The 144,179-nt window shown below is 39.7% G+C and overlaps 4 protein-coding genes across 6 annotated transcripts; all 4 read left to right on the forward strand.

Moving 5' to 3' along the window:
• The first annotated feature begins 43,176 nt into the window (after positions 1-43,176).
• VEGFD (vascular endothelial growth factor D) lies at positions 43,177-75,591 on the forward strand. The gene is made up of 7 exons (XM_031596065.2): positions 43,177-43,785; positions 61,020-61,230; positions 67,450-67,640; positions 69,757-69,905; positions 70,910-71,007; positions 73,371-73,566; positions 74,919-75,591. The coding sequence occupies exons 1-7, from the start codon at positions 43,696-43,698 to the stop codon at positions 75,043-75,045; spliced, it is 1,062 nt and encodes a 353-aa protein (XP_031451925.1). The 5' UTR covers positions 43,177-43,695; the 3' UTR covers positions 75,046-75,591.
• Positions 75,592-86,035: 10,444 nt separating this feature from the next.
• PIGA (phosphatidylinositol glycan anchor biosynthesis class A) lies at positions 86,036-95,869 on the forward strand. Of its 2 annotated transcripts, XM_090125254.1 has the most exons (6): positions 86,036-86,105; positions 86,527-86,959; positions 87,492-87,624; positions 89,250-89,382; positions 91,092-91,298; positions 92,731-95,869. In XM_090125254.1, the coding sequence occupies exons 2-6, from the start codon at positions 86,530-86,532 to the stop codon at positions 93,049-93,051; spliced, it is 1,224 nt and encodes a 407-aa protein (XP_089981380.1). In that variant the 5' UTR covers positions 86,036-86,105; positions 86,527-86,529; the 3' UTR covers positions 93,052-95,869. The 2 variants fall into 2 exon arrangements, with proteins under 2 accessions (XP_089981380.1, XP_031451921.2); XM_031596061.2 differs by lacking the exon at positions 86,036-86,105 and having other exon boundaries at positions 86,147-86,959.
• A 2,456-nt stretch (positions 95,870-98,325) lies between these two features.
• Positions 98,326-110,861, forward strand: ASB11 (ankyrin repeat and SOCS box containing 11). 2 transcript variants are annotated; one of them, XM_031596068.2, is made up of 7 exons: positions 98,326-98,518; positions 101,506-101,585; positions 104,080-104,187; positions 105,743-105,893; positions 106,102-106,236; positions 107,412-107,603; positions 110,045-110,861. In XM_031596068.2, the coding sequence occupies exons 1-7, from the start codon at positions 98,341-98,343 to the stop codon at positions 110,167-110,169; spliced, it is 969 nt and encodes a 322-aa protein (XP_031451928.1). In that variant the 5' UTR covers positions 98,326-98,340; the 3' UTR covers positions 110,170-110,861. The 2 variants fall into 2 exon arrangements, with proteins under 2 accessions (XP_031451928.1, XP_089981385.1); XM_090125259.1 differs by lacking the exon at positions 98,326-98,518 and adding an exon at positions 99,666-99,816.
• Positions 110,862-124,569: 13,708 nt separating this feature from the next.
• Positions 124,570-138,358, forward strand: ASB9 (ankyrin repeat and SOCS box containing 9). Its single transcript, XM_031596066.2, has 7 exons — positions 124,570-124,935; positions 130,082-130,161; positions 131,266-131,373; positions 131,608-131,758; positions 132,317-132,451; positions 133,776-133,967; positions 136,673-138,358. Exons 1-7 carry the CDS (start codon positions 124,842-124,844, stop codon positions 136,795-136,797), a joined length of 885 nt encoding a protein of 294 aa, XP_031451926.1. The 5' UTR covers positions 124,570-124,841; the 3' UTR covers positions 136,798-138,358.
• The last annotated feature ends 5,821 nt before the right edge of the window (positions 138,359-144,179 follow it).

Raw genomic sequence — 144,179 nt, forward strand, 5'->3', positions numbered from 1 at the left:
GATGTGATGCTGGAGTAATTACATTGCTGCTTATTCTGGAGCTCATCTGTTGCAGGTTAGTGCTATACTAGATCTCTGTGCCATACTCCATTCCACAGTGAAAGGGTGCACTTGATCATCTTAATTTCTTCCTCATATGTCACATGTGCTTACATTCTGGAGAAGAAAAGAAGAAAAAAAAAAAACATGAATGAAAAAAACACTGCTCCTTTTCCTCTCAGTGCTGAGCACTTCCTGAAGTTAGCAGACAAGGTGGGGTTTCAAAATGGAGACAGTTAAATGTGATGTACAGCCTCAGAAGTAGTATAGCAGCCAGAAGTTAAGGCCAAAAGGACAGAGTGTTTCAGTAGAGCTTCATCAGGGTAGAGTCGGGTCAGTTGCAAGCAGATGATGAGCCATGGAGCTCTTTGCCCCAGAAGTGTTGGAATTTTTGGAGGTATGTTCGTCTCAGTCTGACAATCAAGTACTCTGACACCAGAACCCAGTTGGAGCGAAGAGTCATGCAGAATAGCATATGGTTATTTTCATATTACAATAGTGCCATTGAATATATCCCAGAGTGAGGACAGAAAAGGAGAAGGAAAAAAAGGCATACATCCTTAGAAAAGTGGTACAGTGCACAGGAAACATACTGACTGTAGACACATGCATTCTTTCTGTAGTCCTTCCACTCTCATGTGAGTATGGGAGTGTGTGTGTAAAGCAGCGGCTCTTTCTAGAAGAGGAATTAAAATTGTCATCTGTCCTTTCACTTACCTATGGTTGTTGATCTTTAAAACATGACACAAAAAAATTAGTTAAAAGAGCTTGGATTTTTTTTCTGTTTTCTCAAGTGAACCTCTACATCTGATTTTAGAAGGGTCAGAATATTGATATTATCTGTATAATAACTGTAATAATTATCTTATGATTATCTACGATAAATAATTGAATGCTGACTTCATCTTAGTAAAAATGCCCAAGAAGCTCAGGATGGGGTTTACTAAGTGCTACACAGTGTATGACCACATAGGCAGGTTAACAGAACTTTTACTCCTAAAACCACAGTCAATTCAACGACATTTAAGGAACTCTGTAAAATGTGCTGTCTTCTTATTGGAGTGATTCTGCTGGTTTTCCTCTATTCCTTTATGAAACATCATTCAAAAAGTTTTAAACCTTCAATTTATTTTCACGGTATTCATGTTTTCCAGACTTTCTATGCATGTCAACCATCAAATTTTATCATTCTTGTTTACTGTCTCTGGACTACATCAATGTCCTTTCTCTAAAACACTGCCAGATGTCAAGCAAAGTGCTATAAATGTTTTAAACAAACTATATTTACTTTTGCAACTATATTGGACTTAAGCAATCTCTTCACAAGGATAACATTGATAAGTTTTTAAATTGCAATTCTTACAGAACAAAAATACTAACTCTTTGATACTTCTATCTAAAGTTTACAGATTCCACTTTAAAGGAAATTTTTCACTTAGGAGATGAAAACTAGAGTCTGTGGAATGATAAGTCTTCATTTTGGGTGGATCTCAACAACTCCTGATGCCTATGCCTCCTGGGAACATATACAATGTCTTTGCAGAAAGGGAATACCCTTAGTCATAGTTACCAGGGATTCTGATACTACTTTGTAGAGTTTGAAAAGCTTTATATTTTTCAGTATTTTTTTTAATTAAGGTTTTTTTTTTTTTATTGTATCAGGCTTTCAATTTAAGCAATGCCAAGAGCTGGATTCTTCTCCCATACTTAACACATCTTTGATTGTATGATTTCTGATATGAAGCAATACTGTGCTCAAATCTTTTTTGTGTTTCCACAGCAAAGAAGTAACTCTGTCTTGGAAGAGCTGCAGTCGGCTGTGCTGAAGCTGAAATGCCTCTGGAGCATGTGGCTATACAATAACAGCTAGAGCCTTGCACACTGGAGGAACTTGCTGCTAGTCATGGACAGTGGGCATATTGCTGGGGGGGGAAGCTGATAAACATATTTCTATTTTATCCTCCAGTTGCCACGTAATTGGCTTCTGGTTAACTACACGACAACTCAAAATCAAGGAAAACAGAAAGAAGTTAGGCTGAAAAAACTGGATGAAGTTCATGAACACTAGGAAGAACAGCACCATTTCCAGTGACATGGCTTTTACTGCATGAGTCTCTTTTACAAGAAAGGAGTTAAGGTAAAGGAGAAAATGATCGAAGTCACTCAGAATGCTTTCTCCTTGACTGAGGCAGTTGGTCCGTGGTTTCTCTTCTTCCCTCTAACACATTTCAGGCCATGTCATTTGCTTCCTCCTTTGTGTCAGTTCTGGTGCCCACTGAACCTCCTGCCAAAGTGCATTGACTCACTAAAGCAGAAATATCTTCATTTTTTTTTCCAGGTAGTTAATGCAAAAGTTACACTGGCTTGTGGAGAAATCTGATGAGCAACAAACATATAACCTGACACATCAAGCCAACAAGCAGTGTGCAGCTGGTGAAAGCAAGCTCTTACAGTAGTTCACCAAGTTTTGTGAAACTGCTTAATCAACGGTGCTGGTACCAGAACATGGGAAAGAGTAGCAAATATTCTCAAACTTCATTGGCATGGTTGTCAGCATCAGTGGTTCTTTATTCAGTGTTCTGCTATACTTCTTGTATGACCTCAGTTGCATCCAGGGCCCCAAAGACATTATCACCTTATCTGCTTACTACTTACCTCATGCCAAGCAAAAAAATGTCCAGCCATTGCCACCCTGCTCTTCCTCATAAGGATATCTCACATCTTTTTGCCCCCTGTACCTCATCTGACTTCATGTCTGTGTGGTGAGCCAGAGCAGGTTATAATAGAAGCATCTGTACCTTAAGTAGAGTAGGCTTGGGTGCTGCTGAAGATCCTTGGTTGCTGTGGGCAGGGGCATCTGCCTTCCAACTTGGATTTAGGTGCTTCTAAGGCCAATGGAAACTGCTACTTCATGCCACATCAAAGTGGTTCTATATGCCTCTGGTTGTATGTGTGCCATTGCATGTAAACCTTGGCAACAAAGTTTTGTGTTGTCTGAGAAAGGTCCTGTCTTTGTTCAAGGATAAAAGAAATATGCTCTACTAAGTATACGCTCAACTAAATCTCTCATTACACCAATTGACAGAAGTAAATGGAGAGAGCAAACAAATACAATATCTGTCTTCTGGAAAACAAGAATATATTATTTTGAGAAGTGTGTATATGATAATTATGTATCTACAAAAAGCCTAATTTTTATTTGGAATTTTCTTTCTTTCTCTCTTCTCTTTCTCTCTCTCTTTCTTCCTAAGTAACCAATTCTACATTTTGATTGTGTATGCCATGGGCATGGATAAAGCCTAGTGACTTCGCTCTGAATTTTGTAATTTTGTAATAATGCTTTATTGTTGTTATTTGTGTATGTGTATATAGAAAAACACCTCTGTTTTTGAGATATTATACAGGCATAGGAAAGTTGATTTGGTAGGGAGAAACCATGGAAAAAATGAGGGAAAGTAACCCTATGTCCAACCTAGTCAAATGCAGATGGGAGTGCTGTGTTGTACATGTTGAGCCTTACACTCATGAGGCTGACCAAGAAGTCATGAAATCAAAATATTAATAAATTATTTATTTCATTCAGTTCTTTTCTTTCTAGATATGTTGTGTCATTGTTAACATTAGCAAATTTGCCTTTCAAATAAGTGCTTTGTTTGTTTGTTTGTTTTAATGTAAGTGAAATTCTCTTGATTGCATAGCAGAAGGGCTACCAGAAAATGCCTAGTATTACGAAATTCTCATTATTGTGGCAAATGCAGCTGGTGTGGAGAGGGAGCAGATGTGCTGGGCCAAAGCCTTGGGAGTATTTCTGGAGAGCCAGAAGCCTGGCTGAAGCTTGGGAGGCTGTTCTGTAATGTGTTTTCTTTGGAGACAAGAAGTTCTTGCCCTTTCCGTTCTCCTGGCTGCTCTTTCCTATTCCTGCAACCCTCTCAGTTGTGCTAACATAATTGTTTGTGGTCTGTGCTATAAACTCATTGATATGTGCTAAGAAGAAAGCACATTTTCATGATGCAGGCAAGGAATTGGGATGCAGGGTCAGGAGTAAGGAGCTGAGAAGGGAGGAGAGGGGAATGAAATCAGATCTTCATATGCCAGAATTGCCACTAAAGAAAACAAATAAGTCAATTACACCCACCAAAGATTGAGAGATAGAAAAAATATTTTTAGAGGGAACTGAAATAGACCTTTGTAACTAGTTGCTGCCTGCCTGCCTGCTTCTTCCATTCTATTCAAAGGAAGCATAAGAAGCAGGCAGGCTGGGAATGGAGATCATGGGCTTATAGAACACCATGCCTGCCAGGTGCTGGCCAGCTTCATTGCTTATGTTTGATTTCTGACTTAAATTACTCTTCTCAGCCAAAGTTTTGATTATTTTGAATCAGTAATTTTGTTAAAGTATTGCAAATTAGTAAATAAAGCATTACTTTTATTGTACTATATCATTATAGTTAAGCTTCATGTTCACCTCCTGCTCCTCCATCTTCAGGAGATGGAGATGTAATGCTTCCAGCTTTTGCTTATTAGCTGTTATCAGAGCAATCTCTCTAATCCTGCTGGCTCCCGCTCTTTGTTTCCACTCTCCAACCAGGCTTTCTGTAAAGAAAATAATGTCAAAGAAGCATTATTGTTATATGCATTTGCTGGATTCCCCTACATAAAAGTAATTCTAACAAAGCACTCTAATTTCCTTTGTATCCTGAGCCCTGTGCTGCTTTGGAGTAGCACTGTGCATCTGTGGGAGGGTGGCTGTGGGGGCAGTGACCTTTTGCCAGAAATGCTGCAGTGTGCCTTCATCCCTGGTCTCCAGACAACAAACAGCTTTTATTCTTTCCACTCCTGTGGGGAGAGTCTGGTTTCAAATTATGTTAAAAGACTTAGGGCTTTTTTTATTTTTTTTTCTTTCCTTAACATAGCCCCAAATAAATATGTTCCATTGGCATCGGCACTCTTCATTCATTAGTTGCTATTAAAGTGATTTTTGTTCTCCCTTCCTTCCCTTTTTACTTTGGCAGACTCTCCTAAACGAAAAATGACAATGTATTTGAATGTATGAATGTTGCTGTGGGGAGACCACTCTGTATCTGAGTTACTGGAGACACTGTTATCATATCTGTGTCAGATTTGGCTATAATGAAACAAATTAGTATGCAAAACTTTCTTCAGCTACTTCTGCGTAGTAAGCCCTCTTTTGATATAAAGCTCTCATTCACTGCATTTACTGCTAAAATTAAAAAACAAGTACTCTTCCTAGAAGAATTAGCTCTATGTGATGAACTTTATGTGGCACTTGCCTTAAAAATGGAAGATGCTTTACACATACTTCACTAACAACATCTGTAAATTGTTCTACTTGTGCACTGCATTTTAGATGACCTGAGCACTGCCAATAGAAATGCTCCTGTGGAGATAATAATTGTGGAGGAGCAATGGGTGCTTGATGTCTTCCTCATCAAAAAAACTAAGTTTTGAGGATCTCTGCTAAATCACAGGCAGCACTTGCTTCTCACTGTTAGTCATCTTCACCTGTGTTTTATCTCAGCAGTATTTCATTTCAGCAAAAGATCCACAGTCATCTGTACAGAGGCATGATACTTTTTTGTACTTCTGGTAGCTTTCATACTTAGATGAGAGGTCGCTCTGTCAGTGGCAGCTCTTTGAATGCCACCTGAAAGAGCTGATGTCAGGTCTTCCCATACCTGAGACATCTGATGGTTGCTTTCTTTCAAATTTATGCATGGTATCTGTGAGTGGATAGCTAGGTTTAGCAAAATCCAGGCTAGGTCTTTTAAAGAAAAGGCTATGTGAAGTTTTATAAAACAGTCTGAGGCAGCTTGTAATATACTGTTTTTTTTTCATAGTGTAATGGAATGAGAGGATAAAACATAACCTATATGAAAGAACTCAGCATGTATTTATCTGTAAAACTTTTATAGGTTTCAGTTCAATGGCTTGATACAACAACAGTTTTGTAGTATGTAGCCCTGCTGACTTTTACTCCCTGTGCAGTTTCAGTGTAATAAAACTAAGCATGGAGTATTTGTTCTGCTCTTCTTTTTAAAAGAGCAACTCTTCTCATGTCTTAAAGGAAATAAGAAGACGTAGGCATTAGCTACTGATGATTAAGCCATCCAAATATCAGAGGAAGAATATACTAACTTAAAGTGGCAGGAAATTTAAGGGCAGACAGGTTTTTTATAGAGGGAAGTAGACAAGGCATCTAAAGTTGTCTGAATGAAGAGCTGGGATATAGTGGAGAAATGCTGCCGTTGGATTACTAGGATGACACCAAATAAAGGTGCAGTGTTTCAGATTATAATTCCTGTTGGAAATCATTGTTATTCGAAGTTTTAACTGGAAAATGATAACCATACATTTTTATTTTGTAATACTTTTAGGTCTTAATATGTAATTATAGAAGTTCAAAGTGCAGGACTGGAGTGTATGGAAAACAGCAGGAGGATTAGATGTAAATCACCAGATTCTATGTAAAATAACAAATGTACTGCACAAGCTGCACTTCACTTGACACATTGCTTAGTACAAACATCATAAACCACAAAAATCTAACTTTAGAAAGATATAAATGTTAGCAGAGCTCCTGAAATTGAGTTATACATCCAAGTAGCTTGTTATATATCTAGGATAAATGTTAGAAGTAATGCAGTTTGAAGCTCTTTGATGAAAAAGGGAGAGCGTTTAACTTCATACATGAGTTGAGTTAGAATATTAATGTGGGTGTAATTCTGGAGATTGATTAGCTGTCCTTAAAATTTGATTTTCAGCAATCTTTTTATGCAAATCTTGAAATGAAGTCATAGGTTTATAAAATACTGTCTCACTGTAGCATGTAAAGGAATCCATGGCTGCAAAGCAATACAGATGTTTTTGTCAAAGTGGTGCTAATTTGTGCAGAAATCCTGAAAAAAAAATCTCCACAGATATAAAAAGTGAACCAAATTCACTCACAGCATAAGAGAGCGTATCAATAATATCAATATTCTTTGTAATGTTTGGCTGTGAATTTCATCTTGTGATACTGAGATTCATCCCCAACTTTCATTTTGTTTCTTTATTCCTGCTGTCCATCTCCTGGGATTTTATTTCCTCACTCAGCTTTCCATCTCTGTCAATAGGGCCAGAAGGGAGCAAAATGACTGCCATCTTCTTATTTTCTCTCTTACAGACAACTTCAACTTGTTTTCTTAAAATAAAATAAAATAAAATAAATTTTTCTGCAGTTATGATGAGCCTGGATGAGTGTAATGTGAGTGTGTAGACAGAATGAGGAAACAAAGGAGATGGTCTAGGAAGAGGCATAGAGGGACAGACAGTACAGAAGAGACCAGCTAGGAGGTGGTGGCTAACACATCCACCTGCCTCATGCAGGGAACTTTAGTACAATGAATGGATGGATCCTCCTTCATATAGAGATATAGAAGATGCTATTTGCTGCCTCCTTTCCATAATAAGTCTTGAAGGTGAATTGTTTGCTCCCATAATGAATTTAGGAGGTGTCTTTTCTGGGTGAGGGAACAGATGCAGCTAGCCTATACCCTGCTGGCAGCTGACTGTAGTTGAGACACAGAGGTGCTGAGCCAGTGGAAGATATTCCTTCTGGCCTCAGCAGTTACATGCAGCCAGCCAGGCAGTTCAGCAGCTGCTTCACTCGGATTTAATTTGCAGTTCTTTGAAAACCTCAAAGCAAGCATTATAGGCTTATAGAAATAGCAGGGTCTGCACAAGACATCTGCAGGTTTCCTGGAATGCTTTCCTTCATGTGTTGTTGTAGGAAAAATTGCTTGCACTGTGATGTTTTCTTCTGGTTTCCTCATTTATGGTAGTCTTAGTGAAATGTGTTTATTTGCATTAACCATTGCAGCAAAAGCTGTGGTGTATAGCTTTAAGTCTTAGTTTATTTCTTCTGCTCTTTTTGCTGCTTTAGAAAAAGAAGAAACAAACAAACAAAAAAATTGTAGAAGGCAGGAAAAGTAGAAAGATTCAATAAGAAGAAAAATGAGGAAAAGAGAGGAATAAATAAAACAAAGAAAAAAAGTGTAAGTTTCACAGCAGGTGTGGAAACCACACATCAGTTGTTTGCTGGAGTGTATTCTCTTATTAGAGTGTGTATTTTTATTTTTAGTGTAAAGATTTTAGGTTTGTATTTACTTCAAATGTAGCTAGCACTTGTTGCATTATTCTGTATCCCCTGTTCTTCATGATAAAATATCCAGGAAATAGAGGTTTTGTGATTTGTGATGATTTCTTCATCAAGTAAGTAAATCGATGCCAGGCTATTTACAACTAAGACAATCTTCACAGACAGAAGTACTTCATATCTAGGAATCTCCTTCTATCTGCTTGTGTGAACTGGGGAAGACTGCATCCCGGAATTACTGCATTGTTGCTCCATCTCTCGGTTATGTTGCAACCAGCTGTCGAAGTCAGCCAAAGTGTTGTACTCTGCCTTTACAAATGTAGCACGCTTACATTCCAGATAAATTCTCAGCATGCCATGCTTTACTGAGAATCTTTAGATTTGTATTGCTTAAATTTCCACCAGCAGTGAATGGTTGTGCTTTCATGATCTGCTAAAGCTGATTAACATTTGAGTGGCATTTTTCTGTGCAACATTTCAACGTAGAAAAATCAACAGATAGAATAGATGCTAAGTGGTGGTTTACCTAATTTATCTTCAGATCAGAGTAAAGCTTCTGCCATATTAGTTCATCCTATAAATTACAGTTCTGCCATTTATTTTTCCCTATCCATGCTTTCTCTGATATAGTTGAAGGAGCAGAGGGTATATAAGATGCCCTTCACACTGTGTGTATTCCATTTCTGTCACTCAGTACTTTGTCTTTTAGGCTTTTGCTGTGATTCTTTCTTACACTTGAAAATGTTTTGTGGGATTACTCTGCTTCTATGATCCTGGGTTTGAAAATCCTGTGTCTGATTTCTGATTTTTATTTCATGTCATCTGTCAGATTTCTTTCCTGGATGAGATGGACAGGTCTTCAAGCAGAGGTCTCTTTCTTAGAGAAACTAGACTACAGCCTGCAAATCTAAATCAATTTGAGAAGACTAAAGAAAACGGTAAGGCTTAACGTCATGAAATGAAACCAGAACAATGTCAAAGCCCTGGAAGAACAATGGAGTCCCATCCATCACTTCAGCAGAGAAGCTGAGAGCAAAGTAAAGCCTTCAGATCATTGAAACAGCTGGTAAGTACACACGTGTGATTTGTGTGCTGTGGAGCTTTATCTTTAGACAAGTTCTGACATAACTCTTTTCTCAGCTTCCTTACACTTTAAGAATCAAGATTCTCTGAATTTTATAAATAAATTCCATTGTTTGCATGTATGCAGTAAATGTTCCCTCTTGTCACTTCTAATTAGCAAGATATATTTCTTGTCATGTTTCATTTCATTGCAATCATTCCTTCATATGATACACAATAAATCATGTTTGTGACACAGTTCTCCACTCAGAATGAAAATAAGCATTATGTGTGTATGTGTTGTTATGGGAAGAATATCATCGGTGTTTCATTGTACAGAGCTTGTCTGTACAACCGTGACTTCCATGAATAGGCCACTGTAGATGCCTGTCTGTGGTCTAGTTACTATCAGATTGGAGATCCTAACAATAATATTTTATTATTAAAAAGACTACCAGCATTTCTTTGAAACAACCCAGACTGTTGAGGGCTCCAGTCTTGCTGATGAAGGGTCCTGCTTGTGTAGCGTTTTATGGGGTGGGCTTTGCAGTTTGGGGAAAGAGCAGCAGGGACAACCAAGTCAGGGTAGTTGGCTGTATGTATGTATTCAGTCTGCCCTTGTTCCTAGAAAACTCATTTCTCCACCATGTAGTTTTGATCCTAGAGTGTCTGTGCTTTATTTGTCTGTCGCTTATGCTTTATCTCTGCTTTGTTGTCATTGTTGTGGCTTAACCCACCAGATGGCTGAGCACCACTGAGTTGTTTGCTCACTCCCCCACTTCCTAGAGGGATGGGGGAAAGAACTGTCCCTTTGGCCACTTTAAGTCAGCTGTCCTAATTCTGTTCCCTCTCAGCTCCTTGGGCCCTTCACTGTTGGTGGCCTTGGCTCTGTACAACACTGCATAGTGTCACAATATGTATATATAAATACATATGAATGTACATAGCAAGTGATGCACAAGCAATTGCTCACCACCCCCTGACCAATGCTCAGCTAGTCCCCAAGCAGTGGAAGAGAGTGAGATGACCTCCTACACCTTTCAAAACACCATCTGCATGATGTCATATGGTATGGAATATCCCTTTGGCCAGTTTATAAACATCAGTGTGTTATCAGCATTGTTTTTCCCCTAGAAACAAAACACAGCGTCATACCAGATGCTCTGAAGAAAATCCCAGCTGAAACTAAGGCACTTAGACCTAAGCAAAAGAGGGCAGAATGATGGCCTTTTGGTACTTTTCCATGTGTGAGACCTAATGGCAGAGGCCATTAGGAGGGGCTGAGGAAAGTGGCTTGCTGGTAGTGTCACAATGGTTTCTGGCCCACTGGCATAGATGTATAAAGAGAAACACTGCAGTCAACCTGCTATAAGGCATGCTGCCCTTAATTACTTCAGGTTGGCACATGAATTTTTTTCCCTCTGGTAGGCAAATTATTCCTGCTGCCTCTGAAGATAAAATTGATCACCCCACTGTCTACGCTAATGAAAATCCAGTGGTGCATGTGACTTCGTATTTGATATTTTGTCATAGATAACAGCACGGTACTCTGCCCCTTACAGAATTAGAGAATGGTTCATGTAGGAAGGCCCCACTGGAGGCTGTTCAGCCAACCCACTGCTCAGAGCAGGATGATTTGCAGCACTCTGCTTGGGCTGTGCTTGGTCAAGGCACCCAAGGGCACATTACTAGTTGACATTCAGTCCAGCGTCCACTGGGATCTGCACATCTGCCTCTGCAAATCTGCCTTTCCTCCTAGGGTTGTTCCTCTTTCCTTGATGAGCTTCATGAGATTCCTGCCAGCACACTGACGGTTGGACTTGATAGTTTTAGAGGTCTTTTCCAACCTTAATAATTCCATGGTTCTATGATTTCTCCAGTCTGTCCAGGTCCCTTTGGATCGCAGTGTGACCCTCTGCTGTCCAATACTTCTCTTGCATTTCTTTATGTGTCTTTGCTTTCCTTAGAAAGTATAAAGGTATTCTATAGACAGTTTGAAGATTCATATTACTTAAAAATAGGAAGAAAAAAAAAGCACATATTTTTCCAAATGTCTAGTCGAATAAGAACTTGTTTTGGAACAATTTATATGGAGTACTAGTTTAGTATGAAGTGGTAAAATTCAAGTGGCAGAAAAATAATACTTCGTAACTTCTCCCACATGTAATTTCATATCCCAGTAATTCTTTTGTAGTAAAGTGTGCCTTGCTTTCAGAGAATGAAAAGAAAATGAAAACTGTTTTGTGTTTAACATTCTGTTTCAACGCTATTAAAACTGAGAAATAATTCAATCTTTTCCTGTCTTTGTAGCAATTGAAAGAGGTATTGAACATGTATGAGAAGAGCTGCTTCTTTTCACTCATAATTTTGGTGTTGTAATATAAATTTTTATTACGATTTGATTGCAAACAGGTGGAAGAAGTGGTCAGTTTTTTCAGATACAAGGTTTAGGTAAGAGTGCCTTTGTGATCTATAGGAATGTGTTTTGTCAGAGAAAATTGAGCTTTTGTCTGTGCTGTGAACCAACAGGATGTTTTCATCAGAGAAGATTAGAAAGGAAAAATAAGCAGCACAGCAAGCACGACAGGTTCCCAGTACCCACACAAGGAGCTGGGGAGCCCACCAGCCTGTTCCCAGCTTCAGCTCTACTTCTACATCCACCTCCTCCTTCCAGCCTAACAGCCCTCTCTGTAGCAAATTAAGAGCCTGTAAGTGTTTCTGTCAGAAGTGCATGACTATTTGGCTGTCCTCAACCCAAAGTGGGTTCAGCCACCTTTCCAGTCAAGGAATGGCTTTAGAGGAAAGAGCCTGCAGGGTAACAATGATAAATGATGTCTCCAGACTGTGCCTTTTTTTAATCAGAAAGTATTTTTGTACTTGCAGTTTTATACATTTCCTGTAAAGCATGTAGGGATCTGTAGAAATTAGCTGAACATCTGGGGACTGAAGGAAATCGGTGGAAAAAGAAGCACCACCCTCTGCTTTATGCATGTTCTTCAGGGAGAATAAACTAATCATCCAGATGCTTCTTTTCACCGCCTTTACAGAAATGTGGGCAGCAAAACTAAGTTAAAAGCAAGCTTTAGACCTGACACGTAGTTTCAGGAGGCTCATGGCAAGCTGGATGGATTCCACTGTAAACAATGCAGTGTCAAAGGAAGTAAACTATGCACATATAAGTAACATGGCCATGTAACCGTCTCTTCTAGCAAGTTTCTGCTTACAAGTGAATGATACAGAGGGCAAGGTCTACACAGTAGTATCCAGGATAGTTGAAACAGGTCTGGAGCAGAGTAGCCTCCCTGTGCAGGCTCAGGTAAGCTGCTTTTCACCAGTCTTACTTGCAGGTATTCATGACTTTGTCCATAAAGCATCTGGCCCCTAGTTTGCTTGCTTCCTTGCAGAGGGGACAGAATTCATTTGTTGCTGGCTGCATAAGTGTGCCCAGAGTGTCTGAGCAGCAGTACAACACGTACAGGAGAACCATTTCCTAACTGAGGAAGTGGAAGATAATGGGTTCCATCTGGAATTGAGGAAAGATAAATGAAGAGAATAAAAAACATCAACAGTTTCAAGCATGCTTATTTTTATTTATTTTTTTTTATTTTTTTGGCTGCTTTAATCTGTTTCTGATAGACGGATATGAAAAAGAATGCTGGAGAAAGCAGATCAGAAGGAATCCAATTTTTCTGTTGCAAGCTGTAGCATGGCACAGGAAATCTTTCCAAGCTGTCCATGAGGCATAATAAGAACATACACAAAGCAAAAACAAAGCAAAACTAAGAAATCCCAATCTTAAAACAAAGCAAGCAAAGCAATACAAAACAAGTAAATTAAAACCCACAGGCTTTTTGGTTTTGTTTTGTTTTGTTTTTTTTTTCCAAAATGAGTTCTTTTGGAATAGCTTTAAAGGAAGTGCTAGGAATCCCATCAGAGGCATTCATCTTATGCATGAGGTGTCTCCTGGGCTGTCTCTCACAAATTTATATATTTTTTTCTTTTATTTCTTTGTTCTGTAGTCTTCTTTCTGTTTTCTAGTGGATGCTGTCCCAAAAGCACACCTTTATCTTGAAGTCCAGTTGTTTCATATAACTGAACAACATGTAAGTACAATCACTAAAAACAGAAACTCAGAATTATAAAGCATTGCTTCAGAGCACAGAGCTCACGTTATTCAAGAGTCTCCACCTGCAGCAAGGATGGCCTAATCTGAGAAAATTATTCTTAAGGCTAATGTGCATCATTCTACAACTATAAAGACATTGAAGCTAGAAATTCCCCCATGTGCAGAATTGCTAGATAGAGGTACTTGTGATATAGTTCCCAGACAAAATTTGGTTTACCAGGACTAGATATTTTTGTTAGTTTGGTTGTTGGTTTTTTTTTTTTTTTCAGTTCCAGGCAGAACATTTGCCTGACTGGAGCATGTTCAGAAATACTAGAGATAACAAAAATAGTCTGATATCTGCTTCAAATTGGACACGTTTGCATCCAGTAGTGCAACAAAAATGATCTTCTTGTGAGATTAGTCCATCAAAACAGCAGAATAAGGTCTTTGGACTGGTGCTTTTTAACATCCTTAAGTCTATGACTTGCAGGTATGCAAGCTGTATGAAATGCTGTAATTGATTTTTTTTTTTCAAAAATGATGCTTTTGGAAATAAGTAAGCTAAATGAGGGAACTATTTTATGTCTTCTGTTCTGCTGGTAGGTAATTGGAGCGGAGTCATTTAACTACAGACGATTCAATCAAAGAAATATTAAAACATTCAGAAAAGATTGAGGTTTTTTGAATGGGCAGTTGCCAAAGAAGTGCTGCCAAACCACATCTATATTTTTTCTGCAAAACAAGTATTGCTGTTGATGGCATCATGCTTAATGACACGTATTTAATTACACCCTTTCTGAAGCAGCAGTTTCAGTGGAAGAGGTGTTGAATATACTGGGCAGGTAAATGATACAAGCAGTTGGTGATAACCAAAGCAGGACAAATATGTAGCACATTTTCTGCTGATGTAACGTGTGAAAGTATTTTATAAGTTCTAAAGCTATGTAAGAAAAGCTAAAGAGACCATTGTATGAGGGCTGCTCTGAAAGTAATGCCTCCTATTTTATTCTGTTGGCCCATGATGTTAGAGATGGATGTTCATGGCATGGCAGTAGAGGTTGAGTCTTCCCACCAGTATAAATGCTTTGGTAAACCTTGGCATCTCAACTGTTTTAACTGCATAATCATTGTACCAAACAATCAGTAAGTCCAGCAGTCGGCTGCTGTTGCCTTGTAGAAGGATGTGAATCAAAGAGCTGGTGGCCTTCAAATGTAGTTTACAAAATATAACCTATTTATTTTCATAAACTCACTCTTTAAAAGAACAGTAACAAGTTGTCAGACTTAAAATTCTTAGTAGTTAAATGAATTTTACAGAGATGCAGAGAATATGTGAAGGACATTAAAGTAGTTGAGGCAGTAGAAAAATGATAGCTAAAAAGGCAGATTACAGAATCTAGGTCTATTGCTACATTCAGAGTGCTGGACAGAGAGATGATTGCTTGCCAAAACCTCTTTTTTGACAAAAGAGAAATTCTAGCTGCTGGACATGTCCCTGATTGAGAGCAGCATCTTGGGACAGGACCCAAAAACCCACTGTATTTAAACTATAATTTAACTTATGGTGATTTTTAAGGTGATGGGTTTTTTTGCTTGTTTGTTTGTTTGTTTTTTGTAAAGGGAGTAGCTCAGGTGCAGCTTTTGGTTGTTGTTTAATACCTGGCATGTCCCAGTTATCACACTCCATGTCTCATTCCATTTCAACAAAAAGGAGTTAGTGAAAGATAAAATGAATTTTGAGTTTGTTTGTTTTTTTTTTCATATACAGAAGCTTAATAAACCATGTACAGAACTATTCAAAGGGGGCAAACTTTTGTTTTCCAAAACAGAATAGTGGCACTTGAGCAGATTCAGGAGCAATTGCTTTTCTGATGTTAAGAGACAAGAAAGGGACACTCAAGTGCAAATGAAAAGTTTGCAGTTTGATGAAATCTGATGCTTCCTCAACCAAAAATATAGTTAGTCTTTGGAACTCATTGCCACTGGCAGTTGTTGATGCTGGGAATATAATAAGATTCAGAAGCCATATGACAGAATTACAAGGCTAATAAGAATATTCAGGGTTGTAGTGGCTATTGGTTTAAAATGCTGTGGTTCAGAATACTATTAAAATGCATTCTTCTGCGTATCAGACAGTCTCTATTACAAAGCAGAAAGACAATTCCTCTGTCTGATGTGGGATTTCTCACTCTTCCTCTGAAGTAGATAAAGCTTGTTGCTGCTTGTAAAAAAAGTTATACTGTTCTGTTGGATAGATGCTGGACTGATTTATTTAATAACTGTTTTCCCTGTGTCTCTATACCTTGTATAATTGCCACATATGTCTATTTAAAATGATTCCCAAAATAGTTCAAGGCAAAAGCTTCAAGTCCTTTTCTTTAGTGGACACATATGTAATGTCTGCCATGTCATGTTCCTGTTAGCATGCTGATCTTTGCCATACACTGACAGGAAAAGAAAAAGCAGAGCTTATCCCAAATTCAAAGCCTAGAGCAATGCAAAATCGAGATGTCTGCCTGAATTTTCTTCCTTATTTTTTCCTCACAAATTCTTGAGAAGTGTTTGATTGTATGCATTTGGTTATCTCATAGATCTCCAACTGCCTTTTTGAAGCAGTTTCTTAGTAATGATAATAAAGATGAGAACAATTTAATGTGGAGCATAAAAGACTTTAATAATTAACTTGATCTCTCAGACCACAGATTTCAGATAGAAGACTCAGGTACTAGCTTACTCTTCAAGTTGTTCTTGGCATTTTTTGTGGCTTTTAAATCCTATGAATTGCAGTGTATGCGTTCATGCGGTTGAACCAGGCTTTCCTTCTGTTGACTCTAATAACCCATCTCTGCCTCCACATCAGCTGTGGGCAGTTAATTGCATCCTCTGTAGTTGTGAACCATTATGGCCTGTGTCCTGTATCTCTCAGAAGAGCAAAGGCCTGTAAGGCTGTGATAGACCTGCCAGTATCTACACTGCCACCCTCCTGTTTCAGGAGACCAAAGATGGAAAATTAGGCTGATGAGCCCAGGCAGTGGGATATACTGCATCTTGTTTTCATGTCTTCTGTGCCACAAGATCTCTAATGTTGCATGATTCCCATCTTTGTACATGATTCCATCTTCTTGGAGGCTACAGATTCCAAGTTGGCCTTTTCCAAAGCTGTGCCTCCAGTTTCTTAATGGCCCATCAATTACTGACTAAACACTTCTGGTCTTTGGCATTGCTTTTGTTATCCCATCCCTACCACCTTTCTTTTTTTTTTTTTTTTTTTTTTGGAACTTAAATAACAACATTTCCAAAAGGAATTTAGTAGCAGGTCTTCAGGAATATTTTTAAAAAGTTAATAAATGTTATGATTTGCATACAAACATTTCTCCAGAAGCGTGTTGAAAATTACTTAAAGAAAACAAAGCAAAGCAACACAGATTGTATAATCTCCATGGTGTGGTTTCACCAAGCTCTCATCCTTTGGTTTTGATCAAAGGCAAATCACATGAATCTTATATCCTCCCACTTTCCCTGATACTAAATGTGTACCTTAAATAAAACCAGATTTACATTAATCCCCAAATCCCATTATCTGTCTCCCATGGCCTCTTTACTTAGCCATTTATCATTGTCCTAGGTTTCTGTTCATTTCATTTTTCAGTATCTGTGACATTTTTAATGCTCGCCGGTTCACATTAATTTTGCAAGTGAGATTTTGTAAGATAGAGGATGAAGGATTTGCTATAACTCAAGGGTGGTATTAGCTGCATTCTTTTCATCCACACATCCTGCACTTCTGACAGAAAGCAGTCAAGAAGAAACAATGTGCATAGTGCTGGAGGACAGAAGGTGCAGCCAAGTTCAAGATGTACAGAATCAGGAACTCAGAGTAATACAGTAGAAACGCTGTTCATAGCTGATGCTTCCACTTAATGCATCCAGAACTGTTTTTCTTTTGCCACTGGTATAAATTTGCTGTCTGTGTGAGCAAATATACCAAAATATCCGGGAGAGTCTGAGGTGATTTATGGTTCCTCATGCCAGAAGAAGCATGTATATGTTCACAGAAAGAGAAGGAATGTTTCAAGGATCACAGATGGGTGTTTCCTAGGACAGTTCTGGGCTTGATGCTGTATGAAAGGTTTTTGGAAATTTTCACCCCATTTTAAAAGTCTCAGTTGCCACTCAAGCTGAATTAGATCTGCCAACCTCAGGAAGCAGCTTGGATGCAGATGTCTGCTTTTGATCAAATGGAACTGGTTTCTGGTGCCATTAGAGAGGAGGGGTTTAGTTGCCTTTTTTTACCCTGTGCTATGACAGAACAGGCTGAGAGAACAAGCAGGCTCTCAGTTCTTAGGACCAAGACCTAGTTTTCCACAGATCACTTTCCACAACTGTAGTTCTGTTGATGCTGTTATTGAAGCTGCTTCAAAGTACTTCCCAAACCAATTCGTCCTGTCACATTTCACATGAGAGATGAACTACAGTCAAATGTATCTTCCTGTGCTAAGGAGCAGTGCCTGGCCTGGGGGGGGCCTGTGCCATCCTCCTTCACATCAGAGTGTCAGATAAGGCTGGAGCCTATTTTCCCACACACTTTCAGAGGCAATGGCATGGAACTGGAGCTGCAGTTGCCCCTACTATGAATATAGTTAAAAATATTTCTCATGAGGATTACACGTAAGCTTAAGAGCTCCCATTCTTTATGTTAATTTGGAGGATGCTGCTAAAAATGTGTTTGAAGACAGCATCATCACCAAGAAGAAGACTGCTGCCTTCTTCAGCTCCTTCCCTTCTGAAGACAGTATGTCTTGTAGGCTTAGCAGAACATGAAAACTACCTGATTTTTCCTTTAAAGGCAAACTTCTAATACCATTTTTTTCCATTCAAAACAAAATATTGTTTTCTGACTGTCTGCCAATTTTAGTGAGGGCCACAGAGAAGTGTTCTAGAGCTTATATAAATTTAAGCAAATCAAGACGAGAGTCAACTATTTGTTTTCAATTTAAGACAGCCAGTACTTTCAGTACAAGTGTCATGGGAGTGCCAGAAAGTAATTGTTTCTTTGACTCTCTTTATAAAAGTGCACATGGCTTTTTGCATTTTTCATATTTGATAAGGCCACTGCAATTTGTTCTGCCAATTCAATAGAAGTACTGAATTAATGTTTATTAACTTGTCATCAATAGTTAATAGTTAATAACTCCCTAAAATTGAGCATTGCATTTCCTCGGATGTAAACTCGTTCCCAGCGCCCTTGCTGCATGACAAAAAGCAGTTATAGAGAGCTCCTTTATATTCACCTTGTTTATTTACTTTGCAGAGATACACAACTTTGTGGCTTCATTCTTTTTATTAAGAATAACCTCTATGGGGGGAGGGGAAGATAAACGCATACTGAAATAACGTGTTTACCACTAACGTTAATTAAATGCCTTTCAGTTTTCAGTGAGTTCTCTTACATGTTACAGTTAAACACAAAGCTTCTCATTGCACTGCAGCTGTGATGCTTCCCTCGCCTATGGGAAAAACATATAAGGTATGGGAAAAGCTCAGGCCTCTTGATATTTTTTTTCAAGCTAGGAGCCCACTCCAGATTTGCTGGTGGCTGGATGATACTGGTAACTTTTGATTACCCAGAATGTTCTATTTTATAAACTACTTGAAACATTTTATGACCAAGGTGATAGATTGTTGGCAGTTATTCTCTATTATTTTTAACTGGATTTCTGCAGAGAAATCTCAGAGAGATTTTGCTGTTTGTGTAAGACAAGTATTATACAGAAAGAGTTTGCTGCTTTGTAAAGATTTCTGTGAAGAATTCTTTAAAAACATTTAATATTTTAGTATCTTTAAAAAATATACGTTATTCAGAAGCTGTGCTACAAAGGTAACATGAATTTATTTGCATTACATTTGCCATAGCTATTATTTATAGTCCTTTATTTCTTTTCAAGATAGGGATAAGGTGAAAGCCCCTATGTGCAGCTACAGTATGAACCCTTGGTGACTGTCTTCTGTACTCTTTATAAGATTGCTTTAACTTTGGTGAAGAGCATTTTGGCTGCCTACCTCTCTAGGCAGACGTGATCTATCCAACTTCATCTATTTCTTTATATAATACATTAGAGAATAAGACCATGATTTTGCACCAAGTTCTTATATAGATAACTCTCTGTTGTCTTGTTTCCTGGACATTGATGAGCAGGGGACAATAGAAGGTAGGAGCCTTCACTAACATCTTGATTCACGTGGTTGTTGAATAAAAGCGTTAGTGGTTGGCAGCTGTAGCTACAAATATAGCTACATTTTCAACATGGATTTAATGGTCTACACTGGGACAGAACACAGAAGAATCTATAGTTAGATTAAAAAAAAAAAAATCCTCAGGCTCGGATGTTCTCGTACTGCTCAAATTTTGTATGTCCTTGCTCTTTCTCTAAGATCAGATGCTTGTTCTCAATGGATGTCTTTGAAGCAGCACAAGAAATACAGTGGCTACCCAGCCTACAAGCAGAGCATGAATTGTGGGATGGCCTTGATCACCTTTGGCAAATGGCCATTGGAGTGTGGTTACTTATACCAGGTTTGTTTGTTTGATGATCTTGCTATTAGTATTAAGGATCAAATAAATAAGAGCAAATGAACATTTGGGCAGGATATATGTTTTTATTAGTTTCATTCATCCTGTAGGTAAAGGAAGGCTCTGATCAAAGCGTAGCCTCATTGCAGATACCTAAGTGCAGGGGTAGTTTCATTGGTCGAGGATTAGGTTTCTAGCATGCAGGAGAGCTGAATGATTTAAGAGACTGACCCAAAGGAAAGATAACACACAGGAAGGGGTTACTAATGCTGTGAAGTTTAATAGATCTGAATTAAAAGCAGTTCATTTTTGAAACAGGAAGTTTATGACAGTGTCGACATTTACTGCCCTCTGGCAGGAATGTAGTAAGTCCATGTGGTGGGTTTGTGTGTGGTTTTTTTCCTCCTTCCTAACAAGAAAAGATTACCTTTTTTCCTTTTTTTTTTAATCACTTGTTTGTCTTTAACATACCATTAGTGGGGAAATATCACAAGATAGGGGGAAAATAAGGAATGCTCCACCCATTGTGAAGTCTGTTTGTAGAAAAAAAGCCCAGTCTCCCAGTTTGTTCTCCACAGCACTCTCTTCAGCACCAGTCTTTCATTGCAATAGCACTGCAGATTGTTGCTTTGTACAATATCCTCACATGGCTTTCCTTATATGAATACTCACACAGCAAAAATACACAAACAAAACCATGTTTGTTACTGTCAATAAAATTAAATGTGAAAATATCATTGTCAGGTTTTCCCCATATTAGTATTCCTAAGTATATAGTTTACTTTACCCGAAAAACATTGGAGTGAAATTATGGCCATACTGAAGTCAGTAGATATTTTGCCATCACCAGATGAAGAAAGAGAATATTCTCTATGTACTGTCTGCCTGAGGCAGGTGAGATTCAGATATAACTTGATTGCATTATGTCTGAATTGTTCAAAGTTGGAACTAAGTCATGGTTCCTCATTATAAAAATAAAGTTTCTGGCATTTCTCCTGCCTGTGCACAGAGGAGCATTTTCTACTTCTTTGGCATTAATCTTTCTAAGACATCTGCACCCCATAATTGGCAGAGACTCTTGTTTGCTAAAAAAGGGATGAGGTAATCAAGCTTTGAGTAAACCAGCTGATTGCTCACCAGAGCAGGCCTAGCAGGGAACATAAAGAACAAATACTTAGAAGTCATTAGAACAAGTAACTAGATGAAAAATTGGAAAGTATTTCTGGGAGGGATAAGTTGTTGCTATATACTACAATAAGAAGCCTGTTTTGAGCTTCTGATACATGAAATTACTCTCATGTTAGCACACCAATGCAGAGTGCATGGATTAAAAGGAATCCTGCCCTCTCCGACTGTGGCATTTTGCCCTCTGCATATCATCCAGGGTCTTCTCTCATGCACCTAGGAGAAGCCCTCAGTGTACAGACGAGGCAGTCTGGACTCCGTCTTTCACCACAGATGGGTAAGTGTCAGCTGGGGGCTGAACTGTGTCAGTAGAACACTGATCTGTGATAGTGTGCTGTGCTGTGGGTTTATCATGTCTGTGAAGATAGGCAGCACGACAGAAGTGATATTAAGGTGTTTGGATTATATTTTCTGGCTACTCAGTCTGTTGCCAGCCTTAGTTGTTTGTGTGCACCCGGAATAGCCCTCCCCATTTATTGCTGGATCAATTTAATAGCCCACAATAGCTGTGTATTGAATTGCTAATTTTTTTTTTTCATGTTGACATTACTAAGAATTCCTTCTTCTCTCCTTTATAAATCATCTGTTTTCAGACACTGCTAGAATGATTCCTCCTGGGGACCTGGATTTCTCTGTGCTTTTCTGCATTTCAGAAAGCACCACAGAATCTCTGGCAGTTTTTGAGTTACTCATTTCACTGCTATAAACAATGACAAAAAAATATACTGCCTTATTTTAAATTGCATCTCCCTGCTATGACAACCTCAGCAAACATGTTAAAGATATAATCAGCTGTAGTAATGTGATGCAGAAAGTAAAAAGGAAGAAAGTCATAAGAAAATCCTCCTTTTCAAGAGAACAGTTTTGCCCTGATGTAACCAAGATCTCTCCACAAATTTAACACATCTGCAGCATGTGATGGAAACTAGTTTTGGCATATTCGGGACACAAAGCTCAGGAAAATGAAATATGTAGTGTGTGAGATCTTGTTAAGAAGGCCTTGCAGGCACCAAGGACCTAAAGAGGACCTGAGTGTTGTAATAACTTTAGCTCCTATGGTGTTATGTAGCAGATTTCTCACAGTGAGTAAGCTTTGGTTCAGCTTCAGACTTGTGTGTTACATTGGGATACCCATGAGGCACCAAGTACACAATCACTGATGTTTAATTTTGCAGAAAATCTTCTGAGCTTTATCTTTGTAAATAACATTAACAGACTTTTTCCCCTGCTTTACTTATAACTTCACAAGTAGTTCACTTTTTGCTTTATAGATGTCACAATGTTTGTTAGCATGTGTGTTTTTAAGGAGAATCAGATAAATATTTTCAAAGATAGATTAACCATCTATCTACAACTTTGGAGACTTTATGATAAATTAAGCTCAGATTATTTATGGGTTGGCCAGTTAGTCTTACTACACAATTTTTTCATCAATAGTAACTGAAGTTGAAGTATTTATATGTATATATGGCACATGATAAAAGAAAACAACAGCAGTTCCCTGTGTCTAAAGATTGTTTGGAAGAAATATTTTAGTCTCTCTTTGAATGTGTTAATGTGTGTGTGTACCCAAAGACCATACGGTTGCTCTTTCTGTGCTTTGGAATTTTTGTCTTAGTCCTGTTAATGTTGATGGAGTAACCTAATCTCAGTAGTCGCATGCTTTTTTGAACATCTTAGCAGGGAAACCATGAGATGATTTGACATGGAGACTAACCTTTCACCCCTGGGGGTGGTCCAGTCAGGACATAAGAGAAGGAACGTAAGTGGATTAGTGTGTGGAAGCTTGCAATGATGACTGTCTCTTCAGTGATTTCCGTAATCATCACATTCTTCTGGTTCTAGCAGCAATATAGTTCTGTGTAAGTGAAACACATCTGTTTGTGCTGTTTTTGTACCCGCACTCTGTTCTATCGTTTTGTGAAAATAAGGCTTTGTACTGCATTCAGATGCTCCGTGCATAATAACATCATGTGAATATGACTAATGAAAAGCAGTATCCAAATGGTGTTTAAAGCACTAATGGCCAATGAGTTGGCTATTTCCTGGCAGTTAATGGCCATCTGGAGGAGGTCTTAATCCATCTGGTCGTTAACTGTCAGGAAATGATTGACTTGGATGTTATTAATGATCTTAATAAAAAAAAACAGTTTTTTTCCTTCTCAGTCTTCTCACTATCACGCCACTGGCTCGCAGTACTTAAATGCTGTTCCACAGTACATTTCTTGTATTTATTGTGAATTTTTTTAGCTGTTGTTCACAAAATCAGACAACTGTGATCCCTACCTGAAAAAGTCTATTATCCAAGGTTACAATTTTGTGTATGTATTAACATAAAAAGAAAATAATGAAATTCTGTTAAACTGAAGGGGGTTCTATGTTCAAAGAGGGGTTTTGATCTTTCAGATACAACTGATAGTCTGTGAAACAGGCAGAAATGACATATGTCGAAAAAAGCAGCAGGAGAATGATAAAGAGGGAAAAAATGGTTCATTTCCTGTGTTAGAAAAGTGGGAAAAAAAACACAGATAAAACAGTGAGTTACCTTGTCTTTTCCCTTCCTTTCTTTTTCCACTTTATGTTTAAATATGTTCTGGTGCAACATTTTATAATTCATTCTTGTTTATTATGAAAGACATTGAGGAGAATCTGCATTTTTAAATCTCACCACAAAGACTTGCATTGCCAGGTTTTCTACAGCAATAATTTGAAGTTGTTGTCTGGATCTGAGTGAGGCCTGAGTGAGTTAGAAGAGTGGATTTGCTCAATATAGTGCTTCTACAGAAGCAACAGTGGAGAAAATTTTAGTTCATTTGTATCCAAAAATCTCTTTGCACAGTTTATGTGTTCATGGAATTATGAATGACTTATTTTAGTACGGTACCTGGATATAAATGATTTACTTTCTTGATTCTGCTTGGAAACGTGTTATTAGAAGCAAAACATTTGGGAAGAAGACTAATTCATTTTTTCATAGTGTTGAAAGATCTGGTGCTTCATAACTTTGTTGCAAATTATAATTTGATCAGGAAACCAGACACAATACATTGTAGAAGTTAAAAAATGGAGCAAGTTTGAAGAAAAACATTAAATAACGATGTATTTAAATGTGATTGTAAAATAGCTGTTTTATATTTGAAGCTGCATGTTGAAAAATATATGACTGCTCTAGTATTTGGATCCCATTCCATTTATCCTCTCTTCTTTATTTCACTTTTAAAATTTTATTTTGGCTCCGTTTGACAATAAAAGAGACATTTTGAAAAAGGTTGGTTATTTGCAAAAGAGGAATTTAGTGTGGATGTACATACCCTTGTGTCTCATATTTGTGCTAGGAACTCCAGTGTTTCCCTGTTGGCACAGCTGTGATTACAATAGGCTGCTGAGATTATGTGTGGCAGTGTCTTTCTTCTTATAATCAAGAACACATTTGCAAATAAAACCCAGGAGATGAAGGAAAAAAATGTTAGGGGAGATACAGTTAAAGACTTCTGAATGGAAACTCTTTGAAAGGCGTACAACATAGTTAATTCTTCATTTCAGAAAGAAAATTTATAAGTCCAGTTGAGTTCTGATGAGTGCACTTTCTGTACTGAGGCTGTGATTTAGTCACTATGTAAGACTGATTGCTGAGGGCCAATCTTATTTAATGATTTCTGAGGAGTTTGGCAGCTCGCTTATTATCTGCTTGGACCAAGGGTGCTCTGTGGACTCCTCTGTTCCCTGAAGGTTCTTTAGTTTGGAATGATGCTCCAAGACCAAGACAGAGCAAAGGGGATTATTAGTAGTGAAAATCCTGTCAGAGTTCCCCATCCCAAAATAAATGGTGTGGAAAGTCTGTATGAGCCATGGAGAAGAAAACCTGCCTTTGCATGAACAAGAACCTGTAAGAGTACAGCTTCATTTTTGGTGTTTTCTCTATAGATGTTTTTGCTCTTGAAAATTACCTGTCTTTCTTTGATCCATATGTGGAATTAAATCTTTGGGTATATAATAAAATGTGTTAAACAGCAAGCAGTTCAGAGCTTAATAGGCTATATGTGCATAACCCAAATAGGCATTTTCTATTTTAAGCATGGATTATAAGTGTATATTTAATGATTGTCACATGCAATGGAAAACAGACTAATAATGTCACAAAATCTAACAATTCTTTGTTACAGAAAAAAAAAAATGAGGCATGTCAGATAACTTCTGACATTTTCCCAAACTCAGTGTTTTTTTTTTTTGTAATCTCAAATGCTTACCTCTGCAAGGTTAGGAGCTTCTATATCCTGACTTTAACGAGGACAGATGCTTGCTTAGATTCAATAACCAAATTCTCTATAAATACCCCCAGTCCAAACGGCTTCAGGTCTCCAGAGATCTGTGAGGGGCACAGTCAGGCACTCTCTTTGAATGTGTTTTCCAGGTTGGCAGGCACACATCCACATTCAAAATAGGAGACAGAAGTGCTACTGGAGAGCACAGGATTTGAGTTTCCAAGGCATGTGCTGAGTGATGTGTCTTTGGAGTTGGGCATTGCATTTGTAGGGCAGGACAGAGCCATCCCCAGCAACTGAACACAACAAACTGAACCTGGGGAGAAAAGGCTACTTGCTTGGAGTAGGTTAACTCTTGTGGTGGTCTCCTGCTTGGGTGGAGTGAGGCATAAGCAAGCTTTCAAGCCTCAGCTGCTATCTAGAGAAGACATTCAGCTTGTGTAAAGCAAAGAAAGGCCCTGATGGAGCAGGAGCTTCAATCAGGCATGGATATCAGGAAAAAATTTCTTCTCAGAAAGAGTGGTGAGGCAGTGGCACAGGCTGCCCAGAGAGGTGGTAGTGTCACCAGCTCTGGAGGCATTCAAGCAATGTGAGATGTGGCTCTGAGAGACATGGTCACTGGGCATGGTGGGGATGGGCTGGAGTTGGGCTTGATAATCTTAGATCCAACCTTAATGATTCTGTGATTCTGTGATTTTGATGCCCTGTTGTAATTGTATGAACTGGAGCAGGTAGTCCAGGGAGGTGATGAAGTCTCCATCGTCAGAGATACTCAAAATCTCTGGACTCAAATAAGTTTTCTTCATTCAGCATGTATGAATAAAGAATGTACTGTAGCAAAGTCTACAAGAAGTTATCTATAAGAAGTGCTTTGCTGTTTTGGTTTTGTAATTTCTGTAAAATTATCTTGGTAGTATTTGGATAAAATATTTTATTAAAATGTCAACTAAAAGCAACTGCAATATGTTAAAGTGCATAACTTAGTTCCAGAACATGTCATTGTTTATCTAGAGGGTCTACAATGTCCAGACAGTAGAGGGTCCAGACAGTACAGGATCTCTGTTTAAAGTCTTTTGCAAATGAGCAGTTTAGCCCATTACCACGGAGCTCCATATGTTCTGTTTATGGATGGTCAAACTGTTAAACATAAGTAGCTGAAAGCATTCTGCAGAGACCAGGAAAGTTCACTTCTATGATCATGTGAGATTTGAGTAGGCTCTGTTAGCACAGAAGATGGGGAAGCAGTGCTCCTTCACCATTGTCAAGGCATTTGTGGCCTGTATATGAACCTTGTACAAATGTGGTGAAGCTTTCTGTGACTCGTGAGGAACCCAGTGAGGAAAATACATTGTTGGATAGCATGGGGATGAAATAATAGCTACTTAATAAAGACTTAACAATAATGGCTTCACTTCAAAAGTTGCATTAGCTTTGAATTGCTTCTAGAGCAATTTATGATTCTTGAAGAAGAAATGTGATTCTCTATTAAGGTCAGTTAAACTTGTCACATGAATTTTTGTTTTTGCTTTTGCTTTGTCTGTTAAATTCAGTTGGCCTGCAAAAAAAGAACATGAATTCTGCAGCAATGTTACCAGGAATAATCCCTAAATTGTTCACTTTGTAAAGAAGAATGCTCCACTAAAATTGCAGGTTGATCAAATCCAGTAGCAGAATTTCACAGAGGTGGTGGAAAATGTCCATCAGCATTTAAACCTTGGCCAGTTTCTGCTGACCTCTTAACTCTGTTCATTACAGCTGAATGGCTTAATAACAGGGGAGTCCCTCAGAGGAACAAGCTGGGCTTCTTGTATTCCATGGCAGAGAGATGAATTTAGGAGCACCTCAGGGCTGTTATACAATACATCAGGAAGTTCCAAAGAAGCTTCATTGTTTTTGTTTGTTTGTTTTTGTTTTGTTTTGGGTTTTTTTTTCTGAGGGAGAAAGATGTATATTTTGGAAAACAAAGGCTTCTAACTTAAATGTACATAAAATACTTAAAATGTGTTTTTATTTGGCAGGGGGGTGGAAGGGTGGGAAGGAAATGAAAATCTTTTCTTATGTACATCTGGAATTGCCTCTTAACTAGATATACTTCCAAATAAGAGTAAGCCAAGTAAACACCCAGTGGAAAAAATATTTTACAGCTTTGCTATTCCTAGTGGATACTTTCATTGGTTTTATTTATTCAAGTTCTAGTCACATCACTGGCATGGAAGAGATTTCATAAATACTACTGCTCTCTGCAAAGAATTTGCTTTGTATAAAACTGTGTGAGGTAACTTGTTGAATACCATCATTTGCCAAAGAGTATCAGGCCAAGGGTGGTGACTCTTCTAATTTGTTTGTAATCTGTGAACTCAAGTTTAATATATCCTGTGATGTGTAACAGGGCCTAAAATTATAATTCTTCAAAGTTTCCCTTAATTTTCTTCACAATGTGACATCAACAAATCATGTCCCCATAAATGCTGTTAGTCTCTCTCCTGTTTCAAGTCCCCTGTTTACTTCTGAAGAGTTCAAAGGTACATAAATACTTTGAGAATACAGAGAAAAATGATATTGTGCAGCTGTTAAGCAGAAAGGAGAGACAACCGCTGTCTACGAGCTTCTTCCTTTGTGAGGGATGTTACATGTTTCTGCTTAGTGTACCCATGTGAAGGAAATGGACACCTTTAAAACATGCAGAGTGAGGACATGTTTTAAATATTAACCTCAAACTTTTCTACCTCAGCCAGGACTCCCATCTGTTTTTTTTCTGTTTGATGCTTTTGCTTCCTGTTTTACTATGAACTTTTCTTTTTCTTCATTCCCACATTTTGTTTATGCAGCTGCCATTGTAGTTACTATTAACACAGCCACAATGCTACTAATGTGGAAATCTTCAACTACTCTTCTGTTTCTGTAGGATATTACTTTGGAGGAGCAAAGGAAAACAGAGTGGCTTTCAACAGTGGTCCTACACATTTTTTTTTACAAGCTAGTCAATTTGTATCACAATAACATTAATCGCTATGTGTATTTTAGTTGTTATGTTACAGTTAAGAGAGAGTGACTTCAAGCTCTTCAGCATTCTTCTAAACTGCCTTTTCTCTGGAAAACAAACAAACAACAACAAAAAGACATTTCTCTGTAGGTACTGTATGCAGTGGAGTAGCTAGCCTGTACTTCTATGTGTATTTCATCTCTGATGTAAATAGAGCTCTGTGCCTCTTATCTCCCCTTTTTATCACTAATGTATTTGTTATTTAATTCTGTAACAGAACAGTGTATATCTATAAAACTCTTTAAAATACGCTTAATGCAAAAATGACTCAGCTTGTCATTGAGGAATAATATTTGTAGAACCTGACTAGTATATAACTCATTCCTTCAAGTTCAGTTAAGTGGCATTTACAAAATTAACTTAATGTCTTACCTGTTCAGTATAGCATGTTAAGAATAGCTTCCACATATGTAAGCAATATTTTTCTTTCCTGTTTCTTCCTTAGTGACATAGAACCATAGAATCTTTAGGGTTGGAAAAGACCACTATGATCATCTACTCCACCCACCAACACAACCCATCCACTTGGTGGAAGACAAAAAAAAAAAACAGAAGCAAAAGTGAAATTGTCAACCATATAAGTGGAGTGGTATATCTGCATACCTTACATATCTGCTGCATCAGTTTGAAGACAGATGTTTGAGCCAGCATCTGCAAGAAGGAATTAAACACAGACAGCTCGAACAATACCATTAATAATTTTAATCATAATTTTATTGTTTATATTTATTATATAAATAATTATAATCATAATTTTAATGATATTTCAGATACGTTGATGCATTGTTCCTTCTTTATTTGGCTTCTATGGATTCGTTAATTACCAGACTGCAATTGGAGGATTAATTACAGATGCTAGAAGTAATCAGAGATATTCATATATGAACCTACTACAAACTTTGAAACAGAAACACTGTAGGTTTGCAGTGTGTGCCTACTCCATCCTGAAGTACTTAATAATGTAATAGTATTTGCATTCCATCAACATCAGAGAATTCACACAAGAGTGAATGGGAACAAGAAATACAGGGTGTCACAGCCCCACTAGATAAGACTTTCCAGGGGACTAGTTGTTTTAATTTTATTCATTTAAAATAGGTACATCTAAGAGTTAAGCATCTGGTCAGGGCTTGTGCTGTCACTGAAAACAGATGTTTTTGCACAGTGTGAAGTAGCTGAAGCAAGCCTGTGGGTTTGGAAGCAGTACATCCCACATGGCTTGGAAAGAAGCTGGGGCCACATCCTGCAGCCTTCATGCATCTGATAGCTCCTCTCTTGGGAGCAAGTCTCTACATACTGTGCACAGTCATGTCAGTCAAAGGTTGCCCTTAGCATTAGCAGAATCTCAGCACCACATAATTCTTTCACATTTGAAACATGTTTTCCCCTGCTAGTTGCATAAAAGAGAATTCACTGTTATCCACCGGAATGGTTTTGATTTGCATAATAAATCAATCTTATTTGCAGTACAAGATGCAGTTGTTAGCTGCATTTACACTGGTGAGGAAAAAGATGGTATCAAGTTTACAACTGTGCAACACCACTAGTGAACTCTTTTGCCTTTATGGGCCTAGTTCACAAATTACATATGAGTACAATAATAAAGGTGGGAAGTGAATCACCTCAAATTATGCATTATATGCATCAGACGGGTACACATTAGTACACAGAACTGTAGTTTTTAAGCCAGTTTCTCTGGCTCAGTTTCTCTGTAAAGGCACAAATGCAATAAGTGGAGGTATTGTAGTTGCTATAAAGTAAGTTAATTTTGACCTGTTGCTTTTGAGGTAAATTCAATGTCATTACAACTTTGAACTTAATACCAAGTAGATAGACCTCAAATGATTAAGTAATTGCCCTGTGTTGCTTCTTCCTCTGCCCATTACCTTATTCACATTAAGATAGACATTTAAAAAAAATAAAAATAAAAATAGTGCAGTGAGATATTCTTAGGGACACCAAAAAAGAGTCAGGCTTGATTTAGTTGATCGTTTCTTTTTGAGATTCGTTTGCACATACCAGTTAAAACTATTTTTATTTTGTTTGCAAAATGTTTTCTAAAGAAACTGCATCTCAGTGGCTCTTTGTATTGTTACTCTTAGCACATCAATTTTTCCTTTCATTTTTCTTGGGTGCAGTATTTTCACACAGCCACTCTTCAGTGAACAGTGTCCTGCAAAATCTACTTCCAGCATTTGAGGAGGTTTAAAAAAATACATATTTTTGAACCTAAAAGCACTGAAAGTGCTTCCATAATTTTTTGAAAAATGTAAAACTTTCCTACATCTTTATAGCCAAAATGTCATAGTGCTCAGTTACATGATGATGATATAAAACTGTAAACAACAAAATAAAGATATTAGCAGAACTGAAGGAGGCTGCTTTATTTTGATTGCTCAAAATTTGGAGAAATGCAAAATCATTAACCAATCCCATGTAAAGTTAATATGTCAAGTCCTTTCCATTTTCATAGTCAAGAGGGCTGTTGATTCCCTATCATCTGATAGGGAAGATGTAAGATGTTTCTTTAACCTGAAGTAGCTTTCTAAGAGTAAATCTTCTGGGAGGATGCTGTACTCTTCTCTGTGATAATACCATCTTTGGAGGTTTGAACTATCTTAACACTTTCAGGACATGATAGAGAGCTGTATCAGCCAACAGTACTGAGCCAAAGCCAACAGTCTGTAGTTTGGCTTAAGGAGATTGACTAGCATCCAAAATCAATTTATAAGGTAAGAACAGAAGTTGGTTAGAACTGGTGTAGACAGATGTTGATAAAGGAGGTGTCCTGTGTGAGGGATTTAGGGTCTGCAGCATTACTTAGGAATTAGACCATTATTTAGTTGGTGGGAGTACGTTATTTTGAAAGGGTCATGGTGGCTCCAAACATATCTTTTTTCTGGGTTTTAATGTATGGAAGCTGGAGAGAAAGATGAAAGAAAATTACTGAGGTATACCTTTCATTAAAATATGATTAACTGAAAGCAAAAAGAATAAATAGAAAGGGAAAATAGGGATGTGAAAGGCATAGAATACAAGAGACATTTTAAGAACTTAAAAACTCAAGCTCTTCACCTCCCTTGCCCAATGTCAGACGTGATCACCAGGAAATCAAGTGATTCCTTGGACGCAAAACATGGAGGGAATGTGATAAATGTGGTGATCGTAACTTGGTGGGATTCCTATCAGCTGATTTAATGCAGATTTACTCCTGATGCAGAAGTGGCCCACAGAAAGGAAAAGTGGTATTGGTTAGCTTGTTAGTAGCTAGTGAATGTATGCTTATGATAAACGTGTGAATCTGACATACCAAAAACCCCTCCTGTGCAAAGTTACAATTTTGACAGCAACATTAACTTGGCTGCACTGAAGACTAAAGCATAGTTTAGGGTGCAGAAAACACACCACACTTAAGAATTCGATTAATAATTGAAAAGGAAGTCCTCTAAAGCCTTCTAACATTAGAAAGCATGCACCAGTTGTAGAGTTTTGTCATGTAACAGATCTGCATGTAAGATTCAGTATAATATCTCCAGTGAGACTATTATACACCTCAAATAACAAACCACAGCTTCTATTAAATGTAATTGCTTCTCCCACCAGTACAGCAGTGTAGTTCAACACAGAACAAAAGCTGTTTTCTCACTTTTAAATAATCCCCACCGCAGGCTGCATGGGTAAGATGTGACTGGGAAACAAGCAGAGTTAATAATGGAGGAGGATTCTAAGGATGAAAGCAGTATGTTTTTCCAAAGAAAGAGACTGAATCAAATAGGAAGTAAACTGATCTACAGGGAAATCCTTTGCTAGAGGTCAGTGCTTCATGATAGTTCTCAGAAGAGGCAGAGCTGGGTGGGAAACCTTGGAAAACAAGGGTGCATTGAGTTACGTGTATCCAAACTCTGACAACAAGAGACCTTCCTCATGATATTTTAATGCATTTCACAAAGGAAGGTATCGTTATAGGTGGGAAAAATGTGATCCTAACAGAGAAAACTGAGTAAGCTCTGGCACTGATACAATAGAATCACTGTGAGAAAAGCAATAAAGTGTGTAGAACTGTGGCAATTATATTTTACGGTCAGGAAAAGAAACTGCCAAATATCTACTATGAGAAGAAACTATGAGCATAGCTTTAAACATTTCTAAAGGAGATTTATATGTGATTTTGGTATTTAAAAAAAAAATAAAAAAGCAAACAAAAAACCAAACAACCAACCAACCAATAAGCAAACAAACAAACAAAAAAACCTGGTATCAGAACTGAGTTAGAGAGTTATTGAAAATTACTTAAGAAACAGACAAAATGTCTAATATCATAAAGGACCTACAGAAAATTTTGGAAGACTTAATTTCACCTTGGGGAAAGAAGGGTATAAGGTTGAAATACTTGTTTAGATTAAGCAAAAAGCCCAGATGGGATACTTTATGGATTCTTTAAGAAGTGACAAGTGATCTGTTGGGTGATATGGCAAAATAATTTACAATGTTTTTCAGGAAACTGACTTTTTTTCAGACAGTATAAGAAAAGAAGAAAGATGCATCTGGAAAATACTCCAATTCTACTCCATGGCTATATATCTGAAGGAGATACTTGCAGGAGGAGAGGTAGCATTTGAGCTGGTTCCATGAGAGTCAGTGGAGGGAAACAAGCTAGAGCACAGTCATAGAATCGTAGAATGGCTTGTGTTGGATGAGACCTCAAAGATCATTTAGTTCCAACCCTCCTGGTCAGATAAATAGCATCCTGAAACTTTCTCTTCATTGACTGGAAAGGGACTTCAGAGTGAAAAGATTGGATAAAAACCTTGTACTTGTTTAGAAAAGTCCAAAGTTAGATCAAATGAATTTAATTGCAGGTACCAATAATTCCCTTGGATGCGGTGTAACTGGGCTCAGTGCAAGGAGTTCAAGAGACTAAGCTGGATTTCACAGGTAAACAAACACAAACGTGCACAGAAGTGAGAAGAAACAGCACCAACAGAGCTGCAGCTATCACATGATGTACCGTTAGCACTGCCTTCAAGGGAGGTGTAGTATCATCCTGGGAAAACTGGTCAGCAGAAAAAGTACCCTGCTCAGTTCAAGTGAGTTATAAGGCAGCGTTAAGAGTTTCTTCAGTCTACTACACCATGCATTTGTCTGTGATGTTGGGAATGAGAAAAAGGTCACCTCTGCAAATCTGCTGTTACTCTTCATCACTTGCATGGCAGCTGCACCCATGGGCAGATAGCAACCAGAGGCCACCTGTGCCTGGGCAGCTCATTCTCCAAGTCTGTGAAACAAGGCAGCCCTCTCCAGTGCCAACCTCCCTTTAAGACTTCAAAACTCTGTACACTAACCTTGATTCTTATATCTCAGTGTACTTTGGGGCTCACATCAAAAGTGGCGGCAGGTGTGTTGGTAATTCTCAGTGTTGAGCTCTCCCCAAAGCTTCTGGTCAGTTTTTCAAACCCAGTGTTCTGGGAAAAGACAAGACGACAAGAGTTGTAAATATGTAAGATGCTGCTTTTAATAAAAACAACAGTCTGTGGTTGAGCAGAACAATGTGTTGGTGGATTGACAGCTCACTGCTTTCATTTCCTCCTCAGTCTCTGAGCACTGTTGATGCTGCTGAGTTTTAAACAAAAACACGTACGGAAAAGGGTTATATCAAGAGATTATTTAAATACTCCATGTCATTCATCAGATCTGTTTTACCACCTACTGGAGCCGATTTTGGACCCACCACGCTACCCTCTTTCATCTCAGCAGTGCCCCTGTGCACATGCTGTTGCAGGACCACCCCAGGAGAGCAACCTGACGGAGAAAAGCCAGAAGGCCCCAGCAATCAGCTTCCCAGCCAAACAGCCTTGGTGGTGTGTTAGCATCCCACTGTGTAGCTATTTGACAACAATCAGTTGCTTACAGGTGGTGACTACAGCTGTGAGTTGTGACTAACCATGTGGTTTCCTCAGCCCGTGTTGGAGGGTGTTGCTGATGCTGATTGCAGCAACTGGGTTGGGATTCCCATCTTGCTTCTATCTTTGTTTGAGAGACGAGAATGGGAGTTATCCTGTGTTCCTCTTGGTGCTGCAGTTTCCCTCTGCAGATATACCTACCAGAGTGCAATGTGTCAGCGTGGGGTCCCAGCAAGGATATCTGTGGTCACGTTCTTACTTATATGTGCATGAAGAGGAGCAGCAGCAGCTTCTAGTAATCTGTTTAGCAAATGGACCAGGATGATTCAAACACAGGGACATAGTTTTTTACCTATTTGTGTATTTAATCCTAAATCCCTTGCTAAGAAATGTTGGGCGATCTATAAGTCTGCTCAGTACTTTCAACTGAGAAGCAGCTATCAGAGCTTCAATACATACACTGTAATTAAATTGGTCTGTCTGGTCTGTATGCCCCAAAATGCTGGGAATTACTGCTTAATCCTCAGTTCTGGGAGAAAGGAAGCAGACCGGATGGGAAGTGGAAGCAGTAACCAGTATATGTGACACTGTATGAAAACATTACAATTTAAAATGAAAGGCAGCCTTTCCAGGTAGCTTTCACTGCGCTTTCGCAAATGTAATCTGATCACATATTTAGAACAGCTATTTTCAGTTGAGACCCTTATGAACTGTACTGTTAGTTAGCATACTTGGCACAGTTTAGCAATGGAAAATATTTCTTATCTGATTTGGCTGTATTTGTAAGTGAAAAACATGTAAAATGTATTTTGTCTTTCAAAACCTCTTTGATTTACGGTTATTGCATTCATAAAATATCAGAAAAATAGCCTGTGAACATCTATGCAACTGTCTCTGTAATTCTTTGGTAAACATTTTATGTATAAATAGCAATGTATTTTACACGTGTAATCTAGCCTTGTATAGCTAGAGTGTGGGGTTTTTTTGTTTTTGTTTTTGTTTTTTTTTTTTCAGTAGTATAAACAATCTTAAATGTTTCAGGATGTACTCAAAGCTCTGCCACTCAGCCATGAAGGCAGAGATGGACACATCAGCAAGAGGCTGCAGAAGACAGATTTATATGTAATATTGGTGTTTCCATACATCTCTTAGAAGAATAAGGAAAGGAAAATTAATCCCATATAAAAGCATAAGCTTTATATACATATATATTTTTGCAAACTGGTTTTAGTGATGTTTAGACCAGAATTATTTGAAATTATCAGAGAAAATAAATTGTCAAGGAGGTTCTTCATTAAGAGGGCACTTCTAATATATCTAAACTGCAGATTGTCACATAAAATCATACGTGTCACTTTGGAAAAGGGTATTCAAATGGTATTGAGTGATTCCAGAGTAACAGTGAGGATGCTGTGAGATCATTCTGTGCTGACAACGTATGTCTTGAGAATATAAGGTGTTACCTGAATAGGACTGTCCAATTCCTACAGCTTCTTTCTCCTTTGAACCATGCTTTTTCTGAATATGTATTAGAGTATTTTAGCCATTTCTTACCCATAGTCCTTTCAACAAGAGAAGATTTTGTGAAAGAAAAGATTCTTTAACATTCTTTTTCATGTTGTAGAAAAGGCTGGCTGCACAGAGCTGGCTTGAAAACAGAGGAAAAATGGCCTTTTTCCATTATTGAAACATTTTGGGTTGACTTTGAGAAACGATTTATCTGAATATATTTGAGAAAAAAATATTGTTAGTGTTTTAAATTGATTATGAATTATGTGTCTTTCTGAGCAAAATCATTTTAGAAGTGTTTGGGAAAAATACTTTCAAAATTTACAACTCAGTTCTCATCATTTCTTTTCACATTTAACTGTCTGTTTTATTCAAAGGTCCAGAAAATGTTAAACAAAAAACAGAACTTCATCACTTCATCTTGATGGATGGTGACTGTTCAGTCTGAGAACTAGATACCTCTGCCCTAATAATTGCAGTCTGAAGAATGTTTCTTGATAAAACTAAGAGGAGAGTTGTTGACATTGTTGCCATAAGCCATAACTGTGGTTCATCACCCTCCTTATACTTTCCTGCAGTCCTTAGTAAGTATATTTATAAATTCATTCTGTACTTATTATTATTACTTACTGCTCAGTGTTTTCTTAATTTTCATGATATAGTAAATCCCTCAACCTCTGCATTAATTTTGAAGTTAGCAATGAAAAGGCAACCTTTGTGTTTACAATTGGCAGATGGAGCTGGAGTTAAACTATCAATTTAGCTATAAAAAGTCTTCACAAAAGCCAGTTGGGTTGGCCATCTCATATTGCATTTCCAATAGAAATTGGAGGGTGAGGTCAAAAAACTGTGTTTGGCAAATACATTATTGAGAGCAATTGGTTGTAATAAAGACAGGAAGCATGTTTTTTTTTTATGGAAAAGGGCAGAAGTGTTTTTATGTATTAAGGATGGAAGAAATCATCCTATTAGATTCAGAGACAAACTTTGTAATATATACACTTAACACTACACATTCACTTCTCTAAACATTCTCAAAAGATAGAACATTAATTCTCCCCAACTGACATCTGTTAGCTGATTTATCCTTTCATTGGCCTAATGTTTACGAATATTAGGGAGTGAAACAAAAAATAAATAATAAACACGCCATCTTCAAACCTAAAGTTTCACCAGATGGGTTTCATTTTCAGATTACCAAGTTGTGACAGTCAAATGTCCTCAAATTGATATGAATCCTGAGATTAACTTGCAGGGTTCTGCTGTCATTATAAACCCCAATGTGCATGTTCTCAGGGTGTTCACTGCAAAGTCAATCATGATGATCCTCGTACTTGTTCTCAGACCATCTGTTATATATGCATATATTACTCCAAAGATGTTGATTCAGAGTATTACAGAGTAAGATGGGAAAACACTTATAGAAAATAAATGTATAAAGACTTCTGTTGCCTCCCACAAACTGGTTTCAGTTTGTACCAAATTTTTCTCCCTCTGAACTTCTGTGCTTCTACTTCTCTGCATGTACTCTCTCAGCTATTAGTTGCTTTTATTAGTGAGAATGACTGTGTTGGGAGAGGGAGAGCTCACAACCCAGCCGGTATTAAGCAGTCTAGACGCTCACTATGCTTTGCAGTTACAACTCCCTTGCCTATTGCGTCAGATTGCAGGTTGAACTATTGACTTTGAATTCATCCTTTTGGTATCTACCTCCTTCACTGGCCTTGTGAGCTTTTTCAGACAGACACCTACCTGACTTGAACAGTTCAGGATCCTCTGATGTACTTAAACAGCACTCAGTGAACATTTCACAGGCAATTTGGAGGCATGGCCCCTGTTTTAACAGGTGTGAAACTTGGCATTTTCTCCTTGGTCAGAGCTCTCTCCTTCCCTCTCCCTGCCTTTCCTCCTTCTTTTCTTTCTCCTCCTTAACCTTGAAAACTCTTTTAACTTCCTGTTTTATTTGCCTCACTTCTTTGTAGAAAAAAAAACGACAACTTATAAAAGTCACAAGTGAAATAAAGGGTTGTGAATGCTATTACATGTCTTTGTAATTAAAGTTTGATTATTGTTCCAGTGCTGCCCTCATAAAAGGCTGTGTAAATACAGATGGATGGGAAGACAAGCCAATACAGAGCTCTTGTTGTTGTATCAGTTGCAGGAATACAGAGATAAGTTCTTCTCTCTGGGTTAGGGGCAATGTAGGCTAGATTCTTCAGAACCCAGAATTATACAAAGGCACTGAAACCAAAGAAACACCAATTTCTTCATACTTAGGCTAGCTAACACTTTTGCTCATCACAGTTTTCCACACAGTGGTTTTCCATCCTTCCAGGCACTGAGTGTGACAAACATGAACTAGACAAAGGTGATGGGACAGCTGTGCTCTTTCTGAGATTGGGGCAGAGCCTCTCAAAGACAGAGCAATATAAAGGTGTGTCCATCACTGAACCCAACATGTCTGTGGTTTTTTATCTGCCTGTTGTTGACAGCTCTCCTGCTGCTGCTTGCATTTAGCAGCAGCATTCCTTCTCCAAGCTGGCTTCAGCATAGCACGGTGGGGAGGTGAACCTGTGGATGTTGTGGCTCACTTTTGTTGAAGCTGAGAGCCTCTGCCCTTCAGTCATGGGTGTGTTTGTGGCTTGGGCAGGCATTCCCCAGCAATCTTTAATATAGCTAGATTGGTTACTGACATCAGTTCATCCACCTTAGCCTGGAGCACAGTGGAGGCCCACAGTGGACACCCAAGCATCTGGCCCACTTTTCAGGTGGGTTTTTCAGCTTCACGAGATGCAGCATCAAGTTCCTGGTGTGCAGGGCTGGTCCTGGGGCAGGCTGGTGGGCACTGCCCCACATCCACACCAGCACACCTTGCCACACACCCAGCCATCAGATTTTGTGTGTTTTTCTCCATTAGTTTTGTCAATCCAGCTCGTCATTTACTGTGATCTTCCAAACATTCTGCTAATTTGGCAGAAATTTGTGGTTCCAGTAGCTGTTACAATAAACTTTGCTTTATTCAAAAATATTTTTAATAACTATTTAATAAATAATGTGTACAGAGTGACCTGAAATTGCTGTGCCTTGAGTACTGTATTAAATCTGTTAAGATTCTTGTTGGTAATATTTCATATAACTGATCCAATTTTTCTTTTTCTATTTCCAAAAAAACAAAAATTCCTCTGTGTGTGGATTATTTAGAAATATTGTACAGATCTACTTATAGAATCATCTTATAAACACCTGAGATGTTCACTGGGAACTACATTAGTTCCCTGAACACTACTCCATGCTGAGGCTTGAAATTGTGCAGAGTTTTCAAGTGCAAAGTATCTGATGGAATAACACTGAAGTAAAGGCACTGAATTTTCTTTATTCTACTTGAATTTTAACTTTTCAGTCTGAGACTGATCAATCTAACGGAGTTTATTTAGGACATATGCTCACAAACCATCTGTCATTTGAGTAGTCCTATTGATTTATGACTTATTCATATATTAAAAGGTCTGAAGTATCTTCCTTTTATGTTTTGCTTTATTTCTTCCAGTGAAGACATTTTTTGGGTGTTTCTGTATTAGTCTTGCCTTGCAAATAGAGATGCAGGTCTGGACCTATCTGTGGCTATATGTTATTTTCAGATAGTCAAAGGAATTTATTTTATCAGATGAAAGAATTTCAGCTTGAAGAACATGGGTTGTTCAGTGTTGTCAAGAAATTCTTCCATTCCTTGGGTGTGTATGTATGCAAGAAATGTATAAGTCAAATATAGTGCTATTTTTTGTGTGTTCCATTCATCGGTATTGGTCTCTTTTCTCTTTATTTACTGTGAAGCCTTAGAATAGAAATTGCAATGCAAATTGGTAATCAGTCCCAGTAAAAACGATGTACTTGACCTACAGATTCTATCTTACAAAATAGAGGTAAGTATAAACAAAATATGATTGATCTGTTCTTAGGCATATCTACCAATTCGAGGTTCGTTTGTCTGTAATCTTCTATCATAAAAATGGTTTATAAGAACCAATGAATCAGGGTTTCTATGCAATGTGAAGCTGTTACTTTGGAATAAAGACTTATAAGCTTACCATAATATTTTTAAAATTACCTGTAATGTTTGCAAATAGAGACTTAGGCTTGTTTTTACTTGTATTGCTCATCCATTTGAGTCTTCCATGCTGATCAATATTTGGAAAAGACTAAGCCAATTTTTTTTAAAGTTCTTCCTGCAAAGAGCTGACCCACAGCTTTTCATCCACAAATGGCAAAGTATGAAGTTTTATTTCACTTAACAGAATTTAGCATCGCTGGTGTGAATGGAACTGCACATTCAGCTACCAAAGTGGAACCATGCTAATAGTCATGTGAATTTTACTGCAGTGCTTCTTCATACAGTGCTAGATTAAAAATAAATAAATACAATCAGAGACTGCACAGAACAGAGCAGGTGATTTTACAATAGCAAATGGAGGTAAAAGAAATTAGAACATTGTCAGTATTGCGTTCGGATATTAAAAGAAAACATAAGGCATAGCCCCTGAAGGTGGTTGATCACTCAGCAAATTTGCTCACTTCTGCTGCAGGCAATCTATAGGCACAATCTCAGAATAATTCAGAGTTTTTAGCTTTATCGTAAAACATTCAAATCATTATCAGTGCAGTGGTAGGCTGAAAAAAAATGTTAGAAAGCAGTGTGGGCTTGAGATGGTGCTGGAGGGAAATGGAGCCCCTGTTCAAATCCTGAATTGTATAGGAGACAATGGGAAATAGCAAAAGGGATGGGAAAGGAAACTGTTCCCAAAAGGCCGTCATCAGAATTGCTTTGTTGTCTTATCAGTTGATTTCTCTTGTTTTGTCAGTGCTTTTGCTAACAGCTTTGAGCTAGATTTGAAGTCCGCTGCAGTTTTAGAAAAGTTCTTTTTTCCCCTCCAGTTTTAGTCTTTGCATCTAAGCCTTAAGGGAGAGATTAAGTATTTTTTATCTTCTGCCTGCAGCATCTAACTTGCTCTTGTAAATGGGTTTGACTGAGTGCCAGAAGTTCAGTTCAGCATTCATGCCAAAAAGCCCACTGGAGCCAGTGCTGGACAGCCTTTTCTTATAAACATTTTGCTTCCAGAAAGATATAAGTTTAGTCTTTCCAAACTATTTGAAATTCAGAGTTTAATTTGGTAAACAGCAGTGATGAACTAAAACATAAACAAAACATTATTGAGGTGTTTCCCTCCAGTGTTTCCAAAACAGTGTTGATTTTCTTGTGCTAGATTGCTAAGAGTCCCTGAGGTAAATTTTGGAGGTCCCACAGGGGTGGAAAAGGTACTGCAGCTCTCACCAGGAGGCTGAGAGTGTGAGAGTCCTTGTGTTCGCATCTCTTTTCAACCAGATTTAGAGTAGAGAGCTGAGCTATGCTCTTGCTCTCAGATGTGTGCCCTCCTCATTGGTTTGCAGAGTGCACCACCAGAAGGGTTTTTCACTTTCTATCCCCACAGGTGGTTTTGCTTCATGAAAACAGTTAAAATGCCCTCTGGGATGCAGGACGAGTTCCATAGCTGGTATTCAAAACACTCTGTGCTATGCCTGGTTCATCCCTTCCATCTGCCCACTTAGGCAGAGGAGTGGTGATGCCCGTGTGAGAAGCAGCATCCTGGCCCATGCCTGGAGGAAAGGTCCTGCCTTGCTCCAGGATGCCATGGTGTCTGAAGAAAAGGTGGGATTTTGCACTGACCTTCCCAAGGGAACCAAGAGGTTCATCCCTGAACCGTGCTGGAGATTGGTTGTATAAGTAATTATAAGTAATACTCAGTGACCAGGCTTCAGGGAATGAGGGGCACATTGCTTCCTGCATGTCTTGGGAATCTGTGTGCAATTAATGATCCCCATAAATGAGAGATGCTGATGGTCAGGTATCCCCTCCATTTAATTGCAGGTCAATAGAGAGCTATTATCATGCATTTCTGAGGATGTAGTGCTATTATTTCACTTGATTATTTCTGCTAAAGTAGTGCACATGAGGCTAAGAAGCATCACTTTAGTCCCACAGGCTTTCAGATCCTGCAAGCAGATGGCTACCAGCATCAGAAGGGAAATGCAGAAACTAAAAGAGCTCAAAGTGACCGTACATAAGCATGAGAAAATACGTTCATTTAAAATGATAAGTTAAATAGTTGATGTGTTTCAAATGAGCATTTACTCAGAATGTCCCTGTTGGTGTGGGGCCAGTGAAAGAGTGTGAACACAGCCAGCAGTGTGTCTGTGGGCAAGGCAGGAGGGGAGAAGCAGGTACGCAGGGCAAGGGAGCTCACCCAGCTCAGCTTAGAAGGGGAAACTCCTGCTGTCCTTACACGAACCATGGCAGAGGGATGAACCAGATGAACCACGGATGGGGGAAGCCACCAGCTAGAACAGGGGGAACTGATTGCTTTCAAAAACCAAATAGCAAAAAGCAAGGCTAAAAATAATGCAGTTACATTCATGTTTTTAAAAACATATAGCTCAGTTAACAGGCAACAGCTGGAAGAAATGAACTCAAGTAGTTTTCTCTCCAATCTCCATTTGTAAAGAATACTTAGGAAGAAATTATGCAAGCTAGTTGTTGTTACATAGACGTGGCTTATGTTTAAGAGAGCCACTGCTTGGAAGTCAGAGGTAGGAAACCAGTGCTCTGAAATCTTAGTTAAAGGATTGTTTTATGGTAACAACTGTAGGATCTGATTCCACAAACCTTAAGCCATGTGAGAATGGCAAAAAGTCTCGTGGATATAAAATAATACATAACAGTATAGCAATATGGATTTAACATACATAACTATCAGAACCTTTGTCTATGTTACAAATAGAAATTTTAGGTCTCCACTTCGGTGCTAGACAGGGAAAATATAGAGAGGAAATGCATGCAGGTCTTTATTATATCTTGGGACAGAAATAACACTTCATTTTGCTGCAAGAAAAATAGATGGATTCCTTTTATGTCTGTGATTTCATGAACTTTCATTAAAAAATCAAATTCTATTTGTTACTAAAGATCATTTTTAACTTTTCTTTTTAAAATCTATCCAGAAAACACTATCCCACTTAAGAACACATAAAAGAAAAAAGTCATTCTGTCCTTTCTGTTTTCTTCCCCTCTTTTCTACAAGAAGTAACTTAAAATATGTGTGCTGTATAAGAACGTGAGCTGAAGTTTCATGTTTCAGGTAATCTTCTTTAAAATAATGAGAGTCTAGATTGCATCAGTTAGTTTAAAAACTGCTTTGCTATTGGTAGGGACAAAATGGGATTAGAGCCAAAACTTGACTGTGTTGCTGCCAAAGTCTGTATCAGATTTAAGACACATGCTTCTGCAAGCTTCCACGAAGGTTGTGAAAAAAAAGTTTTAATACAGAGTAGGATTACAGCTCTCTAGCTCAAAACATTGGCCATTACGCTACCATCTGAAGAGGCTGCTGTAGCACGGAGCACAGAACAGAGCAGACTGCTTAAATCTTCTGGACCACAGATGGATTTTGAATACCTCTTTGTGCCCTGATGGAAGATATAGTAACTTCATTAACTGGAACCCGTACCTGATCACTTGTGAGAGTGTAGCTGCGTGCATAGATACCAATCTATTTAAAGTCTTATCATGATTTTCTTTCAAATGTATCTAAAATCTACTCTAAGAAATTACAGTCTCTAGGTGAATCGTTCAAAATAATTGCTTAGAAGAGTGAAGAGCGAGATATTTACTCCCGCATGTTGGAATCCTTTGCGAATTTATAACAGAAATTTGGAAGCTTTTCTTGTCTGTTGTGGTGAAATGCATTTCAAAAGAGACGCCTCCAGCTGTATGACAACAACTGCGTAGTAACCTGCGGAATTAAACATCAGAATGTACAAACCGTGGGTGACTGTGAATATTTTCATGATTTCATTTCTGCATTTGCTGCAAGGATCTGACTATGAGAATGGATCTGTAAAGGTAGGCGATGTTTGTTTATTGATAATGTTAATGATCCACATTGCCAGAATTACACAGACCTCACGGGCAGGGTGGTAGGTTTCTAGCTGTTTTGATGAGGGGCTTGTTTGTGTTTATTTTGTTTTGATTTGGTGATTGTTGGTGATTAAACAGAAGTTTAATAACCATAGAGATAAGAGAATCTATAAAGAAGTTAAATACTTATTCACTGCTTAGTATTTCATCTCTTTGTATTAGTTATTCTTACTTATTTGTTATATATTTTGTTCTTTAATTGAACTCCTTGTATCACTCATGCAAGATAAAAGCAAAATACAAATCAAAAAGCAAGTCAGAGCACTTAGAATACTTTCCAAATGCAATTATTTTCCTTTCAGCTATTAAGAATTTCAAGAATAAGTATCCGGGTGTTGAAAATCTTCCTCTACAAATGATTGTTCATCAGTTGCTCACTTGTTTGCCAGAAATGTTCGTCTTTTATTTTATAGTAAGTGATGTTGTCCAAGACTTTGCAGTAAGCTGCAAGTAGTAATAGTAGGAGATAGTGCCTGGGAAGTAATCCTCCTTCTGAATGTAATACATGCAAGAAAACTTAAGCTGAAGTCTCACCTTGGTAGTAGGATTTTTCAGATCTGATTTTCTGAGACAATGTGAGAAAAGCCAGGACAATCACGTAGAAAAACAAGAACAAAAACTGGAACAGGATTCTGTGTGTGTAGTGTGTCCAAAAATGATTAATTCAGTGTGTGGTCCAGAACAAATTATTTGTTTCTCACTGACAAAGCAAAACAAGCTAATAATTCTGTTTTCACTTCAAAAAACCTCCTGCTTGCGAGAGATGACCACACACCAGCCTGTGAACTGCACTGCATATTGACCTGTGGTTTTGAAAAGAAAGGCTCAGTTGTGTGCTTAATTGCAGACTTCTGTTGCCGGCACAAGAACTTAGCAGTGGTGAGTGATGTGCTTTCACGGAGACTAATGGCTCACCCCTTTGCCAGCTCACTGTTCACAAGCTTTTAATTTACAACCTTAACAATCGAGTCTTCAGAATCAGTAAGACCATTGTAATCATTCTTATATACATTGCCTTCATTCTTCTATATGTTTCACTGCCTGACAAGTCACTGTTAAGTTTCCAAGACTATCAGAAGATACGGTATAGATCATGCTTTAAAGGGCTGTGTTTTACATATGTTGGCTGCTGATTACCAAAAGGAAAAGATGTTTTTTTGTTGTTTTTTTTTTACATTGCTTGTTCTGGCTCTTTCTGTATAGACAAGGATTTTGGGCTAAGCCACTGATTATTTTTGCTTTCATGTTTTACACTGTGTATTAGATTTATGGGTTGTGGGCTTTTGTGTGTGTGCATATGTGGACATATCCTGCAGAAAGTCCTTCATGTTACAGTGTTTAATGTTACAGAGGATTATGCATATTCTTACCAATTGCACCTCAGATTTTAGTTGTAAAGTGAGAAATAATGTGTTATAGTCACTTACAACATCTTCTAAAAGTTCTTTCAGATCAACAGCAATACTGCCTGGATAGGAACCCTGAGGTCAGGCTGTAGGTAATGCACAATTAATGGGACACAGGAAGGTTGCAGACAAGCAGTCTCCTCCCTTTACCCATTGTTACAGCAGATGAAGTAACCGAACTCAGCCCAGGTCACTTCAAGCTTTAAATCTGTTGATGGTCTGAACCATCAGCTGGTGTCAGTGTGGTATCATGTGACAGAGTTCCAGTGACTAAGTATTTAAATACTATATTTACCCCTTCCACAATGATACTAAGTAATATTATGAAAGTTAAAAACCTTACGAGCTGCTCTTGCTTCTCTACTGTGCTTGACTTTTCCTAACCCCATATTCTTCTGTGTAGTGGATTCTCTTTCATTTCCCATCTGCACACTCAGCCCAGTAATTCTCTGCCTGCCAGTCCCAGTTCTTTCTGTCCCCATTTTTGCCCTGTCCCTGTCCCAGCACCACTGGCTCCCCAGCCCATGCTTTTGTGCCTCTCATACTTTGAATAGGTTTCCCCACCATGATCCTTTTTGCACTACCTGTGCATCGCCTTCCTCTCCATTCACCTATCCTGGCATAGGATACCCTGCTCCTATCTCTGACTTTCAGGAGGTGGCCTCAATTTCTCAGCAGTAATCTCAGTGCCCTACTGAATCCTTCTGTTTTCCGGCCATGTCTGAACACAGTGCCCTCCTCCATCCCAAGCCTCTAGTTTTGTCTCTGTCTGCTCACCATTCATAAGTTTACCTTTTTCCTTACCCCAATTACTACTTCAGGTCTCCCAAACATTCTCACACTCCTTGGCTAGGACTTACATGCTTCTGCCAACATTCATCTTCTTTCTCTTCCACACTCAGCCCTGACACCTTCCTTTTCCACGTTAACTGACTCCTAAAAGAGCTTGAAGGAGAGGAAAGGTGTGCTCCAGCTCAGCTCCAGGCTGCAGTTTGGTCAGCACAAGTCACATCTGCAGAGATTTTAACTGCTAAATCCTGTAAAGTCACTGCTGAGCATCTGTGAGCTGCTGCTTACATTTGGATGCTTATATTTGGGTGGATTTTTGCATCAGGAGGCATATCCATGCCAACAAATGTTCCTCAGGTGTCCAAACTTCACATTTGTGGTCGGCCACAAGGTAATGCTAGACATTTACAGAGATGAGATTGGCAGAAAAGGCTTTTGCATGGATAAAGAAGGAGATTCATCCTCAACTGTGGTCGAACTATTTTGAGTAAGACAACACACCATATAGTCATAGAATCAGAGAATGGTATGGGTTGGAAAGGACCCTAAAGAACAGCTAGTTCCAACCCCCCTGCCATGGACAGGGACATGTTCCACTGAATCAAAAGTTATTAAAATCATTTAGAAGCAGACATCTGGCATGAAAAGTTTCAGCCTGAACACTGAACATCTGGCAATGTTATAAACAACTGGAAACAATCTCAAGATGGGAAGTGGTAGGCAACCTCAGTCTGGGGCAGGTATCTGACCCGCCTCCTCAACCAAACTCATGTCAAGATTGGCAGTAATCCCTCTATTTCACACTCCAGTTATTGGATTCAGAGTGCCAGTCTGACATACTAAATCCTCGGTGAACAATTAGATTTCCACATGGGTTTTCTGAAGACTGAGCATTAATGTTCTTCATAAGGAAATGCTTAAAAAATTCCTTGTCAAAGTGTTGTTCTGACAGTCTCTTACATTTTCGAATACCTCCGCTAGAGAACCGCAAACTTTACTGCCTCCCCCTACCCCCTCACCATTTTTCCTTTCCTAGATCAGTGACAGACATAAGCTAGTTTTTCCAGAATTTTAAAATTAGATACAGAGGTATGTCCTATATTCATCAAAGCTGAAGTGCCTTTTGCCAGTAAAAGCCGGCCGTCTGTCAGAGTTACTTCTGTCTTCCCACACTAAAACTGCCTCTCTAATGAGGATCCAGGTCCTGATCTCTGAGAGTCTGAATCTCAAGGCTCCCTGCCCTGTTCTGCCCCTTATTCTATGTACTGAGGGGAAGACAAGAGAAAGTGATGCCCATCTTATAACATACTCACAGCTTTCTTTTTCTTTTGTAGGCAGGCCTTCTCACTATAAAAAACTTTCTTTTGTTTTATTAGAGAGAATCCCATCATTAGTAGGCCTGAAGAGTATCAGAAGACTGTGGATTAGATAAGCTGAGACCTGGAGGTGAACGTGGCAATTCTCTCCTGCAAGCATATTTTTTTCCCAGCTTAACTCTTTTTTTAACCTCTACACCAAATATTTATAGAATCGTAGAACGTCTCAAATTGGAAGGGACCCACAGAGATCATCATCAAGTCCAACCCCTGGTTCCACACAGCACCACCCAAAATCAAACCCAATGTCTGAGAATGCTGTCCAGATGCTCCTTCAACTCCAACGCTCAGGGCCGTGCCCACTGCCCTGGGCAGCCTGTAAATGCCCACAGCCCACCAGTGAAGAACCTTTGCCTAACCCCAAACCTGACCCTCACCTGACTCTGCTCCAAGCCGTTCTCTCAAAACATATTGATACAGGCTTGAGTGGACATTTTTGCCCCAGCAGGTCTTAGATTCAACAACCTCATATTGACACTGTCAGCAGGACAGAAGTAGAAGCCAGATGCCAAACACAGCTGTCTTCTGGCCTGCTTTGCTGAAGATGGGAGTGAAAGAGCACTTACCCTGATTCTCAGCACCTAAGTGAAGAATGCCTTGCCCCTGGGTAGGCATGGAGATGCTGGTGAGCATCACACCATGAGCTGAAAGAGTTACAATGCTCTTTGCATTTCTCTCTTCCTAAAGTCAGCTACAGTCTCTCTCTCTGCAACCAAAAGAGAATTCTGCAACGAAACCTGAGCAACTCTTAAGCAGAGCTGGAAGTAAGCTTCCACCTATCTGATTGTCACTGATGCTGTTTTTCAGATAGTCAGATCTTCATAGCACTCCAGTAACTGCTTGCAAATGTTGCTGATTTTTTTAGAAAAGAGATAATCTAACAGATTTTCAGTTTCATAGGTTCTTTTCCTGAAAGACAGCTCCTGCAAGTACAGCAAACTGCTTAATAACTAGGGAAAAAGCACTAAAGGCTGTTGGAAACAATTTCTCTCTTCAAACTAGACTTTTCTTTCTTACATCCAGCTTCCTTTCAAAGTTACCAGACTCTTTGGGGTAACGATGATGAAAATGTGGTTTTCAAAACTGTTTTATTATCTCAGTTTTGTCTTTGCTACTCTTGATTCCCTATGATTACAATCTTCGATATGATATCCAGCGAACCAAAAACGTGTAGAAATGTACTTGCAGCACTCCTGCAGAACTGTTTGGCTGTGCTTTTATGTCAGGAGTGGGAAGCTATCATGGAGGTTGTGAAGCAAGCCATTTTGTTCCAATCTATCTACTCCTGACCTTCAGTCTACAGTGAGGGATAAGAGAACAATCTTGCACTGTTGCTATGCCACATGGCATCCGTTCTTGGCTTTTATCAGTTTGGAAAGGAAACTACTAAAACACTGCTGCTTTATCAAAAGCAGTTCACACTCAGGAGAAATAGCAAGAAAATTCCTATCAGCTGGTCTTCCAGTCTGGCCCACCTCAGCTGGTTTTGTAATTCCTGAGTACATAGCAGAGTGCTGAAAAGTGCATCATGCTGTTTAGACTGATCAGATAAGAATGAGAAATTCATTCCTCTGTTCAGCTGAAAGTTTGAAAAGAGGACAGCACTAATTAAAATTTGATGTCAGTCATGGATCGCTTCTGGAGCTCTGTAGAGCCAAAGGAGGCAGGTTCAGAGGGCAGTGGAGCAACTTTCAGTTAATTCGTGATCACAAGGCAACCAAAACAGGCAATCAGCTCAGGCTTGGCAAGTGTTACCGGTCTGAGGGTGGGTTGCTGCAGCTTGCTTGCGCTTTCTCCCCCAGAGAGATTTGTTTGTTTTTTAGCCACTGATGTGGTGGTTTTGATGCAGCACTCAGAGGAGGCAAATAGAGGTAGGAGAGGAACAGTCTGCCTGAAAATGAAAAAAAGTGGTGTAGACTCAGCTTGTGAGAGCTCTGCTGTGCTGGCTGCAAGTTTTGCTCTGATCACTGCTGTCCCCACTCCAGATTTGAGAAAGGTTTGAAGGCATTTTTTCTCCTGTGTGTCTACTTAGGAGGAAGAGATACAGTTACTGCAGGTGATAACTCAGTTATTTCTATTCATTAAAAGTACTGTACAGTAGTTTTTATAATTATCATTAGATGATTGGGATCTGTGTTTCTTTTAGACCTTTCTCACAGGGCAAGTCCAATTACAAAACTGGCCACTACTGTTTCCTGGGCTTCACTTTGAGATGTAATCCCAAACTTACTACATTGCCTGGGGGAAAAAGTGACTCAAGATATTTTGCTGCAAGGAGGAAATCCTTATCCCTCCCACTATTTGCCAGTCTCTTGTGTAACTTTCTGCCGGCTCCTTACCTCCCCAGTACATTTTGCAAATCTTCATAAGTCTTGCTGAGACTTGAAGGGAATGGGAACAAAACTCTTTGTGCCCCTATGACAGTTGCAGAGACTCCATTTGCTCATGGGAAGACCAAGCAGAATTTGTTCTTTTCTTTGATGGTTTTGTGAAAGAGGTATATGTGGGCTTCTGTATCAAGTAACAGCAGAACATCTGAGTACAGTATTTCATTTTGCTCAAATTAAGAAAACAGCCTGAAGGATATCTGTGTATTGTTTTCTATTTTCCCCAAGTATGAGCTAAAAGATATTACCATTCAGCCAGTGGGAGAATACCATTTAGGGTCCTTACTGTTTTTGCAGATTGGCACTTAGAAAAACTGGGTAACTATGTGAATACGTGAGATATGGCAATCCAGTGTGGGCACTACACAGATTTAGATAGCAGTGATTGTTCTGCTTGTTAGTGGGTCAGGATGGTTTTGTCAGATCCATGCTTGTAGATCAAAAGCATACTGCGTTAGTTTTGAGAACTCATTGTTGCTGAATGCAGAGCAGTCACCATTTGCATGTAGTGGGCGAAAGAATCATATATGTATGGTGTTAAATTGCAAAGAAGTTGCATCATGTTGCTGTACCAACCTGGTCTAGTGAGCAGCCTGGTCTAGTGGGAGGTGTCCCTGCCTATTGCTGTGGATTGGAACTAGATGATCTTAGAGGTCCCTTCCAACCCAAACCATTCTATGATGCTATGATTCTATGATTCTATCGTATGTTACGTTGCATGTAGAGAGTATGCCATACAATCAGGCAAAACTTTTCACTTCAATTGGCAGTGTGACTCAGAAACCATGTCAGGATATTTTCCTGAACTGCTAGGGAAATATTACATAATAAAAATTACAATTCCAGGAAAATGTGTGCATGTGATTGAGGTAACATAAGTTCACTCAGCATTGGCAGTGGATCTGCTTTGAGAAGTGACATTTGGAAATCCGGCAGTTCAATTGGCTAATCACACTTCCAAAACATTTGTCAAGGGTCTTGGGGCAAAAACAGAACCTATGGAAGCAGTAACTGAAAGAACCTTCATCACATTAAAAAATATTTTCAAATATTGAAAGAACATACAATCATCTGATTTTATTCAATTCTCCATTACTGAGACATTCCAAAATCTTTGTCCAAACCTCAGAGATTTCCAAAGACTGGACAAATATAAAAGAAAGTGACTATGCTCTGGATATGTTCTTTGTAAAAACATATAATATACTATTTTTAACATGTGTATTCTGTCAGATTGTTAGCACCCAGCATTGTGTAGGATGAAGAAAGTGCTGCGTATTGTCTCTAGCTGTATTCTGTGCTGAGCATCATGTCTGCCTGAACGCGTTGCTGCTGTGTGAGATGATACAACCAAATACAGAAGGAGAGCTTGAGAAAGCATACTGTTGGATTCCCATAGCTGTCAGTAGTATCTGGGACATACAAGCAAATTATTGCCAATGACAATCTGTATCTGTCCTTTTATTGACCACACAAATGTACTTCCCATATTTATCACAGGAGAGGCCTAAAGGCAAATTTGCTGCATAAATGAGTAGGCTTGAAAATGAAGAAACTCCTCACCACATAGACCTATTCTTTTGTTCCATCTCTCCGATTCAGTTTTCCATCACTGCCCACAAAATGAGGCACAAATGAGTGCTGTTCCCTTCAAAAGCACACTTTAGCTGCTGTGAGGATGTTTCTCATGAGAGCAAAAGATCTGGCTATGGGGAGTGAGATTTATTTAATGAGAGTTGTAGTTGATTCTCAAAATATTTACTGGATGGAAAAAAAAAAACAAAAAAACCCCTCATTTTGGTTAAAAAAAATCATCTGGCTAAATGTGGGAGATATTTTGATAAAACTGTATCTGTTTCTAATTGCTTTAGACATGTTAAAAGTAAATGAAATAATCATGCTTTCATTTCCAAATCATGTAACATTCTTCTGTTTTCACTTCTTTGCTTTGATATTTTGATTCATTCAAACCAAATGTTCAGAGAACAACCAAAATGTCTCATCTCTGAGGATTTTGATAACGTAACCATGCTACTAAAGTGCAAGAAGTCTGGTTTGTTAGCTGTAGCACCATGAAAGATCTATTCTAGTTGAAAAAAAAACTATTCAAAATATAAAACAGCTGTTCTCTTGAAGACATTGGGTATCTAATATGATTTACTTGTGCAAGCGTATGATCTTCAGGTGAATTAGAAACTGTCAGTACCTGAAGTATTAATCTTAGAAAATGGGTAATTCAGTCTCTTGCCCTCACTGGGAACAAGACTGGAGCCTGGAAGAGAAGAGTCTGGAGAGAGCACTACCATGCTGAACCGAAAGGATGGAGCAGTCTGGAAGTTGCTTCTTCTCCAGTTTTGGGTCTTGGTCAAATGATACACTGACGAAACTTTATCCAAAGAGACTCTCAATCGTCATATCTATCAGTGAGAACTATGAACCTCTCAGATGAATGCATCCATCAGTCCCTGCACCCTCATAAAATATCAGATGAAACTATTCGTTTTGTCACCTCGCATTCCTCCCCAAAGCATACTTAATGTACCTGTCAGTCCTTTATGTGCCCTGGCCATTTACTGCTGCTCTTCTTATGGGGCGCCGTGCCATTTCAGCAGCATTGGCACACACGATGAGTGGCTATATCAACATATTCACCCTTCTCTGAGAGGAAGCAAGGGAAATAATCTTTAACTCTGGAGGCAGACGGCAGAGAAGTTTGGGTGGGGAAAGCAAAAGCTTTGTTTCCCTGTGCCTGCTCTGCAAACTTTGAGCTCTAGTAGAGACTGATGAGGGTGGAGAGGTGACCTTCAGGCTTTCCACCCAGAGTACAATTTACTGCTCCTCCTGCAGCCAGAATATACATCTCTGATGCATTTATATTTTGTTTGTCGTATGGAGTCTTTCTCTGATGGAAAAATGCTATGGCAATGGATATATTTGAAAAGCTGAAAGAATTAGCAGACAAATTGAGGCCTCAATTTTCTGAGAGGACTGTGGAGAAGAATAAGTGTTGGTACTTTCCCAATAAAACAACTTATTTGACTATCATATAACTACATCTGATGCAGCCCTAGGGTTTCTCAACAGTATTTCAGTCCCTACTAATTTTATATTTGGTCAGAGATGTATGAGGCCATTTCCAGCATCTTAAAAAAGATATTCAGTCCAATTGCATATTTTTTGCAATCTATTCAGTAAATACAACTGTACTCTTTCATTAAAATTTTAATGAGAAAGCATTAGAGATCCTTTTTAAAAAGTAAAAGCTAAAGGTCTGCCTTACCGGACCCACAGTCTACTAAGAAAATACAGTCCTGATTATCAACACTGTGACTGTGATGATGGCCGAAATGATGTCCAGTTTGGATAAGTCAGTGCACTGAGAGAGATCATTTTTTTTTTCCTGAGCATTAAAATAGATTTTTCTTTAAACAGTCACAATCTAAAAGTGCAAGCTCTTGAAGATTCATCCATGCTAAAAATTATTTGAGAAGGAAGAGAAGAGTATTAGTAGGAAGTCAAAATATCTTGTTGTTTTGACTCTGAAGTCACAATTATTGTACGTAAAAATAGCTTCTTGGTGTACTAGTAATACACAGATAATCAGGCACCCAGAGAGGATAGAGTCAGTGATGAGACAAGATAGAAAAATTCATACATGATAGCAAATCAAAGTTCCAGTTTTAGTGGAGCCACAGTAATGCTAGAAATAATAGTAATGATGCAGATCATCAAAAGGGGTTCCCCTTACTGCAGAGATTCCATGGAAGTTTATCATCTTCACCAAGCAAATGGCCATGCAGTACCTTCAGGCATCACAGATGTGTTGACTCCACAATGGCGGGAGCTGGCCTGTTTTACTGCAAAGAGAGATCAAAACTTTTCCACAAGAATTCTTTTGCAATCTAGAGAGACCCTGGCCACATCACAGATGATACTACGAGCTACAGCATGATTGAGGAATTACCCCCATGGCCTTGAGGTAGGGAATCAAGTGCATTCCTCCAACCAGGCAACTGCCAGTCCTTGTGTTCAGCCATTTCCAGGTCTTTCAGGTTTTGTTGTAGTTTCTTGTTGTTTATATTTGTGTCCTTGAGAAAAAGTGACCACTGTGCCTCAGCAGCAACTGTGCTTTGGGTAAGAGAGGGAATTTCATCTCATATGACTGCAGAGCTAGTGATTGACTCCTAGAGAGTGAATGGAGAGAAAGAGGCAGTTTGGACACATTGTAGAATGAAATGAATGTTCAGTCAAAGCATTTGTTTTTCTCACTTCACTGTTCTAAGAACCTCAAATAACAAGTTCATGTATTCAGTCAGGTGAATGACACCTATAAGATCATATTTTTTGAGTTATAATAGGTTGGCTGTGTTGGCCAGGAGCAGTAGGAAATATATCTCTGCAAGATGAGCCTGTAATATTGATGAGATCATACATTGTCATAAAAGCACTTCGTAGAATGCATCAGAGGGGGAAAAAAAAAAAAAGAAAAGGGTATTTTATGGTGTAGCATGCATAACAGCAAAGTTTCTTTATATTTTTATGTGGTGATGAATCATAAACCTTGTATTTAAAACTTGATTGGGTCTAGTTCTGAGAATAGCCTACAGGCAGCATTGTAACGGGAGGAGCATTCGTTCTCAAAAAACACTTCTGTGTTCGTCTTCTACATGACTTCTTTTGACACGATTGTGGCTGCTACTGCTGAGCACCACACCCACATACACTTTGAAATGTTCTCACTTGCTGCCAGTACTCTTTGTCAATGTCCAAGTGCCCTCAGTTTGTGATGAAACCTCCTGACCAAACTGGCTAATTTTGAAAGACTTAGTTCAAACTTAGCTTAACCATGGTTGGCCATGTTTGTAATAAAATAGCATTAAGAGAACCACGACTCTTTGCTATGAAGCTAAAATCTGCTTTCCTTGGCAAAATAAAGCTGTTACCTTCTTTTCATTGTTTAACAGCTGAGAAGGTGGGTCATAAAACAGTGCAAGGTTATTGAGAGGTTCCTCAATCATTTGTCCTGGCTCCAGATGCAGTGATAATGTTGAAGCTTTCTGTTGGTATTTGTGCAGTGCTTGACACAACAGCATCTGTTACCATAAATCAGAAAAAAACATTCCTTTTCAGAAGGGCTGTTACACACAAGTATAACTTTGAGCAGAGGTTTATGTTCCACTGTGGATAAGAAGTGCTGAGATGGGGGTTTAAGGAAAGTAGTTTTGATATCATGTAAGCAAATGGGATGTACTTGGGTTTATTCATGGATTTTGATAACCTTTATTTACGCCTGTTCACACATACAAAATATTATTTACCATTCATCTGTTTCCTTAAATAAAAATATTGATAGATACTGGACTTGAAAATAATGAATTTTGGGTCCCTAGTATGTGTTTGGGGTAGAGGTCCTCAAGAAATTTAGGACCTTAGTGGGCCTTTCTTTTACTATTGCATTCCATACAGCTTTTCTTTTAACACAAAATACCTCCAGGAAATCTTGAATGGGCCAAACATATCATTAATGCAAAGATTATCTGTGACATGCTGGAAAGAGTGGAACATATGAAAATGTATTACTTGTATTCTGCTGGCTCACTCAGACATCAGTTTGAAAAGGGTAGGGTGCATTTTCTTAGGCAAGAAACCTAGGATCTTGCCAAAAGTGGAGAAAAGCATGGTGCAAACTGCTGATTTGTGCCATCTGATAGGAGACTTTAAATACTAATTATCAAGAAAAGGCACTGTTTGAGCAGTGCAGACTATGAAATTCTGCATGTGTAAAACATGACACAAAAAAAACAAATGTTTGACTGTCATAAATCAAAGGGTTAATGAACTCGCATATGATTTAAGCTAGCTTCCAAAGTGGTAAAGGCCACTGAATGCATCAGTGCCCTTTTGTTTCTTTCCAACACTAACTACTTTTAGGGTTTTTCTGGCATCTGTGATTGCTAGGAAGAAGATAGATAGTCCATTATAGTTTCTTTTGGAAGAGCAGAGGTTGTAATTATCCAAAAATCACAATACTAGCCCAAGTTATCATTTCCTGATGTCAGTGACATTGCTCATTGCCCAGTACAGGAAAACAGATATTCCTTTATGAGTTGAACAAAGTTTGGGAATATACGGGTGGTTACTGTTATGAAAGCCGGAAAACTTCATCTGAGTACAAATCAGACTTTTAGCTCTGGGTATGAGATCTATTTTCATGCTTTGAAAATCTAGTACCTTCACTTTAATTTGATATACCTTATTGACAAGCTCTAGAGATAAGAATGAAATACTCAAACCTACTACTTTTACTTTAATTCGATATTTCTTATAGCTGAGCTCAAAGCAAAAATTTATTGTAGGCAATAACATTATGTACAGAGGTCACTCTGAAAGAAATGTTGCCTATTTATTTCCATGGGAACTACAATAGATACAAAGAGCACAATAACACCATTTGATAGAGCAAATTCTTAGCTATAAACACTAGTTTTCAACACAGTCATCACCATTAGCTCTGTATTTTTGCCAGTAATCAGAAAGAGTCAGCATGCCAAGCTCATAAAAATCTACACCAGTGGAAGTGACCCACTGTTTCATAGCTGCTATGATGGCATCTTTGCTAGGAAAATGTTGCCCACGCAGCTTGTCTTTCATCGACCTGAACAGATGGAAGTCAGAAGTTGTCAAATTCAGACTGTACGATGAACGTGGTAGAACAGTCCAGTCAAGATTGGCAGTGAGTTCCACACTCTTCAAACTGGTTTGGGACCTGGCACTATCATGTTGCAAGACAAAGGTTTTCTTCTTTGAAGATTTCCAGTGATATGGCTTCAGAGATATTTTTTTTCTTCTTGGGATCATGTAATATACATCGTCTTGACCTTTTATCAATGTCTCTTTCTCTCCTTTCTCTGTCTCCCAAGCCTTAATGGAAATTTTCACATTTTTAGGGCCAGAGATTACCATTTTTCTAACTATGTAAGTAATGCCAAGTGCAGTAAAGTCCTTTTCCACAACTAGATTTCAGCCAATAACCATGGTGACGGCTCATCTCAGCTAACTACCAAGATCTGTGACCTAAGAGAAGGGGGATGAGGGCAAGGCAGAGAGAGAAGTGGATGTTCCATTACACCAAAAGGTTGACCAACTCAGTGTGAGTTTGGCTTCATTATACTTGCACCTGACTCATTTCTTAATGCTTCAGGGGAAGAAAGTAAAAATACACAATATCAAAGGACAGTGGGATCCAAGCAGTACAAGATGATAAGAGCAGAGTGGCAAAACTTAGAGGTGGAAAGTAAGTGAGGAGGGCAGAATTGAGGAAGATGGCACCATGATAGTGAGAGGAATCTGTAAGGAAGAGCTGTAATTATCAAAGAAAGCACAAAAAAGGAGTTAGGGATCTCTGAAAAGTTTGAAATAGCATATGCAGGTGGCTGCAGTCATGAGAAACAGACAAAGTAGCTCTGTTCCTCTTGCTATTTCTCAGGATTTTGAACTTCCATAAATGTCAGTGGAGATTTGGCCTTTTTGCATGCTGCCCATTCAAAATCATTGTGAGAGTGGATAAAGTCCTTAACCATCACATTTGGGGTAGATTTAGCAAGCTGTTAAAGAAGAACCTTCTTCCAATTTCATATTTTAAAACATTTATTCATCTATGTGCAAAGCCACACTCTTCAAAGTGCGTTTTTTGTTTGTTCGTTTGTTTTCACACAGCCAGACTATGTTTGTCTATAACTAAACAAGGACTGATTTCAAACTGTTGTACATGAAAGAAGTATTCACATCTGTGTAGTATTAACAATCATAGCGTACGCCATCTATCGTATTATCTGAGGCCATAAAATGTTCTATGTTTTCCTTTTGATGCTGCCCTTTTCATAACAGGCTGACTATAAATGTTTGCTTGGGAAATATTTTGTGACCACACAGTATTGATTGCCACTGTGCCATGACAAGAGAATGTTCCATCTGAGGCTATTGTGCCATGTCCTGCTGGTGTGGATTGCTACCTCTGTAGTCAAAGTGTATAAGGATGGGAAACATCTGAAACAATGAAAAGTTTTGTCCACGCTCTAGAAAGTTTAGAAGTATATATTTGGTGAATGTATTGTAATGGTCTCAGTGAAGTCAAAACAAATATGTAAGTATTTATTGCACCTGTTTTGGCACCCAGGTAGATTGGAACAAAATGAGATGCTTCTCTTCAAACATTTTATATCCCAGATAATATCAATTTGTACTTGTTTGACCAGAGATCCACAACGCAGATAACTCTTGTGGCCTGGTAAGCCTTTGCTTGCTGGCCAGTTAAAGCTCAATTTCAAATGAATCATGCTTTTCAAGTATTTCTATTGCTCTGTATTTGCTGCAGAGGGAGCTGAGAGCAACTAGGCCACAGACTCAGTAGATGTCCACGCTATGAATATCTACAGTTCCTTGAGATTCAGTGCTCTCTTAATATCTGTCTTTGTCTTCCATTCATTGTCATGCCTATTGTCTTTAGTGCTCAGAGCAAGAGACAGCACTTTATCACAGTACTGGTGTTGTTATGGTAAAGGACATCAGCAAATTCTGTATTGGGTTGCTGTGAAAGTTATAAAATCAGCAGAAAATCCTGTTCCCTCCAGTAGGAAGTCAAATACAAGAAGAAGGAACAAAGCTATTATGGCATTGTGCTGGGAGGCAATTGACTATACCATTAACCCCAGAGCATGGGTGCTTATTAGGATAATAAAAGGGTAAAGGCAGCTGATCCACTTCGGGGTTGAATAGCCTTGGCCACACTGAACAAGGTATGAGTTGACAGAGAAATGATAACTCAGTTCCATGGATTCTGGATGAGTTTTGGATGAACATGGTGTAGTTAATTAGGATTAATCTCTAATAACTACCAAGAGAAACCTGTAATGTGTACTGTTCTTTCCATTTCCCTTGACTACTTTTCCAATTTTCAATAACAGAAAAAGAAAGGAACAAAACTGACTACTGCTGACAGGTAGGCTTCGTCAACACCACTATAATACATCAGTATCAGAAGTACTGTTTTCTAATTACCGCAGTTCAAAACCTACCAGATATGCATTTTGGGTATGAAATAGAAATTGTATTAATAAAACTTATTCCCTTTTCCATACAGTAACTATTTAGTAGGCCTAAAGTCAGTGAATTTACACATCAGTGAAATTCTGTAGCTTTAGAAATATAAAAATACTTAAAGTAGTACAAATTATTGAGATAGATAAGCCCAGAGATCTTTCTGTACCATGTAGCATGTGTATCTATGATCTTAGGTTTAAAATTACTAGTAATCATTAATAAAAATACTTGATATTTAAGTAAAATAAATGGAAACACAAGTTTAAACTACTGACTTCCACAAGGAAAGCGGAGATGCGTCTTGTCATTTACAAGATACCATCATCACATTTTACTGGTTCTCTGTAATTTTGTTCAAGTTTAAAAGTTTTAGATGCTGATCCAGGCTGAAAATCTTTTTACCGTAGACAAAGAAATCTTGTAAATGCTTAGTTGAGTTCAATTTTAATATCTTTGATCCTAGTACCTCACCACATTGCGTCCTATACTCATCTTTTGTAGAGTCAAAGAGACATACGTGGATGGGAAAGAATATAAGCTGTGGTTCTTAGAACAAATAACGCATTGTCCTCAAGTTGAATTTCAGCCTTCCTAGATCAGAAAAATTCTGGGTATCTTGTTTCTAAAACTGTCTTGCAGTTCAGTTGCTGGTGCTAATTATTCACATTCCTTTTGACTTATTGTCCATATGTATTGAGATGGGCTTTCTAGTTTTCATCTAATATGAAATGTAAGAGAAATCATATACCTATGAAAAACAGCCATCTTTATAATGAAACATGGCAACTGGCTGGAGCACAATACATTGTTCCATATGGGCATAAAAGAAGAGCAAATAATTTATTCTGAGTTAACTGCTTAGGGATTTTTAGGTCAGTGAAAGGTAATTATGCAAAAATGAACTTGGGCAGTATGTACAAGTTAACATCTGTATGATTGCAAAATAAATGCTGCAGATGTTTTAATAACGAATAACAGATGTGATTAGTGCCTAGGTTTTAAATCTCATCTAAAAATCTTAGATTCTTGTAGGTAACTCTTCCCCTCACCTTTTCTCCAGCCTTATGAAAAACACTAGCTGGCTACTGGTTGGGACTGCTAGCTGCTGTCTATCTCATCACCAGCTCCTATCTTTCAGCTTTGCCTATAAGATGCAGTGCATTATTTATGAGAGCTGGCAAGGCAAGCCTTAATTTGCAAGTCAAAAAGTACAGTCAACTGCATGATCAGAGAGCGCAACTGAGAGCACCACCCAGTGCAACACAGTCGTGCACAATGATAACCTTTTGCTTGGGTTGGAGGCAGCAGTTTTCAGCAGACTCAGTGAGTCAGTGGAAATAAATATGCAGTGTCTTGGTAAAGGCGTAAACACAGATGCTGAAAGGCAGCAGCCAAATAAACGAGTACTGCTGTGGAGTGCTCTGCATTAAATTTATGTTAAAAAGGTAACGCTTAACAACTTTAAACTGATGGGTAGGCCTCTGTTAGGAGCGTTCTACCATGGGAGTGAAGAATGGTCATATACACCAAGAAGGTAGAAAATGCAATGACTGATGTAACGGTGCCGCACAGCCAAACGTGGAGATTGGAACTGAGGCCGCCTTGACTGCCCTGCACATGAGCCAAATGGTAGGGTGGGAAATGGAATACATACCTTGCACTTTGCAGTATGTTGGATGTTGTGTTTGCCCAACAGGTGTATAGGCCCTTGTACTCAGGGCAGCTTCTGGTTCTATCACCTTCTCTTGCAGTGATGTTTCCTGATAGACACCAGTTTTGGCACCTGAGGTACTTGCTGTAAAGCTGAGTGGGTTGTCCACGCCAGCTGAAGTCACTAAGATTGTGAAGGAGATCCAGTGCTAGTGTGACATGCTGGCACAGGCACAGAAGTGACTTGATGGGTTTCCTAGGGACACAGAGAGTACGGCCTACATTTGTCAATCAGCTTCAGTCAGTCGGTCTGACTTCAGGTACCATCAAAAACAGGTAGCTGTTGTCCCATCTATTCTTAGCTGCTCTCAGCAATGTGCTGCCTCTTGTGCAAGAGCATCCAGAAGCTATGTTAAGGTTCTGGCTTTTTCATTTCCTCCTTTTCCTTCCAGAGGACATCTCTGTCAGCACTGGAGCGATCAGAGCAGCAGATCAGGAGAGCATCCAGCCTGGAAGAGCTCCTTCGAATAACTCATGCTGAGGACTGGAAGCTGTGGAAATGCAGGCTAAAACTCAAAAGCCTGGCCAATTTAGACTCCCGCTCTGCATCACATCGCTCCACCAGATTTGCTGCTGCTTTCTATGATATCGATACACTGAAAGGTAGGTGTAGGATTGCATCTGAGTCTAGCTGCAGCTTCAGGACTGCTGTTTCTTACTTAGTTATGGGTTAAGTACCAGGGGTTTCCTAGAAGACACCTGCACTGGAAGCAGCACAGTATTCATGGAAAATGACATTGTATGAAAAAATGTCAGGCAACAGCCTGCGTACATCTCCCTTTTCATAGCCAAATCAGGCTTATTGTGCTGTATACTGTCCAAAGGAAAATTCTATTATGTATGGATCTGTCAGTCCAAAGACAGACAGGAAATAAACATGCAAAGAGTGGTCTGGAATGATGGGCTGAGGGGCTTGCCAGTGGTGTTGTGCCAGATCCAGGAATTTACTTGCAGGCAAAAACAAATGAGCTTTACAACAAGCATTGAAATTCCATTTTTTATGAGGTGCACTCTGATCTAAGGCACTGCATCAACACTAATGTCTGGGTGGGAACTGCAGGAAGGAGCTATTGTCCTAATACTCTTGCTCTGTTTGAGAAAATCTCTCAGGAGAAGAAGTAGTCTTTGAAACTGCCAGTCAGCACCTAAGTACAGAGAATCACAAATTTTCCTTCTCTTGAAGCAAAAATGAATGCTGTTCCATCTAAGTGAGAGACATGAGGGCCATTGTATGATGTATTGATGTAAAATAAAGGATCGATTGCTATGCTTCCATCAAGGAGGTGGATATCCTACAACAAAGCTACACTGTAGCCTAGCCAAGTAGTGACAAAACTATTTTTTTGTTCAGATTTGAATATGAAGGGATATGATCATATCACTTTCCTTTGCGGAAATCAGATATTGCTGATTCTGTTCCAACATCACTATTACAATAACCACAGCTACATTTGCACACCATTAGTGTCGCTTTCATATCTATTACTTCTACATTTCAGTTAATTTATGACAAAGCAAAGGCTTTAATTTGCTACTCTAAGACATGGCACAGAAATATAGAGATGAGTGCCAGTTTGAAAATGGCTTTCATATGACAGGCATGGCTTTAAACTTCTCATAGAACATTTGTACTGAAAAAAAAAATACACACATACACATATACAAAACGAAACAAAACAAAACAAAAGCCTCACAACAGAACAAAACAACATCCAATATACAAAGGAAGAACAATTAAGAGGACTTTAATTAATGACATGCTTTTCATTTTAACACCTTTACAACTCTATATAGAAACATTAGGAGCCCATGTAGTTGTTGTTAGAAGTAGTACCAATGGTCAAATGCAGTTTTTCTCAATTCACTGTTGTTCATTTAGAGAGCATCAGTATTTCAGAAAGAAAAAAAAAAAAAAAATCTTTTTGTCAATACAGTGAAAAAACAAAGGATGTTGTAATAAGCTTTTTTCAGTGGCAGAATAATATAACTGTTCAGGTAATGGCAGATGCCTGTAGGCATACAGATATAACTCTTTTATAACGACGTGGCATAGCTGTTAGATCACTTCCTACTTTTTTTAAATATCTAACTTTAGACACAGAGATGTCAGCCTATTGGGTCATCTTCTCCGTTCCTCCATCCAAAGAGGAATTATTCCAGGACAGAAACGTCTTTGTTTTAATATCTTAATACATTCAAGGTACTAAAGCTCCTTTAGAAGAAAAAACAGCCACAAACCTATAAACATGTATTTCTTTCCCACACTCTTTCCAGTCAGTAAGCACTGACCCTTTTGCCAAGGGCATCTGTTTTGTTTTAGTAAAGTGTTATGATGAGAAGTCTGGGTGTAGGCCTTTCACTGCTTCACTCTTAAACCATCTCCCACAGTACCCCAGACTCCAACCGGGTGAGGGAGGTCAAGGACAACAAGAAAGTCTTCCTTAAGTACATCAGTAGCAAAAAGAAGACTAGGGAAATGTGGACCTGCTGCTGAATGAGGTAGGAGCCCTGGTAATGAAGGACACTGAGAAGGCCAAGATACAGAACACCTTCTTTGTTTTGGCCTTTACTGCTAAGGCTGCTCCTCAGGAATCTCAGACCCAAGAGATTAGAGAGAATCTAGGGAAAGGAAGACTTCCTCTTGGTCAAGGAGGATCTGCTCAGAGGTCATTTAGGCAACCTCAATGGACACAAATCCATGGGCCTCAATGGAATGCACTCACGAGTGCTGAGGGAGCTGAAGTGATTGCCAAGCTGCTCTCTATCATCTTTGAAAGGTCATAGAGAATGGGAGAGAACTGGAGGAAAGCCAGTGTCACTGCAGTCTTCAAAAAGGGCAACAAGGAGGAGCAGGGAAACTGCAGGACAGTCAGATCACCTTTGTCCCTGGGAAGGTGATGGCAAAGTTTATTCTGGATGTCATCTCCAAGCAAGCAGAAAAAAAGGAGATTATTAACAGTAGTTAACATGGGTTCACCAAGGGGAAATCAATCAGGTAGCCTATGATGTCATGACTGGTTGGGTAGATGAGCAGAGAGCAGTGGATGTTGTTTACCTTGACTTCAGCAAGGCTTTTGACACTGCCTCCCATAATATCCTGGTAGGTAATCTTAGAAAGTGTGTGGGATAGATGAGTGGACAGTCAGCTGGACTGCGAACTGGCTGACTCGCAGAGCTCATTGGGTTATGATCAGCAACAGAGTCTAGTTGGAGGCCCGTAGCTAGCAGTGTTCTGCAGGGATTGGTACTGGATCCAGTCTTGCTCGACATCTTCATCAGTGACCTGGATGAAGGGTTAGAGTGCGCTCTCAGCAAATTTGCTGATTATACGAAGCTGGGAAGTAGTGGTTGACATATAACGTATCAGAAGGCTGTGCTGCCATTCAGCAAGACCTGGACTGGCTGGAGAGTCGGGCAGAGAGGAACCTTATAAATTTAACATGGAAAGTAAAGATTCCTACACCTGGGGAGGAATAACCACACATTTTAGTACAGGTTAGGGGCTGGCATGCTAGAAAGAGCTCTGCAGAGAAGGACCTGGGTGTCCCGTTAGACTACAAGGTGACCATGAGCCAACAGTGTGCTCTCATGGCCAAGAAAGTCAATGATATCCTGGAGTTCATTAAAAAGAGCATTGCCAGCAGGTTGAGAGAGGTGATCCTCCCCCTCTACTCTGCCCCGGTGAGGCCACATCTGGAGTGCTGTGTCCAGTTTCTGGGCTCCTTTGTTCAAGAAAGGGAAATTCTGGAGAAAGCCCAGCAGGGGGCGACAGAGATGATGGGGAGGGGGAGGTGTCTGGAGCATCTTTCATATGAGGAATCTTCAAAGACCCAGGGCTGTTCACCTTGGTGAAGAGAAGGCTAAGGGGGGATCTTGTCAGTGCTTATAAATATATACAAAGGGTAGGAGTCAAATGGATGGGGCCAGGCTTTTTATAGTGGTGCCCAATGACAGGACAAGGGGCAATGGGCACAAGTTGAAACATAGGAAGTTTCATATGAGTATGAGGAAAAACTTTACAGGAGGGTGACACTGCTGGAACAGGCTACCCAGAGAAAGGAGATGGACTAGTTGATCTCCAGAGGTCCCTTCCAACCTCCACAATTCTGTGGTTCTGTGATTCCGTGAATTCAGAACTTTGTTCCTCCTTTCTAGAGCTTTAGTGATGAACTCACTGAAAGCTTACCTTACCCCATGCCACCACAGTCTCCCAGAGCAGCTCAGCTCACCTACAATAGCAGCACTTTCAGGCTTTGAGTGCATCTCACTGCATCTAAATTTTGCAGCAGAAAAGATCAGAGTGATCACAGTGTTTCACAGCAAAATGTGACATCCTGTTTTTTTTATCAGACCTTTCTAGAACATCCCTTGTGTTAAAAAAGTGGTTAATAAAGGGAGGATATGTACGGATGGAAAGGTCACTGCTTACACTCACTGAAGTGACATCCGAAGCGATTACATGCATGTACTGTAATAAGTTTGGCAAACACTTTGTTTTCTATTTTAAGGCTTAGGATTAGATTGCTGTTTTGATTGACTCAATTACTCCAGAGAATTCTATTGGTTTTAGTGATCCTGCTCTTAATTTATGCTGTAGGAAGTAAAATCAGAATCCAAACTCTTATTTCTTGTACTTTTTGTATGACTGGAAAGTGGCATGAATCGACCCTGGGGAAAGGCTTTGCAGGAATAAACAAACTGATTTAAATGTACACAGTCGGTTGAAGAAAAAAATAAAAGTAATAAAAGGAAAGTCAGCCAGGAGAGGGAGAAATAAAGGCTCATCTGAAGAAAAGTATAGCATTTAGATTAAAAGTCTTTCAGAATTTTTTTTTTCGAACTTCTCTGTAAATGCGCACACTGGTGGCATAATAGCAGGAAGATGGACTGCAATGGAAGTGAAAGCAATTTTCTTGATAGAAGTTGCTCCTTCACAAACCTGATGAAAGGAGGCAGACAGGAAAAAAAAAATTCCTTAATTTTAAGACAGACTTAAAGCGTAAGCACTGTTGACTATCAACTTATTCCATAACAGGAATCTGGAAAACAAAAGTGCAAAAAAAAAACACAGCTACCTCTAAGAAGCACTGAGATGGTATTACATTAATGTTAAGATTTTCTCTCACTGCTTCAGCCATTGAATGCATTATTCCTTCTCACAGTCAGTATTTGATAGAAGTGTCTGAAATAAATTACTAGCCTACACCAATTCAGTATTTGAAAGATGCCACAGTGTTTTGAATAGACAAAACACACTTGAATTCGTATTCCTGTTATTCCAACTTGGATACCCTGAGGGTACTTAGTTGTGAGAGTGTTTGTCTTGGATTTTACTCATCAGCTCAGAGACAGTGCTGGCTGGCTGTCATCCAGTGGGAGCACTAATACTCTCTGAACAGAGTCTGTTAATCATTAATGTGCTTTTCCAGTTGGGCCTGGGCTCTGCATGCCTACTGAGGGGTAAGGGCAGTGAGATGCCAGTTTTGCAACTTGAGATGGTCCTGCAGGATAGGAAAAGGAGCTGGGAACTGCCAGTGGGAGCTGGGAACGTGCTGGTGGGTGGGCACAGGATCTCATCCTCTGCCAGCAGGGATCACAGAATCATAGAATGGCTTAGGTTGGAAGGAGCATTAAAACCCACCCAATTTCAATTTTCAGTTATGGGCAAAGCTGCCACTCACCAGATCAAGCTCCCAGGGCCCCATCCAAGGCATCCAAGGATGGGGCATCCATAGCCTCTCTGGACAGCCAGTGCCAGTGCCTCAACACCCTCTGAGAAAAGAATTTCCTCCTAACATTTAACCTAAATCTCCATCTTCAAGTTTAAAATTATTCATTGTAATTTCTCTATAAGATTGTGTAAAAAGTTGGTCTCCCTCCTGCTTATAAGCTTTCTTCAAGTACTGGAAGGCTGCAGTGAGGTCTCCCCAGGGCTTTCTTTTTTCCAAGATAGACAAGCCCAACTCCTTCAACCTATCTCCACAGAAGAGGTGCTCCAGCTGTCTGGACCCATTCCAACAGTTCCCCATCTTTCTTGTGTTGGGTCTGCCAGATGTGGATGCAGTACTCCAGAGGGGGCCTTACAAGGGCAGAATAGACTGGGGCAATGACCTCCCTGTCCTTGCTGGTTATCTCTCTTTTGATGCTGCTCGGGAAATTGGTCATAGCTGGCTCATTTTCAGCTTTTTGTCCACCAGACTGCACAAGTCCTTCTCCACAGGGCTGTTCTCAAAGAGTTCTTCACCCATTCAGTACATATATGTGGGATTGCTGCAACCCAAATGTAGCACCTTGCACTCGGTCTTGCTGAGCCTTATTAGGTTCACGTGAGCCCAGTTCTCAGGTTTGCCCAGGTCCTTTAGGATGACATCCCTTCCTTTTGTTGTGTCAACTGCTCTGCTCAGCTTGGTGTCACTAGCAAACTTGATGTGGGTACATTCAATCCCACTGTCTATGTCGTTTATAAAGATGTTGAAGAGCACCGTTTCCAAGACTGACCCCTGGGGGATACCACTCGTGACTAGCCTCCACCAGGACATAGATCCATTGACTACCAATCAGCCCTACTTAGCCCATAGTCATTAAGGGACATTTTGGTCACCTCTGTTGAAAAGTGAAGGCAGATAAATGTAGCAACCTCTTTGCCAGGGCAGCTGGTATAAGTTACTGGGATCATTTTGTACTCTGCCTCTCTCTGGTCCTTAAATTGATCCAAGTAAGTGCAGATGGCCTGTCAGCACTTCATTTTTATTTATATAATATCTCACCAATTAGAGGTTTACTTTGCCACAATTGCTCACTAAAAAATGGTGCTCTTTCTAGTCATAGATGAAGAATGGCAGAAGACTCAGTGTGTGCCAAGGGAAACCTGTGTGGAAGTCGCCAAAGAGCTGGGTACAACGACCAACAAGTTCTTCAAGCCACCCTGTGTGAATGTGTTCAGATGTGGAGGCTGCTGCAATGAGGAGAGCCTGAGCTGCATGAACACGAGTACAACTTATGTGTCAAAAACGGTAAATGAAGCTATGTAACTGCTCTCTTCTTGACCTGACTCTCAAAAAATGGAGGAAAAGAGGATGTTTGGTTTCTGAAATCCTGTTATGAAAGATCTGTCTGCACTACCATAACAAACAGGAGAATTAATTTTTTATGCACGTGGAGTGAATGCAGGCATGTGCAATAACATTTCACACTCATGCTGCATTATTAAAAATGTCTGTGTATGCAGAGAGATGGAAAATCAGGCACTGAGAAAGTGACTGTAGGCTCATGTGACATTAAGGGCTTTAATCCTTATTTAACATATTGTTGCTTGGATCTGGGACCCTTGAGAACATTGGCTTGTGAAAATCCAAAGGATTAGGAGAGACTGGGAAATTTTGTTGTGTGGGGCCATGAGTCTGAGAGCTGTATTTTTAAAACGGACATCAATTCCACAAGGCTGGCTGATAGTTTTGGATTTGCAAATCTAAAAAAAGAGGCATTTTCAGAAGAGGCCAGATGCTCTCCATATGAATGCCTTGGGATCTGAACATCACAGATCACAATGGAAAAGAAAATCTTAAATCAGTAGCAATAAATGTCTGAGTTTTAATGACCACTGTCAAAATGTGAGCATAAAGAGTATCCAGAGAGTATCTTTCAGTAGACTGCCTTTAGCATCTATGTACAGAGATACCTTGTTCCAATGGGTGACTGAGCACAGTTCTAAGCTCTACATTTGAAACTGTATGAAGATCAGGGGACTGGTCTTCTCAGATTTATCTTCATCTTGGGCATCCCCACTTTTAAAACCTTTTGTAGTTGAAATAATATATTAAATTCTAGTTATCAAAAAGGGTTTTCTTTTAGTCAGAGCCAAGTTTGGAGCAGCCGTTTTAAAAAGATTTAAGTCCTTGAGAGGAAACATTTGAAGGCAGCAGGCCTGATTCACTTACATATTGTTTCAGCTTTTTTGGAATGTAATTTCTTTGTGTCTGGTTGCACTGGAATATAGTTAGATTAAAATAAATCAGGGCCTATCCTGCTTGTGTCAATGTTCATTAATTGTATTAATTCCATACCAGAAAGAGAAAGCACTTATGGCTACACGCAAAAGACATCTGATCAGCTCAGAGAGCTAGGTTAAAAAGTATTTATTTACTTACTTGGTTTTTGAGCAGCAGCTCCTACGTTTGTTGAAAAGCTGCAATTCTGCATTTCTTTAGTGCTGTTCAAAATACCCATTTCCTCAAAAGTTCTCACCTAAATTCCACTCCTGGATACACTACCATCAGCTCAGAATTACTTTTCTAAAATCAACAGAATTACTCCTGTATAAGTGAGAGTATTTTTTTTCCTTGTGCAAAATATTCACTGAAGGATATTCCCAAAGTTAGATGCTGTGAGACTTAAATTTAAAAATCTGAAGGGTAAGATCTAGGAATATTTCCCAGATGCTGAATATGGATGCAGCACTAAGCTGATATGCAGAGAAGTATCCTGTGCCTTACTTTCCACTCAAAGGAAGTTGGTCTGCCAGGGCAGAGGGGTTGTGTATAATTTGAGTACCTCCTACACATTGCTCCCAGAGCTTTCACTCAGAGATCACATTAATTTGCACGCACTGAAGTTAGGCTTCTTGTTTCTTTAGGCTCTCCAATAAAGAGAACCCAATAAAAGTGTCCTTTATATACTCCTGTATCTTCCTTCTCTGAGGAGGCCATGGGGATCAAGTTAGGGATCTAAAGATGCAACGTGTGAGTACTCTAGGACAGTTAATATCTCCGTTAAGTTGTTAAGATTCAGCTGATGATATAATTGAGAATAAAGTTCGCAATGTCCACATATTTTTCATCTTGCTCTAGCAATACACAAGAGGCATTTTAGTGTCCATATGAACAATTTGGGACAATGTTGGTTACATAGCACCAGAATGATCATTTTGGCAAGCTTCTACTTTGGTGGACATAGTCCATCCCTCATTTCAGAACATTCAGTGGCCACCTGCTTATTTATACCTGTGGTAACTATGGATAAAAAAGAGCAGTGGTGAGGCAAACAGTGGCAAGGGATAAAATGTTTTTATTTAAGACTTCACATATTAAAATGGAAACTGAAAAAAAATATATGGTTATTTCACCCACCTAGCTCTTTGAGATCTCGGTTCCTTTGACAAGTGTTCCAGAACCTGTGCCGATCAAAATTGCCAATCACACTGCTTGTAAGTGTTTGTCAAATACGCAGCGTCACCAGTACACCATCATACGAAGATCTGTCCAGTATCCAGAAGAAGATGGGTAAGTTAACATATTTACAATTTGCTATCTGTGCAGTTTGAAACAAGAAAATTGCTTTGCTCTGATTTGGTCATTGTAAAGCTGCCTTCACTTTCTGTTATCCCAAATGTTTTTCCAATTATCTTGATTATCACTCAGGATTATAAAGCTTTGACTGGATCTTGTAAATAATACTGAATGAAAATGGGAATCCAAAAAACAACAGACTAGTACAGCAGGATCTGCAGTCATTAAGACATGAAGATGTTTGAGAGGGGACTCAAGGTTCAAATATTATCACTACACTCCACTGGAGCTACTTGTATAGATGTGCATAGATTTTCCAACTTGACACAAGCAACTCTGTTCACACATTAACCAGCCAGGGCATGCAAAGAATGCTGAGGTCAACATAAAGAACTTCGCTCTACTTTACAGCACCTTGTGTCAGAAGTGACGTAAAGCATGGCTTTGCAATTATCGTCCAGTCTTGATTTGCAACTGCCAGGTTCAGTGCTTGGACAAAAGTGATTTCACATCTTACTCCAAAGTATGGTATAGCAGAACTGTAATCCTGATGGGAATTCGCTATATTAACTCAACAAACACTCTAGAAGCACATCTAAAGGGTTAGTTAATGTTAACTGTCTCTGCCTAGCCTTATATGTAAGCATATAGATAGATGGCATGAATACTAAGACTAAGACTACCCTGGGTGGAGCAGAAGTGGAAAACAAATTTTTAAAAAAGGAAATGGAGCTGCAAAACTGTTGCCATTTCCTTCCTAGGTATGTAGTCTGAAATATATGCTCTATCTACTACTTCTATTGTAAAATAGAGAGAGATCCAGCTCCATCATCCATTGTCAAGGTTTTCTGTTTACAGCAATAACGCACACAGATGCCACAGCTTCACGCAATACAGGTGGCAGAACACCAGTAGGTTCATTCCACCAAATAACTATGCTGCTGCTCTTTATATTTACTTTTTAAATTTCTATCTTTTTTTTTTTTTTCCCCTTCTAGTTGTCCTTTTACGAACAAACTTTGCCATAATGGATGGGTCTGGGATAGTGACAAATGTGAATGTGTTGCAGACGTACAGCACTCAAACAGACGGGAAGGTAAAATTAAATTAACAATGGACACTTCTGCTTATTATATGCAGGATGTTTGTGTTGCATTTGGGCTTTGTTCCACTTCTTGTTGTGAGAGCTATAGTTTTGATTCTACATCCTTAGACAGATCTTGCTTACAGTGCAGAAACTCACCTGAAAATAAACATTGGTATGTTTATCCCCATCTCATATTTTTTCCTTGGACATTTTACTTCACCTCTAGAAACAAGGGAATAAGAAACAGGAATGTACTAAAAACATGAAGTGGGCATTCTTGATTTTTTTTTTTAATCTTATATTAACCTTAAATTGTATAACGTACATTCTGAAAAACCTTTTAACTGTAGAAAGATTTATCCCTGGAATATACAGTGGGGAAAGTCTAGAATTCTCATTATGGGACATTCTCGAGAACTGATACATCAGGAATAAGATGGGTAAAAACAATTCCTCCTATTAGGTGTAATCATTGCAAAAGGTTATATGACCTTTGAAATTATTTGATTATCTTTTATGACTATATTAAAATGTTTAGGATGCTTTCAAACTGGTATACCATACATGTTCAGGAGTATGCAAGTGTACCCTTTCAAGTCTGTAGAAGCAAATGGAAGAGGGAAAAATTAATACAAGTGTTCAGTACTTCTTTTCTCTCTCTGCTTTTCCTGGCAAACTTTACTGTCAAATAAATTTGCAGGAAATATTCTGTGAGGGAACTGTGTAAGTCTAAAGGCACCTACTGGAAGTAAGTTTTAGGAATAAAGTTAAAATTTCCCCATGGCTTGTATAAAATTAAAAATAAATAACACAAACAAACAAAAAAACCAATACATGATTTTCTTAAGAAATTGTACTGGTCAAAGTAAAACTATGACAGCAGTAGAGCAGATGGACACAGAAGGAAGCCTTGCCTCTCTGGCTTAAACTGCACTCAGCAAATAAAACAATAAACAAAGGCAGCTGTAAAAAAAAGCTGGCAAGCAAGCTGAACTAGAATCTAATAATTTCACGAAGTGCTCTGTTGATTAAGATGTCCTAAGGCTAATAGATCAGTTTCATGTTGCTTTTTTTTTCCCTGTAGGATCTGTTCTCATTCTGAATCAGATCATTTGGCCATCAAGTAAAGTAGTTAAGCTCAAGTTAGGCTTTCCACTCAAGAAAGAATTAGTACACTATATATCAGAGTACGTCCAAAGGACACTGAAATACCAGATTCCTCTTTGCTCTTAGCCTTTTGTAAGGTCAGTTTGGAGATTAGAGTCTGTGGCTTGTTAAATTATAGCTTTTGTTGACATAAACTCAATATTTCCTCAGATAAAATATCATTCTGTGAAGCACAATGGGTTTGGCTGTGGCTGGGATAAAATAACTTAAAATCCGCCTTTGATGTTGAAATGAAGCAAGGCTGAAACATTCGTACATGCCAAGCTTTATCACTCCAAGGAAGTGGTTTGTTTTCCAAGAATTTGTGGCAGATTCCTTTCCTTCTTCTTTCTTTTTAATTTTTTGAATATTAGTTTTCCAGCATTAAGCAAATAATAATGAAGGTTTCTTTCAAGTAGTGTACAGACCCGTTCCGGTCAGTAAGATCAGAGCTCAGGTTGCAGAGGTCATGGACACAGGTTACATTCCACATTCCATAGGTTAAATCCAATAGTTAATTGTAAAATTACAGGAAATTATCTTCCCGCTGACACATTATAAGCCATGACCTTTAACCAGGGATGTGCTGCCAGCATTTTAATGTGGCTTCAGAAAATATATTCCCTTTTTTCTAGGATTAACCTCATATTATTGTCCATATGTGTATTTTGAAGGAAGACAGATGAGGTATTAGACAGCATGTTTGCTTGGCTGGGGTTTGTTTCTGAAACAAAGTGTTTTCTCCTTCCTTTAACTGACAAGTGTACATATGTTACTTATTGAAGTACTAGACATAGTATTACTTCTGCAAAAAAGTGTGGGGATAATGAAGTACATTGAACAGTGAGTATGCTAGTTTGTGTGGATATGCAGCTTTGCGAGGGGTATACGCTAAATCCTCGGAGCTTTCTTTTTGAAATCTGCTCTCTTATAAGTATTCCTGCGTCCCAAAACCTAACATTTGGCACTTCTAATATGCATCTGCAAAATAAAGTACTTTTAGGAAGGTTCAGCCCATAAGAAATAACAGTATTAGTGAAACAATCAGCCTACTCCTGTCCTGAAAAAGTTGAAAAGTCCTTCTCTGCACTGTAAGTTACAACAGAAGACCAAAATAAATCAGAGAGTACATGAGCCCTTTTGACTGCAGCAAAAGAGCCAGCCTCTTCCAGAGCAGAATTTAACCATGTAAAGCTTATTGCTAAAAGTTGTACTTGCTATTGCAGGGCTCCCTCCTCTTGCTGAGCTGGCTATGTGTGGACAATATATGGAATTTGATGAAGAAAATTGTGAATGCATCTGCAGGCAGAAGTGTCCCACAGACTTCTTTCAAAGTAAAGAGAACTGCAGCTGCTACCTGTGTAGAGAGAACCAGGAAAGCTGTGCTCAGAAACACAAGATATTTCATGCCGAAACCTGTAGGTAAGTGCCCTTGTCACTCGGTGGCTGTACTGCAAGGTCTGAATTAGCCTGTGTAGATGCTGAAGGTGCAAGTGCTGAATCAGCTAGGATTTCCATCCAGTATAGAATCACTTGCTGCAGTTATGGATGTAATAATAATAATAATAGAGATAGGAGATAGAAGGAGTATAAGATATTTAATTAACATTTTGAGAAATATGAACAGGGATGCTATTCAACTACCTGTATTCATTATTTTTCTCCTAATTTTAAGGGAATGGCTGCTAAAACTGTGCTACACTTGAAATTACTGTGTTACCAAGGTGATTTATAGTGAGATACTGAGTCTTGCATTTCTAGGGTGTCCAAACCCACTCTGTGTTCTTTGTGATAGACCAATGCAGTCTCACAGACTTCTAGGGGCAAAGGTACCCTAAATTAACACCCACATCATGTAGCTCATTATTCACCATGTTTGTCCTCAAATGATTTACTAGAGCTAATGAAATTTTATATACATATACAAAGCCATTCAATTGATAGCACAGGGAAGCAGGAAAATTGTTCTGGGACTGTTACATTCAGTGCATTCCCCTAATCCTTTTGAGTAACTAGCTTTGAGGATTCTTTGGCAAAACATAAATAGAAAATATACTTTTAAAGTATTCTTTTTTCATGCAATAGTTTATTTATTTATTTATTTTCTCATAGAGCCCTTGTCATATGTACAGATCCAAGAGCATGCAAGTATGCAGTCTGAAAGCTTATAAATAGAAACTCAAGAGTTGAGTTTCACTGGTTACTAAAGCAGAACTGCAGTTTGCTGAGTGGTCACCCATACAGTCCATTGTCACAGACCTCTTAGATTCATTCATGGAGAGGAAGCTGTGGAAGGAGCAACATCTGCATCTTTAGATTGAGCTCTGAAAATAAAGACAGCCATAAAATAGTTGTCAACAACTATAACATAGCTAAAAGAATCAGTAGAGTTGAAACATCATCAAAGATTCAGTCATTTATGAGTTTTGGATGTCGGAGGATATCAATGCCATCATTTGTTTACATAAGTTTAGGTTCTAGAAATGACTGTAATCTGTACACAGTAATTCTATGCCAGATTTGTATGCTTGTTAGTCCTGGAGAACAAAACCTGAAGCATCAGTGAGCAAAAGTATTTCATAAAACTTGAGAACAGCAGAATTCAGCAACAAAGTCTTTTGTCCCTGTATCACACGGTGTCAGCGCTGTCCCAAGTGTATTCTATGTGAGAACACTGCTGTGTCCAATGATGAAAAAGTTGAGGAATGTAACAATGAAGAATTATCATTAAAATCCTTCTCTCTTTTTTGCTTTTTTTCTCCTTTATCAAACAGCTGTGAGGACAAATGTCCATCCCAACCCAGAACATGCCCAACTGCAAAGCCAACATGTCCCAGGCATTGTCGATGTCCAAAGGAGAAGAGAAATTCTCATGGGTCTCAAAGCAAAGAGAATCCTTGACTCAGCTTCTCCAGTTCTCCAGAAATCCACTGCTTTGCAAAGTAGCTGTCACTGACTTTCAAACAGTAGTAAAAACGAACATCTTCCACATTAACAGCAGAAGAATGAATCCAGTCTGCAATTTATTTATTAGAGTAATCACTAACTGCAGGTCAATCCTCTGGGGCATTGGTAACTGTTCTCTAAGAGGTAAAAACAACTGATGAAATTCTGTCTGTGGAAGTAAGAGCAGAAAGAGCCAGTTCAATGTCATGCTATGGAAGATGAAGCTGGTATATTGGTAACAGAGTCACGGTCAACAGCCAGACTTTCAGAAATTGAGACTAGATAATCTTAGCTTCTGAATCCTTAGCTAATGCAACCGTAGGGTAAAACTTTCTTCAGAAATTCAGTGTGCAGGATTTGGCTTCTAATAGGGTCAGCACTGAGTTATTTGATCTACTGTCCAGCTTTAATTATCATTTTGAATTTATTGTACAACTACTGTCAGATGTGCCATATTTAATTGTATATAAGAAAATAAATACATCAGTTATTCAAGTGCTTTTGTGTTTTTTTTTTTTTTTAATCTCTGTTATTTTAAAACTCTGGCAAACAAAAAGAAATTAAGCAAAAACCAAAAGCCACCTCATGTACAGCCTTTCTATGTTTGTCCCTCTGGGACTGGCTCCTGCCCAAACACTGGTAGACACAAGGTCACTAAGTCCAATAATTTCAGTAAAGAAGAACCATTTTTCCCACGTCTGCCTGACAGGCATGTGTGATTTATTTATTTGTTCCTGTTGTAGCATGTTAGCCTCCCTAAGGGGATAGCAGCCACACTAAGTACTAACTGTTCAGCAATTTTCTGAAGGAGAAGATGGGGTTTTTTTTTTGGTCTACCATGGTATGAAAATATGTCCTTTGCACTGAAATTCTTTTCACCAGCATGAGGCTTGAATAAAAGTATTTTAACTAAGACAAGTATAAGGACAGTATTATTTTCTGGACCACTGAAATCTGGTTTGAGATGAAATATTGTAAGCAGCAGTCCTGAACTACAAGTGGTGGTCTTGATGATGGAATCATTTTTTTCCCTTTGCTGAATTTCTTCAATTCTTTACTGCAGTTTGAACAGAGGGGACAGAGGAAATAAAACAACTGCAACAGAGATGGAAATGTTGACACAATATGTGGAAAGGAAAATGACTTTTCATGTCTTGTTTTAATTTATATAGGGAAAAATAGATTTCTTTAAAATAAAAGTAGAGCCCAGACGTGTAAGGTGGACTGAACTGTTAGAGAAAGCACTGCAATGTAATATATCTTCTCTCTGAGTAAGGCACTTAAAGTGGGACACTGGATGACTGCTTTAAGAGCCCTCCAAATCATCTTGTCATCTAGGTCTGTACAAATACACTGGCAGGCTGGTTTTGTTAACCACACTGGGAAGTAGCTTGGGAACCTCTCACCAAACAATGTGTTTTGACATGCGACTGCACAAGGTGAAGCCCTGTAGCAAGGTCACCTCCTTCTCTACAGTAGACTCTTCACTGAGGAGATTCCTCCACAGCTCAGGCCATGTGCAACTGATCCACACTGTGCATAGACAAGGAGAGTGGGACCCCAGTGCAAATCAAGATGAGGCAGCTGGGCAATAGAAGCTCACCCTTACACTCCTTTAAGTGAAGCCTCCAAGCTCTGCAAAGGTGTTTAGATAGAACAAACTCCCCGTCATTTTTCACGTCACTCACAGTTGAGGTTACTGACCCTGTGGTTGTTTGCACCATTAGTGCATTCCTCAAAAAGACGAAGAACAACAGAGGCATGATGCTTTGCAAGCCCAAGCACCTCATGCTCATCCAGACACAGACACTTAACTGGTTGCACTAGTCGCTCATGGAGCAACAAAACTCCTTTGTCCAAAACTATACATCAAGCTGAATTCTTAAGTGTTAAGAAAGCTAACATATATTCCTCTACTACAGCCCCATTGCCCATGGGCAGTAGTTTATAGTGTCATTTAACAACACAGCAATTGGAAAATGAATGCATTTCCACAGGCTAAATTTAAGTGGAAACCTGATAGACTTACAAATGAATAATTCCTGAAGTCAGTAGAGCTGTACTGACATAAAAAGACAGGATGAGAAGATGCCCTCTGGGTGTGCAGGGCTCTGACTTTAAGTGACATCTGGAAAGAGTGAGAGAAATTTAGCAGTTGAAAACCTGTATTAATTATGCCTGAATCTTTGTCAATGCTGATCTGTAGAGCTTCCTCAGCTTTCTGATCTGCCTAGTGAATACTTTTTCTTTCTTCCCTCCCCTCCTCCCTCCACCCCCCCCAAAACACTTCAACCTGAGAGACAAATAAGTCTGCTCCAATTTCAGAAGGTTCTTAAAGCAATCACTAAGGTGCTAGAAATGATCAGAAGCCCCGCAGCCTTCCCTGGAAAATCAGCAGGATGGATGCAACTCCTCATTTCACCTAACATATGGCACTATGCTGGGTGGCAAAGCAGAGGCATCCAAGTGCTCTGAATTAGCCAGATTCTCACTTAGAATGTGAGAATACCTTTCTCTAATCATACAGGTTAATGCCTTGGAATACAAGCACTGGCCATCCTTCCCCTCCTATGGGCTTCTGCAGAAGGAAGGACTTAGAAAGTCCCTTCCATCTTCCAAAGCCTTGACTCAGCTACTTCTTGGATGGTACTAGTACACTACCGTGCTGGCAGCACAGGGATCCTACAGCTTTTATTTTACAATAAATGTTGATCCTGGCAGATCGCTTGCTTGTAAGTCCTTGTGCCAGTCTGTTCTTTGTTGGGAGCCGCATTTATCCATCTTACTCTTCTGTATGATGAGAAAATGATCACAGTTTGAGCACGTAATGGCTATTAATATCTTCCACACAAATATTATGAGGAAAAGCTCCAAAGATTAAGCATAATGCTATGAATGCCTATGTTGTGTGGCAGTCATCACTGTTACAGACCAAAGAATACCTGTGTGTTGCTAATAGCATGGCACATTTAAAGGATGTAAATCTTTACATGGAAAGCGATGACTGAAAGGAGGCTCTGAGTGAAGATGGAAACACAAGGAGATAATTAGAATTTGATGAGGATTAGAAAAACTTGTAGTGTTATCTGATTTGAGAATTTCTGGAGTCAATCCATTTCAAAAAATTCAATAAACTTGAAAATAGAAATGCTTTATGTTGTGTCTCATATCAATTCATCAGAATTTAATTGTAGAGATTTAATATAAGAATGTAGAAGGCTTAAATAGGATATGTAAAATTCATGGCAGATCGGGTTTTTGACTGATGTCATTAGCTTTTAACTTATGACTAAATGACCTTCTCAGAGGGAAGGTTATTGAACAGAAACATTCTGTTTGAAGTTTGAAATGCCTTTTATTACTGTGTTCAGCATGACTTGCTTTTTAAACATATGGACATGATTTACAGGTTTCACAGCCACAATAATAAAGCTAAAATTTCCTGTTATGGTGTGTCTTAATTTTTATATAATGAGGGATGTCTTTAAAGCAACACTTGGATTATGGCCTCTGTATATCCATTTGTATAATAGGAATGGGAATACTTAAAAAATGATGGTTAATTCTAAATCAAATGCATATGAATTTTCTAATGTTTTTATGAGTAGCTAGCTTTCAAGCTTACATATGCTTTTCATTGGGAGGGGACAAGAAAAAAGAATGAATGAGTAAAATATTGTGTTTGAAAGAATCAGGAGAACTTTATCTACTTGTAAAAACTCTACTTGGCCTCTACATTACAGAAGTACATGTGATCACACAAAATGCTGGTGATACTGAAGAATATCAAGAAAATCTGCCCCCGTTTACTTTAGAATTTGTCATATGTCACATACTGTGACATTGCTTATAACCAGCATTATTCACAGGAAGTTTGACAGGGCATATATAAATCCCATCATGCTCATAGACACTGCAAACAGATCCATTTATAAGTATCCTTTGTGCATCAGGTCCAGCTGACTCTTAAAATCCTTCCCTGCTTTCCAGCCATTCTTATCACGAGTGCTTTTACTCATCACGCATCTAGTGCTTCCCTTGTCTGCACATTTTGTGTAGAAAAAAAATAAAAAGAATTTGTGTTTTGTTTTCATGTACAACTTGAATACAGGACTTAGGATATTTAAATTGATAGTTACTTTGATTTATAGTAGTGTAAAAAAAAAAAGGAAAAGGAAACCCAAAATGCAAAACAAAACAATACAAAACAAATGTTTGAGGAAGCTCCTTTAGCTGCCAGTTCCATTTATATTTTCTAAGTTAGTGACAAATGCTTTTCAACTTCAAAATATGACAAACACTGTCACCTTCTAATTTTGGACTCACTGAATGAATCAGCCTCTGGGGAAGTATGAGGTGGTTACCAAAACAAGTGGATCTGTGTTCTCCTTTATTACACTATTCATTAAAAAAGAAACAAGTCAGGGGTTATAAATGATGTACTGCCATTCATTTTATTTCTGTCAAACTCCAACATCAGCATTTACTCAAAACTTCAATAAAACCTTTTCACTCCAGGGGGGAGAAAGTCTGTTTTAAATTAACTTAAAAGGAAATGGCTGTTTTAGCCAATAAAGCAAAATAAGTACATAAAAAGATGCTGTTGTGGTTTGGTTTGTATGTTGACTTCCATTCCATTAGCAGTCTTTTTTATTTTCAATTTTATTATAATTTACAATACAATTCAAAATGAAAGATTCTCCCAGGTTGAAAGCATTGACAGCTCATGACTTAGGGCAAGCTCTTTCATATCCTAAACATCAAAGGCTACCTTTACAATATTTATGGCTGAAGAATTTTATTCTAGTTGCTATTATTCTAGTCCCCATTTGAATATGCTATGTATTTAAAAATATATGAATGATAATATCAAAAATATCAGATTAAGAGTAACTACAAATTAAGCGACAAAATAGTAACAAAGTATATAATATCACCTAGTCTTCTGCCCCACTTGTTTTTCAAAATTGTATTTTTAATTGGCAAGGATGTATTGCTAGTGTGTGGCTTAATTTCACCAGTTCAGCTGAAACTGATGCAGAATAACCAGACCAACCCATCACACTCTGTTAAGTGACTCAGTGGTAAAGTATTTATCCAGAACTACCCCTTAATCCCTGATCTGGCTGTCTGAGCAGACTCACGTGCCTCCTTTGTTCTTCTTTCTTGGGAAAGCTTTTCTTACTCTGAATGAATGAGCTAGCTGTTCAGGTTCATGTTTGAATGCTGAAACGTGGTTGCATTGCTCTAATATAGCTTCACTTTGCAGAATAAAACAATACAAGTCATGAAACACAAGGAAAAGCTCAACATATTCGCAAGAACTATGCAAAACTTCTTATCAATGCTAACCCCATAATAAACAGCAATATTTTCCTGTAACTCAATTACAAAGGAATATCATGAAAAACTCTTTAAAGTCATCTTGCTTCTCTCTCTTCTGGCATTTTACTGTGCAAACCATTTGAAAACCATCCACAGCTCACTCCTAAAGCTTTCACAGCTAATAATTGATTATCCTCCCTACCTGTCCCCTGGAGGCCAATCACCTTATCACCTTGCTCTGCTCCACATTAATTAAATTACACTCACAGCAGTTGTTTCCAGCTTGTGTAAAGCCTGAAGCCTGTGGCTTTCATTTCAAACCTCACAAAGAGTTTGTGTGTCTGAAAACTGCTCTAAATTTTGCCACCTCTAACAGTCAAATAAAAATTACTGCTTCCTCCAGAGAGTTTGCCTTGTAAGGCTACCAAGTTAAATAAAATGTGTTTAATTTGGTAGATTTTAAAGTATATGCAAAACAAATTACACTTACTTTACAGTTTAAATCCAGATATCAAGTATACAAATATTGTTTTTTGTTTTGGTTTGGTTTTGTTGCTGCTGTTATTTAAGGAAAAAAGACAGTTTTATTTCAAACTATGTAAAAAAGCAGGCAGGTACTACAATAATGGACACCATAAACAGAAAGAACTGTGCTGATAACATTCTTGAGCACGTATGTAAGAGGAACATTAGTAGCAGGAAATAAAACACACTATGCGCATGGTCTTGAACTTTGCACAGAGAGTATTTTGTATCTCAACCAGCACCAATATTTTAAGTTTCCAATAGCTCCACCTGCTGTTGTTACTGAACTATTTTTCTTACTAAGTCCTTTGACTTATCTTTCAATTAAAACCATCCTGTTAGTATTTTAATACTGGAACAACGTAAGAGTTCTGGCACTTCAGTTTTATTGACTATTTGATGATACATTCCCAGGATTATTATTTTTTTTCATTAGGTTGTCAAGTCCTAACTTAAAGATACAAACAGAAGACAGGCCTTCTTAAACACCTGATGTGCAAACGTTAAAGCACTTGGCCTTAAGGCTGCAGTAAGGGTAATTCAGATCTGCAATTATATAAAGTTTAGCAAAACTAATAAAAAAACCACAAGTCTAGTCTAGTCAACAGGTTGCAGCTTCATAACAATTAATGTCAGATACTGTACAATATTTGATCCAGATCAGACACTGTCAATGGCTGCATTTCTGTTGCATTTGTCAGAGTACTTGACAAGAGAGCTGATGCTGATTGTATGATGGCTACAGATGACATCTATACAGTTTACTGGTAGAATGCTGACCCATATTTCTGACTGATTTGAACTGTCACAGGGAACCCAGTCATCGCTTGCATTGTTTGTCCAGGAATTTTTATCTACCTTACAGGGAGCTGGTCACTGGTTCAGTTGAAAAGGCAGAAAGCAGCCAGCAACCTGGCTCTGTTTCCAATGACTGGGGCATTGAAATGGTCCCTAAATTGAAGTGGTGAAAGATTTTGGTTGGGCAAAAGAGGATTATCGGCAGCAACTGTCACCACTGTGAGCAACTGTTCTGTGCTGGTAAGGATGGACACATGACCTGTGTGTAACCTTGGGAGACTGAAAGCTACTCCTGGGCAGATACATCCCAACTGCTCCCAAACCCTCCTACCCTTCCCCATCTGCATTGTCCTGATTTGAGCAGGAAGAGGACCTGGGCTCTTGGATGGGAAAGAACTGACATACACAGAAAGCTAAGGAGAAATCAAGATTTCGGGATGTGCCTTAGGAGCACAGATGTGAGACCTAACAAACACAGAGCTGTTGATCAACTTCTCATTTCTATTAGCAAATTCGTTCACCTGCCTTAGATGTGCTGCTTGGAAGGGAGATGTGCCTGCCAAATGGAAATCAAATGCACTTTCTGACATCTAAGAGTAAAATCTGGCTTAGAAAAGAAGCCCTTGTTTTAGTTTGTAGTCAATGACCATTTCCTTCATGAACTACACCGCAGCTTGCTAACCTTTTGACTTGAAGCTTTTACTTGAAAAAGTGTGTTGATATCACCTTATCTGGCTGCAGAGAGTTTCAAGAATGTGAGACTACAAGAATATGCTAGTGCTTGTATGAGAAAGCCATGTATTTTCTTGCCTGTTTTGTGGGTTGTATTGTAGTCAGGTAGGGGATTGGCTACATACAGTAGTTCCTTACTTCACAGGAGTCTTAAGAGAAGCGATGGGCTCCCCCGATTTACTATATAGTAACAAAGAAAACAGAAGGACAGTTCATCTTTTCCTTTAAGACAAAGATTCCATATACTGCTTTCCTCCTCATTTTGGAGCACATGTAATTCCAGTAGGGTCAGACACCAAAGCACTCTTTTTTCAGAGCGTTGGGCTGCTTCCAGATATCTCTTACTTGATTTCCCTAATCAGTCTTGCTCCACACTTGCTCCAATGACACAATTACCATTTGTCAATATTATTTTTTCACAAATGTTCTCCATTTGAGTCTTCAAGTAGTTTCTGCTTTCCTGAATCCAAGAAAAGAAATCTTCCTGCACTAGAACTCAGTTGTGCGCTCTCAGAGCACTAGTCCTTGTCCTGGGTTTTCTTTTCCAGTTCTCCCTTGCATTAGTATCAGGATCTAGAACAGCATAGTTCTTTTGTGAAATAATCTGCGAACTGATCCTCTGCTCTTGCCAATTCCTGATGCTTTGAAATAATAAAGCTGCATGCTTTAGACATGTTAAGTATGAACAAACATGTTAATTTAATACACCAGCTTATTACACTCAGCAAAGGCCCTCCACCAAATGGCTATTTTGTGCTTAAGAAAGACTTTCAGTAGAAGCAATGTTGTACATCAGGCTAGGGGCAATGCAACAGACTCAGCATGAGAGGAAGCTGAGAGGGAGATGAAGTAGCACAATACCTGAAAAAAAGTTCTCCTGTGTTTTCAAGAAAACTGAAGTGATCTCCTTGAGGCACAATGACATCTGCTGCCAGAACAATGCCACAAGAGTCTCTTTAAGTCTCCTCCATCTTCTTTCTTCATTAACCCAACTTAGGAATGTACTTCAGGGAGTATACAAGGACCGGGTTTATAAGCAGTAATTACTCTGCTGTCACTGTTTTTTACTGTCTGCTGTCACTGCCTTTACTCTCTGTATGTTCTACAGTCTTACTGTGACCTTGTATGTACTTTAAATGAGTGTGTAAATACATGAAGTTCAGACATTTAGAAGAGAAGGAAATGTGATTCCCTCTTTAGTTGCTGGACCCTCCACCTTAGACCAGGGTAGGTTGGACTCTGGATGTGCCCAGGATCAGTGATGAATAATAAACACAGCAACCCTGCCACTGGAAAGTATGTGGTGCTTAAGAAACAGTTGTGGACACAAAATGTAGCAATATTTTTATCAATGGTGGGTTTTTTTTCCATTCTGTTTTGTTGGTTTTTTTCCCCAGGCTTGCTGGTAGACAGTTTTTTTTCAGGATTGTTTGAATATGACAGTGGGAGGACCTTGCTGGTACAGGGTGACAGAACTGAACTGAAGATATGACAATAAACGTAACTGGATGTTTAACGCAGAATACAGATGTCAAAACATCAGACTTAACATGCAAGGTTGGAAGCAGGGAAGGTTCACCATAATACTTTTCCTGACCTCCTTCAGAAAGGCGTTCCAGAGTTTATGGCCAGTTGCTGAGAAAGCACTGAATTCTCTCCAAACTTCAGATAAACAGAGGGCCAAAAAAATCATAGCTGCTATGGCATAAAATGAGGTTTCTGAGAAGAAGTGGGTGTCTCCTGTGGAATATTTTGCAGGTCAGTGTCAGCATTCTTGATTTGCACAGTGGTCAGCATTAGCTTGTGGGCCACAACAGACTCCACTTCTGCTGATAAGAGGGGCTGCTGCATTGTACATCAGCTACGATTCATCTTTGGATTTTCTAAGCTGCATATCAAGAAGTATGATTTCTTTATACAGTGTACAAGGAGTCTGATATTAGAAATAGCTAGTCCAGAAAAAAAAAAAAAAAAAAAAAAAAAAAAAAAGCTGCTTTCCAGATAGTTTAAAAAAAAAAAAAGTATTGTTTTTCTAACTAGAATGGCAGTGAACAGTACAGCTTGATTCTTCAGGGCAGACCTGACCTGACCTCACCCAAAGCAGGTTACTATCATAATTTATCAGGGATCATATCATAGGGTGCTGCACCTGAGAACCTCAAGGTGCTTTCCTTTTTGTTCTGCACAGCTTTGTTGTTTGTTTTTTTTTCTTGGACTTTATTTAAGGCAAACTTTTTACATCCAGGCTCCAGTTTCTGCTGAGAACTAGGACCCCTATGGCCTCCAGCTCCCCTGGCTCTTTTCACAGCATGATTATATCTTGAAATTCAGGTTTCCACCAGGCGTTCCACCCAGGAGGAGCACTTGATGATGAGGTCAGATGTACCAATACCAGCCTCACCTTTCTCAACACTGGAAAAGACTCAAAGAATGAGCAATGGTTTTCTTATTCAACACACCAATGCCTTTCAGCTCTTCCAGACTCAAAATAAAGGACCTGATTTCTTCTTTTTTCTTTCTTGTGATCAGCACCTCCAAACTATGTCCAAGCTTTAACCCAACCTGGAATCCAATCAGCACTGTGGCCTAGGTCAGCTCATGCCATAGATATTTGCATAGGAGTGATAATAGCATTGAATCTGACAAAATTCATACCAGAAATCTTTGCAAGGAGAATCAGTTGCCAAGGAAAATATTGGGAACATACAACAAAGTCACGAACTGCTCTAGCTTGTTGTGATAACATCCAGTCTTGGCAGCCAGCAATGGACAAGCTGGAACTGGTAACTGCTGATTCCAAAGCTCGTTGAGAAGATCAGTAAGGCTCAGCCCAGTGATGCCAGCTCAGTGTCAGAGGCATGTCACACTACTCAGCTATTTCCCAAACTGGACACTTTCTGGACCATTTCTAACGATGTTTTTATTTTCATTTACCAACAGGACATTGCAGCAAGACTTGAGAACATTTTGGGAGTTCCTGCTGTGAATGACACAGACCAAAAATGAGTCACAAGAGCTTCTCCACTTGGGGATGGTGTAAGACCTTTGGAACCTTAAGGTAGCTCTTCATTTTACAGCCTGCAGTTCACTTCTTTTCCATCGGCTTATCTGTTAGTGTGCAAGCTTTTCTAACAGTAATTAAGGCAGACCTCTCACTGCAGCACACAGCATTGTTAAGGTGAGTGGATGCAGCATCCCACTGCCCATCTACCACGAGAATGGCTGAGGTGAGGCCTGCAGCTCTCAGTCCTTCCCTCCTCATATCACAGAGCAACCTAACTGCCCCAGGACACCTCGCTGCCCTGTCTGAGTAACGACTGTGTAAGGGTCTCCAGAGCGTTGTACGAATACTGCGGGGCGGTGACTCCTCGCACACAAGGTGACCAACGGCCTGAGAGAAGAAACGAAACCACCACCTCCTCTATCGCGGCCCTTCCCACCGCCTCCCACCAGACGCTCGCAGCCGGCTCCCATTGGTCGCTTCTTTTCCCGCGTGACGCGGCTGCGGGCGGCGATTGGCCGAGGCTCGGCTGCGGGGACAGTGCGAGACAGCCGCGCGGTTACCGTGGTGACGCGGCCGTACCCGGAAATGGGAAGGCGGCGGGCAGCGCCCGGCGAGCGGCGGCGAGCGGCAGGTACGTGCGCGCGCCCCCCTGCGAGGCGGGTGCCGGCTGCTCGAGGTGAGCGCGCTCTTAAAGGGCCCGCGGCGGCCGCCTGCCCCGCCGGGAGTGCGGTCGGCGCGGCCTGCGCGAGGGAGATGGCCGGGCCCAGCGACTGCGAGGGGCCCGCGGGGGTCCGGCGTGCGGTCGGCAGAGAGTGATGGCTCCTCGTCGTCGCCCCGGCGGGAGGATGGCGGCAGGGAGAATGCAGAGCGTCTGCATGGTGTCGGACTTTTTCTACCCCAACATGGGCGGTGTGGAGAGCCACATCTACCAGCTGTCGCAGTGCCTCATCGAGCGAGGCCACAAGGTGCTGGTGGTCACCCACGCCTACGGCGGCCGTAAAGGCGTCCGCTACCTGACCAGCGGGCTGAAGGTGTACTACCTGCCCCTCAAGGTGATGTACAACCAGTCCACCGCCACCACGCTCTTCCACAGCCTGCCTCTGCTCAGGTACATCTTCGTAAGGGAACGCGTCACCATCGTCCACGCCCACAGCTCCTTCTCGGCCATGGCGCACGACGCGCTCTTCCACGCCAAGACCATGGGGCTGCGCACGGTGTTCACGGACCACTCGCTCTTTGGCTTTGCGGATGTCAGCTCGGTGCTCACCAACAAACTCCTGACCGTGTCCCTGTGCGATACGAACCACATCATCTGCGTCTCTTACACCAGTAAGGAGAACACGGTGCTGCGAGCGGCGTTGGACCCTCGCATCGTCTCCGTCATCCCTAATGCTGTGGATCCCACTGATTTCACCCCAGACCCGTCTAAGAGGGATGACGACACCATAACAATCGTGGTGGTCAGTAGGCTTGTTTACAGAAAAGGTAATGGTAGCAAAAAAATGTTCATTTTGGTCATCGCTCCCATTTGCGCATGTTGGATTTAGACATATGTTTCTTCTCTGATATGGAAGATTTGTAAACTGAAATTTGTGAAGTGTGAAGCTTGGCTTATGTTACTTTACTATCTTACTGCATCCAGGCCTGGGGCCCTCAGGGCGGGAAAGATGTGGAGCTTTTGGATTGGGTACAGGGGAGACCATGAGGATGCTCAAAGGGCTGGAAGAAAGGCTGACAGAGTTGGACTTGTTCAACCTGGAGAAGAGAAGGCTCTGGGGTGACCTCATTTCGGCCTTCCAGTATGTGAGGGGAACATATAAACAGGGGGGAGAGCGTCTTTTTACGTGGGCAAATAGTGATAAGACAAGAGGGAATGTAGCAGTAGGCCACATCATGATAAGTGCTATTACGGTAATGGCTTGTCCTACATATTGTGCTCTTGGGTGTAGGTTTGCATAATGGTATAACTTCTAATATCCAATACAATAACATCTTGCCTTATATTTTATGTTCTTAGGTATAGATTTGCTTAGTGGTATAATTCCTGAGCTCTGCCAGAAGTATCCAGAGTTACATTTCCTAGTTGGAGGAGAAGGACCAAAACGAATTGTACTTGAAGAAGTGCGAGAAAGATACCAGCTACATGACAGGTTTGTTCTGAGCATGTTTATAATCACTGTACTTAAGAGGTAGGAAAGACAGCAGCTCCCTGCCTCCTTCCCTCAAAAACTTGAGGCTGGAGAAGGCAATGTAGAAAGACCAAGCACTAACTGAGAACTTCCAGAGTTGGACTATGATCTTGCAAGTTGATCTGGTGTGAACCTTGTCTTGAGTCAGAGAAAATCTGAATTTATCACACTATTAATGTACTTGCAGTATCACTATGTGGCATGAACTGTTAGATGGCTACTTTATGTTGCTACTGTCTGTGAGAATAATTGCTAATAATTCTGGAAGCTTCCTCCTTGCCATTGCTCTACTTTATTTTAACTCTTTTAATTTCAGTATGAAACTCTTCAGGCCAGGACTTACTTAGTATGTCTTCCTGTGGTGCTACAGACGTGTTCCTTGTATTAAATGTTACCAAATGTTTCTGTGATGTCTGTGAATATTTCTTTGTTGTTGTTCAAAGATAGTTTTTTATACAACAACTACCAGGTTCTTAATTTTCCAGTATCTATACTGTACTTCAATCAGTAATTCTTTCATCTGCTCCTCTCTGGTATGAAAGATACTTATTTGTTTTTTAGTTCTGTTTTTCTTTCTTCTGGTTTTCCAGTACCTCTTCAAAGTAATAGGCTCTGATCTTTGATATTCTCATTTATTTTTTTTCTTTTACCTCAGCCTTTGACATTGGTCACACCTCACGCTAAAAATTCAGATAATGCATCTAAACACAGAAAGGCACACTAGTCTTTATTATTAATTCTGTGAAGCTGTGTTCTCGTAAAGAGCTAGAAGGATCAGCCAGTATTTTGAAGGTGGTTGTTCTTAAAACAAAATGGGGCAACTCCTCCTCCATCAACTTTGTCTGGAAAAAAAGCAAGAGTCTTGTATTTCTTTATTGTTGATCAAGATTTAGAGAAAATGGAACAAGGTGTCTATGTTGCTTCTCTCTCTATATGTGTGTAGATTGGAACTCATTTTTCAGTATATATGTGTCTTAGTTTCAGCTGGGACAGAATTGTTTTCTTCATAGTGTCTGGTATGATGCTATATTTTGTTTCTAGGTGAAAAACAATGTTGATAACACACTGATGTTCATAGGTGCTTCTGAGTAGTGTTGTACAGAGACAAGGCCATTCTCAGTGAAGGGCCCAAGGTGCGGGGAAAGAAGAGAATCAGGACAGCTGGCTTAAACTGGCCAAAGGGATTTCCATACAATATGACATCATGCAGATGGAGTCTTGAAGGGGGTGGGAGTTCATCTTGCTCTCTTCCACTGCTTGGGGACTAGCTGGGCATTAGTTGAGGGGTGATGAGCAATTGCTTGTGCATTATTTGCAATATACATTCATATGTATTAATATATATATGTAGTCATAACTATTATCCTTTTTCTTTTCTCTATCTTAGTAAATAGTTTGATCTCAACCTCCGAGTTCTACTTCTGTATTTTTTTTCCATTCTCTCCCGCATCCCACTGGGATTTGGGAGAATATGCAAATGACTATGGGGTACTCAGCCACCTGCCAGGTTAAACCAATGCTTAACATTATATAGAATTATTAGAGCACAAATCTAGTGTTTATCTTGTACTTTTTCTTATATACAGGGTACGTCTCCTAGGAGCCTTGGAACACCAGGATGTTAGAGATGTTCTAGTCCAGGGTCACATTTTTCTCAACACTTCCCTCACTGAAGCCTTCTGTATGGCAATTGTGGAAGCAGCAAGCTGTGGTTTACAGGTAAAACAAACAAGCAAACAAAAAACATCAACTTATCTAGAATGCACGTATCCATTTCAGTCAAAATTCATGAAACTTGTAGTAGAGCTAAGAATACAGGCACACCTGCTAACTTTCAGTTTGAATTAACCAGACTATGTCTCCACAGTGTTACTGTGTATGTACTGATATTATAGATTGAAGGGTAGTTGATGTTCATGAAGGCTTACTTTGACTCTGCTTAATGAGGAGCTCCTGAAAAATGTCTTAGGACCATAGGTCAGTTGGATGTATTGAACTACCGAACTAAACCATTGTTTGAAGACTATTTTCCCTCTGCATCAAGGTCTGACATACAGTGTCTTACTTCAGCTGAATGCAGGGATTCAAAATAAGAGGAGAGAGGAAACACTGGAGCAATCACATTAAAAGTCCTTTCTGGCTAATAGAGAGCTCAATTTACAGATTGACAGCTAAAAGAAAAAGTTAATCAACAGCTATGAAGAACTCCTTACATTAAAACCTGAAGAAACTTTTTTAAAGACAAACTGATGAAGTATCTAATGATTTAACCCAGCAGGTAGCTAAGCCTCAGTGGGATGGGGGAAAAAATGGGTGGGGGAAAAAGATAGAACTTCTGAGTGAAGATAAAGATTGTTGAATGGGAAAGAAAAAGGAGGAAAAAAAAATACACAAATGATACACATCGCTAGTCTTGTAGCAATGATTGACCCCTCCACCAACTCCCCTATGTTTTATTGTTCAGGATGATGTCATACGGTATGGAATATCAAATATATTGGCCATTTGGGTCAGCTGTCTTGATTTTGTCCTCTCCTATCTTCTCATGTACACCCCCCTTCTTGCTAGTAGGGCAACATGAGAAGCTGAAGAGTCCTTGGCTTAGTGTAAACACTGTTCAGAATCAACATGTGTGTTATTAGCATTATTTTTTCTCCTAAATCTAAGCATGGCACCACACCAGTGGCTAGTAGAAAAATTAACTCTATCCCAACTGAAGCCAGGACGCTAGTATACAAGAAGTGCAGAAAATAAAAGGGACTTCCCCCTTATTCCACTCCAACATTTTTTCATGGTAATAGTACTAATTTGTGGCATTCATTTCCCAGTCATCTGTTTTCCACTCTAGGAGTTGGAAGTTCTGTGGTTTTCTTACAGTTGCCTGCTAGAGATGATTAGAGAACACAAGTTGTGGTACTTCCTGATTTCGCTTTAAAAATAATTCAGGTTACTGAACTTCTAAAGAAATTCTTGTAAAGGTTCAGCCTAGAAACTATAAACTGAAGGTAGATGTGGACTATTATCCACAAGTAGAGGTAACAGTTCTTGTGAGGGTGTATGGAGAAAAGGTCCAAAATCTAATTGCACAGATGTAGTTTTCTACTGTGAGAAACACCTTTAGGAAAAATATCTCCTTAATCACTCACTGGACCATCTTTTGTCTTATCATGTTATCAAATAATTCTAAACAACATTAAAGTAATTTGTTGTGCTAGGTTTTCTTTAGGGCCTATACCCTTAGTTCTCATTCAGATAAAACTCCCAGAATAAGGCATCAGTCTTTGCTTTCATGGCAACCAGTCATTGTATTGTTTTTTTTTTCTCTTTATCTCTGTGATAATGTTGCATCTAAACAATGTAACAGCACTATCATCACTGTATTTTATTGTTATGCAGTGTATGTAGTAATCCTTTTGTTTCTTTCAAAGGTTGTGAGTACAAGAGTTGGAGGGATTCCTGAGGTGCTTCCAGAAAATCTCATTATTTTATGTGAACCTTCTGTGAAGTCTTTGTGTGATGGACTAGAAAAGGCAATTACCCAGCTCAGATCAGGAAAACTACCATCTCCAGAAAGCATTCATAACAAAGTGAAGACATTTTATACATGGAGGAATGTAGCAGAGAGAACTGAAAAAGTATGTACAACCACTTTAATTCTCTGAAAGTACATTTCTGGAAAGTGACTTTTTTGAAACACTATTATGTGCATCTCTGTTTAATTTCTGAATGTTTTTTTCCATCAAACACAGGTGGTTTGTAAAAGTTCAGGAAATACTTCTCTTTTCCGAAATAGGTTTTTTTTTTCTTTCTACTCCTTTTTTTTCCATGACATAATGCTGATAAATATTCTGAAGAATAGCCTAGATCTCTAGTTACATTTCTACTCATATATTTTTTTCCAGAATTTTCACCGTAAGTAACTCTTCTGGCATAACTGGCAAACATGCTGCATAAGATTTATGAAAAGGAAAAGAGTTCATGACACAGTTTTGTCTGTGATATGCTAACGAGCAGTTTAAAATGAGGAGACAAGAGGTAGCTTAATGTCAGCAGACATATCTGAATATACATGAGCTATGGATGTAATGAAAATAAATTACCATGCTTTTGAAATCATATTTCAGAATTAGAATTGTGCTTCAGTGGGAAAACTCAGTCATTAGTGAAGAATATTAACTGCAATAATTTATTCACTCCTGTGAAGATCTGTCACTCTTGACTTCAGCCCCTGTGTTTTGGACAAGAGTAGCTGGAACACATATGTCTTAATTACTTCGTACTGTTACTTAGATAAATCTCTCTCTTATAAACCTCCTTGTAGAAATGTCACATACAATGACTTTATCACATACAGTCAGTACAACTTATGATTTTTTAACTGCAAACCACATTTCAGTTGCAAAGTTTTTATAGAAGTCAGCCTAGATTTCAGCTGCTTTTGTAGCCCTTCCTTAAGACATGAAACCAAACTCTGTGAATGGAAATGTTACAACTGGGAGAAGGACTCACAGAGCTTAAGTTGCACAAAGGACAGTTGTTTGTTAGCTCATTGCTAATGTATTTGTAGGATGAAACCTGCAATGTTCTCCACGACAAAGCTCTTTTGTATGATTTGAGACTCGAGTTGTGTATGTAGGTCCCTGAAAACATTTTTCTGGTTTATGAAACTATATTGGATGTAAAATATATATATATATTTTACACACACACACACACACACACACACATATATATATATATATATATATATATATATATATATATATATATATATATATATATATATATATATATATATATGATGCAGCTAACCCTGATGTAGCTGTAGGTGTCCCTGTTCATTGCAAGGGAAGTGGACTAGGTGGCTTTTAAGGGTCCCTTCCAACTCAAGCCATTCTGTGATTCTGTGAAACACAGGACTAACTATATAATGTATGACTATATATTGTCATTAATAGCATGTATTTTCACATTCATTAAATTTTATCGTAGTAGTGTTTCTTTAATTAAAAATCAGTTTTATGTTCTGGTTTACTTACAGGGACTCTCTGTCTTTTCTCTTCTTAGGTGTATGAGAGGGTTGCAGATGAAGTGGTTTTACCAATGGATGAGAGACTTGACAGACTCATGTCTCACTGTGGCCCAGTGACTGGGTATATTTTTGCTCTTTTTGCAGTTCTGAACTTCCTTTTCTTGTTGTTTCTGAGGTGGATAACTCCAGATTCCAATATTGATGTTGCAATGGATGCCACAGGTCCTAATGGTGCATGGACTAAACAGTATTTTTGGGGGAAAAGAAGAAGAGCTAAAGAAGAACCTCCAAGCTCCAGAAGTGCTCAGATGGAAATTAAAAATGCACCAGTCCCTAGAGATTTTAAGGCTTGCTGATAGATATTACTACTTAAATTCTTCAGTTTCTTTCTGGAGTTCTTTGAAAGAAACTTGATTAAAATGTACTACCTCAATTTAGAATTATGTTCTAATTTAGTTTTGAGTTCTTGAAAGTATACAAACATCACTTTTGCACTTAAAGCTGAGGGAGAACATGGATTTTTATGTGTCAAGAGCCTTTGAGACAAAAAATATTTTTTTCTCTGTAAATTGAATATTACAGACTGAGTATAAGCTTTTGTGGTATTTTGAAAAGCAGAACAGAAAAATTATTAGTTTACTGTAATCTCTATGAATTCCTTATAATTACTGTGATTTTTGAGACCTATCTAAACAAAACATACCTTTTCTTTCCTAAGATGAAAATGACACTTGAAAATACTCCTAAATTTGTTATTACTCTTGAATTCCTTATTGCTTTGAATTCATTATTACCATAGAAATTTCAGAGACTTAGTTCTATCAGTTGTGTCCCAGTGATAGTGTTTTGCCTGCCCAGTCTTATAATTTTGAAGTCCTTCATGAAATTAGAAAATTAGATTATCCTGTTGTTAAAACTCCATAATGAGTTCTTGATATTTTCAGAATGGCTGAATTTGTCCTCCTAACTTACACATAAGAAAGAGAGGCAAAACTTATGCCTTTTTTTATTATTTTTTTCTTAAAATACATAGGTGGCTTTTTAAAAAATATGAAGGTGAAGGAATGATATTGTTTAGCAATTAACATAATATAGTATAGCCTTTAGAACCAGGTCAGGCCTGAAAACACCTCCAGCAGACTATGCCAAAGCATAAATTAATGTCCGTACGCACGTGTGTGTGTATGTGTGTGAACTAGAGAAATAAATCTGTGAGAGCTTAACAAGCCTTAACAATGCTCTTATTTATTATTATTTTCCACTTGACATTCTTCTGCTTTTTATGTAAATGGCATTACAGTCCATCTCTGGGAGGGACAGTGTTAGTATATGTGATTTCACTGAGACCACACCAGAAGCACTGTCAGACAGGTTCTGCAAGTTAAATCTAGAGAAGGCATCCCTTCAATGGGAGTAACCAATAGATAAGCTTTTCTTGAAGAAGAAGAAAAAAAGTTCCTTGCACCTGTTAGTTATAAGTAATTTTTAATATGAATAGCAGAACATGCAGATGTGAGAGGAGGCAAACCTCTCACTGATGGCAGACAACCATCAAACTACCCCCTGCCTAATGCACCAGCCTGATTTCTTTTTCAACTGAAAAAATGATGATTTTTTTTGACCCTCAGTATTATGTAGTGTTGGACACTCTATTAGTGTTAAAATTGTGCAATATGAAAAATACTGTTTTCAAACCCTTGAAGGGTAGTATTTGAAACACAGCTTTTGTCAGTGTCATCTTGTCAGTTAGGGTACACTATTGCTACAGAAACATTTGATAATTTTATTGACCATGTATTCACGAAACTTGGAAATATGATGTGAAATACATGCTACTTACAAAGTATTTCCTTTTAATAGAATTTTTTTAGCTTTTGATACATAATGTAAAATATGCATTGTCTTACAACTTGAATCTTTCAAACTCTACATTAACAGTGGAGTTCAGCTAAAATGGTGCCACATGTTATGGTAAATGGGTGGAGATAAGATAATGTTTTACTTATAAAAGTTAGTTACTTTTTCAAATAACAACATTCTAGTTTACAGCAACTCTTTAAAAATACTGATTATCATTCCAGGAAGATGTTATGCTATTTTTTTAATAATATTTTATTGATTCTGGTTTATTTCTTTTTGTTTCCCACAACAGCTACAAAAGCAGATGTGATTTTCAGTAGGATTATGAGAATCTATTCAAAATAATTCTACTTTTTCTTTTGTGGAATACTGTGTACTTATAATAAAACAGTTCATCTAAATGTTTATTTCATTTTCAATAAAGAATGGGTATTTTTCATTAGTATGTGGATTAGAAATTAGAAAGTATAGAAATATACTGCGTACTGCTGTTTGCCATCATTTGTGGTTGGACTTACAGTGATGACTGAAAAACACTTTGCACAAGCAAAAATATTTAAGCCATAACTGGTTTTACTAGGCTGTTTCCCAATGCACGTAACTCTTTGATTCACTTACCTATCTTGTGCAGTAGAGCAAGGGGTGATGTCACCATCACTCAACCATTTACAGTTTTGTAAAGCAGCAGTGAGTGAAATGGAAAACTTTATTCAAAGTGATCACAATAATGAGAAGTTGAGCAGAGATGTTATTTTATTCATTTCCAAACGCGTATTCCAAAAATACAATTTAATAAAACTGAAATGTTATAGTGGTGGGTAACATTTGAGTATTGTGAAATACTAAGAAAATGTTACCAACCAGGGAGTGATACTGAGTAACATCTTGCATAGAGCAAAGCCTCCTGTGTGGAGGAGGAGGGAATGCACCAAGCCCTTCTATATAGAAGCTTAATTGCCCCCCTTCATAGAAGGGACTACTAAGCACACCCAGAAGTGCTTTGAACTACTTTATTTTAGCGATGAAAATTTTGCATTGATCCATATTAAAATTCTATCACATGGATACAAGGAGAAGTTGTGTTTCCAGTACACTATTTGCAGACACTGTGAAGTATATACTGCATGTTGGTAGTTGAAAATTGTGTGTTAAACCAGAGCAAGTATCAAGTGAAGTGTAAGATTCACCTTTTAGACTGTGTTTTAGAGGATATGGATAGATCTGTAAGAAGCTGGCTGCACTGTAATGAACTTATTTTTTGTGATCAAGCTTTTCTTCATCTTTAACAAATAAACTTATTTTTTCTCCTTTTGATATGTATGTTGTTTTGCCAGTCCTTTTATTCATATGTACTTAGGCTCATTAATTGTAAAATTTCAGTTACATAACAAACTCACTGTAAACAAACATGAGAACAACCCATTCTGAAAGTATTTCACAAACGTTTTTTTAAAGATCAATTTTAAATACTTTTGATATCTCGCTTGACTTGCTATCATTACACTACTCTTGTCATATTTGCTCTGTATTTTTCATGACACCCAGAAGTACACTGACTTCTATAGTTTTCTAATTATTCTCTCACTGACGCATTCACTTGGATGAAAGGGATATATTTTTTGTTGAAGAATAAAGCTGAGATCAAGATGCTGTTTTACACCTGAACCTATCTTCGTACTGAAATTACACATTTTTCTTGTGACTTTTTTCAGCACCAGCTTAAGTCTGGTGGTGATGTTTGTGTGGGATTTATTGAATATTACCATGTATAAACTGATTGTCTAGTACGTATTGTTATTTAAGCTTGTTTAATCAGGAGTGACTGGTGGAATGCATCTACGGGGTGAGTCATCCTGTGCTACCATAGGTGTTGGAGGCAGATAAGATATTAATTACCAGCTGGAATTCCTTGTCATCTTGCCCAGACAGTAGAGGTTTAGATAACCAGAATATATGTGGTGCAATGGGCTATGGGTAGGTGAGATGAATCCTTCATCTGCTTGATGAGAACAGTGAGTCACTACATACAACCCTTTCTAAAAGCTGGAGTGTTATAACTGTGCTATCTAAGGATGCAAATAAGGCGATGGTTGCATAGAAAGTAATATCATTTACTAGATCAAACTGATAGAAAAATAGCTAGGTTCTCTACCATTCTTGTATTCTTGTTCTGGTTCCCTTAGAGATAATGTATTTGTGTCTTTTTTTTCCAATTATCTTTTTTAATTGAAAATGTTACTCAAACTCTCAATTAAATACTTTAGAAATACACTGCTGTAATTCAAAGACTGTCAAGCATAAGAATAGATTTAACTCCTCTTTTAATTTTTTCGAGAGGAGGTTCCTCTCTAATTTTTATTTCCTTGCCAAATTCTCAAGGCCATATTTGACATTTTTCTTACAACTGAAGTTAAGGTGACCTGTAATGAAAATGTTTTGTTTTGTTTTCCTAAATCAGTCTGTTTTTTTTCTTTTGTGCTCTTTCCTTGCAGGCTTTTACATTAAAGATACATAAAAATTAATTTCCAGTTTTTCAAGGGATCTAGCTAAACTATTCACTCACCACATCATGACAGTTATACTGAAGGACTAACATATCTTCTGGATATTTTGATTTGTCAGTTTGGTAATCACTCAAACAGAAGACTATTGTGTGTTAGGCATTGTGCTGAAGTTCTCAATGAGGCATGTTTTTTCTACCAAGTGCTGATGTGTTCAGTCCTGCAACCTACCGGTAAGTTGCACAATCCATCCCATTCAAAACACAACACAGTGACACTGCCCAAAGCAGCAAGGGAGGTACACTTCCTCTTTCTGTACTGTGGTTGCTCTATCTTTGTGTAACATCTCTTGCAATTCCTATCTTTTGTTGCTCACCTTCCTTTAGTTTTAGAAATTCCAAATATTTCTGAGTGATCACGCCAGATCTTGCTATTGCTTATCTGACCACCACCTTCATCTGCATCACTACTTCCCACTGCACTGTTCTGCCTTCTTACTGATGACTTTTTGAATTCAATCCAATAGTGTTCCTATATGCAAGAGATTACATGAGTTTTTCTCAAATGACTCCATCATTAAACTCAAGTCTTTAAGTTGTGCTGCTCTGAAGCCAGGAAGGTGAATTTGCTGCTATACAAATGAAGCTTGTCTTTCTGAGATAGTCATTTTTATTGTGTTCATGTTGTTTTAGACCACCTAGAGAGCTTTTCATTGTTACTAGGATTTCGTACTCCTTTAGGGTTAGGAGAACTTCAGCAGAAATTATCTGATCTCCAGTTTCTTGTATTTTTCTGCAGGTTGCAGACTCATACAAGTTTACCTCTTATCTACCCAGTTGACTGTGAAGGCAGATACATCTTTGCAACCAAATGTCAGTTTTGTGGTCATCCTTTTAAAAAGAGCAGTATTCTTGCAGTATCTCTGTACTACTTCTGCAACTTTGCCTATGCAGCCTTTATTAATCCAACTCTTAAGTCAAAGGATAAATATAATGTGGATGTGTAGGCTTTCAGTGGTATGGAGAGCTTCTATCTGAAAAGTCTTCTAATATCCGCGTGGGTTTGGAAAAGATTTTTTCCATTTGTTTCCTGTATGTTGTGGGATTTTCAGACTATTTTATACTTGGTATTGTTACTTAGTATCAAATAGCTGCACCAAATGAAAACCAATGTATTTTTGGTAAGGGAGGAACAGCAAGTTCTGGAGGGTTTAAAATAGATGACATTTGATACCAATAATAGCCCGGTGCAACTTAGCAGACCTGAGAAACTATTCAAAGCAAAATGGAGGGCAGTTCTATACTCCAGGCTTTCACTAACATTTATTTTGCCATTTTTGCTTTGTTTTGCTTCAAACTTTTAATTAAGATTTCCTTGGCTCTGCTGACTCATTTCTATATTGTTAAAGGCAACAGAAAAGAGGCTGCCAGGATAGCAGAAGAGATCTATGGAATAGTCCCAGGTAAAGTAAAAACATAGACATTCTTAACAGACAGACGTCTATTTGCTACATATTTATAACTTTGGGATTTAAATCATTGAGTTTCCATAAAACGAAGAGTTTGTTGCTAAGTGCATAGGGTTAATGTTTTAACCTGACATGCCTTTCACTTCTGAGGTCTTTGCGGTGTTGGTATGTGTTGGCATGTGGTAGGTGTGCAAAATTTGAGACTCAACAGCTACCCAGCTCGAATGAGGACGACATTTGCTCAAGGCACTACAGTAGATGAAAAGATTGTTCTAGGAAGCATGGCATTCTTTGGTTTGGGGTTACAGATGGCTTTGCTATGTTTACCGACAGAATATTTAGGGAAAAGTTTTGTGTTGATTTCCTGAAAGAAAGCTCTAGGAGGTTATAACTAATTATTTTGTGAATCTATGTCAACAAGTCAGGCCATAAAAATGAATAAATCTGAAATGGTTCTGAAAATTATATGGTGCAGGTTCTTTTTTTTCCCAAGTGGTTTTACCTCCATTGCATGTGTCTATATAAAATAATGTATAGATAGTGAATTTACTGGAAGTGCAAACACCTGATTAAAATGACACAGTATTTTAAATTTACTACTAACGAAAGCATATTTTCCAGCCTGAAGATTTCTTTCAGCATTGTGACATTTCAGGCCTTTATGTGACTCAGTTTTGGACACTTGCTTCCTGATGAACTGAGCTGCCATGAACAGGTACAGGAAAGTGAGTGGGACTGTCTGTGGTGCAAGATGGTCACCCAAAGCAGCACTGTCCAAGAGAAATATGGCAGCAAAACATTTCTTACAGAGCATTTATACACAGGAATGTTTGTCTCTGGATTATTAACTTACGCGTTGTTCTCTAGAATATAAGTAAGTCCAATTATTTATTGCTGCCACTTTTTTTTTCCTGGTGCATTCATGCAGTTGCAGTCAGATGGGTGACAAACACCAGGTTTTTCTTTGTACAGGTTCTTAGCAAAGTGTCTTGAAATCGAGCAGACTACAACATGTTTTTATCTGCAAGTTGCCATTTGCAAAAGCCATTAAGGATAATCTTTCAAAATATAGGACCACGTGACACTGTTGCTGGGGCACAGGATTGGGTTACAGGCAGAGTTTCAAAGCGTCTTCTCTTTGCAGTGTAGTGCAACAGAAGTGTTCCTTAACTTAACTTAAAGATAAGTTAGCCTTGACTTAGAGAAGACAGTGATTTCCAACATGTCACTTACAGCCATGGAGGGAAGAAGTGCTCTGTATGGGAACTATATTTGCCACACATTTCAGGGAGGTAGGTTGCTGTGGCTAGCATGGAAGTATGCAACAGCATGTGTTCTCATGAAGCATGTGTGTGCATACACATGCCTTTACAATGCATGTGAAAAGTGCTTACACATGCTCTACAATATGCATAGGAGTTTTAATAAGGCAATGAAGCTATTACCTCTGAACTCTCCTGGTGGATGAGACCCCTACTTTTTGTCATCAGTCTTCTAACTTTCTGAACTGAGCTTGCCTATTTCAGTCATCAGCATGAGGTGGGAGCTGGGATTTTCTGGATGTTTTCATGCAAATCTTTCTCCATCCCTACCTGTTTCCATCACTTTGCTTAGCGAGTCCTACTTGGCCCTCAGGAGCCCGGCTGCACACTATGCTGGCTGTCCTTCTACACCATCCTCCTGCTGCTGGAGTCCAGGGGCAGCTCTTTAAGTAAATGGAGAGAAAAGAGAAAGCACTATTTAAAACTGTAACACCACCACAAGGTGAAGTACTAAGGTAATGAAAACACACTGCAAGAATGCTAAGAGTTGCTGGAAACCCCTTAAAGCAATGCTGGTTCTAAACCAGAGGGTGATATAGGCCTTTTAGGTCGACCTCCTCTCTTCCTCCTGCAACTCTGTGGGCAGTCTCTGGTGTACAATCATAATGGCCCACTGAGTGCCCTTGGGATGGTTGGGCTTCATTGGCATTTTGGGGAAGGCTCATGATGAGGGCTTCCTTGGCCAAAGCTGAAACCTCTGCTGTGTCCTTGGCCTGAAATCCCCAGGGACGTTCACATGACTCTCATTGAGATTTCTTTGCCTCAAGTAACACCCAGAATGGAGATATATCACCTTTTCCTTTCTCCCTGTTGTGCTGTGTAGTGAAAAAAATTATTGGGATGTGGATTTCAAGCACTGTGCTTTGTGGGGCTATTGTACAATAGAGCACAAATGCAAACAACTGGTATTTCTTCCATCCTCTGGCAGGTTAAATGCACTCCATCTGAGCTGGCTATAAGTGTAGGTAGCAGCTAGACTAAGGACTTATTTCATGGCACATAAATAGATTAGAGTAAGGAAAAGAAGAAACCTGCAAGAAGAATTCTGCACAGTTCAACAGCTTAAAATGATTAAGGAAAGAAAATGAAAGCTCGGGCAGGATCTGTTTTTTCATGTCTGTTCTGAAAACTTCCAGTGAGGAGGAGGATGAAATTTGCTACCTACCTGTCTGAGCTAGAGAAGTCATTTGTGAAATTGTCAATTTGGGAAATAATGCAGACAGAGTCACGCTAGAATTCATTTGATGGACAGAGTGTCCCAGTGTCTCTCTGCTATGAAACCCTTAATAAAGTGAAGGGCAGCTGGAACATGACTTGTGACAAAAGCTCCCTAGAACAGACAGAAGCTGATAGCTTTTACAATGTGAGTGCTGCAGGGCTCTGAAGTCTTTGGATGAGTCTCCAGCAGCACTGAACCTGTGATCTTTGCTGAAGTGTGTTCTTAGCTATTTTTCAAAGCTGGTGTTGAGGCACCTTACCGAGTGGCCAACCTTCTCCGGAGTGCTGAGCCTTCAGCTGCTCTGCTGAAATCAATTTATCTACAGTTTCACTGCTGACACTACATCGATTTTGCATTTCCACACAACTGCACTTCCCCCATCCTCCCAGGGGAAATACTGTTGCATACCTGAATTAACTTCTATGAATTTGCTGTTTCAGGCAGCTGGGCGGACAGATCCCCTCTGCACGATGCTGCCTTCCAAGGACGCCTCCTGTCTTTGAAAACCTTGATTGCACAGGTAAAAGCCTGCAGGTAAAGAAAGACAGGGTTAGGAAGCAGCATGGTTTCTACTGAATTGCATCTGAGTCAGTGAGCTGGTAACAGACTGCAGCAGGCATAAGAAATAGAGTCATATAAATAATATATCCCCATGCATGCCTTTGGACATGGATTGGCTACTTAGTTAAGATGCTGAGGACAAGTCCAGGACAAAGACTGCTATTGCTTGTAGCTTGCTGTATGATAAACAATGACCCTTGTGCTCTTTTTTCAATGACAAATTGTGCAAACTGGGCTTGGGGAGAACAGGAATAATACAAATCATCCATTTGAAGGAAAAAAAAAAACCAAACACAATAAAAAACAACACCAACAAACCAACAATAGAAATCTTTAAAAATATGTATTGCTTTATAAAACAACAAGCATAATCATAACATATCTAAAAGGAGATCTGTCAGCCTCAAACTCTGTTCCAACAGCAACCACAAGTTCAGACAAAAGAAAGAGAGGAGGAAAGAACGTATGAGAAAGGATAAGAAGTATGGTATGAATATAAACAGCTGTAAAAGAGGTCACAATTGTGCTTTGCCATTCATTTTCCTTATCACCTTTCTTCAAACCCAGATCCCTAGTCTGACAAAAGTGAGTAATTTCCCTCAGCTGTTGCTGATTTCCCAATGCTCTCACTCATCTAGTTCCCTCTGCAAAGCCATTTTATAGAATAAGAAGTGCTAGATCCCCTCTATCTTCATCTGTTCTGTCTTTACACCATCCTGTTCGTGGCAGGCACCTGCTGTTGTGGTTTAACAGTGGAGGCCTCAGTTCTTCACTGGTTATGGTTATACATAGGAGAAGCGCTGGGTGTTACGATATGTGTATTTTTTAGTTAATCTACCCTTTGTCCTGTTCCCAAAGACATTAATTTTAGGAGCGAAGAATGAAGGTCCTTGCTGATGGAATGAGATAGAGGCAGTAATGTCTATGGAGACTGAAATGGAGATGAGTCACTAGGTAGGGTAAAGTTCTTCATGGAGTACCATAGATGTTGCTCATTGCTTCTATAGCTATACAAATAGCCTAAAATGAAATGGAGAGCTATAATTTAGAGTATGTATGGGATACTCAAAAGTCTCTACCTTTGGATTACAGCTCTTCAGATAGTCAGAAGGGCTTCTGCTCTCCAGGGGATTAACGTTAGGAACTGTTTGTGCCTGTGAAGAGATGGAGCACTGAAGTTTTAAGAAAGCTCAAGGACTCAGCAAGGCTTGGTCCAGCACTGAAAGTAGTATCTTGTTTTTGAGATATACTAGTAGGAATGTATAATCATATGAGAACAAGGCTTAATGCCAGCATTATTTTGCAGACAACTATAGTAAGATCGATAACTTGGTCTCCATTTAGTATGGAGGGGACTGCTGTTTTATCCAAGATATCAGTACTTATTCATTCATTTGCAAGGAGTTATTTTTAATTTGTTAAATTTATATCTGAATAATGACTAAGAATAGCTCTCTTCTTATCAGAAGCCTCTAGAAAACATTTCTCTTGAAGGAGTGTACTCATCAGTAAACATGAAACATCTATATCATTATAAAATGGAATAGTCTCAACATTTAAAAAAGATTTTATCTGCTCTTGTGCACTGATGTAATGTACAGGAAAACTTTAGCTACAGCCTTCGTGTGAATAATGCTTTCACATTGCTGAAAAATGATTGTTTTCCTATCACTGAATTTCTATCTTAAAGTAATGACAGTGGCTGTTTATAATGCTTATTGCAGCAGGATTGGTGACTTTTACAGTGTTATGTTGCATATTAATGTCTACTGAAAGCCTTTGTATAGCTGCATACTAAACAGTGCACTGCTGCCATCTCGTGAGCCGCCAGGTCTATAGCACTCTGAGCAGAGGGGAAATGGTCTTAGGGAAGACACTCAGGCCTATTTCAAGGCCTGTTCTCACGTGTGGCTGTGAAATCTCACGAGGAGACTCAGCTGCATTTTGGGGATAGCACACATGGCAGCTTCTTGGTTTCTTGTGAATAAACCTGGTGTCTGTTTCTGTGGGAAGAGATATAAGAATTGTCATTTATGGGAAATGCTGATAATGAAGCATTGTGACTCCAATTCTTTTCTTCCAGTGTAAAACCCCTTCCAACCCAACCAATCTATGATTTTACCATTCTACAATTGTATGATTCTGTGAATTACACTGGGTACTCAATATAGCCAGTGGGTGTAACCTAAAGCTACTTTGAGATAAGCGAAATCAGATCCTAAGGGTGCCTGTTTCCCCCCACTGATGGAGCCCAAGGGTCCAAGCAAATTCTGAACTATAACCACTACCAGTTACAGTGCCTGGGGACAAGCAGCAGAGAGCAGTAACAGAACCCACATGCATCCCTTGCCCCTGCCTAGCTCTCTGTCCAGGACCCAACCACTGCTGGTGCCCCAGGATTGCCACAGAGCTGGGCCAGGCTCTGTCCTCATGCTCCACGCTCTACCTTGCAGGGTTTCAATGTGAACCTGGTGACAACAGATCGAGTCTCGGCTCTTCACGAAGCCTGTCTGGGTGGCCATGTGGCCTGTGCAAAGCTGCTGCTGGAGAACGGCGCACACGTGAGTCCCGGGCTAATGGCGATCACCCTAGGGAAAAGTATATATGGTTTTTGGGTTTTTTTTGTTAGTTTTGTTTTTCCCCCATAATCATCATTAGAATTGCTTCTGGTTTTCTGAGGAATATTTTGGGAGTGTCATCTAAGTAAAAATAGATGTGCTTAAATAAATGAGACAGCTTATCCGTTATTAAAATAACTTCCCCAGCGGGATCTCAGGTAGGATACACATTAAAAACTGAGATACCCAAATAGGATGATACATATGAGAGCATGTTTCATTCAGCTGGGTTACACACTTTTCAAGCACTGTTTACATGGCAAGAAACTGAGCAACACCAAAACAGGAAATCAGGCTGTTGCAAAAGAAAATACATTAATTAACTTCCTATACTTTACACCAAATTTCAGTCTCATTGAAAGATGAAGAAGAAACACTTTCTGCTCAGTTTTACTTGATTTTGTTATACAAGTAGCATTACCTTTTTTTAATTAAAAGAATCATCTCTGAGCTGTCTGTTGCTGACCTATGAAAGCAACCTGTACGTGGTACATAAAGTCTTTTGGTTTTCTTCTTCTTCTTCTTCTTCTTTTTTTTTTTTCTTTTTTTTTTTCTTCCTTCTGTGTTCAGAAATAAAACCAACAAAATGTTTACTAACTTCTGGGAGAAAATATTCCAATTTGATGCTTGCTTCTAAGTTCAACAAGACCAAGTGCACTTCAGCCACAACAAACCCAGGTGACACTACAGGCTTGGGGCAGAGCCTAACTCTAGTCCTTTGTCTCCCATCTCTTTCCTTTTCTTAATTTGGAAACCACACAAAGTGCTGTATGCTTGCAGAACCCATTGTTCTTTAACATCTTGCATAATAATAATAATAGTAATAATAATAATAAAGGAATGCAGATTTGCTACATAAATTGCCTCTGAGTGCTTGCTAGGCAGTCAGATCCTGCAGCTGCTGCAGCACAGCACAACACAGGACTATGCTCTCCCAGCGGAGAACCACAGATGATGGCTCTTGCCAGGTATCTATGCTAGAGGTCAAGAAAGGAAATGTTTTCTGTTTTACACACACACATGTGCATAAACACAAACCCTTTTGATCTCTGTTTCTGTTTGGGATTATGACAGTATTTCTGTGAATATGTCCTTTGCTGGAAATGTGTTTTCAGATTAATGTATTAAATGTGAACTATATTTTCATTTAAATATCAGAGTTGTCTGAGCATGTAATGGACTGGGGCTGGTACAAAATAGGCATGGCAATACTCAGGTTCTCTGCATTAAAAAGAAATAATCTGCATTTTCTGAGCAACCCTAGGAGGATCACTCGTAACAAGCAATGATGCAGCCTTATGGCACTAAGTGCCTGGGAAAGAGAGCAGAGCTCAAAGGAGAATGTTATATATGTTGTCTCACACTTTGAAAGTTGCAAATCAAATCAACTCTAACACTAAAGACAAGCATTCTAGCGTACTTTAGTTGAGCACATGACACATGCTGCAAGGGCGTTCCTCTTATGCTGGATTATTCTGAGCATGTCCTGCTGTTTCAGGTCAACGCAGTCACCATTGATGGAATCACTCCTCTCTTTAATGCCTGCTGCAGTGGCTCTGTGGCTTGTGTAAACATGCTGCTCGAATTTGGAGCCAAGCCACAGGTCGGGAACCACCTTGCTTCACCCATTCATGAGGCAGTCAAGAGAGGTAACAGTCTATGAGTGAAGCTAACAGCAACTAAGTGTGCAATGCATCTCTTATTGGCTTCAAAACATTTACTTCCCCCCCAGAAAACGTATACAGCACAGATAAATGTGCTTGGCTTATTCCCAGCTCTTATGCCTCATTGATTGTACTTGGGTGTATTCTGCTCTGTGTCACTACAATTAAGTGATAGTTCTCTTTTGCTGCACAGGACACCGAGAGTGCATGGAAGTTCTTCTGGCTCATGGGGTTGACATTGACCAAGAAGACCTGCATTATGGGACCCTGCTGTATGTTGCTTGCATGTACCAGAGGACAGACTGTGTCAAGAAGCTGTTGGAACTTGGTACGTCCAGAGAAGGAGCTGGGGGAGAGCTGGGATAGTGTAAGCCATCCCAGTTCTGTCCAAGTTACCCCTATGTCATAAACATTTTGAAGGATTTCTGCAAGAGATGTTTGGACAGCTTGAATCTGTGAGATAATTAGAATTTCAGTTGTCTTCATGAAGAATACATACATGTCCAGGGAGGTGATAGAGTCACCATCCCTGGAGATGTTGAAGAACCATATAGATATGGTGCTGAGAGTTATGGTTAGTGGGCATGGTGAGGATGGGCTGACAGTTGGACTTAATGATTTTAGTGTGTTTCTCCAATCTGTATGATTCTATGAAATTAGAATCTCCCTACTGGAAAATTCTAATTACAGAGATCTACCTGAGACCATTTGAATGTGAAAGTAAACCAGAGTTTTCTAAAACAATGGCAGGAAACAGAAAATATCAGCTAATATTGATGACCAAAATCAAGTCTTTTGATTATGAAAAATTAAACTGCCATGCTAAGCATTAACCTCATTTTCTTCTCAGCTAATGATGAAAATAGCAGTAAAGATGCTTGAAAAAATAATCTCTGTAGGCCCAGACACAATATATAAGATAGTGTAAATTTCTGCAGATGACACTTGCTGGAAGTATGGCTGTGCTGTGCATGGCTATCTCAGGGCAAGCATCTTGCTAGCTGCGCTTCCAAAGTTACTACAGACACCTAACGGGTGTCCTCTAATTAAAATAACATAGTCTAACGTAGATTGTTTGATACTAACAAATTTGTCATAGGTTTTGATCAGTAATCATTCAAGACCAGGCTGGATGTGGCTCTGGGCAGCCTGATCTAATGGTTGGTGACCCTGCAGGGGGGTTGAAACTAGATGATCATTGTGGTCCTTTTCAACCCAGGCCATTCTATGATTCTGTGATCGTCTATTGGGTTGACAGTCTAAGAATTTCAATGGTTGATCAGCTGTGCCTGTTGTAGAGAGGAGTCAGTGATCAGTAGACACTTATACAGAGAATATTTGATCTGAATTTTGCACCGATGTCACAGATCGGTGACAGAGGCCTGGGTGCCACTCATCCCCTTCATTTATTGAGGCTACCAGTGAATACCCAACTTATGTAGTGCCAGGTCAGATATTTCTTGCTTTTTCCTTGTACCAACCCTGCACTCTTCTTCTCCCAAGGAGCCAATGTCAATGCGGGGAAGCTACTAGACACTCCTCTCCATGCAGCAGCAAGGAAATCCAGTGCAGAGATAGTCATCTTGCTGGCAGACTATGGTGCTAACCTGAAATGCAGAAATGCTGAATTCAAATGTGCCCTGGACCTTGCCATACCCAACAGCAAAGTGGAGCAGGCACTTCTACTTTGTGAAGGTAAAGGTTTCTTTTGCCTTTTCCCCTTTGCCTTTTCTCCTTTGCCGTTTCAAAGTAGAACAGTATTAATTTTTACCTAAAGCCTTTTTCTTAAGGGATTTAATCTTGTCTATAATTTCTCTTTTGATTTCAAGCGTGTATCATGCTACACGGAAATGAGCAAGCAATCTCTGTTTTCTTGCCAGATCTGCTGCCAAATTAGAGTTTTAATGAGCAAATTGGCTAGTTATTCTGTGCCTTTGTTTTCCATTTATCGAAGATTATTATCCTTTATCCTTATTTACGAACCAAGACTCTAAGGACTAAGGATTGAAAACTGCCATGAAATTTTACACACAGATATTATCACAGCTCTTCTAGTATCTTGTGTTCAGTTAACCACTGTGGCTCAATGACCTTCTTCCTGGGAAAAACAAAAACAAAAAACAACAAAAACAAAAAACAAAAACAAACAAACAAAACAAATGCATGTTTATGGGACTGTGATCCAAGCAGAAACCAGTAATGCCCTTTGCAGCTTACATGCAGGCTCTCCGATATTTCTAGTTATCTTCCCAATCTAATTAAATACACTTCTAAGCAGAAATAAATCTAACACTTCTTGTGCCATTTTCACCTCTGCCACATGTAACCAAAACTTTGTGCATCTCCATCCCTGGAGAAGGGACATGCTTTGTTAATTCCCTTGTCCTCTAATCTCCATGTTTCCTAGCTCACTTGTGCCCTGCTAGCTGGTCTGTGCCCCAGGCTTCTGCCTTCCTGGTCACAGCTCACTCCCTGCCAGTGATGAGCAACGCAATGTGCATAGAAAGCCTAAGAGCTCTTGAATGGTAATTAATGTCAATGGGGTGTATAAGCTTTGTGTTGGCCTCTGCATGCAGGTGAGTTTTATGGAGGAAGTGAAACATTGATTCAAGATTCTTCTGTCCTTCTCTCTTTCACCACATTTCACATGGTACTTTAATTTGTCACAGAATGTCATAGAAAAGTTGTAGAATTATATGAGTTGGACGAGACCCAAAAGGATCATCTATTCCAACTCCCAGCCCCACACAGGACCACCCAAAATTCAAACCTTATGTGTGAGAGCGTTGTCCAAACATTCCTTGACCTCTGGCACTTGGAGCCATGCCCAATGCCCTGGGCGTCCTGTTCCATGCCCACCGCCCTCTGGTGAAGAACCTTTCCTTAGCTCCCAGCTGCCCCTCCCCTGACAAAGCTCCATGACATTCTCTCAGGTTCTATCATTGTCACGTTTAAAAACTTCTGGAGGGGCCTTTGCTTGAATGCTTCTCACTTCTTGTGACTTCTGTCCCTGTGTCTCAGGTGTTCAGGCCTGAGCAGAAGCAGGTGTTTCACTTCAGTTGCCTGGTATAGAGCTTCTGTAGATAAATAAATATGCCAATATTAAAAATCTCATCCCTTCCTGAACCTCTGCTTGATTTTCACTCTGAAGTTGTACCCCTATCCTCCCTCACAATCAGGTGGGCCACAGGGTCCTTCAGTTACTGCTGGCTCTTCCCTTTTCAGAAGCGAAGTTTTCTCTGTAGCTGATATACACTCCTTCAGTCTTACTTGCAGACACTCTTCTGTATCCAACATCTACAACTCCCTCACCTCATCTGTGTTTTCTGACGTCCTTCTGTTTGAAAGAAGGACCCTAGGGAATTCTCTTCAAGAGTTTACTTTATTCCCCCTGACTTTTCTTCCATGCTTATTATTTACGTCTCCTTTTAAATGTTCCTCTTCCTAACTATTATTTGATGTTAAATATAAAATGTTTCCATTTTCCTAATTGTTCTGGGAGGTGATAGCTTCTTTTCTCACTTCAGTGATGGTAGCTCAAGTACTCTTTTCTACAAATCCTACAGATTTCTATAAATTTATTCTCAGATGGGAATTAGCAACCAGCTTAGGTGCCTCCATTTTCCTATAGTAAAAGCAGACTTTGGTGAATCTCCTCTGGGGCTGGGAGCTCCATCCGGTTCACCCCACTGGGGACAGCACCACGGTCTGCAGTGACATGCAAGCACCTGATAAATGAGTCTCTGGACAACTTTCCTGTCAGTGGGCTCTCCAGTTTCAAATAAGATATTGTCACAGGATGCAACATTTCCCTCAGGGCTCAGGAAGGACCAAACCCTGCACAAGAGCTATGTCTCCAGTACATACTTCTATATAGAACTTTCGGTATTTGCTCAAGAAAAGATTCAGAAAAGCCTAGCTGTGCATGCACAAAAATGTTTTTAGTGTTCGTAGGTTTCAGGCCGCTGAATCAATTTTGACAAAATATGTCAGCAATGTATGTTGCTCTCCTTAACTTTCAGAAAGTTGTTGTGTAGTTCTCAATTTGATTTTCAAACCTTGCTGCTGTTTGTTACCTTCTGACTTATACCGGGGTTGAGGGCGCTTGCTCTTTTATTTTTTTTCTTTTCTTCCAGGCCCTGCCAGCCTTGCCCAGCTGTGCCGATTGTGTATCAGAAAGCATCTGGGTCGATCGTGCCTATATGCAGTTCATAAGCTGCACCTGCCTGAGCCGCTTGAAAACTTTCTCCTACACCGATAAGCCCGTGACTATCTTTACACTGGAAAAGAAAGAGGAGCAAATGGTTGCGTACTCCAAAATTATTATATCAAAGAAAAAAAACCAAAGACATCATTTACTGTCTACTCTGGGTACCAAACATTGCTGCAGATTGTGTACATTGAAGCCAATGGAAAACACCTTTTCACAGACACTGAATGGTGGGTGTGGCTACAGCTCCCCCACAGTTTATTGCCACATCTATTTTTACTAAACTAAGAAGTCATAATATATGAACAACTCAATCAATATGTTTGTAGATAGACGTGCAGTCATCCATCCACAGACACACACACAGGATTTCCCCTGCAATTAGTGTTGTTGAATGATTATAGGTGATTTTTTTTTCCTTTAATATCTGTGCAGCTTCTTCCACTTAATTCTAAAAAGCTCACTGTCAAAATTAAGGCTGTTATTCTTCCACTAGTGTGGGAATGAAAACGTAATTAACGTTAGGCATATTTATGTACTGCACATCTTTTGTCCTCTTTGACTTTGCTTCCTGACAACTCTTTCCCATGCTCTAGTAGAGTCATAATGACTTTCAGTAGGCTCTGGCTGTCCAGATGTCCCATCACCTGAGCCCATCTGCCCTCAACACTAATCCATATTCTCCTCCAAGACTCCAAGATGAGAGTGATGTTACCAAATCAGGTCTGGTGGCTTGGAGTAAGCCCACAAAATTATTTGTAAGTCTTAAAAAAAACCCTTATATCTTCTAAAAAAAACCCCAACGTGTGTGTGTGTATATATATATATATATATATATATATCTTATCTGAGATCTGGCTCTGTTTGCTATATGAATAATTTTTGTTAGCTTAATTTGAGGAGAGAACAGCAAATGTTTTCATAGGCATATAGTAGGCCAGCTTTCAATGTCTATCCTTTGCAAAGTTTAATGACAACCAGAGGAATGAGTTTGAATGCTTTGATGTTTCTCAAGATATGTCCTTGGACTGTAGAGCAAGAGAAGGTCAGGGTCCCTAAGGATGGTTGTGCATCATTCAAATCTTCTTGTTGGTTATTACCCATTAGGAAAATAAGTTGGCAGGGCATCTGCTTCCTCATCACCTACTCTCGTGTCTTTCATCACCACCCTGGGAGAAGGGAGTTTTAAAGGAGATTCTGGCCGCTGTGATAGGACTTTAAATCTTGTCAGGTTTTGTAGGTTGGATGCAGCAGAGTTAAAGCTGTAGACCTCTCCGAGCTGAGAAACTTGGTATCCAGTGACAGGTGCCTGCGTGGCTATTCAATATATGTTTATTTTTCCTATGGAAGCTGTTTTGAGGGCAGAAATGTTACTGCAGACCTGAAAGTTGATAAACTTCAACCACAAAATGGGCAATGGTGTATCACTGATATAGTAAGACATAGAGGTTAAAGGGTGGTCTGCATACACATAGCCCAGCTTTGCAGGCCCAAGAGACTGGTTCATTTTCCAGCTAAGAGTGATTTCTTTATGAGCTATGCATGCTGGTACCAGTTTTCACTGCCCCTATGTTCAAAGTCAGGGGAAATGAGCCTTGCAAGGTATAGTGCAGTGAATGCTTTTCCAGCAGCCACTGTGCTGCTGTCATCACTCCAGCAGAATCAGCCTCTGGTCCAGTGCTAACACCTCAATTTCACCACGTCAGTTTTCCTCTCTGAGACAGAGGACTCACCTTTCCTGTACTTTCCTATGAATCATTCAGCGCAAGTAAGATAAATTGTGCTCCCAGCAGTTTGTGAGACTAGGCCTGCAGCGTTACTGCCAAAAACAAATTTAGTTTTCAGCCTGTGAAGTACCCCGTGTCTGCACATATTGAATGCCCTCTGACAGTGAGGACTGTTGCCCATAAAGTTTTCTGTGACATGAATGACCTTGTATAGTACAGTATATCATGGATCTCAGAGATTTGAACACTAAATTCTCAAGACCTTCTGAAAATCAGATGCTATGAAGAAAGAAATATATGTATTAATCTGATGTCAGTAGAATCTCTCTCAGGCTTATCCTTGCTTCCAGCTCACCTACTCTGTTTATAAGCTGGTAGTCAGAATACCATCTGCTGTCCAAATAGAGAGACAGAGCCTCAGCTGTGTGGGTTGTCAGGCTTTTATTGCAATCAAGGAGTGGAGACAATTTATGGGATCTATTTCAGAACATGTAATACTGAATTGATTTCCTTCTGTGATCATCAGTGAAAGCAGTATTTCACTTGCATGGGATTTTAAATTGAAAAAATGTATCTTCATTAAGGAGATGCAAAGCCTACTCAGCCTCTCAGGAAGGTTTATGTTATGAAACAGCAGAAGCTGCCCTATTTCATTGCTGATATTAGCTTCCCATCAAAAATTCACCTCACCTTTGCATCCTCCCAGAGACATCATTCTTCTTGAAATTCCATATATCAGCGATTCAAGTGGAACAGAGCTTTAATAAATCAAGAGAGAAGTTCAGAAGTCCTCATGTTAAGCAGTTTCATGAAAAACTTCACCTATACTTTTTTGTTCTTATCAACAGCACGGTTCAGACTAAAAACTACCCATTTAATTTTCATTGACTGTGCTTTGTGTTACAACAAAGCATGAAAATATTACCAAGGAAGTAGCTGGAAGCTGTATTTGATTTTTATTTTGTAAATATGCTGTCTCATGAAGATAGGGAAACACTAGTTATTGTGCTAGGAGTTTACTAGATCTTATTGGTGATTTTTCCAAATAAGTTTGAAAAATATTTGTCAGATGTTGACAGAGCTTCTTTTCCTTGGGCAGGAGACAGCTAACTAATCATACAAAAACTCTTTTCTTCAAAATGTGTGGCACCTCCATGCCATTCTATGATCATGTACCCATTATTTGGGTGAAATACAACTTTCCTGAGAATGTAGAAGTTTTTCTGTGTTGCAGTGTCCACTACTATGCCACAGCTGTAAGACTTTACCCCCCCAAAACTTCCAGTACTGTCTGCTTGAGAGAAAAGTGAAGCAGATCTCAATAGGAATAATTTCACAGTATCTTGGTTAGTGGAAAAGTGTTGGGTTATTTTTGTTTGTTTGTTTGTTTGTTTTTCCAAGCTATGGACACCATTCTAAGTACAGACTCTTTCAGCTTTAAAGCAGGATCTTCAGCTATGGATGGCTTGCTAACCATAAACCTTTGTCCCAAGTGTATTTGGCAGAAATGTCTTGAAAAAGTTACTGATGAGCAGTGTAAACCCAAAAGATTTCCTTTGATTGGTTCCAATCTGTTGATCCACTTATCAGTTTTATTATCCATGTTATGAAAGGCAGAAATGTAGACTCAGAAATGTTGGTGAAATGGACCTCACAGAATCACAGAATATCCTAGGGTGGAACCGATCCTTGAGTCTAACAAACATCAAGCTAATTAGAAGTTGATTTCAAGCTATCATTCATTACTTAGTATTCTTGTTATTGTGATCCAAAGCAAAACAAAGTTAATACTGTTTTGCATCAGCACTATCTTTATTTGTACTCTGAAATAAGCAGTCTTTATATCTATGTTCTGCCTAGTAAAGGGTGCATTTCCATGATTCAAAGCGTTTTTACAGTCTTTTTTATCTTTACTGTATCTTTTCTCACACCACCAAGATCTTGTTCATAAGCATATCTTTCCTCATCAACTTTATTCTGAATTCATATATTTCAGGCTCTAAGAATCTGACTTTTAGTTTCCTCCTTGAGCAGTATACCTCTTCAACAGCAGCCATTTTAGTGAGCCTGTCTCCTTGTCAGATGTCTTTTCTCTAACTCACCAGGCTGCTGTGTTTGGGTCCCCCACTCCACATCTGCACGCTTCAGTGGTCTCTTGCTCTGGAAGATGCCCTGGTGTTTGTAGAGACATCAACCCTCAGCACCTTCATCCTGCAGGGAGGCTTGTATACTCCCTTGCTGTCAGCCATGCTGTCAACTTTGCTGTCCTTGCAAGAATGTGCCTGCACTGGCTACCCTTTTCAAGCACAGCTGGAGCATTTTGCCATGCTAGATCTTCTCCAGGCGTTCTAATTTGGCGCCATAAAAGGTCCACATTTCGGTCTTCAGTCCAGTCTGGTTTAAGTAGATTCCAAGAAAGCCTCACTAGATTTCAGAATTCCGTATCATTTGTTCCCATCCCTGAGTTTCCTCTGTCCAATTGAATCTCCCACTCTTAAAATGAAATTAGAAAGGGGGGAAAATGCTAAGTTGATACAACAGTACTGTAGGAGCTGAACTTCCCCAAATCAGCTTTGAAGTGTGGACATCCTCCCTACCCAGGCAGATGCAGGCTTAGAGGTTGGCTGTTCATTCCTGTTCTTGTCATGGGACATGCTTGTGCCTCTCTGTATGGTGGTACTGGGGATCATCTCTTCCCTACTCCATTTTTCATCAGGGAGCTACAACCTGGTCAACATCCATCTCAGAGCATTCTGCTTTTGGACTTCTGCTCACCACTGATGTTAGAAGTTAATATTGTGCTGACCGTGTGCAAATTCTTGTGAAAACTGCCCAAACTTTCAATCTCAATTCTGGCCTCTCACTCCTGCAGCACAACTTTGATGTTGGCACTTATCAGCCTTCTGGTCTTTATTGGGTGAAAACAACTGGTTGTGCCCCAGCAAGTCATTAGGGAAAGACTGGCTATTTGGACTGATACTAATGAAATGAAACATATTCATGGACTTTACAGAAAAATCAGGCTGCCCTGTACGCTGGACTGACAGTTTATGATGTCGTTGTATATTTTTTTTCCAAGAAATTAATAATTAGTACAAGCCAATTGCTTCTCTTTGCTGTTCTTTTTTTTGTTTGTTTTTTTTTTTTTAATTTTCTTCAAGAGGTGTATACTTTGTTATTGTCAAATACAGATTATTCCACAAAGAACTTCTGCCCAATTTGATTTCTATTTCTTGAAAATTCTTTTTCCCTTAGATTTCATAACATTTGCAGAAACTCTTGATGCACGTTGCAAGTGAAGGGAAAACTGTATCAGTTTTGGAATTGAAAAATGTTCAATAAAAGGTATCAGGAACTGAGGAAGAAAACATAATTTACATATTCAGCTGTGAATAACACGTGGGAGGTGGAAGAGAGATGAATCGGCAGGGCATATCATTCTAGAACTTCAATAAGTGACACATTAGTCAGCAAACCATTGCAACTAATTGCATACTTACCAGCAATGGATAAAGTCTCACACATGTGGGGGATTTACTTTTCATCTTACTTTTAAGTGAATTAGACTTATGTTTAAAGAGCTTTTCTTCATGGCAATTTGAGCAAAACTACTGTAAATGCCAAAAACCAGCTCACAGTCAATCTAGCAATTTTTGACAATACCTTGTCTGCGATATGCTGCAAATATGGCTTCCCAGAATCACAAGCACTAACTTGGCTCACTCTCATTCAAGCACAAAAGTGAGGTCTGAGAAATAAAATTATGTTCCAGCTATGTAAAAACTAAGAAAACAAGAAAAGTGAATTTGGTATTTACAGTAACAACAGATTTAATACTTCTAACTGTAAGATGTACCAGACTCTGTGGTGACTAGGAATTGGATAAAAATGAGACTCCCTAGCCATTCCTTGAGGGCAAGGCAGGGTTTGGACTGGGTTTAAACCCATGTTTTACTGAAACAATCCAATGGGCTAATATGCAGGGTTCTATAGTTTCATCCTTTCTCTCACACGTAGAGGTTCAGCAGAAAAGATTTGAAGACAGAGAGAGAAGAAGTCTTCTATCCTTTAATATCTTTTCAGGCCCGGAGGCCATGGCTACTTCATCTGAACTCCTCCGTAACACAAGCTGCAGAACCTCACCCAGCAATTGCACTAACCCAAACTGAGCCCTGGGCTATGGCATGCTTTACAAAACCTGGAGGCACAGAGAACTTCCCACCTCACCCCTTCACTGCTGCTGCCACCCCAGGCCAGGAGAGAAAGAGAATAGGAGGCTACTTTGTCTTTTACATGCATTCATTCTTGTCCAGAGCCTGGAACTGCCAATGTGACCATCTGAGGTGGTGATGGAGGTGCTACATGGCCAAGGCTAGAGGTATTTATATTTCAGATTGTAGTAAACCAAACTTTTAAAAAATAAGAGGATACGTTAGATGAGTAATGACAAAAATTTCTATACCAAATTCTGTTCTTTTGGCACGTAGGTGAATTTTGCTGCATCCTACAGATATTCAGCCATGTATTACCTGTGGTTTACTAAGAGTGGTTTGTTGTGGTAGATGATTCATTCTTCTACCAGGTCTACCTGTTAGCTATAGAGGTTAACGTGCTGTAACAACATAGAAATTAGACAGGTTGGGAAGGGAGGGAGATTTAGAGAATTCCAGAGAAAACTTGTTATAACTTCTGCTGTCTGGTCTAGGCGTCTTTGTGGGTAAAATGTGTTGTGTGTTTTGTTTCTTTTTTTTCTCTTAGGAAGAATTTAAGGCTCCACAGGCCTTATGACTTACTAATTTTATGAAGCCCATATCATTCTTTACCAACTTCACTAATGTTAATTCCAACATTTTTTTTTTAACCTAGGGTAGTGAGGAACTTGCATTATACTTTGTATTTGGAAAGGGATAATGTATGAACTTCCTAAGTCCCAGAGAAAGCTATATGAGAGCTAAGATGCTAAAAATATTTGCTTTTTACACTTTGCTTACAACTGATGCTTTACTGCAATAATGATGAACAAATGGTTATTAATGATTATAAGCTTGAGATATGTGTAAAGACTCTGGCTTTGTCCATGAATTTTGTGCCTTTCAAGGCAGTCCCTGTCAAACACCAGTCAATCCCAAATATCCAAGTGAGCTAAAATTAACGAGAAAGATAAATTAAATTTGCTACTAGGGCTTTCAGTGTTATTAGATCTACATCAAGGCATGTATCTGTGGAACAGGGTCCTGAATAACTACAGTTACTAAGGGACAGATTTTGGGGTCAAAGTTTGCAAAGGCTTCAGTGAAAAGTTTCCACAGAAACAATGCCAAGTAACACCAGTTTGTTTCCAAAAGCAGTTTCTCATAGACTGTTGCTTTAGATAGAAGAAATTCCATTATGAACTTGGTGTTGTTTTTTTTGGCTAGAAGTTAGAGCTTTCCAGTTCTGCCCCCGAAGCACTTCCCATCCACCCACTATGGGCAGGCTTGGTAGCAAGGCAAACAGCTGCTCTATCAAGGGTCCACAGACAGCAGCTTGTCTGACATTTATTAAAGCCTTTGAGCTGACGTGACTCATTCTCTGCAGAAAATTTCCCTGTCTGCTTCTCAGTCATTGTTCACGGAAGATAAGTACCTAGGTTTTTCATGCTTGTAGCAGCTTGGGAACAAATGTTTTTACCATTGCTCATGAAATCTCATTAGGGATTATAATTATTATTATTTTTGGATGTGGCTCCAGTATAACAGCTAAAAAGGCTTATGCTAACCTTGAGATATTTTAACAGATAGTACTCTTTTGTCAGTACAAATCTCTAGCAACCTTCATCATTGCAAGAAACAGTAAGGTGAGTGAGGAGGTAATTAAGAGATTATTCCAGATTTTCAAATGTTTGCCCCAGTGGAGAGGGGATGAGAAAATAGAATCTAGGTGCAATATTCTTACCATTTCAAAACAGGAAAGGATTCAGACAACTCTCATTTTGTCATCTGCCAAAGAAGATAACTTCCAGGTCTTCACTGAAGAGGCAGGAGGCGTGGAGATCTGGTCCATACAAGTGGTGTGAGGAAATACAGGGTCTGGCCTCCATCCCTTGGCACATGGGTCTGGCCTCCATCCCTTGCATCACTATCAAGGTGGCAGCTGGGTACAAACCTTTTCCACCCTGCCACCTGCCAAGGGCAGCCAGGGTCCTAGGGCAGCACTACCAGTCTTGATGTGGGATAAAAGGGACAACTCTAAGACCTTTTGTGGAGTGCCAGGTTAGGTTCAACTTTGGAAGATGTCAGTTACGGCTTGCTGTGCATGGAAGATGGGGAAAAGGGAGATCCAGCTGGTCCTACCATACACTTTGGTCTTTGAACTTCAGCTTTGGTAAGCTCTGCACCCTGTATATCAATCCCCAGAGATGGTTTCCCTTCTGCCACAACATCAGATATTAGGTGGCCACGTTGGATGGGTCACCAGGAGAAACTTCTACTTTCGTCACTGTACTCAGTTCATAGTCCTTTGGAAGGGATACTCTTCTTTCACCAGCTTTGTGAATCAGCATTAGTCAATAACCTTTTCCAAAAGAAAATGTCATCACCTGCTATGCTAGTGATATGCTGAAAGGAACAGAACCACATGACAGTTCTACAGACATTTTCCCTCTTTGACGTTATTGTCCAAGCAGTTGAGTTGGTAATATTTCTGCAGGACATATTTGGAAGCCCTCAGAAGGCTCAGTTCAGGACAAGAATTAAAAGATTACAGCCTGCTTTATTGTGAAAGTCCATTAATTGCATTTTTCAGTAGTGACAAGGTGCTGTAACTTTGGGGCATCATTGAAAAGCCCTGGGAAGCTGTGTGAGAATAGTTGGAGCATGCTGGCCATTCCCATTAGAGGCAGAAGTGTGGGTAGATCTGTCACATTGGTGAAATTTCTAGAGGTAACCTCCAACAAGTCTTGGAAAGCAGCCTTTATGTGACTCTGGGTGGAAGAGCTTATTGCAGTGCAATGTGTTAATGAGGAATGAGCATCTAACCCCAGTAGGGCTGGAGAAGAGAAGCAGCAGAGCAGAGGAACTCTGAATTAGGTACTCCAACCCATGAGCTCGTTGCCTTCCCATCTGCTTTGCTGACACTCCTCAGCTTTTACTGCTATTGTGTCTGGTACTGCATAGACAGTGGGAAGAGCAAGAAACTGGAGGGAGGCATAGAAATTGGCTTGGCTTGATAAGATCCACTGTGGGCCTTTGGGCTTGGAAAGATGAGTTATTGGTTGGCAATCTCTGTATTGGGAAATATTTCTGGGTGGATCTGAATGGGACCTGACAACATGAGCACTGCTTAACAGGACCAACTCAGCTGTCTTCTGTGGCATTAAACTTTCTTTTATTATATTTGGGTTTTCTCCAGCATGATCACCTGTTAATCTTATCATGGAAGTGGTGGGAAACTGTCATGTCACCATTATTATTTTTAAAATGGAAATTGTTGTTCTCAGAAAGTGAACATATTTGGGAATTATTTTGCTTTCTTCAGGAATGGTTATTGTTCACTAGAAAGTTTATGAACCTAAAAGGTTTAATGGCAAGTGACAGAACTGCCATTGTTTTTCAAAACCAATTATGAGAAGCTAGAAAAGAGGGGAAGAAAGAAACTGAATTCTTCTTTATGTCTGGATTTGGATTGCATTTAAATTTATTATTGGACAAGATCACCTTGCAGTTGGTGAAATTCTACTAGGCTATGTTAAAAATACCAACACAGCTCTCAAGCACTATGTTGAGGTTTTTACTGTAATTACAGTCTGCTTACCGGTGTGTACTTGCCACATGAGAACACATTAATAAGCTGGTATGATTGATAATCTATAGTTATAACCCACAAGACAAGCAAAACAAAATCCTGGCTTGGAATGGCTTGGAATCACTATGATATGGGGGGGAAAAAAAAAGCTGTCAGAGTTTGGATTCTTTTTGCCTGGTCTGTAGTGTGCTCGTTTTAAAGCCGTTTCAGAAAGCAGTGCCAAGATTTATTTTGCAGCATACAAAAACTTACGTAGGTGTTCACTGAGAGATATTTGGCACCAGATGGTGAAAAATTGAGTGTTACTGCTTGTCTCTCTGTGGGGAGGATGCTCTAATCCCCTCCTTGCCACAAAGAAGATACAACAAACTCATGCTAAGTTTGTCATGCTCTCTGGGATATTGTGGTTCTTCTGAACATCTGTGATGAATTAAAATACAAATACAGGTGCTCACGATACCAAGACATATTTGCTGCTTCTTTCAGGGTTTGTTGGCTTTGATTTAGATGGTAATTTTTGAGACTTTCTTATTAAGTAAAACTACCACTTGCATAATTATAAAAACTGCTTGCAGAAGTCAGTGTGGTCCCCAACCAGGCTGATGGGATGTTTGCCAAGGGAAGTTTCTGTGAGGGTGTGAGGAAGGAAACATGAAAACTTGACATGCTCAAAACAAATGTGAAAAAAGGACAGCCCCTGCAAGAGGAAAGAAAAGAAGGGATACAAGAACTGGATGATATTATGAATTTCATCAAGGGAGGACCTCTTCACCCTGTGCCCACTTGGAGATTTCATGGCAGCTCTGCAAAGAAAACTCAGGTGCTGCTGGAAATGGCACTGGTGATTTAGTACCCCTGAGGACAAATTTAACTACCATGATTTAAAACATGACTGTCTCAGATGTTTGCCTTGCTCACTGGCTAGAAATTAATGCCTTGAAGGAGAGGCAGCAGAATGCAACATATGTTATTGTTTCTGTGCTCAAGTTTACGGGCTGGAGTAGAAAACTGCTTTTATTGGGTTTTGAGCTAATATAATGAATCACATACAGAACAACTCAGGCCTCAGTTTGTGGCCAGGGCTTCCAACCCTTCTAAGGGTATGGGTAACCTACGCTGAAAGTAGGGAATGAGGCAGGCAGGAACAGATTGGGCCTCTGCAGCTATATCTGCCAGAGGAGGATCAGAATCCTTCCCTCTGATGTGTAGGTACCCCAGAGGCAAGGTTTGGTGGCTCAGGCATTGCACAACACCGGGCTGTCGTTGGCTATGAATTCAACCATGCTCCTAAGGTGGGTTTCTGGCTAATCACATGTACACACATCAGCTTCTTGATCAGAGTCAGTGAAGGCTGATTCTCAAGACTCAGTTTATGTCCCTTCAAAGCAGAGATCTAAAATAGGTCAGATGAATCATGATCTTAAAATGCATATTTATCTTCAGTAGCTCTAAAGCAAAGCTAGGCTATCTGACTTGGACTCTGAATCTAAACTGAACAAATGCCTTGCTTTGTGCCCAATTTTTCAAATATCTTTTATATTTCTATGGTTTGTATCCTCAGAAACTAATGCTGAATTTGCATGCCAAGACAGATCTATCAAATGATGCAAATGTTAGCTTTAATGATACAAAAAAATCACAGTACGTGCCCAGAATTGTAAAGAATAAAGTCTTTTCTGTGATGATTAATGTGGAAAATTTAAGAATTGATTAACAAGGGGGAGAAGAAATAAGGACAGTAGAACACTTGAATGACTTGCTGTCAGCAACTTGCATCTTTGAAAGAGAAAAAAAAAAGATTCAGTTTACAAGACACTCTGTAAACATAAAAAGTAATATTGAGTGTCATATGCTCAGCTTCACAATGCACTTTTATCCATGCAAGAATGTTGCATTTGAATTATGATGCAGTGATTTCTGTAGCTAGCTTTTTGTGTAAAACTTGGAGCAGTAGAGCTATTTAAATGGAAAATAGCATTGTAATGACTAAAAGCTCTGTGTTGTGTAAGCCTGTTTCAGGTCTGTATTTGAAGTTGTGTGCTGTTTGTTTTGGGATTCAGATTGACACTGAAAGGTGTTTCTTTGCTGTTGGAGAATTGTAGGCATACATCTGAAAAAGATTTGAAACTGAGGTAGTTAAATGAGTCAAAGCTTTCTCACGGGATATTTTATGTAGCTTGCTCCAAAAGTAATGCCTCCTATTTATTTCCACAGACATGTTCCCATGCTGATTTCTTGGCTGGCCATACAGTAGGAGGAAACTGCAACAAAGAGAACAGAATGCAGTTTTGCAATTGTGAAGAGAAGCAGAGATTCTTTGTCTTTCACTCTGTTCTCTATATTGCTAATTCAGCCTTTAAGTCATTCTGTTTCTACTACAAACTCAAGTGGCAGAATTTAAAGCTAGACTCTTCATAACTGTTTCTGTTATTTCTGTTTCTTGTTAATGTAAGTGACACAGAAAATCTCTGCAAGTGAGATCTGGCCACACACGACTTATTTGAGATGTATACGCACTGGAGAGAGGCTGTGATGAGACACCACACAGGCCAAGGAGGGAAGAGTCAGGAATCTGCATTTTCATGAATAAAAAGAATATTTATGGACTTTTGCTGGACTCTCCTCGCACTGCCCTAACTCCACTAAGACTGCTGCACAAGACAGTAATTGTGGAGGGGACAGGCTCAGGGGACAGGGTTCAAGGGACAGGGCTCAGGGGACATCAAACTCTGTAGCAAGCAGTGCTTTGTAATGTAAGACATTTCCAGGCTGGAATGAAGACAAGGAGATTCATCACAGGAACTTAAGATGCTCTGTCTAAGCAAAGGCTTCGGGACAGCCCAGGGAATAGGAGTGGTGATCCCAAGGAGAAATACTATGATCCAAAGGAAAAATCTTGCCCCTAAGGTGACATTTCAGAGCATAGTCCTATAGCCTGGAAGGGAGACCCATTTCTGAGGAATGGGCATTGTAGCTGGATCCTGCAGCATGGCTTTGCCCAGGCCTCTGCCTCTTCAGTGCTGTCAGAAGACAAGCATAATCAAACTAGAAGCTTCTTTTATGAGACCTGCATCTATCTGCAAAATGAAATACCAATACACATGAATCAGGACCAGTTTGTCGTGGGGACCTCAGAAGGCTCTTTCATAAAGGATGATGGAAGCAGGAACAGACAGGCTTCCTGCAACTGTAGGGAGTGTTGCAGGCTCATCATTCCTGCTGGGTGCTATCTGGGGTCCCATCAGCTTCAAGAAAGAGCAAGATGCAGCTCCTCCTTCAAGGCAGAGGTTGATACAAGAAATCATGACCAAATATGTGCAACTAATATCATATTATTCAAGTGATCAGGAGATCAGAGGATCAAATGACCCAAGCTTTTCTGTCCATGTATTACTGGGGACTAAAATATTTCAGTCTTATAGGCTCCTTACTAGTGTTGAATTTAAAGGTCACAGATTATATTATGCTTCTTCACTTACAAGCCAGATTCAGAAGCCAGGAGTGCATTGGGCAGGAACAAGCCTGGAAGGGACAGACTTCTTCTTATCCATGTTTCATTGGCAGTTGTGAACCAGCATGTGCCCAGGTTGTCTTCACAGGCTCCCCACTGGCAGGGCTTGTGAGTGATGCTTGTGCTGTTCATGTCTTCAAGTAGAAATGCTTTTTTTTAATTTTTTTAATTTTTTATTTATTTATTTATTTTTATTTTTTAAGATCAAATAAAAACCTCAAAATTATTCCAAATCTCTTGCATGTGCTAGAAATGAAGCCCTACTTCATTAGTCCAGTTAGAATCTGGTTTATCACGGTATTGCAGAATTCTTGGATAGGAAGGAAGGGACCTCAAAGCCCATGCTGCCCCAACCCCTGCCATGGGCAGAGCTGCCCCCAACCAGCCCAGGCTGCCCAGGGCCCCATCCAACCTGGCCTTGAGCACCTCCAGGGACGGGGCACCATGGCTTCTCTGGGCAGCTGTGCCAGCGCCTCACTAACCTTTGAGTAAAGAATTTCATCTTAACATCTAACCTAAATCTCCCCCCTTCTAGTTTAAAGCCATTCCTCCTTGTCCTATCCCTGGTAATTTGGATCTTCAGATACTCACATGCAACTTCTGCTCTCCTAGACAAATTTTATCAACATGAGATGAGATTTTCGTGTGGAAGTTCTGCCTACTTTCACCTGTGCACAAACGAACTTATATTCAGGGGCGGCAAAAGGAATTTGCACTTGTAAATTGTACTCATTTGAACAAGAAAACTGTGCAAGCAGAGATGATCCATGAGATCAGGATTTATGCACACAGACCCAGAGAAATAAAATGGAGGTCCTCTGGAAAATCAGTTGCCATTTGTTGACAGGTACCTTTGTGATTCTGGTTTAAGACCAAGAAATTGATTTAAAATAAAAAGGCAGCGGTTGGACATGAAACCCTTTGTGTGACTGCACCGGGGAAACCCTTTGAAACGGGGAGGAAGAAATCAGCCCGCTCAGCACTGCTGCTTTCCACGCCTCAGAGACAATAAGGAGCTTCCAGTGGAGAGAGCGCGGCTCGGTGAACAACATGTGGTTCCAATATTCGCACGGCACGCGGTGACCACTGCCGCGCGGCAGGAATTCGGTTCTCCGTCCTTGCGGGGGTCCCGGCTGCTGGGATGGGAAGCTGGGCTCACACGGGGCACCGCTGGGGGAAAAGAAAGCGCAGCGCGGTGCCTGCAAACCGCTCGCCAGGGAGTGGTGTGGATCGCACCGGTGTCTCCCTGAGTTTTCTTTGCAAATCCCCCGCAGGCAGAGTTTGCTCAACTAGTTGAACTGGCTCTTTCTCTCTCTCTCTCTCTCTCTCTTTTTTTTTTTTTTTTTTTTTTTGGCAAACCAAGAATTTCCTTCCTGATAAAAACAGCCGGCCGGCTCCCCGATTGGGCGCGGGGTTGGGGAGGATATGACATCAGGCACATCTCTCGCTTCGTGCAGTGTGGTCTGCCTGATCACTGGCTGCTTACCAGCACGGCCAGGGAGGTGTTTTCCTAACTCCAGCCCAGGTACTTAAGTTTCTGCACAAAGCTGTGCAGCACCAGTCCCAGCCTGCGGCCGGCTCTGTTGCGCTCATCTGCTGGGCAGATCGCTCCTACACGCGGGGGCTCGCCGTGAACGATGGAATCTGAACTCCTTAGAGTGCCCGTGAAGTGAGAAAACAGCCACAGGACAGACGGGGCTGAGATGGATGAGGAGGGAATGAATCAAAACGGCAGCAAGTCGCAAGGAGCGGGAGGCCAGGTGCCTGCAACGACTCCATCAGAGGTGCTGATGAGGGGTGAGTAAAGCTCCTGCCTCTGCCCTCACGTCTGCCGGCAGCAGGAGCGGGCAGGGTCAGGCTGCGAAGGCACGCTTCTATCGAAGTTACACTTCAGTGCAAATCTGCAGCCACGTCCCGTGCTCTTGCACTCCAAAAGGGATTTTAATAAGTTGTCCATACTCGAGACTGATTTCTCTTGTGCTGTTTTTTTTTTTTTCTTCTTTTTTTTTCTTTTCCTGGTGCATCACAGAAAAAGTGTCAGATTCTGTAGTGCAGTTCATGCAAGCATAAACAAATGCAGTAATTGAACTACAGCGAACTAAAAAAGAGGTTGCAGTGTGGCACGTTGAACTTCGATTGGTGCCAGCTCAGCGCTGGCTCAGTTCCTCTTTTCTTTTTCTTTCCTTCCTTTCTTTCTTTTTCTTTTTTTTCCCCTTTCCTTCCTCTTTCCATCCCTACTTTACCTCCTCTGTTTTTTATCTGCTTTTTATTTTTCTTTTTTTTTTCCTTTTATCTGCTTTTACTTTTTTTTCTTCTTTTTTTTTTCTTCTATTTTTCCTTATTTTTCTTCTTCTTCTTCTTCTCCTTCCTCTTTTCTTTTTAACTTTCTTATTCTTTCCAGACAGCAGGCCCAAATGCCCTTGCCCAGGCCCAGCCATTCACCCATGCAGGTTCTTCCACAGTGGCTATGGCACTATGATCAGCTGTGACCAAAGCTGTTGTGGTCAGTGGTGAAGTTACTCAAATAAATGGCCTCACTCTGATTGTTGCTCTGTTGGCTGGCCCAGAGCCATTGAAAATATGACATGGTTACCAACCAAGGACAAATAATTTATTCTTATACAGCAGCTTAGCTTGTAATGTTCCCTGCACCCCCATTTCTGAGACACCGTTCCTTCAGTTCATGGTCAGTGAAGTGGGATCATGGAGGGAAATTAAGATAATATGACTTCACAGTGTCCTTCCTCTTTTTCAGGGCTGTTGAGAACACTTCTATTCTTACCACATAGAAAAATAGGACACTGAAAAATAAACAGAGGCAGACTACAGTATAATGATGATCAGTATGTTGGTTGTGTCGCCTGCTGCTCCTCATGTGTGTGTGTGTGCATGCACTGAGGCTAGGTTGGGAAGGAAGGGTTGGCAATGTCATTACACAGTGTGAACCAAACCCAGTTCACATGGGAGATGAGCTCTGCCAAAATGGAGTCTGGGAGGAAGGGAGCCTACAGGCAGCATGGGTGGCTTGGTCTGTTGAGTGCTGGAGCTCAGCATGTTCCTCTTTCGCTTGCCTGTCAATAAGTTCTGCTGATGGCTTGCAACAGGAATGTTTTTGGCTATATATATCATGGGTATTAGGTGAAAGCCTTCAAATATGAAAAATACCATTCATAGTATTGTTATACATAATGCCATAGGCTTATGTATATGTAAATGTGTATGCAAGAGCATGCCTCAGCTGAAAGGATTTTAGAGCCACTTGTGAGCTGTACTGTGTGAGGCTACCATGAAAGAAAAGCAACTCAGGGAGTCACTGAGTGACTGACACCCTCCTCATGATCAGAGACTGGAAAAATATGCTTTCAGCCTCCACCACAGAATGAATGCTCTTCTAGAAATGTGCTGTAAGCACATCCACTGACAGCAGTCAAAGCTTGGTTGTTTGTGCAGTTACTGGTATAAGGCTCCCTCTATATCTGCCCTGCCAGCATTCAAGGGCCCAGGTGGATGCAGTGCAATCAAGTAGGACCAGAGGTTTCATGTAACCTCTGGGTTGGCTGCAGTTTTCAGCAGTGAAAGGGGAGCTGGATGGCCCCATGCCACAAGAAAAGTTTTGGATGCTGAAAGTCATGAGGCCTGACAGAGGTTGCTTGTGGATCAAGGTGCAGGGAAATTTCAAATATGGATTAACATTTCTCCATGAGAGAGCAATTGTACATATTTTCAGGAAGCAGGAGTTTGCATTGCTGTGGCCATACGTGCAGTGAATGCAACTGTGCCAACTGTGTACACTGGACTTCCTCCTACATGGACTGCTCTGACGGCAAAGTATTTTAAGAACTGTCTCAATTGTTACTATTTGAGAATTTAAGAAGTCTAGGGCTAGTTAGGATTGACACTTACTTAGGCTTTAATCAGATGCCTGTATATGGTAATAATAGTGATAATTTATATTACTGATATTGTATCTACTGTGCCATGCAGTCAACAGAACCTTTCACCCTCTACTCACAATGTACCCAAGATGATCTTAAAGCTATCTTAGGCCTCCACTTCTTTTTAGGATAAAGAACCCAGTTCTGCCTAGTATAGGATGCCCAACCAGGTTAGGACATCCTTGCATACACCCCATTTATTTTCCACTGACCCTTATCTTTGACGCTTTTGCTGGTCACTCTTCTAATTCACTGTCAAGAATTCATGAAATTAGAAGTTAATGGTCATTCCACAGATGACTATGATTTGGTTTGGAATCTTAGTGGAAACTTGTTTTTTCCTCAAGAAAACACTGAGTTGGATGGATAAGGACTGCATGTGGATAGAGCAGACCATGCACCTCCGTCTTTGCCAGCAAAACAATGACACAATGATATAATATCGTGGTAGTTCATACAAAATGCTACCTATTTGACCAAATAGAGATCAAGCACTGCTCAGAAAACTTGTTCTTCAGTCTAGATCTTTAGAACTCTTGTAAATGTTTCCTTGCAACTCATTAACATCTGGCAACAGCATTAGCAACACCATGGCACTGGATACAAACAGAGTTAACACTGGCAAGATGGGTAAGAAAGACAGCATGGTGGAGAGTGCTGTAGCCACTGGAGAGCATGCCTGGTATAGGTGAGCTTAGTTCAGGGTACAAGAAGAGAAATAAAGTTTTGTCTGCCAGTATAGTCCCACCTGTATTATAAAAAGCTTCACGAAATCCAGGGTCTTAGTGATGTCTGTGGGGTTTGGTTTTCCCTTGCTCTTATCACTGCTGATTTGAGCCTTCTCACACAACTACTCAAAACAGCACGATGAGGGTCACTGAAAAAGCATAGGAGAATGTCAGACAGTAACCTTAGTGCACACAATGCACTGTGCCTGACATTCCTGAGGTGTTTATTGCAAACAAGCAGAGATACTTTGCTGCTTTGCCCCTTGGAAAATGAGATATTTAATTTTACATAGGTGAAGGTAATTTAACAAGCACCATTTGATACACATCACTTTTAAAGCACAGCTATTTTAGTCAATTAATAATACAGTGGTTTAATAACTGTGCCATGGTTTTGCTGTCGTTACCAAATGACATGTCCTTATGAGACGAGAACCATAGCTTCTGGAAATTGCTTTCCACTTGATAAAGAATGGTTATGAACTTACTGCAAGTACAGGTTGTGGTACACAGCCCATGGAACTCAGGAGGGGGCAGGCAGAAGGTGGGTGAGATGCCTTCTGGAAATGCTTATTTTCCTTCCCAGGAGTACCTGGGCTATTAACATAGACCAGACATTGAGTTTTGAGGCAATGAATACTGAAGGAGGTAAATCTCTCCCAAAGGGATTAGCGTTCTCTGGTGGCCCTGAGCCATAAACTTGTAATGCTAAAGGGTTCCTCTGTTAATATTTGGATGGCTGTCTGTACTGCATTAGTTTGTTCCGTTGTGTTAAAACAAAGAGCAGATATAGCAGCTATGGAAATGAAGTGTAAAGTATTTCCTCAGACCTTTATATTAAGCTGCAAATTGAGGAAAGGTATGTCCTGTAAAATGCATCAAATAATGTTTTTGCCTGTCAAATAAATCTGTCAGAAAAGCACTCTACATGACTTAACAGGTTTGTTACCAAATTTAATCATAAAGGTTCCCTCCCATACCTCCTTCATTCAACCAGAACTATGCTGACTCATTTCCAGAAATTATTTTTGGCATGGTGTTTTTCTGAACATCAGTTTTGAAATATCAAGATTACCTCAAAGTAAGAGTTAGAATTCTGTTTCTGATGCAAACCTTTTTTTGCTTCCTAAACCATATGCCATAGTGCCCTTATGTCAGTCTTTTGCGTAAGACCTAGTAAGAGAAAATATGATTTTTTTTTGTTTTATACAGGCACTTAGAATATTAATACTTTTAGCATAGTTGTAGGAATACTTGCCTTATGACATACCCAAGTAAAATTACTCCCTTTGTGACCTGGGCTTGTGTCCTTACTACCATTCAGTGGGTATCCCATTCCCTGCACTGTCCCTTGGAGAAATGGAGGGATCATGTGTTGAGACACAAGTAGATCTCAGGGTTGTGGTGGGTGTTCCCATACTGCTGAGGAGTCTCATTTTCTTCAGGATCAGAGAGCAGGTACTTGCAAGTCCTCTTGCTCCTGCTTTTTTGCTTTGGCCCAGTGAGGCAGAGCAGCAAAAGATCACACAGTCTGAGTGTTCTTACGGTGAAATCATGTCTCTTTCTTAAAGAAAAACCTTTCTGGAAATACAGTGTTTTTCACCAAATCTGCTTCACCTAAAGCTGAGTGCTTTCTTTCCTCCACTAAATGTTCAAGCATGAAAACTAAAATCTAAGGCAGGCCCTTTTCTTGAGCTTTCATCTACATTTGCTTTTTATGGCTTCCACAGTACCAAGAACATAGCTGTTATTTAAAATGCACCACCGTAGAGGCTGACACTAGACTGAAAACTGAGACACAAAATCAGCAGGTAACACAATTTGTCTCCCTGTACTTTGGTACTGTCTCTAGTTACATATTGTTGAATCGAGCCCATCTCTGAGCAGGGGTGAATGACTGAGCAGCTGTACCCTTTCCAAAGCATGCTCCTTTTGAGCTAATTGTTAAAGCGTAATGAGCTTGTGAAAACAAAGGCACTGGAAATAATTCAAACCAAGAGACAAGCTCAGTCAGAACAAGGTGGTGTTCTGTAAATTATTCTCTTGTCCTCTGAATGGGAACACAGCTGCTCAGCACTAACATGGGATGAATTAAAAACACACCCAGAGTGAACCCATCCTGTTTTTTCACTCCCTCCCTGTGGCCTCTCCAAGAAAAGCTTGGTGGTTCAAGTAATAAATTAGAGGAGAGGATTACTGGTTCACACAGTTGAAGTAAAGTACACTGATGAAACAGTCCATGGAATTGTTAGACATTTTCCTGTCTTTCTCTTTATGCAGACTTTGTTTCAGACTGGTCTCCTTTACATGATGCATCTATCCATGGGCGTCTGCTTGCTCTGAAGAATCTCATCAACCAGGTATCGCTCTGCCAACTCAATATGATCTCTGTGGGTTTGTTCAGTTGCTGAATGCAGTGTTTTACTCTGAGACATCCAGGGTGAGGAAATCACATTGACCAAAATGCAGTGAAGTCAGTGTGTAACATATCTTTTTCTACACTTCTTTGCCTCGCACAAACTGCACGCTAACCTGAAGACCCGCATCTTGGGTTGCAGGTAACAAGACCCCAGGTGCTACCCCTGTAGGCAGCTGCAGAGCTCATTCTGCAGCTCCTGTGCCCATGACCATGACTTGGTGCCTTTGGTGGGGGCAGCTCCAGACACAGACAAGACTCCAGTTGAGGCTTCAATTCAGGCTCCCAGACATCTGTTTCTGGTGCTCTTCAAAGTGCTTAAAGGCCCTGCTCCTCCTAAAGAAGGGCACAGCTGGGGAGAAGAAATTTCTGAACCTCATTGCTCCGTTCCCTCAAAATTATTGGATTTAGCCAGTGGAGGAAAGACAATATTTACTGGAAACTCTTTCACCTTAAACTTCTGGATCACCAAGACTGATAGAAAAGGTCCTGTGATAGAGTCAATTCAGTGGTTTCTAATGAAGAAGCCAACTTTTCTTCAAAAAGTGCCACAATCCAAAGAAAGTATATCAAATGTATATATCAAAAGTACTTCTGAGTTTGTTCCATTCAAACAGCCACAGACTGGAGGTCAAAGACATGAGCAGACATGTAAACAAGAGGCAGGCATGACCCTGATGAGAGCTCTAATCTTGTTTATTTCAGAGTTTGTTAGCTGCTAGTTAGCTGGAGTTAGTTTGTTACATGTAGTAGAAGTAAAATAAAACAGAATGCCTAGAAGGATGTCTGCATTGTTCCATTGGACAGTTTGTTGACCACTGCTGTCTTTATTGATTAGTGATATGTAAAATGCATGACTTCTGGAATGATGTGCCAGTGTCTGTTCCAGCTGAAGCACCACAGACTCTTTCATTGCTAACCTAATAACTACAAGCAGTTGAGAAAGTTGTGATTAAATAAATCTTCCAGGATCATTCTGGAAGAGTAGTGGGTTGTTGCTGTTGTTATTTGTTTTGTAGTTGGCTGTAATGTTACTTTCTTTCATCAGGGCAGTGATGTTAATCTTGTTACTGCAGACCATGTGTCTCCTCTCCACGAAGCCTGCCTAGGTGGTCATGCTGCTTGTGCCAATTTCCTATTAAAGCATGGTGCTAAGGTAAGTGCATCATGGACAAGATACTGTCTTCAGTGTTAACATGTTTTATTATGACAATTTAATGCTAGATCATAGATCATTTAGTTCCAACCCCCCTGCTGTGGGCTGGGACGCTTCCCATCAAACCAAATTGCCAGAAGTCTCATCCAACCTGGCCTTGAACACCTCCAGTGATGGGACATCCATAACTTCTCTGGGCAACCTGTTCCAGTGTTGTTTTTATTCTTCCCCCAGGTGAATGGGGTTACTGTTGACTGGCACACTCCTTTGTTCAGTGCATGTGTCAGTGGCAGTGTGGCTTGTTTGAATTTACTGCTGCAACATGGGGCCAACCTGCACCCGCCCTGTGACTTGGCATCCCCCATCCATGAAGCTGCTAAGAGAGGTAACCTCATGGGTGTCAGCACTGTTTTATATCTTGCTAGAAGTTTGGGGAAGTGGAAGAGAGAGGTAAAGAAGATCTTCATGATTTAGGCCAGGAATTGTTCCTTCCTTCTTACTCTCATCACAAGTGTTGCAGTTTCTACCACCCGTGGTGCTCACCAAGGGCCACTTATTGCTCTCAGGGCCTCTGTGTTCATGTGGTGACCCCTGGAAGGGGATGCACTGTCCAAATCAGCTGCCTGTTACATAGAGATCCAAGAGAGTTATCTGACCATCTTCAAAAGCAGAAGAGAAATTCAGCATGATTCATCTCATCTTCAGTAGATATCTGTAATGAGTCGGATATAATGCAGGGGCTTTAGCATATTTTCAAACTGGATTTGCAGTTCCTATTTTTCTGATTGAAAACACTGGAGTAAGGATGACGGATCAAAGTATTACATTATCACCTCTTGACAAAACAATGAATCTTTGGCAAATTACACTTCTGCATCAGAGAATTTGGACTGTTGCAAAATGCCTGATCTCTGTGAATTGACTCTGCCTTTATCCCTTTTAGGTCATGTGCAATGTGTTGAGCTCCTCACATCCCACGGGGTGAATATAGATCACAACGTCAACCATCTGGGTACTCCGCTTTATGTAGCTTGTGAGAACCAACAAGTGGACTGTGCCAGAAAGCTACTTGAGTCAGGTAAAAGGAAAAATAAAGGATGGTGTATTTTCCTTCCCTGTAATGTCTGTCTTTGCAGCAAAGATTTAGAGAAATTCCTACTCTGGGACCTGGAGAAGTTTTTGTCTCAATGGCAGTCCTGTGCTAAAGAGGGGAGCAGGGTAAACAGGACCTTCTTGACCAGGAAATGAGCTTTACAACTCCCAGCAGAGTGATGGGTCATCCTGGATTTCATGCTGCCAGTGGTGCCTAGAACAGCACCATCCTCTCCAGTGTCTATGTATTTGTGCTGCTGTAGCTATTTGAAGAGAGTAGCAAGATACTTCCTTTTTTCTTCCACCCTCTTTACTCAAGAGAAATAACTAAACAATTTTTACATACTTCTTTTGCAAATGTTTTAATTCTTACAAAGTTCATAAAATGTCTGAAACATTTCCAACATGGAGTAAAAACATTCAGCACTGTATGCTTTTGCTCAGATAAATCCAACTACAAATCTGACCACTTGGATAACTACACAAGGCCATTTCTTACCTATGGCAGTGCATCTCTTCTAACAAACAGGGGCTGTATAACAAAATGTAGTTACATAGCTCATACAGAAATGGTGGAGCGACCAAACTCCTTTGAAAAAAAGACACATTTAGATGACATTATGCATGATTTAGCACAATGATCTAAATAAATCAAATATAGATTGAGAATTCACTTTTGCCTATTATTTTCTGTTTTTTGCCTTTTGTCTTTGCTGCCTACTGTTTATAGGAAAATGTGCTTTAAAATGTTATGGAGAGTTTTGAATTGGTTCTGCAGTTCACACATTTTGTGAGACATTAGCTCAGGATAACAGACTGAGGAGTACTTGGGGATCAGAGAGTGCTTACATTCTCCACTATTAAGGGCCTCAAAACTTTTCCATCCTCACATTTTTTTTCCTGAGCAGGCTTGGTAACTCAGCACCTAGAAATCACCTTAAGCCTCTGTTATAGAGCAGGGTGAAACCTTGCATGCATTTTAAAGGAATGGTGAGTTGGGACAGGGAGCAAATTAGATCCATAGGTGGAACTACTCTTTTGTCAGACTTCAAGAAATCTGTGGGCTGGGCTGTGTGTGAAAGGACTACCTTGTGCGCTGATCCTTTGGGATCATTTTCATAACTTCACTGCTTCACAGCCAGTACAAGTAGTCCGTATGCAAATTGTGGGACCAAGACCTAAAGGACAGGAATCCACCGCTAGGTGAATGCTACACTATTTATGGATCGTTCAGAGAAATTGCAGCTAGTGCAGGAAGTGGAAATAAGCTCAGGTGTAGTCATTATTCCTTGTCATCTCTTCATATCCAGGTGCAAATGTGAACAGCGGCAAGGGCCTGGAGTCTCCACTGCACGCTGCCGCCAGGAGTTGCAGTGTAGAGCTGGTGATGCTGCTGATTGACTTCGGAGCAGACATTTGGGCAAAGAATGCTGAAAGCAAAAGGCCGATGGAGCTGGTTCCACCTGGCAGCCCTTTGGGTCGACTATTCCTGCAGAAAGAAGGTGTCTCTTAGCAGTTGTTTTTTTCCTTCACTTGTGACGCTATAGGGAAAGATCATACAAAGTGCTGCACAAGGCTGTAGTATTCTGTACTCTTAGTTCTACAAAACAGAGAATAACAAAGGCTACCTGAATTTGCTGATATTTGGATACTGTCTCCTTCTCTGTCAGAGTATAGTGGTGATAACAGTGATGACTACTCATCTTTTGACCAACAGGTCTGTGAACGTTGCATCAGGGAGAAACCATATTGAGCTTTCAGTATGATGCAGCACAGAGCTCAGGCTAAAAAAACTCCCTTGAGTCTGGGATGGAAATAAAGCCAGAAATGTTGTCTGGAACATGCCAACAAATGTGAACAGAAAATCAACTCTGATGAGAGTTGTTTATCTGGTGAACACTAGGACTAGGATCCTCAGTTTTTACAGTGTGCCAACTTTTAGACACATGCCAAATACTGCATACATTAAAAATTACAATACTGATCTTCTAGTTGATTGGTATTTACTTTTATTCTGGGGACAAAACCATGTGTAGGTGCAAAAGTATCTTTAAAATGAGACTATATTCATTGTTTTGTGGGAATTAAGGAAAACTACACAAGAATTATATAATGAATAAGTGTATATATACACTAGATTTTCTTGGAAGGCCAATGTTATGTACTGTGTAATCCAAAAGTATCCAGCTGTAGGGTTAAACCTTAGAAAGTGTTTATTTAGAACATGTGAATGAAATTGTTCCAGGTCTATGTTGTTTGACTGGTTACAAACACTTTAATGAATGAGGGAGATGCATTTTACTTACTGTTCTTGAGGGAAATTAGAATAAATTCTTTGGTGTTGGAGTGCGTGTTCTTCTTTAGGTGCTCTCATTCAGTCAGTTAGCTACACAAAGTAATGAATAATCTGGATTTTCATTATTTTAAACAAATTACTGACCCACCATTCTACTGAGTGTAGATATAGTTATTGTCATAAACAGATTTACACCAAGGTGGATTTATTCCGAGTGAAATAATAAAGTGATGAATCAGGCCCTTCGTGGAAATGTAATATGAAAATAATAACGTGGAAAAACAACTGTGCTGTGCGTATTATGTATGTGCAGCAGGCATTTGGTTTCCCAGCCTAATCTATGGTGCACAGAGTGGTGATCTTTTCAAACTCAAATCCCTGCTGCATGAGCCTCGTGACTCCTGAGGCACCACATCTGTCCTGTTTATTTGAGATAAAAAAACATCCCAGGCAAACCCTGTGGAGCTGTCATGAAAACTGCCATGGCTGAGCTAAGGGCTTGGGCAAAAAAGGATCTTTTCTAAGCAAAATTCAGCAATTGAAGTTAGAAATGATAAATGCCTGCAGGGTATTCTGCAGCTGACTGGTGTTTTTCTGATGTTCTCCAACATGTCTTTTCCTGAGTAGGGTGATATCTGATGGGCTGCTGATGTCTTACTCCTGGGGCTGTTGAATGATTGCAACCCGGGAGAGGGGTGTGCACATTGCATCCTCTGATTTTGCAGGGATCAGAATCTCCTCACAGTCCCCATAGCTCCTCATGTGCCCCATAGCTCATCACAGGCCTCATAGTTCCTTACAGGCCTCATAGGTCCAGCACACAAACCTTGTACCCCTCTCCCTGTGCAGACTATCACATGCCATTGCAACAGGGTCCAACATGTGTAGCAGAGGTTTAGCTAACAACCCAAATATGGTTTCTGAATGGTTTTGAAGAGCTTGCTTGCACCTGCTTTTTGTGCTGCAGTCTTCATTCTCTCCTCACCACACTTCATTTCTCCACCTCAGCTTCTCTGCTTACCACTATCTTATCCACTCACTCATGACTGCTGGTACCGACGCTGTCCCCTCCCATCTCCCTCTTGCTTTCTACATTTTTTTCTTATCATCTCCTCCACATGCATGACATCCAACCCTTCGTTTGAGTTCACTGCTTGCTTGCATTTGCAAGCCTGCCCATTGCAGGGGAATTGAAGCTCAATGCTCTTTAAGGTTCCTTCCTACCAAAGCCATTCTATGATTCTGTGATCTGCCCTTCACATCTCCTTTTCCCGTAGAAGACCCTCACTCCTCTCAGTGCTGGTCAACCCCATATGCAGCACAGGGCTGTGCAAGTGGTAGGTTGAGATCTGAACAGTGACAGGTGCTTCCATCAAAAGCACTGCACAGTATCTACCCTTCCATGAAAAGGATAAGCCTCCCAAATAAGTCCTTAATGTCATTATACTTAAATAAAGGTGTTGAAAATAGCACTAGATTCTTCAGCATGGCTCGTATTTATCAGCATGGGACTGGTTAATCAGGAAGGCTTAAATAAAGGATTATGTAGCATTTCTTTTGCTATGTGTTTGTCACGGTTATGAAATAAGTTTCAAACAGTGGGCTGCAATCCTGGATCTCAATGAAGTCTCTGGGGGGAAGACTTTGAAGGAAGCATCAATCATCTCTTCACAAACAACACAAGCTGTTTAACACTCGTGCAAGTTAAAAAGGGAAGGAATTATTCTGTTAATGCTTATTATGGGTGTGTAATGGTAGAGAGAGATGAGGTTTAAACCGAATGGTGGGTTGATGTCCTTTGGTGGATGTAGGCCTGGCTTTCCACTACCAAGTGTGCTGGGGGCTGCATGTCCATGGTGGGCCTTGGGGAGATAAAGCTGTATGTGTAACATGTCTCCTATCTCTCTCCAGGGCCGCTGTCCTTGATGCAGCTCTGTCGCTTGTGCATCAGGAGGTGCTTTGGACACAAGCAGCATCAGAAAATAACTGGCCTTCTCCTCCCTGAAGAGCTGAAACATTTTCTTCTTCATGTTTAAGCCTTTCAAGTTCAAAATAGTGCATTAATAGCACAGCAAGGTTTGTTGAAGAAAAATTCCTTACCAGTAGTGTTACCAACACCTGCAGTGTTGATTTGTGATAGCTACTGGTAAAGCCCTGGGTCTGAGAAACATGGGGACAACCAACTTGCTGAGTCCTCAGCATCACCCCCAGCCAAACAGTGACTTGAAAAAGAGTTATTCTGCACGGCTGTACTGTAGAGCATAGAGATGTGTCTCAAGAGCCTCCTAAAAGGGGTTGGAAATGAGCACCACCTTTTGAGATAGACCTCTTGATTCTCTGAATCTTGGCACAGTTTCAGAGGGCTCATGGCTGACAAAACCTTATAAGGAAAGTACATATCTCAGTGCAGCATGAGCAGCACTTTGTGTATGTTTAAGGATAACTATGTTTTTTCAGCAAAAGACTTAGTGCTGCCATCTGTGAGGGCTGTATCCACACCACCATAAGAGTAAGGAAAAGGAACTCAATCTACTTGCAAAGCTGGACAACACAACTGCTAGATGCAGGTGTCTGGTACAAGAGGTTAATTTTTGTGCTGATCAGACACAGAAAGCAGTTCTGTTGGTCTGTGGACATTAAATTGTACCATAATGGGACAAAATGACAAGCACAGATAGGTCCTTAAGTTCCCTTGTTATGGGACACGGACCCCTAGAAATCTTCACTGACCTGACTCAGTTCATCACACATTATCTAAACTATATAAACATTCACTGGCTGCTTTAAGATGTCCATCTCTTTCCCTCCTACTGAATGAAAAAAATAGACATTTGTCTTTACATTCTGAAAAAAAAATTGTTTATTATGGATGGATCCTTCTGAAGTCAGTGTCTTGCATAAGCTGAATCTCCGTTGAACAGGCAGGGAACAGACAGCTAACCTAGTGCTTAACTTTTTGAAGATTAATGTTAAGCATGAAGAATCCCTGCTTTGGTGACACATCTGAAAGCTGAAAATCCGCCTTATTACATTTTAGATCAATAACTATTTTTTTTCCTACTAGTTTCATCAGTTACCTTTAAGCATCTTATTTTGTTACTTTATCCGAGTAATGTTAATAGCAGGATAAAATTGATCAGAGAAGGTGGTGAGGGCATTGCTTCTAGATTGCTTTTCATCTGGAAATTTCATACCTTAACTTTGCTTCCTTGAATCCCTCAGATAATGCATAATTAGGATGAATTCTGTTTGCTCAGTTTGTATCATCTCAGTATATTTGCTTATTTATTTTAATATAAATTGTGATCAACACTGGTGAATTACATCTTTATACATCAACACATGCAGTTACAAACTGTAAAAGCTGTACAAGATGCAAAACAAATAAGCTAAATACAGATGAGGGTTGGATGTTTCTGTATTTGAAACCAAATATAATGCAGGATTTGAAAGACTGTATGAATATATTTTATCAGATTTTTGGCTATTATTTTGCTGGCAGTTAAATGGCTATCAACACACAATTGTATGTGACATTAGTTAAAAAATAAATGGCTTATATTCTGATTTTCTTTCATTTTTTAAAAATGATAAAATGAATACTCCCTGATACTGTGGATCTTTGGACTGAATTCTGATTATTTATGATGCTGTCTACAGGGTAGTAGCATAGAGAGTGTTTTTCCTAAATAGACATGTAGTAAAGTTGAGACTAAGATGCAGACACTTTTCAAATCTTGCCCTTTGCTAATGTTTGAAGGTAGAATTTGACACCTGCAATTATTTTTTTTTTACTCATTTGAGGGTTACTGAATAGCAGTATGAGATTTCATAGAGCAGGAAAAGATGTAACTTAAGATGGTCAACATCTTCAGTTCACATTTTTTAGTGACTTAGATCAGATTGTTTCTTCTGTCTCATAGGCAAGAGGCACGTGTAATGATCAGGGTGCCCTTGTGTGTACCTACACAACTGAAGAATTATTTACTGTAAGTAAGCATGTAGAAATCCCTCTGCAACCTGACATCCAGGAGACGTCTGCCAGCACTGAGTGTGTACACTGTAGGTCTGGAGAAGGCTGGGAGGGCAGTAATTCTCTCTTCTTTTGCTGTGTCACCAGGTATGCCTGCAGAGACCGGCTTAAAGAGAGATGACAGTGCTAGCAATTTGCTTTATAAGGTGCTGTTTCAGCTCCATATGAAAATTGTTGAACTAAGTTAACACCTTCATAAAAGAAGACAACTAATTTAAATGAGAAACTCCTACTTTGATTTATTTAAAGGTGGTTGACACTAGTTGTAACATTGCCTTGGTTCCCTAGCAGTTACTAGGTGGATCAGCCACATACCACAACTTGCTTTTTGCTGTGCTGAAAAGGTACCCAGTTTCTCTTCCCATTTTTAGCCCTTTCATTTTTTTTTTCTCAACTGGAAAACACAGACATCTTAATTTTGTAAACTTTGGAGTGTATGCAGAGAATGTCACAGAGAAAAGCCCTAGAGGGATGAGGGGCCCAAGGGTCACTTCCTTCTTGCTCAGGAGTGATGCATCCCAACAAAAAAATAAGACAGGCATAAATGCCAGAAGGCCTGCACAGATGAACGAGAAGCTTCTGGCCAAACTCAAACACAAGAAGGAGCACAAGAAGGAAGCAGAGAGTGGAAGCAAGGATGAGTAATATAGGAGGAATACAGAGACATTGTCCAAGCAGCCAAAGATCAATCTATCAGGCTAGAGCCCAGATGTTCAGGTCTATAATGGGCATAAAGAAGGGCTTCTGCAAGCACCTCAGTTAAAGAATGAAGACTACAAAAAATGTGGGCCCTCTCCTGAAGAGAAGGGGAGACTTAGTTACCCAAGAAAGTAGAAAGATGTAAGGAAGTGAATGCCTTCTTTGCCCCAGACCTTATCAGTAAGACTGGCCTTTGGGAATCCCAGAGCCCAAGCTGAATGGCTGGAGCAGGGAGGACATGCCTTTGGAAGAAAAGAGCAGGTCAGGGAATACTTCAGCAGACTGGACATCCACAAGTCCGTGGGCTGTGATGGGATGCACCCATGAGTCCTGAGGAAGCTGGCAGATGTGATTGCGAGGTCATTCTATAATCCTTACCTGAAGACTGGAGAAAAGCAAGGTCACTCCTATCTTGAAAAATGACAAGAGGGTGGATCCAGGGAACTACAAGTCAGACAGCCTGACCTTGATCCCTGAGCAGGTGATGGAATTTTCATATGGAAACCATTCCTAGGTACATGGAAGAGAAAAAAATCATCCAGATCAGATTAGTTAGCATCCATTCAGCAAAGGGAAATCATGTCTGACCATCTTCTTAAGCTTCTGTAATGAAATCACCAGTCTGATGGATAGATAGGTGAAGAGCAGTAGATATCATCTTCCTGGACTTCAGTAAGGCCTTTGACACTATTGCTCAAAACATCCTCCTAGAAAAACTGTTTAAGTATGTGCTATATGAGCAGATAGTAAAGTAGATCAAGAACGGGCTGAATAGTTGAAGCCAGAGGGTAGTGGTCAGTGGTACAAAGTTTAGTTGGAGGCCTGTAACACAGGGACCAATATCAGATCTACTCCTATTTATCATCTTCGTCAACGACCTGAAGGATGAGTTAGAGTGCACCCACAGTAAAACTGTGAATTACACAAAACTTCTTTAGCAGGGATGTTGGACTAGATGATCTCCAGAGGTCCCTTCCAATCTCCATGATTTTGTGATTCTGTCAAGGCCACATTAGAGCTTTTAGGTATTTAAAGACTTATTAAAAAGATGGAGAACAACTTTTTACGCAGTCTGATAGTGACAGGACCCAGGGGAATAGTTTTAAACTAAAAGAGGTTAGATTTAGATCAGACAGTAGGAAGAACTTATTTTTTAGCTTAAAAGCATTCCCCCTGGTCCTGTCACTTAACCATTCTGTGGTTCTGTGATTCTGTCCTTTTGAGTCTCCACTGACATTCTTTTCAAGATGACATTTTAATTTACTAGTTCAGCAAAATAGGACTGACTCACTGCAAAACAGCAGATTAGCAGTGCTAAAATAGAGACAACAGAAAAAGCTTTTATCCTTAAACATGGGATGTACTGAATTCCCCTCAGCACTCATGTCTCTGAGCACCCCAAGTCCAGGACTGGATGCTGCTGAAGCCACTTTTTCTTGATTAATTCATACAATGTCTCTGTCAAAACAGAGACTGCCTTGCCCTGCGGTCACAGCCAATGCCCTGCTGGCTTTGAATAAATGTTCCTGGGAGCTATTTCTCTGCATATTGTGTGATTATTTGTCATCCTTTGATACATTGCTCATCTCACTGCTCCCAGGGATGGAGCACTTTCACACACACAGGCAACGTTTGATGCAAAAGGATGCTTTGGGGAGTCCACTTTTCTTTAAAATGACAGGAGTGAGCTATTGCTGCAAAGACAAATGTTCCACGTATCCCCACTTGGCAGGGTAACCCTTATTATAACTCTCAGTGAGTGTTTGGATAGTACAGCCAGACCATACCTGGGCTGTGTAACCGAGCAGCAAGATTTTGTTTCTTTTCTAGGTCAGATGAAGCCTTTATTTTCTGATCAAGCACTATTCGTATTTTTAAAGTGCTTGAAAATCATTAATCATCACCAATGAGAAAAACAAGCTTAGACTCATGGCCCTCTCATTTGTGAAGTAAAATTGGGTTTATATTCGGTCAGCTGTCTCACTTCACAAATTCAGCTGTGGAATCTCTGCTGGCTCTGGGGTTTTTGAAATCCCTAGAGCTTTCCTTTCTAAGGCCTGAAAAAATGCAGCAGTCACAGAGTAGCTCTTTGTCTCATGCTGACTGAATCCTGCGGGTTCATACAGACCCTGTAAAATATTATAAACACGATAAATATAGGATTGCAGTGCACATTTTATTAACTTATTTTGGAAAATGGGAGTTGTGTTGTTTTGTCTCTGATGATCTGATCGTCCCCACACAAGAACTGTCTGTGCTGTGATGTTGCGCTTATATTAAATTCTCCAGCACCCATTTGCCGCCCTTGGAGCTGCTGTGATGAGTCACCCTTGTGTGTGACCCCTTAGGTGCCATCCCAGTGAGTGCCAGACCTGGGGCTGGCAAACGTTTTATTCCTCCCAACTGTTTATACATACTTTTTCTATAAGCTGGTGAGTGGCACATCTGTCTTCGTAAGTCTATTCAACGAGAACTACAGGCTTCCCCTTCAGTAATAATTACTTTCACTTTCATGGGTTTGGAATGGGCAACAAATGCACTTCTGCTCCTGAGCTAATTAGTCGTAGTGAGTGCAAGGTGCAAACATATCCCAACTTCCTTTGATTTAAGTCTATTAATTCATCCCATAGAGAAGGCAAAGCACTCCTCAGGACCTGGGAGCATCCTGCTCTTTGCTCACTGACTACTGGAGGGAAGAGCAGGAGATAGTGTCTATCCTCTGAGCTCCCAGACATTTTTTAGCCAGCCAGACATTCTACCCTAAACCTCTTTCTGAAAAAGCAAAGATGAGAAAACAATTTTTCTCTATTCTAAGCTACAGTTAATTTTACTAATTCTGAAACTAGAAAGTAAATGAAAACAACCCCAAACTGTTCAATGCAAGTGAAGATAATCACTGCTTTATTGTTTTGTTGGGTTTTTTTTCCTTGCAGAAACAAGGCAAAACATGCAAAATATTATACTCCAGTTGGACTATTCTTGAGACATATTCTGGGAAAATATTGGGATGCAGCTATTCCTGGATATTGAAACATAAAATTTTTAGTGGCGATAGAGGCAAATTCAAATTCCCTCATAGGAAATAATACATTCAATCTTTGCTCACTCAGGTGAAATAGATCCTTCTCATTTTTTGTGAATCCAAACTATTCTGTCTCCCCCAGCTTATCCAGCAAGACTGGCTTAAGTTCACTGATAGTTTCTCACTGATAGTGCCTTGATAGGTAAGAGCATAGGAGTAGGTGTTCAAAGCAGGGCCTTCGTGAGTCAGAGTCTAATGGCTGTGGGACTGACAAGGGAGAGTATTTGCCCAGACACAGAATCATAGAATCATAGAATTGCTCAGGTTGGAAAAGACCTCAAAGATCATCAAGTCCAACCACAACCTAACCATACTACCCTAACTCTAACAAACTCCACTAAATCATGTCCCTGAGCACCACATCCAAATGGTTTTTAAACACATCCAGGTGGTGACTCAACCACCTCCGTGGGGAGCCTATTCCAGTGCTTAACAACCCTTTCTGTAAGGAAGTTTCTCCTGCTATCCAACCTAAACTTACCCTGGCACAACTTGAGGCCATTTCCCCTTGTTCTGTCACCTGTCACCAGTGAGAAGAGACTCATCTTGTTATCCATGTACATTTTCAGCATCTGTTGGACTTTTTAAAAAAGAGCTGTAGCTCTGCCACATGTTCTGTGTATGGCTAATAGCTCCCATTTGTTTTGAGGGAGTCACTGGTGGTCACTAACTCCTGTACTGTACAAGGAAACAGTTGTTCTTTGTTCTCTCCTTGGTACCCCCTTAATTGTTCTCTGTCATCCTACTCAGATATCTTCCTTCTTCCCAGAGGCCAAAGACTTTCAAGCCTCTTTAGCCACACTGAAGCTATGTGACAAAAACACTGTGATTGTATTAGCAAATAAACTATCCTCCCAACACTCCCACAAAAATGGCCAGTGCTTTCTGCTGGCTGCTTTCCTCGCATGCCCTGTAGTGTTTCTCAGATATTTCTCAGCAGCCGAGACATGGGCTGATGGGCTTTGCTGGCTGCTGCCAACCATTCAACTTGAGCCAGTAGGTGGCAATGCTGGCACACGGCATTTCTTTCTTTTTCTTTCTTTCTTTTTCTTTTTCTTTTTCTTTCTTTCTTTCTTTCTCTTTCTTTCTTTCTTTCTTTCTTTCTTTCTTTCTTTCTTTCTTTCTTTCTTTCTTTCTTTCTTTCTTTCTTTCTTTCTTTCTTTCTTTCTTCCTTTCTTCCTTTCTTCCTTTCTTCCTTTCTTCCTTTCTTCCTTTCTTCCTTTCTTCCTTTCTTCCTTTCTTCCTTTCTTCCTTTCTTCCTTTCTTCCTTTCTCCCTTCCTTCCTTCCTTCCTTCCTTCCTTCCTTCCTTCCTTCCTTCCTTCCTTCCTTCCTTCCTTCCTTCCTACCTACCTACCTACCTACCTATCTTTTACTTTCCTGTCACTTCCCAGCTTTTCCACACCGATGGAAGTGAGATTCAGCATCATGCATACAACTCCCGAACTGATAAATTAATGCTGCTTCATGTTTGCTGTATGATGATGACTTCTACCATTCACGGATGCAATGAAGGAAAATCAGGCTGCTTTGGAAAAAATGCAGGCAGATGCTCTGGCATGGTCAAGGATCTGGCTATTCGAGGCAGCCCACAGAACTCTCAGTC

This window comes from Phasianus colchicus, chromosome 1, assembly GCF_987193195.1.
Source record: "Phasianus colchicus chromosome 1, bPhaCol1.hap1.1, whole genome shotgun sequence".
Lineage (NCBI taxonomy): Eukaryota > Metazoa > Chordata > Aves > Galliformes > Phasianidae > Phasianus > Phasianus colchicus.

What these genes read in the sequence shown, in the direction of transcription:
- VEGFD (XM_031596065.2), top strand. Translation starts at nt 43,696, where the DNA reads ATGTACAAACCGTGGGTGACTGTGAATATTTTCATGATTTCATTTCTG. An exon ending in CAACTTATGTGTCAAAAACG is followed by an intron (nt 67,641 to 69,756) that starts GTAAATGAAGCT and finishes TCACCCACCTAG; the next exon opens with CTCTTTGAGATCTCGGTTCC. An exon ending in TTTCATGCCGAAACCTGTAG is followed by an intron (nt 73,567 to 74,918) that starts GTAAGTGCCCTT and finishes TTTATCAAACAG; the next exon opens with CTGTGAGGACAAATGTCCAT.
- PIGA (XM_031596061.2), top strand. Translation starts at nt 86,290, where the DNA reads ATGGCTCCTCGTCGTCGCCCCGGCGGGAGGATGGCGGCAGGGAGAATG. An exon ending in AGATACCAGCTACATGACAG is followed by an intron (nt 87,625 to 89,249) that starts GTTTGTTCTGAG and finishes TCTTATATACAG; the next exon opens with GGTACGTCTCCTAGGAGCCT. An exon ending in CAGCAAGCTGTGGTTTACAG is followed by an intron (nt 89,383 to 91,091) that starts GTAAAACAAACA and finishes TTTCTTTCAAAG; the next exon opens with GTTGTGAGTACAAGAGTTGG.
- ASB11 (XM_031596068.2), top strand. Translation starts at nt 98,341, where the DNA reads ATGGAGGGCAGTTCTATACTCCAGGCTTTCACTAACATTTATTTTGCC. An exon ending in TCATGAGGCAGTCAAGAGAG is followed by an intron (nt 105,894 to 106,101) that starts GTAACAGTCTAT and finishes TTTGCTGCACAG; the next exon opens with GACACCGAGAGTGCATGGAA. An exon ending in GGCACTTCTACTTTGTGAAG is followed by an intron (nt 107,604 to 110,044) that starts GTAAAGGTTTCT and finishes CTTTTCTTCCAG; the next exon opens with GCCCTGCCAGCCTTGCCCAG.
- ASB9 (XM_031596066.2), top strand. Translation starts at nt 124,842, where the DNA reads ATGGATGAGGAGGGAATGAATCAAAACGGCAGCAAGTCGCAAGGAGCG. An exon ending in TGAAGAATCTCATCAACCAG is followed by an intron (nt 130,162 to 131,265) that starts GTATCGCTCTGC and finishes TTCTTTCATCAG; the next exon opens with GGCAGTGATGTTAATCTTGT. An exon ending in TATTAAAGCATGGTGCTAAG is followed by an intron (nt 131,374 to 131,607) that starts GTAAGTGCATCA and finishes TTCTTCCCCCAG; the next exon opens with GTGAATGGGGTTACTGTTGA.